This window comes from Cynocephalus volans, chromosome 2 (assembly GCF_027409185.1).
Source record: "Cynocephalus volans isolate mCynVol1 chromosome 2, mCynVol1.pri, whole genome shotgun sequence".
NCBI classification, from domain to species: domain Eukaryota; kingdom Metazoa; phylum Chordata; class Mammalia; order Dermoptera; family Cynocephalidae; genus Cynocephalus; species Cynocephalus volans.
This window is the reverse complement of record NC_084461.1, coordinates 30,010,326-30,154,504: the sequence shown is the minus strand read 5'-3', so window position 1 is coordinate 30,154,504 and position 144,179 is coordinate 30,010,326. Positions and strand designations below refer to the sequence as shown.

The following is a 144,179-nucleotide window of genomic DNA, read 5'->3' as shown; positions in this document are numbered from 1 at the left end:
AGTCCAGCTTTAGCCTCGACAGTTTTCCACCTCCCACAGTGTTAGTGGATTTACTTCTTAAAGCTTGGGCTAGGCCACCAACTGCTTCTTGCCTAGGAAACCAGCTTGTCGGGTTGCCAGATTTAGCAAATAAAAATACAGATGCCCAGTCAAAATTGAATTTAAGATAAAAAGTTTGTGATTTTTTTAGTGTAAGTAGGTCCCAATATTGCATGGGACATACTTATATTAAAAAATTATTCATTGTTTATCTTAAATTCAAATTTAACTGGGTGTCCTATATTTTATCTGGCAACCCTACCAGCTTGCCATCTCTCAGTAACTCTGAGTGACTGTCACAGTTTCTGAAATGACAGAAATGTGGCTTTTTCAGAAATAAGAGTAATTCTAGGTTCGAGCTGGCATCAGGAACAAGGGTAGACCCTGTTTCCAGAGAAAAAATCTCCACTTAATAGCAGCCAGAATGAACATCCCTCTTAAACTTGCAGTTTGGACCTAATGGCCCTGTCGTACCCCTCCTCTTCTAGGCCCTGTAAACCTTAATCAATATTTGCAGAACGAGGGCCTTCTGACCTTCAGCTTCTCACATTGCAAATAATGATAATATGTCACCGGGTTGTTTTGAAGGTCAAGCAAGGTTATGTATATAAACATTTACTGTAAATGCCGTTTTCAGTCTCATGTTTTTGGACAGACATATAAAATTAAGAAGTTATGTCATCTTTTTCCCCAAGAACCAAGAATAAATATTGTTAATCCAAGCCACTTTCAGTGAACATAAAAACCAGGCAGTCTAATATTTAAACAGATTAAGATAAAAACTAATATACTTGAAGATGTATTTTTAGTTTTTTTTATTTTTATTTTTTGGCAGCTGACTAGGTCAGGGAACCAAACCCTTCACCTTGGAGTTACAAGGCCATGCTATAACCAACTGAACTAACTGGCCAGCCGAAAATGTGTTTTTTAAAAAGAATGATTTACATTTTGAAATGAGCTGTAAAAATCACCTAGCATCTGTTCAGGTAGTCATATACAAATAAAAGTAGCCATTTATGCATGTTACTTGTATTCTTTATTTCCATTATTATGCAATGTCAACTTTCTGAAAATGATATGGATGTATCAAAAGCAAGCAATATTATTAAAAATCATCCTATTCTTTTTTTTAACTCAAAAGCTACCAAAAACAATGAGATAAAACAAAGATTATATAAAAACAGTTCGTAGCTAAGAGTAATATGGGAAGAGAAAAAAAACATGTTCCAGGCATAAAGGATGAAAATGAAACAACAATATTTTGAAGCATTTTAACTTACTAACATTCTTTCAGATATTTCCTCCAGTTCTTTGGAAAAAGAAAGTCTTGGTGTTGTTTTGTCTTGTTTTGTTGAAGAAACCTCCCTCATCTCACAAGTGGGAAGTTTAGATTCCTTGCTGTTCAGAGGGAACCTTTTTTCTTGAAGAAAATGAAACACCCCTAAGGAAAAGCTCATTGAACAGAAGTCTCAAATATTCAAGTTGAATTGATCAGCCAATGAAATTTGTTCCCAAAAATCCCTTGGTAGAGTGGCAGCTCTCAGTCTGATCAGGATCATAGTACTTGAACTATAACTCTACTGCTAGAAACTTCTGAAAGACTTTGAAGAAACTCTATAGAGTTTGAAGAGAAATGGTGGGCATATAGAACTGAGAGAAACAGTTGAAGCTGGTGGAACTCTTTGTTATCCTGTGGCGTCAGAGAAGAGGCAGCTGAGGAGGAGGGATTGCAAGGGAAAGAAGATAGACCTTACAAGCCAGGAAAATCTGAATTCTTGTCCTGGCTCCGCTACTAACTTGCTGTATGACACTGAGCAAATCACTCAATCCTCCAAGTCCCCATCTTCACAACGCAGACAATAATACCTCACAATAATAGTATTGTGAGAGTAAATGAGATAATGCAGTAAAAATACACTTATTTGAAGTTAATAAATGGTTGTTATAAGCAGTGTTTTTACAATATTTATAAGGGAATAGAACCTAGAGGCTAGATGCTCAGGAAAGAGGAGATTCAGTATAGGAAGATGTCATAGGCAAAACTCAAGAACACAGGGCTTGCTGGAACACAGATTGCTGGCCCCGTAAGTTTGGGGTGGGGTGTAAGGATGTACATTTTTAGCAAGTTCGCAGGTTATGCTAATGTTGTGAGGACCATACTTTGAGAACCACTGCTCTACATCAAAGGGTTTTATGAAGACAAATTAGATAATATAAGTAAAGTGGCAACTACTAATTTGAATCTCTGGCTCGGCAAGAGTGGTAACTTTATTTGATGAACAAATCAGTTCAACTTCTGCATCTCAATCAGTGGTGTTCTTGATTTTAGGAATACCTTAAAATCTATTGATGTGTTCTTCATAATCATCAAGGGTAGTTCAGTGAAGTTTAACAAATGGTCCATTCTGGACAACAGTGAGATTCAGTGTCAGACGCCAGTTCTCTGACTAAAGCTAAAGCCCAAAGCAAATGGCCCATCTGAACCTTCCTCGCTGCTGCCCCATCCTATACAAAACAATACATGCCATGGCCAAGTCAAGGACAGCACCGGAAAGAAGCCAGCCAAACAGGCAGGACAGACATCAAGAGCTTTAAACTCAGTATGCTTTCATCTCCAAAACAACATGTTCTTTCTCTTTGGTTCACTCAGTGTTTCTGACGGAAGTGAAATTCTTCTCTGGCGTCCAAGAAAGATTTATGACTGAAAAAGAACAGATTTTACCTGGCAGAGAGTGCGTGCAAGGTTTGTTCTCTTTCATACCAGGCCCAGTTGCTCTTTATTTTGCAGATACTAATATTAGACCCAGTTAATCATTACATATTCCTTTTATTAGGTGAGGAGCTACATTCTTGAAACCACTCTCAGGAAAACAATACTTCACTTCCAGACCACCCTGAGTTGTAGACTTGGGGTTTCGGCAGTGGTGGCACTGCTGGGCCATGTGCAGACGTCTGGGCAGCCTGTAGACATCTGCTCTTCAGCCTCAACCCTTTGGAAGTGGTTTGGGAACTTCCTTTTTTCTTGTTCACTTGGCCCAAGGTTGCTTCTTCTACAAACATCATGAAGGTGTTAGTACCACCAGAGTATTAAACTTTATTGCCTCCTTTCCTATGGGCAGAGTTGCCTGTGATGAGGGCACGGCTGCTGGAAGAGGATATATTCAATACACTTTATTCGAAGGCCCTAATTCAAGCAATTTGGAGCCATCTGAGTTTTGTGCAAAACCTGAAATATGAAATTGTGAGACCATATTCAATTCCACTAGTTTTAAGTGAATATGTCTTGATTCTAATAGTCTTTTCAAAGCTGATTATTGGTAAATTACTAGCCAATTTGCCATGGAAACATCGTGGTCATATTCTGAGCTAACCCCAGATACCTCTTTCACTCACTTTGTGCCTGAACTATAATACTGCACCAATAGTACTGTGAAATCTCATCACCACTTTCAACTTGGCTTTTGGGGAGAAAAAAAAAAAAAAAAACCCTAAGTTTCAACTCAGTACTTCAGGATGTGGTTGCAGGGACTCCCTTGCATTCCCTCCTGTTCCAGCCATGGGGATCAGCAGAACTCCCACCAGTGAGATGGAGACCCCAGAAAGCAGAAAGGGTATTCTAGGGGGAGGTTTTGGATGATGGCAGCAACGGAAACCTGCATAGCTCTTCAGTGAACATGTGCAAGCAGCAGCGGTTGCCCACATCCTTACATGGTGGTCCCACTCCTTGACAAGCAACAGCGGTGGTGGAAACAGGGAGTGAGGAAACAGCAGGAGGAAAAGGTGGCCCCTCACAGAAGCAGTGATGCCATCAGGGAGATAGCCCTCTGGCTTGGCCTCCAAGTCACCAAAAGAAAATACTTGAGTCTTGAATTAATAAGTGGTCCATCTGAGTCCACGGAGGAAGAAAAAAACCAAAGAAAACATGTTGCCAGCAAGATCCGTAAGGGATCAGCTTCACCAAACAAATAAAATGATTTCTGACTGGCACATTCATTTGAAACGTAAATGCTTCCAATATGCTTGAAAATTATTTATTTGTCTTTTAGCACTTACTTCTCTACCACTCCCAGACTCCATTTTGAGACCTCAGCCAGCAGATGCGCATGGAGTACCTACTCTGTGCCAAGACTAACCTTATATATCTACCATTAGTTTGTATAACCTGCAAAGTATATGCCGTGTATAAGGGAATAAACTCACCTGGTTCTGTCCCAAATAATGGCTTCTGGGCTCCCTCTTTCTCTAAGATCACTCCACCTGATTAGTCCTCTGAGGAGGCCCTCTGGGCATTACTCGGTCTAGAATTCCACTTCTGGTCATAACCCCAGAGTCCAGATAGACAAAAATCTCCTCTGCTTCCAGAACAAGGAAAAGGACAGCAGTCTTGAGAAACAGGATAAATGAAACCAGCCTCTCTTTCTGTCTGCATTCTATCTTCTAAGCTCTAGTTGGAACTGATTTTCTTTCTTTTGTTTTCTTTCCTTTCCCTTCCTTCCAATTTCCCCCTTACATCCTTTCCTTTTCCTTCTTTTTAGTTCTTCCTCCCTTCAAATGTTTATCTGAGAAACTTCGTGCATTCTGCTAAGCACTGTGGAGAATCGGGGGAGACATTACATGTGCACATACCCAGCACACACAGATGAGAGATGCACATATCTACCGCAAATGATGAACACTGGAATCCCGAATGATTCCCAAAAGAATTCTACTTGGGAGACTCATTACAGGCATTCGTGGAAGACTCCAGCCTCTTAAGCTCCGTTTACATTTCATAGCTTTTACTGAATTTTTCTTCAACTGTCTCTCCAAACATACTTCTCTGGCCCATAAACTGTTTCCAGTGAAACTTGGATCATATTTGGTGTAATTCCTGTAACTTTGCGAGAATCTGAGACAGGCCATTCATTTCTAAGCCAACCTCTATATTTAAACAATCATGTTTGCCGTTTCTCTGTCAGTGTCACCAAAGCAGCACCCTCCCTCCTTCTGATAATCAGGGTGGTCTGTGTCTTCCTAAAATAGCAGTTACTAGGACCCCGCTTGCCACTTTTAATTTAATTGCTTCTCTATAGACCCTTATTTATTTATTGAACTATGAACAGGTCATCTCAAATTGCCTAGAGCCAAATGTGAGAGAAATGATGATAACACTTGGTAGTCCTAGGCCTCCCCACTGACGCCTTTGTAAATAAAAATCTTTCATACTAAATTTACATAAAAGGCTTAGAGGTGAATTCTTCCAGTGTACCATTTTACTTGGGGCCACAGTATTGTGGAATTTCAGGGAGGGGGCATCAAGTATATGTTCTGAAGCTTGTATAATGTGATGTCATTAAGGTAGCACTGACTACCATGGGTCTGAAGCCATGAGAAACAGGAAGAATTGAACCCTGGCCCTCTGCTTCCTGGAGTTTCACTGTTAACATAATCAAGATATAATTAGGAGGCAGGCTGACCCATAAAGACCACCTAAGACAGTGAACTCAGCAGTACGAGAAGCATCAGCTCTGCCTTCACCTCTCCAGGAACATGGGGAACTCACAAAGGCCTCTTAAAGCCACCCCAGAGAGACAGAGTCTTTCCCCTGGGCATCTAGCCAAGGAAAAGAACATTTAGTTCATCATTACTCATTATCAGTTTGGCCAAAGAATTGTTGTGGGTTTTGGGGTGTTTTGTTTTGTTCTGTTTTGTTTTGATTTTGCATCTGGGTGGCACAGACTCAGGGCAAATTTCATCACATAAACAACCAGTTTACAATTCTGGGTGGTTTCCCTGAGGCAGAAACTTTCAAGCCTATCCTTCTGGACTTCCAATGAGATCTATTTCACCTTGAACCTAATAGACTTGGCATTTTCAGTCATCCTCTTGACTTGGTGAAATGGAATTCTCCATGCCTCTCTTTAGAGCTCAGGAGGCTTTTCTGGCAATCAATCAATCAATCAATCAATCAATAAAGCTGTTTCTCCAGGACTACCATTTTCACATACATTTGCCCTAAAACAGAATAATCACTTAAAACACTTCTGTGCATTCTTCCACCACCTAGTGCCCTAGACACAAGGGCTCAGCTTGCCTTTGGCATAGGCCTTGCAATAGGATAAGGCCTTGCCATACTACTAATGTCTCTTGCTTCTCCTCCTCAATAAAGTCCAGTTGGAAATCCATATTTGCTCTTGTGGATGGCAGATATGCATTATTAATTATTCTAATTCTCAAAGGTGCTTTGAATTAAGTTTTCACCACCTGTAATACTTCCTGGGGAAATCTCAAACAAAAACCATTTGCTTAGATAAGTAGGAAACAATCATTAGTACTTCCTTTTGTTTTGTTTCCTAAGAAGACTTAGAAAAAACTGAGAGACTTCCACTCCTCTGACATGGGACATAGAAAAAAATCAAAATTTTCTCCTTAGAATCCACCACAGGGCAAGCTAGACTAGCCATGACTGTCCTGATTTTAAGAAAATTCCAACTCATTCAATTCAAAATCAAATTGTACTTTTCCAGAGGGTAAATATTAGATAGTATTTTCAAACTTTTGTTTTGACTATAACCCATAGCAAAAAAAAAAAAAATTAAAATACCTTGGAATCAATTTAACCAAGGAGGTGAAAGATCCCTACAGTCGGAACTACAAACCACAACTGGAAGATATTAAAGAGGACACAAAAAGATGGAAATACATTCCCTGCTCTTGAATTGGAAGAATTAACATTATGAAAATGTCCATACTACCCAAAGCTATCTACAGATTCAATGCAATCCCCATCAGAATACCAAAGACATTCTCCACAGAAATGGAAAAAACAATTTTAGCATTCATATGGAACAACAAAAGACCCCAAATAGCCAAAGCAATCCTGAGCAAAAAAATAAAGCCAGAGGCATACACTACCTGACTTCAAATTATACTACAAAGCTATTGTAGCCAAAACAGCATGGTACTGGCATAAAAATAGATATTCAGACAAGTGAAGAAGAATAGAGAACCCAGAAATCAACCCTCAGGCTTACAGCCATCTGATATTTGACAAAGGCAACAAAAACCTATATTGGGGAAAAGACTGCCAGTTCAACAAGTGATGCTGGGAAAATTGGACATCCATATGCAGAAGAATGAAACTAGACATGCACCTCCCACTATTTTCCAAAACCAACTCAAAATGGATTAAAGACTTAATTGTAAGACCTAAGATTGTAAAAGTATGAAGGGAAATATAGGAGAAATACTTCAGGAATTAGGTCTGGACACAGACTTTATGAACAAGAGCCAAAAAGCAAAAGCAACAAAAGTAAAAATAAGCAAATGGGACTATATCAAACTAAAAAGCTTCTGCACAGCAAAGGAAACAATCAACAGAGTAAAACGACAACACAGTGGGAGAAAATTTTTGCAAACTATACATCTAACAAGGGATTGATATCCAGAATACACAAGGAATTCAAGCAATTACACAGTAAAAGAACAAATAACCCAATTAAAAAATGGGCAAAGGAACTGACTAGACTTTTCTAAGGAAGACATATAAATGACCAACAGGTACATGAAAAAATACTCAACATCACTAATCATCAGGGAAATGCAAATTAAAACCACAGTGAGATATCATCTCAGCCCAGTTAGACTGGCCATAATCAAAAAGATGTAGAATAACAAATGCTGACAAGGGTGTGGAGAGAAGGGAACACTCCTACACTGTTGGTGGGACTGTAAATTAGTACAACCACTATGGAAAACAGTATGGAGTTTCTCAAACAACTACAGATAGATCTATTATATACAATCCAGCAATTCCAATTCTAGGTATATACCCAAAGGAATGGAAATCATCATGTCAAAGATGTCCATTTTTGTACAGTCCATGCTGGATATTTTGGAACAGTCCACCTGCACTCCCATGTTCATTGCAGTTCTATTTACAGTAGCCAAGATGTGGAACCAACCTAAACGTCCATTGATGGATAACTGGATAAGGAAAATGTGGTATATATACAGCACAGAATACTACTCTGCCATAAAAAAGAATGAAATTCTGCCATTCACAACATGGATGAGCTTGGAGAAACTTATGTTGAGTAAAATAAGCAAAGCACAGAGAGAAAAATACCACATTTATTCACTCATAAGTGGGAGCTAAAAGAGAAAGAAGGAAGGAAAGAAAGACCACAGTAGGGCACTGCACTTGCAGAGGGAGAGAGCACAACTAAGGCTGCAAAGTAGGGTGGAGGAAAAGCAGAGAGGGAGGGAGGTCGAGGATTAATTGGGTGGGAAACATGGGGTATAATCATGACTTGTGGTAATGGGCATGCTGCAAGTATTGATCTGGCCATCCATCTTGGGCACAAGTGGTGATGGTCAGCCTTGTTTAAGGCACATCCTAATAAATTCTAGTGCTACCAAAAAAAAAAAAGTTTTTTTACATCATGACTCAACGCACATGCACACACACACCCTCATAAATATTTACCTGAAATATTTTTTATGAAACATAACTTACTACATGTTATGAACTCTGATGCTTTTGTTTGTTCTATTCCATTCTATTCAATTCTATTTTATTCTTTTTTAAAAACATAATACGTGACTCACAAATTTAATTTTCCCAATCCATGACCCACCATGTAAAAAACACTCTTGAGAGAGAGACATAGAGAAATGAATCCTTGTCACAGATCATCCCAGCCCACTTCTATTGAAGATGCCCAACATTTACAATTGAGGATGTCATTGCTTTAACTAAAAATGTTATCTTTTATTAAAATGTAAATGAACCCTGGGTAACAGAGTAAGCCTGGTCTGTCCTTTACATCTTTATGAAAAGGAGTATGTTACAGCACGTCACATCACATTAGAGAAAGGAGGTCAGGTTGGATGTTGGGAGGAAGAGAGAGCATGAAAGCTCTGAGGAAGGAAAGAGTAAAGGGCTCCTGAGCAAAAGGTTAGCATGCCTCGATGAACCTAAGCTTTTGCCCCCTCCACATACTTAGATAGACAGAACCCAGGCTGAAGGCCTCTTTAGCCCACCCAGAGCTCCCTGGCTCCCCCCTGCATTCCTGCACATTTCTGAGGCAGGAGTGGGAAGTGCCACATGGAAATGGAAGGGCAGATCCAGAGCACTGTGAGGCCTGCGAGGGTGCAACCAGAAGCAGGAGGCTCCACCTGGTGCCACCTCTTTCTCTTTGCTGCACTCTTTATCCCTCTAGGAACACTCTTCCCATTCCTTGGTCAGCTTTTCCAATAAGAAGTTCCCAGCTTTGAGCTCCAGTAGCACTTGCTCTGAGCTCCAGCAGCACTTTCTGCCAATACCACTCCTCTGTGCTTTCAAAGCAAGCTGCACATACATCCATGAGAGCACTGCATGCAAAGCATCATCGTTTGATTGACCACCACAGATATTAGATCATCAGTTCCTTGAGAGTCCTGTGGTTACCTTCAGTACCTGGCACAGTGATCATGCCCCCTCACTCATTCATATATGCTTTCATTTATTTAGCAAATATTAATTTAGTACTAGTACATATCAGGCACTGTACCAGGTGTAGGGAATACAGTGATGAATTGCTTTTGTAGAACTTGTCTATTTGTTAATGTTGTCTGTTAATGAATAAATATTTGCTGAATGAATGAAGGGATGAAGGAGTGAATAAATGAATTCCATGCTACCATATATTGTTATCTCACTGCTTCACCGTACAGGCCCTTCTACGCTGGGAAGTCTTTAATTGTGAGAAAGTCCTTATATTGAATCAAAGTCTGAAGCTTCTATGTGTTAGTCCATAAAGAATAGAAGCAGGTGCTGACAGCTATGTCCCCAGGCCTCCTCTTGTCCAGTCTAAGAAAACCATTTCTTGCAACCTCAACATAGCAACATCAGCAACATTGTGGAATGGTTTGAGTTGCCCCAGCCAGTGTAGCTGCTTTCCTTGCAACACCCTCCATTTGGTCTATAATCTCTAATCATGACCCCCAAAATGAAAACCTAGCCCCCAGGTGCACTAAATGCTGCACCCTAAACTCTTTACAATGTAGCTTCTGCTGTATCAGCAGCTCTGAAAAACACATTCTGTCACTGGCTTAATATTAACATTGATCACACACTTAGACTTGAACATTATGGGTTTTTATCCAGAAACTGAAAGAAAGTGAGCCAAAATGCCAGGTACAGATCAAGCTTTATTAAAGAAAAGGAATCTGCCAGGCTGCACTCAAAATGGAGAGCAGCAACCAGCGCTGCCCTCAAAGTGGAGAGCAGCCCCAGGCATTGGGGTGGGAGAGCTTATATAGGCCATAGGGCACCAGGGCTGTCTGATGCAATTGAGGGGGAGCATTAGGCTAGTGCAGAAGCTCCACCTGGCTGATGCAACAGGGGTGGAAAATTATGCCTGTGCAGAAGCCAAAAGGGTTTCTATTTCACAGAAGTCATGAGGCTTCTCGTAAGGAAAAGGGAGTGGGGGCTAATGGCCATTTTGTGCTTGGCCTTGCCTAAAATGATGCTGGTTATGTTCAAAACCTATCAGAAACCCCTTTTACTTCTTGAAAATTTGAAACAAACCTCCATTTTCCCTTTCCCTTTAAGCCCATTTAAATGGCTGTTTTGAAAACTGCCATTTTTTGACATGATACTAGCTACAAGAAAGCCTTTACTAGGTATTGGGAAAATAGAATAGCTTGGTCAGGGCCCTCGCCTCAGGTCCAGTTGGGCGTGGTTTTAGCACATCCTTTGTAAGCAAATTGAGTGTGTGTGAGTGTGTGTGGGGGTGAGTTAGTGCGCATGCACACCAATGTATCTTTTTAGTTTCGTTGCTATTCTTGTGTTCTTCAGAGAGAGAGAGAGAGAGAAGAGAGTAGTTTTAATGAAGCAGGTGGGTGGGCACCTGCCCAGTGCAGCCATGCTTTCCAACCTACAGTTTCCAAGGAACTTTTGGCCGGTTACCTAGCTCATAGACCTGCGTGAAGGGGTCTAGTGACGCAGCCTGGCATGTGTGGGGTCTGGGGACCTGGCCTTGGCAAGTAAAGGGTCTGTGAACAGGCTTGAGGGGTCTGTGAGCTCCAGACCCAGCCCTAGCTCAACAATCAGCCCAGTTGGTGCAGGATTACAGGCCGGTAAAAGAGCCCAACAACTAGCATGATCATGTAGCTAGACACTAGGTTTCCTATCAGAATTTTTTCTGGTTGTATCTGAGGTAGCCAGGCTTTCTCAAGTCCAAGTAGCAAAAGTCCGAAGAGGTGAGACTCAGAAGCACTTAAGGGCCATAATCCTGCCTTATGCAGAAAGATGGTGTGTCATAGGGAAAATAACACTCAAAAGAGAGAATTCCACACAAAGAAATGCCAGTCCAGGTGAGAAACAGAGAGAGCCCCAGGGCATTTGTGTCCCTAACCCCATTTATCCCTAAAACCCAACAGTTTCCTTTCCTGTCCCTATGTCTGGTTGTTCTTGGATTCTGAGAGCCAATAAATTCCCTTTTTGCTCTTTTGCCCAGTTAGTTTTCTGTAAGTTGCAACCAAAATATTCCTGACTAATACAACCTCTACTTTTTTCTTCCTGAGCGCAGCCATATTGTTCCTAAACCAAATATTCGCATCCTGTGCTTACATGTCTTTGAACTCAAAAGCAGGATCTTACATATATGCCTGTGGCATATCATATTGTTTTATTTGATTCATAATTCTAGTGTAGCTGGTCACAGATTTGCACATACTATTGTCAGTTGTGCTAAGAAAATGTGACTTTTGTCAATTTTGGTAACAAAGCTAGTCACCCTCATAAGTCCTTGCTGGGTAGCAAGAAAAAAAAAAAGAATTGTCCAGTGATAGTATCTCACTCAAAAAAGACTTTTGAGCTGAAAGGAACTGACTCAGTTTCTTTTGAGTAAATTGTTGGTCCCTTGGAGCATTCCTGCTCCTGTACTCCAAGATGTCAGCTGTCTAAAGGAGGGAATCATGAGACCTCATGAGGTGGAAAAGGGGCTCCATATCCAAGTGACATCCTCTGGTCTTCACTGATCTATACCATGGAGCAACTTGTCTGTCCTCATTCCTGAGCTGTAGATGTCCCCATCTAAGCTCTGTAGCATTGTACTGGCCTCCACAGTTGGAGTTAGTGGCCTGGCCACTTGCCTCTGATCACCAACTCACCACATGCTATTGTCAAATGAAAACAAATCCGGACTTAGTAAGGAGAGACTTTATACAAAAGGATTATTGCAAAAGTTGGAAAAGGACTATTGCAATAGGGGGAGGTGGACTATGGCAGTGGAGAGAACCTATGACCATAAATTCTGCAAGCGTCTCAAGAATTAGACCAAAAGGGGGGGGGGGTCTTCCATAGAGAGGAATAAACAAAGCTAAAAAGAACCCGGCGTGGGGAAGTGGGATGAAAGGGTGGCATGATCGAATAGAAGATGAGGGAGTATTTTACCCTGGGGCAGCATATTCTTAGGAGGGATTGTATGTTGCTTCAGGCTGACAGTGGGTCAAAGTTCAGAGACCTGGGGGAAGGAAAGAATCCTAACTGATGTGTGATCAACAAGTACCTTGTTCGATTGATTCAGGGATACAAGCAGTTCAGCTAATCATTAATGAGGCAAAGAATGGGAATTTGGAGGGTCTGTGTGTGGTCTTATCATAGACAAACAGGCGGCATCCCTGAGTCTTATGTAATAAATCATAAGAGGAAGGGTGGTTCTTTGCAGTAAGCCCTTTCCCAGAACACATAAAGGTGAGGGGGTTTCTTAACCTTCGTTTGTTCTCCAGGATCACAGAACTCAGGTTCAGTGATGTCACTGTAAACCTTTGTTTTGTTTTTTGTTTGGTTTTTTTGTGACCAGCCGCACCACGCTCAGCCAGTGAGCGCACCGGCCATCCCTGTATAGGATCCGAACCTGTGGCGGAAGCACTGCTGCGCTCCCAGCGCCGCACTCTCCCGAGTGCACCACGGGGGGTCGGCCCTGAACCTTTGTTTTGACTCCAAGCTCTCTCAGCACCACTTTGTTCCCTCCTTGGATCATGTGATAGTTTCCAGGTTCCAAAAATGACACAAACAGATCATAGGATTGTTTGGTAGTGGTACCTCATGTCTGTCTCTCAACCTGCATCTGCATCTGTAATAACCACGTTGGAAAATATGACTGCCCAGCAAATTGTGAGGCCAACTCCAGAAGTTTGCAAGTTACTTTAGGTTACACCTAAGGAAACTGACCAAACATACCAAAGATAACTGGGTTTCCATGTACCTATCTGGATATTTGTGCAGCCCTTGAATTTTGACCTTGAAGAAGATCCCTAAGGACTCTAGCATCTGTCCTCCATACCTTACTCTGTCTTCTTTCTCCTTCCCACAGTCTACTAGGATTGCAAGGGGTAAGCTTTCCTTCATTCCTTAATGGCAGTGGCTTCTGTGACATCATACCTAAGTTTCCTCTTCCCAGTTACTTATATTAAACTCAATGACCAAAAATGTTGAGTTTAAAAAATAAGTTTAGAAAATCTACTCTCTTTCACCAAAGCATGTCTTTCAAAATATTGTTAGTCTGTAAATTCAAATCTTTCATTTTGAAATTTAAAAGCTGACCATTGTCTTTGTCTTTGCATTTCTGCTGCAATACTCCTAGTTTGCCCAAATCAATTAGATGCTTGTGGCTGAATAGAAGGTTACATATAGGGAAGTTCAAATATAAAAATTATTTTAATATGTATCAAAAATACTGTCCTAATTACACTAGCAGAGAAATAAAATTGGAACCTAATTGTGTCATCCAAATTATTTGACGATACTGATCACATTCATCTATAATTTGAAAAACTCATCATTTGTATCTTCATGGAGTCATTGATAAAGAGGATAAAATTATTGAATGACCTAACAGAGGATAAAGCTCTGAGTCATACCACTAGAAACATTTGCAAATTAATAGTGATCCACAGTGAAGATATTGCTTGCCTGGAATTTATTTCCATGTTAGCCCAAGTAAATCACTCTAAAGTAGTTGTGGTGAACAGACCCTAAGATTACCCCTAATGATCCTTATCTCCTGGTTTTTGTGGGTTTGTATAATCTCCTCCCCTTAAGTTTGGGTGTTACTTATGACTTGCTTCTAACTGACAGAATATGGCAGAGGTGATGCAATGTCTTACCCATGATGATGTTAAGTTATACTAGACCCCAGCATTCTAGAGACTTTCTCCCTGGCTGGCTCTGAAGAAGTAGGTGGGCATGTTAGCAGGTACCAATGGCCAGGAGGTGAGGATGACCTCTAGGAGCTGAGGACATCCTCTAGTCAACAGCCAGAAGGAAGCTAGGGATCTCAGTTTTACAGCCATGTGCAAAGAGATTCTGCCAACAACCTGGGTGAGCTTGGAAGTGGATACTCTCCAGTTGAGCCTCCAAATGAGAACACAGCCTGGCTGATACTTTGCTTATTACAGCCTGAATCCAGAGAATGCAGCTAAGCCTTGATCAGACTCCTGACCTACAGAAATTGTGAGCTAGTAAACACATGTCGTTTTAAGATGCTATGTCTGTGACAATGTGTTATGTAGCATAGAAAACTAATACAGTGTCATATAGTGAAGGAACAAACTGTTCAGACATGTACCTTGGTTCTGACCCTTGATTCAGATTATATCGCATCTTTTGTTAGGTGACTCAATCGATACACAGAAGACCTAAGAACTAAGGCAAATCCCATTAAGTAATTTCATGACCAGCAATCCCATCCCTTCTCTGTGCCTAAATTTTCTCATCTGTAAATTGAGGACACTGTGCTTACAAAACTCTAAGGGACCTTTCAGGTAAGACAGTTTATGTCCTTTGGTCCAAAAAGAGAGATATCCTTGAAATTTATTTGAACTGAGGTGAAGCAGAAAGGAATGAAGTTTGGAAATAATGGAACAGAAAAGAGCAGGTATTGAAGACTAAAATGAAATTTAGCTATAAGTAGACAGTAAAGAGAGCCCATATACTGATAGCCACATACAAGTAGATCAGATGAAATAGCCCAGACCAGCCACAGCCACAGTTAATGCTGGCATATCCTGCCAAATGGGCAATGGGGCCACTGGCACGTCCCAGCTTGTTTTTATGGACATTTTTCTGAAGACATCTATTGTTTAAAATATATATAGCTCAAGTTTTTTCTAATGAAAGAAAAAGAACTTATCCTCAGCCCAACTGTGAGAAACTCGGCGTGGAAATCCTCTTCATGTTCTCCACCCCTAATAATAGACATTGCTCAGTTATTAGACCACTGTCTTGACTTCTGGTTAGTTGGAAGAGCAGAGCCAATGTTCTTAGAAGTAAACCAGAGCAACAAACTCATGTGAAATAATTTTGTGGGTCTCCATTTTCTAATGCTTCATAAAGAAAGGCTTTGAATACTGCTAGATTCTGAGAAGAACCACGGTGAGTATTTTCTAAGATTTCAAAGTCAATGGGGGATATAACTGAGAACATAAATCTAAAACCATCATAAGCTAAATGTTGGAAAAAGAGAAGCAAGTGTTCTTTCCAGTGTGGAAAAAAAAAAAACTCTGCTCATTAGAGCCTTAGAATGAATCTACTCTTACAAGTCTAATCCATGAATAAACTAAGAAATAGAACTTTGCTGAAAAATTCCTCATGGATTTACAAGTTGCTATAAGTCCCCAAGGAGTAGGGTTTGAGCTATAAAGTTGCCTGAGGTACACAGGTCTGTACAGTGTATTGAGAATTTGGGAACTGACATCTTTCCACAACAAAGACACTACTGATACCAAAAACCCGACCTATCTGGCTTTCTGTCCCCTGTGTTAAATAGTACTTAGTGTGGGTTTAAGAGTAACTTAATGGTTGCTGGCTTAAGAAAGAGGGAATTTTGAGAGACTGTTAGATATATGAAAACATAAGAGCCAATCTAGATTTCTTAAAAGCCTAGGGCTTGAAATCTCATACTTAAATTTTTTCCTTTTCTAAAATTGATCATTGTAAACTGTCTAATAATATTCAAATTCTTTCTTACTTAGAAACATACAGGTAAAACCAGAAAATGTGCACACAAATCTTTATTCTTCTTGTCAAAAGAAATAACAAAGTTAAAGAGCCCAGCAAAAAGAAGATTTCATTAAATGTAGGTTTCATTTTATTACCATTCTGTGCTTTATTCAATTGGCTCATAGGAATAATGGATGAATTCTTTGCCAACTCTTGGATTTGATAATTAACTCAGCTGAATGATAAATGTGTTGTTTTAGATGGGCATCAGTTAAAAACACAGTCACAGAGAGCTGAGCCCATGGCGCACTCGGGAGAGTGGCGCTGGGAGCGCAGTGACACTCCCGCCGCGGGTTCAGATCCTATATAGGAATGGCCAGTGCACTCACTGGCTGAGTACCAGTCACGAAAAAGATGAAAAAAAAAAAAAAAAAAAAAAAACACAGTCACAAAAATGGACTATCATAGGTCCAAGCTGCTAATTTTAGCTATCTTGAAGATTGTACTGACCTCTGATGCTAACTCCATTTTCAAAGCCTGTTTCAGCCAATTGCAGCATTCCTTTCTTCCTCGGCTAAAGAAGGATCCAATTTGGGAGCCCTACAGAAAACAGGAAAATAATAAACTTTGGAGGCATAAAAATGCCTGGTTGGAATAAGAACTACTTTATTTTCTGTATGATGATCATTAGATTGAATAGGAAATTTGGAAGTCTACCATTGGTAGTGATCTGACAATCTTAACAGAGAGCTGGAGGCTAACCAGGTGGAGGACTTACAAAGGCATGTTCTGTGACCCTTGGATCTCTTCAGGCTTTTTATTTACCTTTGAGTTCAATCAGACTTTCTAGTTTACATTTAGGAGTTCAAAAAAAGAAAATTTTTAGCAATTTTACTCAGTATTTTTAATTAGTAACTAAACATTCATTCTCCAAAGAATGTATTGATTTCCAGCTATGCGCAAGACACTTTGCCCATTAAGGATATTAGTTTGGGAAGAGAGGTAGAGAAATAAATAAGACATAATTCCTGGCCTCTAAGAACACCTAAGTCTATCAGGAAAAATGAGGCATATTTCATTTAATCTTTTATTTCTCCACCTCTCTTTATCACACATAACCACAATATAAGGTAGAATATGCCGTAGGAGGAGTACAGGTTATATATAATGTGAATTCAAAGGCAGGAGGGATTATTTGTGATTGGCATGAATCAGAAAAAAAGATTCAATGATATTTATCATCAATATCACAATATGGAACAATCGGTATTATCTTAGAATCAAGGATCTCGGAATTAGGAGGATTCTGAGAAATCGTGAAGTCTAATCCTCTATCCCATGGGTTCTCAAGTGGAAATCCAGGGACTGGCTGTAGGGTGTTCAGACCCTCTTCACTGCCTTTCATTCTGTCTCCTTTGGAGACTCACGCTCTTTGAGCCTGCCATTACACACTGAAGCTCCCCAAGGATCGATCCCAGGCCGTCCATCTACATTTATGACATACGCATGTATATCGATGAAGCCTAATTTTCTCTCTGCACCCTAGATCTCACTGCTAAGTTCCAGACTCATATAATTTAATGACTACTTGGTATCTTCATTAAGAAAACCTAAAGGCAGCTCAAACTCAGCATGTCCAAGGTCTACCTCATAATCTGTTCCCTCGGATCTGGTCCTCCTTTTGTACTTGCCCCCTGCATCCATCCTTAAACAACTACAATCCAATCTCCACACACTGAAACTAGATCACCTTTTTTTAAGCTACATCTGACCACGTGGGTTAAAAAAAAAATGGGTTACACTTTTTCTAAAACTCTTCAGCAGCTTCCCATTTTTTGTTAGTTACAAACTGAACCTGACACATGGCTGTGTCGCTTTAGAAGCTTTTTGACTGCAAAAAAAACCTACTCAACGAGCTTAACCAATCATTACATCACGTAAGAAAAAGTTCTTTAAAATGGTGACTCCAGATAGATTGTTGACATCTTCAAGGACCCAGTTTTCTTCCTTTTTCTTCTCTGTCATTGAATTTTGTTTAAAATTTTCTGGTTTGTGTTCACCATAGTTTTGGTCATAAAGGAGAACTTTTCTTTCCACATTAATTCCTCATTGAACTATTATGTAAAGTGCCCTCACTTTGCCTGTTAATTATACTGAGAGTATTTTTGCAAGCTGTTTTCAATTCAAATATCAGTAGATGAGATTCATGAGATCTGCTACCTCACCAGGGTGCACAATTTTGAGAACTACCACCTGCTCACATGATCTAAAAGTGTCATGATCCCATACCAGCTTATCTGCAAGTCACCAGCAGCCAATGAGTATCAAGGTCAGAAGCATTCAATTGTATTGGATTGAAATATTTAATTGTGTTTAGTCAAGCATATGTTGGCACACTGTTTTGCTTTGGGCTATCTTCCAATAAAATAAAATATTCATCAGTCATGAGCCATACATTCTCCCCTTGCTATGTACTTTTCTGGGTTGAATGAGGGCAGGGCTATAACTCAAGAAATAATAAGGAAATAAGGGGAAATGTCGGAAGTATGATTTCTTATTTTAGAGCCATGCATTAGAGGAGAGGCACACTGGGCAGAAAGGTAACATGAGCTATCCAAATGTATGTCTCCTTGGGAATGGCACAATACTGACAGGAACACAAGGCTGCCAAGCTAAATACAGCAGGTTCTGATTCAAAATCAACTGCAAATAAAATTTGATGAACAAGAAGGTCATTTGAGGTGAAAACAACATGTTGCTTGTGGTCGTTCCTTAAAAGTAGCCAAAGTGACCTTTGTGACCTCCAAAAGAAGCCAGCCCTTCAGGTTGAGGAGTGACCAAAAGTTAGAATCAGGAGGCAGTGAACTCCTATAGTTCTAGTCTAGTCCAAGAATATAAGAGGTATGACACAAAGACCATATAATGAGCTCACAGAAGAAAAGCAGAAGCCAAGGTGAAGTGGCCTTTCCATCATTAGGAAAACACACAGAAGGCCTGTAAGGAAAGCTCTATAAAGTTTATGTAATGAATTCAGCTGGAATTAGATGATGAACATTAGTTGGGTGACAATTTTGGATGAAAACCAAACATGAATGTTCTGAATGTCTCCACCCTTGATCAGAAAACTCTTAATTTGTTAAAATTTCCTTTGCATTTTGAAGATCATTTGAATTCCCATCTGCCCTTGAAAGCTGAATGGAGATACACAAGATTGACTGATTGGGTATTTTCAAAACATCCATAATTCCCAGAATCTTGTGGAAAAGTATAAGAAAGACATTGCCACCTCATACTCACTATCAAAAAATACTATCAAAAAATAATAGTAATATATACTATCAAAAAATAATATATACTATCAAAAAAAAAATAACAAGTGTTGGCAAGGATATGAAGAAAAAGGAATCCCTGTGCACTTTTGGTAGGATTGTAAAATGGTGCAACTGCTATGGAAAACAGTATGAAGATTCCTCAAAAAATTAAAAATAGAACTATCATAGGACCCAGGAATCCCACTTCTTGGTATATCCAAAGGAATCAAAAGTAGGGTCTCCAAGAGATACTTGCACACCCGTGCTCAACAGTACTATTCACAATAGCCAAGAGGTAGAAGCAACCAAATGTCAATTGACAAATTAATAGATAAATGAAATGTGGTATATACATACAATGGAATATTGTTCAGTCCTAAAAAGGAAGGAAATATTGTCACATGCTACAACATGAATGAATTTTGAAGACATTATGCTATGATATTCATTATAAGTGAAATAAGCCAGGCACAAAAGGACATATGCCATATGATTCTCGTTTTATGAGATATCTAAAGTAGTCATATTCATAGAAACATAAAGTAGAATGGTGATTAGCAGGGGCTGGAGGAAGGGAGAATACAGGTTTGTAAAATCAGTACAGAGTTTCAGATTTGCAAAATGAAAAAGTTCTAGGGATCTGTTTCACAGTAATGTGAATATACTTAACAACATTACTGGACTGTACACTTAAAAATGGTTAATATGGTAAATTAAATGTTATGTGGTTTTTATCATAATAAAAAAAGAGAGAGAAAAAGGAAAATATTGCCAATGTTTTTGTTGGCAATTAACTTCAGGAGAGATTGGGTGGAAGACTTCCACACAAACAATAGAAAAATAAGTGTGGAGAGTTTCCAGTCAAGATGGTGGAATATATGGTCCCCAGCATCACTCTCTCCCACAAATCAACCAATTTACAACTATTGAAAAGCAACAACAGCCGTGCTGGGGCCCTTAGAGCTCAGGGGAAGAGGAGGAGAGACCTACGGAGTGCATGAAGGCAAGAGAAGCCACCATGAGAGAAAGAAAGGATCCCTCCCACCATTTCAAATCCCGGCTGCTTCCAGGCTAGAGTTGCTGAGTGCATGGAGCAGGAACTGGCAAAAGCCACAGCTGTGCCCATGGACAGCTGATCTGCCCCCCCAATCAGCACAGGACCACTCAGGGAGACTGGTCAGGAATACACATCTACAGATGGTACTGTTTGCTGAAAAACTCAGAATTCCCACACAACCCAAGTGTATCAGAACTCACAAGACCCAGAAGTACATACAGGGTCAACAATTAAAATCTGAGCTGCACAAAAAACCTTCTCCAAGGAATCAGTGGCAATGAAGCAGTTTAGCTCAACCACAGGGCTCAAGTGCCGATCCCCGCAGGAAGTTCCCCCATTTTAGAAGTAAGCAAAGGACAACAGATTAGTTCCAGTGCAGAGTTTAAGTCATGGGAACAGCAAATAATCCAACACAGAACTGAAAGGAAAAACAAAATACCCACAGATCAGAGATAAAATTTGATATTGACTAGTAAAGGTCTCACATCACCAAAGAACACCTACAACACCTAGAAGGACCGGAAGCCCCCTGGGCTCCCAAGTCATGGATGGGGGAGGGCCGTGGCTCCCCTGATATCCACAACCAGCCACCGCTGGAAGCCCCCTGGTCTCAGGGGCCAGGGCGGTGGAGGGGCCAAGGGCTTAGACACACCCCCCTGACATTTGCATCCAGCCCAGCAATGACCAAGCCACCACTGGAAGCCCCTGGTCTCCCCTGCAGGGATGAGGAGGCGCCACGGGCCTCAACCATGTCCCCCTCCTTCTGCCTTCTCCCACCCTGTCTTCTTCCCCCTACTCTTCTCCCCCGTCCCTCCAACTGCTCCACAACATCTTAGAATGTAAAAAAGTAATAATATTAATAAATAAATAAGCTTTAGACAAAGAAAAAATGAGTGGGAGAAGAAATATAGAATTTTAAGGGGTCTAGATTAAATGTCCCTCCCACTAACTTGGGAACTATTGGAGATCGTAAATGAAGACAGAGCTAAAATAACCTCAGAATATAATAGGGATTGAATAGGCTCATATAAGAACTCCTGCTAACTTCAGGTCTCCTCAATTCTAAATGTCTTGGTAGATCTGCCTGTTTTGATTCCACAGACTCACTCTCTCCTCCTTAGAGTATATACTACCTGAGCTTTCAAGACGAAGTCTTCAAATGACCTGCCTCTGTCAGTGCTGTGGAGAAGACTAAGAGTAAGTGCTATATCCCAGGAGGTAAAACACAGGAGTAGGTTGAGCCTGGGAGGAAAGCACGGTTCAGGTGAGCATCCAAAGGTGGATATGCTTGGTTCTTTAGGTTGGAGCAAAGCAATGGTTCAAAACAAGCAGGCAGTAGGAAGACACATGATAACAAAGAACTAAAAACAAAGCAAGTCAGTGGGTCAGAGCCTAAGAAACAGAGACCAGTAGTCTACACTGTAAGCATGAATAGAACGCTATGGAAGTATGACCAACAGAGGTTTCAGGACTCAGGTGGTCCAGGAAACAGACCTAGAAATCCTGCCTCAAAATATAACCTGATGCCCTCTCAGAAAGCTCCTCCATGAGTAATAGACTGCCTCATACAAAAACTCACCTCACCTCACAGACCCTAATTCAGGACTGTGCCAATTCCTGACACTTTCAACTAATGATGAGGAAAGGTATCTGTTGTTGATATCTTTCATGTTACATCAGATTGCAAGGACTTCATTTCTGGCCGTACGGAAAACATGATTACCTAGAAATTACCCACTATAGAACAGCTGCAAATACTGAATAAATATTAAAAACATTCTATTAAATGGATAGCCAAGCTCACCAAAATCTTAAGGGAAAGTTCCAGGGGCCCAAAATGGAGAAGGAATTGAATGAACTCGAGAGCAGTGACAGCACAAGCCAAAGGGCCATTGCTATAGGAATGAAGGGGTAGGGGGGTTTGCCAGTCTGCAGAAATCAGGACTCGGGTTTTAACAGAAATGGAAAATGACTGTTTCAGAGAAAATTTGCCATGACTAGGTAGTGTCTCTTTCAGAACCAGCCCCAGATCTTTACTCCTATTGTCTGGTCCTAAGGAAGAACATGATGAACTTACCTTGATGCTTCTTCTGGATACATTTATCTCTGTTAGAAAGCAGAGGATGTTGAAGCCACTTACCTATAATAACAGATCCTGGAGAACCTTGGGATCCTCCAGCTTTGGCAGCATTTAGTCACTTAAGAGTCTTCAGCTACTCATCTTCTCACCCAGGTTCACTAATTTAAGAATAAATCTACTCTCCCTGTCAGCCCCATTCCAAGGCTTCTCAATTCTAGAATCTACCACCCAGAAGATCCTGAGCCCAGAAACTACCTTGCCTTAAAAAGAACAGTCAAGTTTAGAATGTTTTTTCAGAAAAATTAAACAATTCTTCCTTTTAGAAGAAAGGAGTTTGCCTTTTTTTAAAAGCCACATATGATGTCTTTTCTTTAACAAATCTCCAAAGTGACAACTTTGGTCATGGCCACCTCAAGTCTGAGACCAGAACCTGGGAGAAGAATTGGAGATCTCAGGAAATGGCACCAAAGTAAGTAAAGTAACTAAGTAAGGTCGGGGAACTAGTAGGCACCTGGATGGAAAACAGGAACACATGGTTACAGTAAAAACAGAGCTCTTTATCACTGATGTTCGTTCTCCTCAAACAAGGAATTCCGTGTTTTTCTGAGAAGGTAAATATGAGGTCAGCTAGCCCTGAGATGACTCACTGAAATGCACCCAGAGTAGCTGTGCATTCACTAGGAGACCCCCATTGGCATTGCAGGCTGTAAATTATGATCATTCCTAAGAGGTAACAAGAGAGGTTCTGTCAGCTGTGCGATTACTTTGTTTTGGCAGGACACTTTGGAGTCAAGAAAACATTGGCTGGAGTTCAAGGCCAAGATTTTGGATCAGCTGCCACCATAATTTTTCAGAAATGTGATGACTGTTCCTCAAGAAATAGTTTCCTAAGTAGGCTGCAGGAATGTCTCCTGTACATGTTAGAAAGGGATTTAAAGAATGAAGCCCTTGGGGACCTACCAGTACAGCTGAATTACCATGGGCTTTTCAAGGAGAGGGTGAGAAGTCCAGGTTGCATCAAGGATCCTCTCCACCAATGTAAAGGAACTAGAGAGTGGTTTTCAATGAGATAGGACATGCCTGCACTCTGTATCTTCTGCATGATGCATGAGCACAGTAATATAAAGTCTATCTAGGTTACCTACATAGAACTCTTTCCTTCATTGCAAGTTCTGTGCTAAACTAAACAGTGCAAGCTTCCTACACTGCCTGGTATCCTGTTTGGATGTAGTGAAATTGAAGAGGAGAATCATATGAACGTCTAAATAATCCCCCAACCCATTGAGACCCTGGATGCACTCATTTTCCCTTTCTTCCCTCTTCCCAGTCTTTTCTTTGTATATCAGAAAGCATCACTCATACTTTAAAATTCAAGGGATCAGTGTGACTGAGCAAGCAGGCCTCACTGCCACCAGACTCCATCCCCAGCCTGGCTGAGTATGCGCCCATCAGAGAGGCACCCTGCTGGAGAGGCCTGAGATCTGTGGAGACCACATACCCTGTGGTGCCAGCATGTGACCAAGCAGGTAGGCCTAGCTGCCGCTGGACTCCATCCCCAGCCCAGCTGAATGCACGCTGACCAAAGAGGCGCTCTGCTGTATAGGCTCAAGATCTGTGGAGACCACATGCCCCGCGGTGCCAGTGCGCGACCGAGCAGGTAGTCCTCGCCACCGCTGGACTCCATCCCCAGCCTGGCCGAGTGTGCACCAACCAAAGAGACACCCTACCAGAGAGGCCCAAGATCCGCAGAGACCACATGCCCCGTGGTGCCAGCATGTGACCGAGCAGGTAGGCCTCACCACCGCCAGACTCCATCCCCAGCCCAGCCGAGTACATGCCAACCAGAGGGGCGCCTCCGTGGAGAGGCCCAAGACCCAAGGAAACCTCACACCCAAGCCACCAGTGGGCAGCCGAGCAGACACTGAGGCAGCTGTGCCAAATTGGAGGCCCAGCAGCATCCTAGCCAGACAATAGTGTTGAACCAGTGGACCGTGAAATCCCTTTCCACAATGACTAAACATCAAAGGAAAGATACCAATCAAGAAAGTACACCACCAAAGGGTAATAACTCTCAAGCTCTAGACCCTATACAACAAGAAGCCCTTGAAATATCTGACAAGCAATTTCAAGTGATAATTCTAAGCAAACTAAATGAGATACAAGAAAACTCAGCTAGACAAGACAATGAAATGAGGAAAAGTATACAGGACCTGAAAGAAGAAATGTACAAGGAAATCAGTGCCCTGAAAAAGAATGTAGCAGAGCTTGCCAAGCAGAAGAATTCATCCAACAAAATAAAAAACACAACAGAGAGTTTAACCAGCAGGCTTGCAGAAGCAGAAGAGAGAACTTCTGACCTTGAAGATGGGCTGTTTGAAATAACACAGGAAGACAAAGAAAAAAGAATAAAAACATTGAAGAAAATCTAAGAGAGATATCAGACAACCTTAAGCACTCAAATATCCAAGTCATGGGTATTCCAGAAGGGGAGGAAAAAGGAGATTGCATTGAAAACATATTCAACAAAATAGTGGCAGAAAACTTCCCAGGTATAGGAAAAATCACGGATCTTCACATCCAGGAAGGTCAAAGATCAACAACTGTATTCAGCCCAAAAAGATCTTCTCCAATACATGGTATAGTCAAACTGGCAAAATTCAAAGACAAAGAGAGAATCTTAAAAGCTGAAAGAGAGAAGCATCAAGTTACCTATAAAGGAGCCCCAATCAGACTAACATCAGACTTTTCATCACAAACCCTAAAAGCTAGAAAGGAATGGGATGATATATTCAAAATGCTAAAAGACAGAGATTGCCAGCCAAGAATACTCTACCCTGTAAGGTTATCCTTCCAAAATGAAGGGCAAATAGTATATTTCTCAGACAAACAAAAACTGTGGGAGTTCACTACCACACGACCACCCTTACAAGGAATTCTCAAGGGAATACTGGGTTTGGTACCTGAAAAATAACTACCACTGCCATAAAAATCAAGAAAAATCAAAACCCACTAGTAAAATTAAAATGCCAACAATGAACAGAAAAAAAAGTTTATCTACAGCCCAAGGAACCAACAAATACAGAAGACATATAGTAAATCAGAAAGAAAGGAACAAAAGACACTTAAGACATCCAAATAAAAATCAATAAAATGCTAGGAGTAAATTAATACTTTTCAATAACAACTCTTAATGTAAAAGGATTACATTCCCCAATCAAAAGACACAGACTAGCTGACTAGATTAAAAAGGAGGACCCAACTATATGCTGCTCTCAAGAGACCCACCTCACCTATAAAGACTCACATAGACTAAGAGTGAAAGGATGGGAAAAGATTTACCATGCAAACAGAAAAGAAAAACGAGCTGGAGTAGCTATTTTATATCTGATAAAAAAGACTTTAAACTAAAAACCATAAAAAGAGATAATGAGGGCCAATACACAATGATAAAAGGATTGATCCATCAAGAAGACATAACAATCATAAATATGTACGCACCCAATGTTGGAGCTGCCAGATTTATAAAACAAAATCTATTAGACCTAAAGAAGGAAATAGACACTAATACCATAATAGCAGGAGACCTGAGCACCCAATTATCAACATTGGACAGATCCTCTAGGCAAAGAATCAGTAGAGAAACACAAGATTTAAAAAACACTGTAGACCAATTGGACTTAGCAGATATCTACAGAACATTCCATCCAACAACCTCAGAATAGTCATTCTTCTCATCAGCACATGGATCATCCTCCAGGATAAATCACATGTTAGGGCACAAATCAAGTCTCAACAAATTCAAAAAAAATTGGAATGTTCCCATGTATTTTTTCAGACCACAATGGATTAAAATTAGAAATCAATAACAAACAAAATTCTGCAAACTATACAAACACATGGAAATTAAACAGCATTCTATTTAATGACATATGGGCCCAAGAAGAAATTAAACAGGAAATCAAAAAGTTTCTTGAAACTAATGAAAACAAGGATACATCACACCAAAACCTGTGGGATACTACAAAAGCGGTATTAAGAGGGAAATTTATCACATTAAATGCTTACTTCAGAAGAATGGAAAGATAGCAAGAGAACAACCGAATACTTCACCTTAAAGAACAAGAAAAAAAAGAACAATCCAAACTTGAAGTTAGCAGACGGAAAGAAATCATTAAGATCAGAGCAGAACTTAATGAAATTGAAACCCAAAAAATGATACAAAAGATCAATGAGTCAAAAAGTTGGTTTTTCAAAAAGATAAATAAAATTGACAAACCATTAGCAAGGCTAACTAAAAAAAGAGAGAATACCCAAATAACAAAAATTAGAAATGAAAAAGGTGATAATACAACTGATACCTCTGAAATACAAGGAATCACTAGAGATCACTATAAACAACTATATGCCAACAAATTTGAAAACCTGGAGGAAATGGATGAAATTCTGGACACACACAAACTGCCAAAACTGAGCCAAGAAGATGTAGAAAACCTGAACAGACCAATAGCAGTAAAAGAGATTGAAGCAGTTATCAGAAGTCCTCCAACAAAGAAAAGCCCAGGACCAGATGGATTCACAGCAGAATTCTACCAAACATTCAAAGAGGAATTGACACCAATTCTCTACAAACTATTCCAAAAGATTGAAACAGAGGCAATCCTCCCAAACTCATTCTATGAAGCAAACATCACCCTGATACCAAAACCAGGAAAAGATACAACTAAAAAAGAAAGCTACAGGCCAATATCCTTGATGAATATAGACGCAAAAATCCTCAGTAAAATACTAGCTAACAGAAGACAGCAACACATATACAAAATTATACACCATGATCAAGTGGGATTCATCCCAGGGATGCAAGGTTGGTTCAACATACACAAATCAATAAATGTGATACACCACATCAATAAAATCAAACATAAGGACCACATGATCATCTCTATAGATGCTGAAAAAGCATTTGATAAAATTCAACACTCATTCATGAGAAAGACTCTCTGCAAGTTAGATATAGATGGAAAGTATCTCAACATAATTAAAGCCGGATATGATAAACCCACTGCCAATATCACCCTGAATGGGGAAAAGCTGAAAACTTTTCCTTTAAGATTGGGAATTAGACAAGAATGCCCACTCTCACCACTCCTATTCAACATAGTGTTGGAAGTACTAGCCAGAGCAATCAGAGAAGAGGAGGAAATAAAGGGCATTCAGATTGGAAAAGATGAAGTCAAACTGTCCCTGTTTTCAGATGACATGATCCTATATATTGAACAGCCTAAACCCTCTACAAAAAAACTCTTAGAGTTGATAAATGATTTCAGCAAAGTTGCAGGATACAAAATCAACACACAAAAATTAGCATTTCTATTCTCCAATAGTGAATATGAAGAAAGAAAAATTAAGAAAGCTTGCCTGTTTACAATAGTCACCAAAAAAATAAAATACTTAGGAATTGAGTTAACCAAGGAGGTGAAAAATCTCTATAATGAGAACTACAAACCACTGCTGAGAGAAATTAAAGAGGACACAAAGATGGAAAGATATCCCATGCTCTTGGGTTGGAAGAATCAACATTGTGAAAATGTCCATACTACCCAAAGTGATACACAAATTCAATGCAATCCCCATCAACATTCCAATGACATTTTTCTCAGAAATGGAAAAGACTATCCACATATTTATATGGAATAACAAGAGAACACACATAGCCAAAGCAATCCTGAGCAAAAAAATTAAACCTGGAGGCATAACACCACCTGATTTTAAACTATATTACAGAGCTATAATAACCAAAACAGCATGGTAATGGCATAAAAACAGACACACAGACCAATGGAATAGAATAGAGATTCCAGAAATCAACCCACACGCCTACAGCCATCTGATCTTTGAAAAAGGCACCAAGCCTATACACTGGGGAAGAGACTGTCTCTTCAGCAAATGGTGCTGGGATAACTGGATATCCACATGCAGGAGAATGAAACTAGACCCATACCTTTTACCATATACTAAAATCAACTCAAAATGGATTAAAGAATTAAATGTACCTCCTGCAACAATAAAACTTCTTAAGGAAAACATAGGAGAAACACTTCAGGAAGTAAGACTGGGCACAGACTTCATGAATACAACCCCAAAAGTATGGGCAACCAAAGGAAAAATAAATAAATGGGTGTATATCAAACTAAAAACTTCTGCACAGCAAAAGAAATAATTAACAGAGTTAAAAGACACCACAGAGTGGGAAAAAAATATTTGCAAAATATACATCTGACAAAGGATTAATATCCAGAGTATACAAGGAACTGAAATAACTTTACAAGAAAAAAACAAGCAACCCAATTAAAAAATGGGCAAAAGAGCAAAATAGGCATTTCTCAAAGGAAGATATACGAATGACCAACAGACACATGAAAAAAATGCTCAACATCACTCAGCATTCGGGAAATGCAAATCAAAACCACCTTGAGATACCATCTCACTCCAGTTAGGATGGCTAATATCCAAAAGACTATGAATGATAAATGCTGGTGAGGTTATGGAGAAAAAGGAACTCTCATACATTGTTGGTGGGACTGCAAAATGGTGCAGCCTCTATGGAAAATATATGGAGGGTCTTCAAACAATTGCAGATAGATCTACCATATGATTCAGCTATCTCATTGCTGGGAATATACCCAGAGGAATGGAAATCATCAAGTTGAAGGTATACCTGCTCTCCAATGTTCACTGCAGCACTCTTTACAATAGCCAAGAGTTGGAACCAGCCCAAATGTCCATCATCAGATGAGTGGATACGGAAAATATGGTACATCTACACAATGGAATGCTACTCTGCTATTAAAAAAAAAAAAACCCATGAAATACTGCCATTTGCAACAGCATGGATGGACCTAGAGAGAATTATATTAAATGAAACGAGTCAGAGACAGAAAGAGAAATACCACATGTTCTCACTTATTTGTGAGAGCTAAAAATAAATAAATAAATACACAAAAAACCGGGGGGGGGGGGGAGGAAGACACAACAGTTACAATTCCTTGAAGTTGATACGACAAGTGAACAGAAAGGACATTGTTGGGAGGGAGAGGAGAGCGGGAGGGGGGAGGGAGGTTTCGGTGCTGGGCCACAATAATCAACCACACTGTATATTGACAAAATAAAATAAAATTTAAAAAAATAAAATGAAATAAAATTCAAGGGATCATTGCAACTTGAATACCCACGTTTGTGACTTGGCATGGAGAACATTCTCTGCCCTTTTTTATTTAGCGTAATATTGCATCTAGACACTGTATTAAAACTATATATTGTGGATTTCAAGGGAAACATTTACAATGTACCTGAGTTCCTAAGACAGAAAAAAAGATAGTGGGTGGTGGGAGGTTGGATGTGAAATGGAGAGTATATTGAGTCAGAAATAACATCATGGAAGCATAGAGATGATACCTATGGAGACACTGAGCTGGGCCAGCGAGGGGAGAGAGGAAAAAACATCAGTCCTTTGAGAGCAGGAGCTGAGTCATGCAGACAATATCCAAAAATATGAGGCAAGCCATTAATTCATTATCAATTATTACATTCATTTTATTAATTTTGGAGGAATAAAATTAAGTACGTGTATTAAAAAGACTGTTTGCCCTATAAGAGATTTTTGGAGAGAGGGCTGGTCTCTGAAGATTTATATAGTTAACACAGATGGCTTCCAGAATGGAGGTTGGTACTGCATTCATTATCCTATTGAGGAAATTATATTCGTTACCTGGAGAAGCCTGTAAAAATTTCTCTGCTTTAATATGAATGTGCTTAGATTGAGTCTACATTAAATATAATATTTTAAATGTCACAAGAGAAAATATTGTGCAAATGGATCTGAACTGAAATTTTACTCTGAAGACCCACTATGTTTCAATTTCTGGAAGGCCTATACTATGTTTCAATTGTTTTGAATTGAATTTTTATTTGCTTTATTTTTTACCATGTTCCAACTTTACCATGTGTTCCACATGTAAGTATGTGGTACAGGGGTATGGCGGCTGTAAATTTATGAGGAGGTTAGGAGACCTGGAAGATCCAACAGCAAAGCTCTCAGTTGTCAGATTCCTAGTGATTCCCATCCTTTCGTGTCACCCTCCCCTTCCCATCTCTCCCCCATGTCACCCTCCCTTTCCCATCTCTCCCCCAACCTACAATGCACACACAAACCTCACTAAAGTACTGAGGTTTCTGCTGAGACAACAATGTGGGACTATCAGCTGGGGCCATAAAAGCGTTTTTGTATTTTAATGATTTCTGTTAAAGGAATCAAAATCTTTGCTCTCTTGGCAGACTCTTCAAACAGAACTTTCTCCAGGGCTATTATGAAGCTGGGGAGTTCATCTCAAAATTCAAGGTTCTTTTTAGAGTCTGAGATATCCTTTATTTTCTAGCATAAAAAGAGCACTAGATAGGTTTTTGAAACCCAGGGCTCTGTTTATCAGCTGAGAGACTTTGAACAGATTACTTAATGCCCAGGAACATCAATTTCTTTACCTGTGAAAGAGAAGTGTCATTGATGGGCTGAATTCCAGGTCCACCTGGTGGGAAGAAGAAAGTAATGGACAGTGGTGTGCTGAAAAGCACCTCATGACCTGCTCTGAGGGCACTGGGCCATGATTTGTAGCATTTGTTGATTTCGTGGGGTAGATAATTGTACCATGGCCAATTTCAATCTACCAGCGAGTTGTCACTGAATGTGGGGCTGGGAAGAGATGCACAGCAGCCCTCCGTGATATAATATCTCCACCATACAGATAGACTAGATGGAAATAACCTCACCAGCATAGGTAATAGTGAAATGTAATAAAATAATTAGGAAGTGATGTATTTTGAGTATTTATTATCTTTGTTTTTCATAACATTTACTTAATTTTAAGTTTTTGTAATTTTGTTTTTAAAGAATGGCTTGTTTACCAACCAGCTCACAAAATTCTTGACAATTTAAGCATTTGTTCTCACAAGCCCGTATGAGCCAGCTACAGCACACCACCAGTAGCTTTGGTTTCTTTTACATGACAGTGACAAACCAGAGAATGGCAATTAATTCTTAAATAATAGCTGAGAATAACTTTGAGCAAGTCTTACTTGAATGAGAAGATATAGGATCTTGGATGGGTAGAAATGAAAATAAAATGCAAAAAGCATCCAGGGATTTGAAATCAGGGGTTTTCTTTTTTTCTCTTAAATCAAAGCAGCAAAATTTATAAAAGCCTTAAAGCATGAAAAAAAATGTTTCAGTGTCATAGTCTGGAAGGATCCACTAAGTGAAAGTCTCTAACGTGTTGTCATATTAGAACTATCATTATTGCTGTTATTATAATATGCTGATGAGTAGTAATCTGTTTCATTATAGAAGCCCCTTATAAGTGTAGCTAAAAGTTCAACACTGGGGACTGGTTTTGAGAAGCAGCTATGAAAACCTTTGAAGGAAAGAGCAGTGGTCTGAGATGTTTGTTTCGCCAACGGTTTTGGTTTGAGGATGACTTGTTAATCACTGACTAGACTCAGAATTTGACAGATCTCTCAAAAGAAGACAGAGATAAACTATTAGGAATATTAGGCTGGCACACAGGTTTTGTGTGGCCCTGAAAAGAATCAGCCAGCAGGGATTTACTGAACAGATATCTCTAAGTCACTGGGATTCAAAACAAGGGGAAGGCTGTGTCCTGGTTCCCATAAGACAAGACATATTCTCATGTTACAGTGAATAAACAAGTGGACATTATGTAATTCCATCAGGCAACAACAGACTAAAGCAATGTTTCTAGATTTAAGGATTTCATTAATTTTGACCATGTCAAAAATGTTTTGTTTGCCAGCATTTTATTTTGTCAAGTAAAGACGTAAAAGAAAAAATACACTATTAACAGTACCACTTTACAGTAGAAAAGGTATTTTCACAACTTATACACAAAATTATATCCAGGGAGTTCTACCAGTCTGTGCTAGTTACAATCTCAGGAGAAGCTTAAAATATTGTCTTAAATATTGACATTTAATATTTGATGTTTAAATATTGAATCAATTTATGTTTATGAACATAAATATTTATGTTATATTTTCCTATACTGTCCTAATTATTCTTATTTTGGCACAGACTGGTAGAAGTCCCTGGACTGATATTAGTCTGTAGATACGTATTTGAGAATCCCTGAACTATATCCCAAATTCTGCTGTAAAGGCACTCTTTTTCTTATCACTGTGATTGCTGGCTGGGTGACCAGGACAAGTTGTTTAACCACTCTGTGTCTCAGGGATGACCTGCCTGCCTCCCAGCGTTCTGGTGAGGGCTGCGTGAGATGCAGGGCTCAGACCAGCATGCAGTGGAAGGTCTGTGCCACACATGTTGCCCAGTGTCAGTAACCTCACACCCACAATTTGTGGATGCCTCAGTGTCTCATCTGTGGAACAAGTATGGGATTGGAAGAAATATTCACCTGTTCCCAGGTCACACTCTAATAAAGCCTCAGTTATGGGCCAGACTTGACACCAGGGGCCAAGAACTTGAGGCACCAAGTCAGTAAGGTTGACCTCAGGAAAATACAAATGGCTCCCATTGATTGAGCTTCTGCAAGGTGCATATCAGTCACCACTTGAAAACTCTACAAAGGAGTTATTATCCTCCTGATTGTACAAAGGAGGAAGCTGAGGCTCATAAAAGTCCTGTGGTTTGTGGAGGTCACATGCCTAGTAGATAGAAAATCAGAGATTTAAGCTCTAAAGTCCTTCTTGTGGGAGGCCATTTAAGAATAACCCAATTCTGAGAACATCAGATGATTTCACAAAGTGGAAACATTATGGATTGAATATTGGCATTACAAAACACTGTGGAGTTTCTTTGAGTAATAATTTCCCTGGTGCAGGAAATATTTTCTTTTGAAGAAAATACTTCCTTGATAAAGAACTAAAGAAAGCACTTGATAAAGAAACTAAAGAAAGACAAATCTACAGAGGCAGGGAATTCTCTGAAGACCAGCAGCTTGGAAGTTATGAAGAAGAAATAAGGTTGCAGAAGAAGAGGTGGTACAAAGCTCTCTGTGATTGTCCAACTAGCTGTACATGCAGGGTTTGCAAGCCCCAAAGCCCTAAAATCAATTCCTGAAGAGAGCTGGGTGTAAGAAGTCAGGAGTGTAGGGATTCTGGCAGACCGGAGAGTCTGTGCCCCATCCACAGACATTCAAATTCCACTTTTTCCTAAACTCTAGCTGCCCAAACAAAACATATCTGCAGACCACCCATTTATAACTCCTCAGACAATAAATGCTGTAAAATAAGGTAGAGCTTATTTGAGGTTAGGGTGGACAGGGAAGCTTATGGAGGAAATAGGATTTGAACTGCAGGTAAAGGATGGACTCGAATAGAAAACAAGAGGTTTTCCAGGCAGGAAAAACCATGAGAATAAGAAGTTTCAGGCAAGAAAGTGCAGGAAATGTTTTATAGGTGACAAATAAATCAATTTGAGTAAGTCAAATTCAGCATAATTTAACCTAATCAAAGGAAGGTTGACAGTAAGTCAGTACAAGACTGAAAGTGTAGTGCTGTGGACAGCAGGCACGGAATATGCAACTGACTTTCAGGCAAGGGGAGTCACACAGGTTATTGAGCAAGAGAGTAAAATCAAAGCAGTATTTTAGGAAGGCTGATACGGCGGTTGTGTGAGAGGCGAGTAAAAAGGAGAGCTTAGAAATGAGAGGAGTTAGAAGGCTGCTCCCTGCTTATTTGGAGGGGAAGGTGATGAAGACGTTGTTCAGTGTCAGTGAAAATGGAGAGGGAGAGATGGATGGGAATCCGATGGGATGTGGAAGGTGAGGAAAAGGGAGCGAGGTCTCCAAGCAGACTGGAAGTGACCGCTATCAACTGGGTTAAGCACTTTGGCATAGCCATCTTCTACAGCCAGCTGCCTGCCCCAGCTCTGAGGCCCCAGCCATGAGACCCCAGATCTGCCACTTAGTAGCTGCAAGACCTTGGACAAGTTGCTTAACCTCTCTGTGCCTCGGTTTGCACATCTGTAAGGTGAGGAGGATAACCATAGTTCTACTTCATAAGGGTGCAGTGAGAGTTAAATAAATGAACACACTGAAGGTGCTCAGCCCAATCCTGACAAGCAGAAAGCCGTCAGTAAATAGAAGGGCATGCACTCTGCTCATTCTTCTTTTTCCTTCTGAATAAAATGCTGAGAATTGTCATAAAGTAGAATATGGTTAAGATGACAGCTGACAAGTTCTATTTAGATACAGTCTCTTGCTGTATGTTTGCCTGGAAACACAAAATACCTTTAATACCACCCCAGATGTTCCAGCTGAGGGACATGGATCTCTTCATGCACAGCTGGTCCTTCTCAAGCATGCCACAGAGCTGGTCTAGGCACCATCAGAGAGTACCCAGCGCAGGTCTCTGTGTTCTGTGATGGAGGGGATGCCAAGCCTGGAATGCAGCCACCCAGATATGCCTTCTGCAACTGTCAGAGGCCCTTCCAGAAGAGGGGGTGTTGTCTCTATTCTGGTCTCTGCACTGCTAAGCCTGGGAGGAGAAGGTCCCCATGAGCACTGGAACCTCGTGGCTTCTGATCCAAGGAGGTCACTCTGATGCAGCATTCTTCACCAGCCTGCATGATGCCTGGTCTCTCTTGGCCCATTGGAGTAGCAGTGGAATAAGAACCCTCTTTGTCTACACTGGGAAATCCCCCACTCATTAGCACCCTTAATGAGGCACTGCTGTTGCATTTGGGACAAAATACCAGCAGTATCAGGGAAGACCTGGGGCTGAGGAGAGGTAGGAAAGCTGTTCTTTAGCACATGAGGGTCCTCTACATCATGGGGGAGCAGGTACTACTCTAACCGACTACAGCTGCTAGCTTTGTTGCTGGGGATGGATTCTAGGGCATCCTGAGGGCCATCTTGGCCTGGGGAGAAAGCAGGAGGTGGAAGGCGGGGCCGCAGGTATGATCCACTGACCCAGAGTGCGGCACCTCCACTCTGAGGAGAAATGGACCTGAGAGCATGTGGCCACCCCTGTTCCCCTCTTGGCCCCTTGTCAGGACCCTTTGGAATGGGGCGGGATACAGAAAAGGGACCTCTTGTGTTTCATCTCATCCTTCAAGAGGTCGAGGCTACTTGTCATCAACCCAAATTGAAAAGAAAGAAATTTGGGGTGCCTGACTTTCAACAGTACGGACGCTTCATGTCCCAAAAAGACTCAAAAATTACCAACTGGGATGGGGTGTCTCTTTATCCGAGGGGACAGGAGATGATAATAATAATGCTATTGAACGTTTCACTACATGGCAGGCAGGATTCTCAGTCTGACGTGCTCACAGCAGCCCAGTGAGGTTAAAACTAGTATTATCCTCATATTCACACAAGGTTGCATAGCTACAAGGATCAAAGCCAGGCTATAAACCCCAGGTGTCTCGCTCCAGAGTGTCCGCATCTATGAAATGGGAATGACAGAAGCGGCATGAGGGGTAAATGGCATGACCACACAAGCATATAGCACGTCAGTCTCTGCCCATCCCAGTGGCTCATCTTCTCCCTCCTCTCCACACCTCAGAGCTTCAGCAGCTAATGGTCATCTGAGTTGCACAAAGCCTGCAAAAGGAATTGTTTCTCTTGGCTCTAGTTTAATGCTAATAGATGGTTTATTAAATTGTTATTTTTTTTAAAGACATGTGGCCATTGGTACTTCTCACAATAGTAGTTGCTATTTAAGTCAATGCCAGAAGCCTATGATTTAGCATTAGGGCAGGGCCTTAAATCAATAGTGCTTGGAGCTCCCTAGGGCTCTTTCAGGGAACATAGCCCCAACAGCCACAGTCAGGAGACATCTTTGGCCTGTTATGAGAAGTTGGGTATGCACAAAGTGAGGTTTGGAGGGGATTGGGGTGGAGAGATTTAAAGAAGCCATAGTTGCAAAGTAGATATGGGAAAGTAGTGGGAAAACCTGTTTCCTGGAAAAGGCTTCCTAGCTCCACCCTTAATTCCTGCCATGCCCTCCCACCCCTTGAGTCAGCATCTTACTGCAGAATCTTCCTCAAACAGGGGCACCCAGTGTGAGTGGCATCTGTGGTCCTGGCCAGGGGCCTCATTGGCAGCAGCTGCAACAGGACCAGGGGAACATTGCTCCAACCATTCAAATGGATATGTGTTTCTCAGGCTTAAAATAAAACATGAGTAACTTCCCAGATAGTGAAGCAGCTTTTTACAACCCAGAAGCAACTGGAGATGCTGGAGGCTGGTTAGTCTGCTTAGTATGCTGGAACCTGGGGAGCTCTTGAGAGTGACAAAATTGACTCAGGATCTCCTTACAGTGGACGAGGACATAATCTGAGTCAATGAGGTCAACTGTCTGTGACCATGTCGTGTTCTCAAGCTGTAGAAACCCAAAATAATAATCATTATTCATGAAGACTTCTTCCCTTACTTGCCAATTCAAGGTTTTTCCCACATTTTAACAACATTATTTTCTTATTTCTGCAAATTTCTCTTTGCTGGGCAGAAATCCTTGAGTTTTTTCATGGGTATTCAAACATTACAATTCATCACATCCACTAATTGTCCTTTTACTTAAACTAGTCTTAGGAGAACTGAAAGTCCTTAAAGAATATGGATGTGTACAGTGCATGTTGGTTGAATTATAAACAGGAAAAGGTTTCTGTGGGATGTATTTTTTTAATTAGAACACATTGTTATACTCTGAGTATGTGGCATTCTTGCTTAATAGAAACATTTACAAGAACACATACACATTTATATCCAAACACCAAATAAAGTAGATAGATATTTTAAATGACCAGTTTGCACCAGAAATAAAATATATTATACAAAACAGGGGTTATATCCACAGTCATTAATTCTCATTTTCTACACAAAACAATAATAAATTAAATCACATTATACGCAGATAGTTCTACTTACATTAGAATAACAAACTGCATGCAGCTTGTGCAGCTTTTACTTTTACTTTTCTAACAGATTCATAGGAGGTTTGTATTGCATGGAAGTCCTGTATTTAAATTAACAATGAATATATGGCCCAGAACACAAGGGCCACAGAATTAATCCTCCACAGTGTCAACCTCATGTCCTCTTGGTTTCAATTCTCCACCATGCACAGGGAACAAAGCTCAGATTCCCAGGACCCAACACAAAAGTCTGCAAATTCGTAACATCTCCAGGCTGTTGAGGGGCACTTCACTGCTGTCTTGTAAGACATATCACATTGAAGGTTTTCAGATCTTGGCATTGAAAAACAAATCAGGCACCCTGTTTCAAAATCCGAATTTTCCTCTTTCTCAGCTTTCTCTGCCCAATTATTATAAGCTATGACAGCTTTGTTCTCCTAGCAAATAAAAAATAATTTTTATTTGCATAATTGTGATTTTATTAGCATATATTGTGATTTACACTTGATAAGTGGGCCCTTTATTCTTTGTGCATAAAAATTTTGGTCTTTAAACATATAAATCAAAGCGATGCAGCATTTTTGAATTTTGCTAACTCTTAATTCTGCTTGTTCAAATTTCTCCCCTAGGAATCATCTCACACCTGATGCATCAGAGAGCTGTTATTATAACATATGGATTTACTTCTGAGACTTGGCTCCCATTGAAACCCTTTCATTGTGTTGGAAGTAGCTTAAAACATGAACATTAACAGCATCGGCTGGTTTGGAATGCTTTACCTTTGGTATGAATTAACATTAGTGGTTAATGAGAAATTCAAACAAACTCCAATCCAGCACCTTTGGAAAGTCATTTTAATCCTGCAGTCTAGCTGTGGGGTACACCTGCAAGAGACATTTGTGAAATCTGCATGCCGAAAACCAAAGCCAGGCTTGTCACAGGCTTGAACCGCCCCCAAGAGCATGTGTGGTCAAGTTACTGTAAGAGTTCTGGTTAAAAGCCATCTACAGTCTTACAACCAGCACTAGTTTGTCGTTTTTCCCTCCGAGGAGGTATGGTGGCCCACTCACAAGTTTCCACCTGCACAAGCCAGGTGCTCATGTCTCTGGAGCTGTGATGGATGGCAGATAGCAGGTGGGGGGAGGAGAGGGTAGTTAGGGCAGTGGCTGCCTGCAAAGCTACCCTTTTCTGTTTCTTTTGGAGGATCAACCTCTTGGTTCTTCTTGCTGGGCATATCCCAAACTTCTTGCTGAGTCTGGCTGTTGAAGGGGACTAAATTATTGGTTATTCTTCAGTTCTAAAGACCAACAGAAAAAGAAACCGGTCTCTCTGAACACCACCATCTCGTTCTCTCTGCTTTCACACTGTCCCTAAAACATATCCCGAGTGTTTTTAGACAGTTTCAGTTTTTTCCACTGAACAAGAAATTCAGCTCATTACCAGCTTCCTCATGAAGCCCTGAACCACAGGGTGTAACTAAACAAAACCCATGAAACGTAGATTGAGGGGCCTAATTTTGGTTGGCGTTTGCCTTTATGACTGAATCCACTCAGGATCTGAGTTCTTTGTGTCCCAAAAAACATAGATGCTCCTTCCTTCCAGTTTATAAACACTCCCTTCATACCAGTGGCATAATATTCTACTTAGTCTCCTAAAGAGACTTCCACAAATAGCTAGTGTGTGTTCACTAACAAGAAGCTGAAGATGCCACTGGGACCTACTTTCTGAATCCCTGTCTATATAGGTCTATACAATGGCATTAATTTCACTGCTGATTGTATATCTCATGCCCCCCACTCCCCAATCAGCCACAACCAAAAAGAAAGTGGTAAGTTAGGGGCAAGGAAGATGTATGCACCGTGAGTAAATTAACGATCCCAGAGGCCTGTGAATAGGGAGAAGTGACTTGGCATTCCAAAGCGGAAGTCTTTGAATTTAAGTGAAAGGAGAAAAGGTGTTCTCTTTCTACACATTTCTCCCCTACCCCCTTAAATGTAGCTTCTGAAATGTAAGGAACTATTAAAAGGCCTGTGGAACCCTGTCTGTGATTCAGGAAAAGACAAGTTGATGGTTCTTCAGAAAAATGTAACATTTACAGGGGCTTTCTCATAAAATCTGTGGTCAATATGGGATATGACTCTGTACAGTAAGTTCTTTCCAGACAGAAGTTATCATCTGGGGTGGGCTGCCCAGTTAGCTCAGCTGGTGAGAATGTGGCACTGATAACACCAAGGTCCAGGGTCTGATCCCTGTACTGGCCAGCCACAAAAAAACTAAAAAAAAAAAAAAAAAAATACAGAAAAACAAAACAACAACAAAAAAGTAGTTATTATCTGGGAAAAGATTTTATTTCTGAGTTCTTCTCCCCCACCCCCACCCGTAACCAAAAAAAAAAATACGAGAAGACAATGGTGACCCTAAAACCTATACTTATTTCCAACACCAAAAAGTATGTACTCATTTTGACCTGTATCATTGTCAGCTTATGTTTGACCAGATGAGAAAATACTGATAAAGTACCCCTTCTGGAACAGGAACATCCTGGATTTCAGGGTAAAAATTGATAGACTGATTTAAGAACTAAAGCCCTGTTTATTTTAATATGTGATATGTGGCTACTGGCAGAGTATGAATGACTACTTGTCAAAGATGTTGCTTAGCAGTTAGGAGCTTAAATTCCAAAACATAATCTCAAGAGGTCTTAACCCAAGTAACCTTGAGCTAAACACCTACACTTTTAGAAAAGGTTTTCCAACTTAATGGAGTTTTCAAAACTTAACAGAATTTTGGTAACTCATATGAAGATTTCAAGGAAGAAAGAATAGACAACAGACATATAAATAGTCAATCTTAAGAACACTAGAATTGCTTCAAAATTGGAAAAGAACAGGATCTACCTACCAGAAACCTCATGATTTGTTCTGCCATTTTTAAAAGACTAAATTCTCACTTATCTTTAAGATCTAATGTAGGGATATAATATTAAGTTTAGAATTTCTACTCTACCTGAGTAAAAATAAAAGATATTTGATCTAAAAATGTTAGCATTAATGGGCCACTATATAAATTCTAGAAAGGTTAGAAATTTATACCCAAAGACTGCAACCAGGTAGAATGTTTTTCTCCCTGTTATAAACATACAGGACTAAAATGTAAATTTTTTTTTTTACAAACACAAGATAATAGAAAATAAATATCTCTAAAATACATCTAAAATATCATTGAAAAATAAAAATGATAGAGAAATAAGCTTTCTAATTCATGTAACTAAGACAGATGCAATCCTCCCATTTTGTTTTCACCTGGGGGAGCCCCAAACTGTCCAAACTTTGCTTTCCTGGATTTTACTTATCAAACTCAAAGTTGTTCTTGAGGAAAAAGGTCTTCCCACATTAGAATTTCTGGAATTTGCCTTTCTTGCCTTCTTTTTTCTCCTTTTTTAAAATTCATCACTTTTTTCTTTATATCCAGCATGGGGAACTACAACACAGTTGCTTTGTTGGTCATAGTTCATTCTTTTCTCATGCCCTCCAGCTGCCTGCATCCCATTTTGTAAACAATAGAGGAGAAAAGTGCCTCACACAGAAATAATCTGTTCACTTTGACTCAAATGAAAGTGACAGAGGCAGACTCCTCCAGGGAAGCAAGTGCAGGCCAAGGTCTAGGACATGCAGCTTTCACCCACTACCTGTGTGAACTATGGCCTTGGTCACTACCAAGGAACCGCTCAAGGAACTGCACGCCTGTCTTCCTCCCTATACATGGCCTTTACAGATACTAAGATAATTTTTTTAACTATTTTTCAGATGCTGAAAATATTGAGGAAGGACCTAATGACATAATTATAAGATGGCACTCTAATCTGACAATGTCCCATTCTTCCCTTCCTATTTTCCCCCAAATTATAAGTGAAAGTGGCAACCTGAGTTTAAATCTATGTGCGGAGTCCTGGGTGCAAAGTAGATATCTAGTAAATACTTATTTAATTTCATCCAAATTCCTTATATCCACGCCCAACCCACTATTACTGGTGCATGACTACAAAGCTCTGTGGAGTTGACTGAAAGGGAATATAGGAGATATTTAGATTCCCTATTTAGCCAAAATCATCACTGTTACTTTTGGTAAATGTCATGTATGTATTTTTTAAATTTATCATTTCTATACTTACTGTCAATTTCTGACTATTAAGTTGTTCTTGAGGAAAAATGGCTGCCTTTCTTTGTAAAACTCTGCTTAATTCTAATAACTTTTCATTCTTGGTCTTGAAACTCATCAACTGGGCAGATTTGGAAGGGGTAGAGCCCTAAAATGACTTGTATTTAAAACAGTTAAAATGAAAAATGGTTAATAACTAATATACTCCTGTAGAATTTGAAGTCAGAAATACATTTCTAGATCTCTATAATGAAAGCAGCAATTTATATTTGACGGTGGCCAAAGGAAAGAAGAAAACAGAGAAAAAGAGAAGCATCTTTTATCATTGCTGGTTCATTGTACACTTTACCCATGCTTTTAAAATATAAGTGAAATTTAATCTTCAAAATGAAAAAATAGACACATTTTCTAATACCAAAATATAAGATTAAAATACTGAAAAATAAAATGTTAGTGTGAAATAAAGTTTTTTTTTTTTTACATCAAAAAAGGAAACATTTTAGACTTGCTTTTCTTGTATAAATCCTCCTATCTCATTAATATTTACAACTTTCCAGAGTAGCTTTTATGAGACAAGGAGGAAATCCTCTTCTGAGATATGAAGTCAGAACCTGAATGTAGATGTTGGACAAAGCAGTCCTCAACCACAAATCTGTCCACCAGCGCTAGAGAGAGCAATGCTGTATTTCCAACCTTGAGATTTTTCATTACATTTTCCTCTAATTGGATGTAAAATTCTTTCCAAGAATATTCTACTTGTAAAAATGATTTTATTCTAGCTACAAAATATTTCATTTAAGAAAACCACATTTTATATCATTGTGTGAAATGCCCCCAAAAGCCATCAAGATAAGGAGACATTGGATTTTAAAAACATTAATCTAATCTTACGCCCTTGAAACAGCATGACCATTTAACAGAGTGATGTTATATCCTTATATTTGTCTGCCATGAGATGAAAGGGAGGCAGATGGTGATTAATAAGAGTTCCTGAGCTTCTAAAGAAACGTTTAAATGAAATGACTGTTTAAAAGAATGAATTCTTCAAGAACACCCTTTCTGTTCCATTGATGTCTTTCATCCCATCTATCTCCTTAGGAATCTCAGGCAGAGAAAAAAAAGGCTTCCTTTAAGCCACTGAAAAATGGGATCTGATGGAATCTTCCCGTAACTCCCGATGTTTCCCAACGTTACTTTCTTCTTGCTGGTTTCGCCTCTCAATGGTTATTCTGTATTTCTTCCTGGGTAAAGGGAAAGTGAATGTAGTAATAAAACCTCACTTGGTTACAAAATACTATGGCTTCTCTTACAAAGAATGCCCCAAGGGACATCTGGGTTTGGGTTGATAAATGAGAAGTGACAGAATATGAAACCCTGGTCAGAGATTAAAGTAGTGTGCCCCAAGGCGTAATGCCCTTATTCAAGGAGGAAAATTGGCATGCTTTCCAGAAATGCCGTAGAACAAGACTTCCCCTTCTTCCCTGGGCGCCTTGTGGGTTAGATCTTGTCTATTCTGCCGCAGAAGCTCTCCCCAACTCCCAGGATATGCCCTAGATAAAGATCAGATTAAGTGTACTGTGACCAAAGGAACAGGAATACAATTGTTCCACAAAGGGTCACATACGCCAGAGTTACATTTCTATGCAGGAATGAAGAAATCTTCATCTAATGACTTACGAATAAACCACAAACTCAACCACCAAAGATGACAAAGGAATGGACTGCCCTCACAGTATGGGACAATCAGTATCTTGAACACACATACATCATTACAGTTTTACAAGCTTTGGGGCTTAACCACAGTGGTAACTAAGCAAATGGCCTTCTCCCAAATACTGAGCACAGATCAGCCTGAGAGCATGGACTACTCAGAGTTCCCTCTTCCTCTTTAAGAAGGTGAACCTAAGGCCCCTATTTCTGAACTGGAGAAAGCCAGAGGACTGGGAGGTTGATTTCCCCTTTTGTCCAGACTCCCTTTCCCCTTATACATTTGGTGGGTGGTAGGAATTCTTGTCAGAATATCTATGATCACAAGATAGCTGCGACTCTGGCCCACAGGGGGATGCAATAGAAACCCTTGATCCCAGTACCCAGAATGCTAACCCACTGACCACCAAAGCCGGGGTCAACAAAGGTCTTTTAACCACCATGTTTCTGGGTTAAAAGAAAGATGTGGACAAGTCACAAGGAGCATCATGCAAAGACAAGTGACAAAAACAGTAAAGGAGAGTGAATTTTAGCTTTATAAAGAGTCCTTACCTGAAAAAGTAGAAGGCCATTAGCAAACCAGCTCCTAGTAAGGCCCCCACAACAATTCCCGTCACCGCCGATTCTTCTAGGCCACCTGCTTGAAAAAGAAACGTAGATCATCAGAGTTCACTTGGAGAAATAGAAATGCTTCAAGTTTCATTCTTTGGAAGGTGTTTCTCAATTTCCCACTTGAGACAAATTTTACTTTCTTTGTAAGAAAGATTTTCTAGGGGATCCTGCACCTTTATTCATATCTTTTTGCCTAGTGCAAAGCTTAAGAAGCATTTGAGAAAGTACTAGATAAATGAACACACTGCTACAAGAGAGTGAGCATAATAGGAATAAAACAGATTCAAGAAAAATTGAGGGAAATTGCAAACTGAAGTTTTCAGATATATCCATACTCTTTTGAGTTTATAGTCAGAAAAGACAACTGGATGGACCGTGGGACTGACCCAGCACTTCTCATTTTCACATATGGATGGTGACACTTCGAAGTGCTAGAAGATTTGTTGAAAAATACATTGGGTCAATGTTCTGTTTTTAGATGTTCTCTCACCAAAGCCAGAGTTCCATGTCAAAATGTCCTATATAGCTTTGTGAAGATGTGAATAACAATTTGAAATGACCAAGTTCAATAGTGTCACAGTTATATAAAAATGATAAATAGCTAGCTTATATATAACAGTTTCATATACGGCCTTCAATGCATTATCTCACTTAATCCTCCAAACAGCCCTAAGAGTTGGGGACATTTTGTCCATTTTACATAGGGAAAATTTGAGGCTTAAGGAGGTGAAAGAACTCTTCTAGGATCACCAAACCAGCAGTTGACAAAGGTGGGATTTCAAATTCAGGCCCAATGACGCCAGAGACTGTGTCCTTAACACACTTCCTCCTTCATTCCTTCCCTTAATTATTGCATAGACGTAAATGCATACCTCACAGTTTGAAGGATGGTCCTCAAAGTGTGTATTGAGACATCAATATACACTTTGTTCTCCCTCACTAACTTGTAAAAGGGTCTCTAGAGAAATGGTTTCTAACAATTTTCCTATTTTAAGCTACTTGCGTGAACGTCCACTTTCTTCCCTATTTATGTATGAGGCTGCAACAAATTTTAGACTTATTTCCCAATTTGTAAATTTTCTGGTGTTGAAGGGACGTTATCTGTCTGGTTCTGAGGAGTTGGAGGATAACTACAAACTTTGAAAATCAGAACAAGATTTGCTACAAGAGATGAATAGGTGAGTGACATTTAGAAATTGATGTTTTAATTTTTCCTAACAGTGGAAGCCTCAAATAGCCAAGAATTATAGTAAGAGATGTAAAAATTGGGCGAAGCCTTTTACCATTTTGTAAGAGAAGAAAGGAAGGGAAGAAAGACCCGGATGTCTCTGGTAAAGGCGAATACCAGTTTGTGAATTGTTCCCTTTTGTTTTAGCACATCAGAAAAAGAAATGTGAACTTTCAGAATGTGAACTCCCGGAGAACACTTGTGTTTTAAATTTGCATTATACTATAAATAATATAAATTTATATATTTGAAAAAAACAAAAATATTTTAAAATAAACTTGCATTATACTAGAGATGATGAAAAACACAGCAAGTTAAGGCTCTAAACTTACATGATTTGCAAGGAGAGCTGTTTGTGTGCTCCACAATTCTAGTTTCATCTATTCTCAGTTTTAAAGGGCCCCAAGGATATTTGACATTCGGCCGCATTTCAAAACGACCTTCTTTTCCAAAGTAATCACCAATAACCTATATAAAGGCAAAAAAGCAAATATACAGATTGAAAGGCTAAAGTTATCTGTTTCCAAGTAGAGTTACACGGCTACTCCCAAAAATGCACAGCCTGATGTGGGTGCTGAGGAAGCAGGCAGCCCGGCTGCAGCAAACCGCCTCCTGCAGGGCAGGCACAGCAAGCGCTTCGGAAGAGCAGGGGTGTGGGTGGCTCCCTGCTGTACACACTGACTGTAACAGGGTGTTTCTGGACTTGGTAAGCTGAGATTTGAAGTCGCTCATGGTGCTGTCAAGGTGGGCATAAGTTAGCTCCGCATGGCAGAGAAAGTGGCCGAGTCCTGCCAGCTGCCCCTGGGTATTCTTCAGTCACCACTACCTAGTGGAAAGGCAGGATTTTTGTCCCTAGGGAAATAATAATCTCCGAATTCAGGGCTTTTCCCTTGCTTGTGGAATAGGGCACTACCCCACCCACCTGCCACAGAGCAGCCCATGTGGTCACCCCTCTGTGAGGCATGTGTAATTCCAGGGATGTGCGAGGGACAGCCAGGGCCCACTGTATACCCAGGTAAGCATATGACAGGTACGTGGCCTCACACCCCTCCATTAGCTTGGCGTATAATAAAGCATTAAAGAGTATCTTTTAGGAACTTCCTGTTTCACCCTCTTCCGGTTGGCAGATTATTCCTTCGGAGGTTAAACTCTCCTCTCTGATGAATTCTCCCTATTAGCACCCCAATTTTCAGGCTGAACTCTCTCTTTCAGTTACCTCCTTGGGGCCCTGGAAAGTCATTATTCTTCCACGGTTCCATTCCAGGGTCATCCCTCAGTTTCTGGTGAAAACGACTGTTCAATCAGCCCTGATCCAGAAGTGCCTTTCCACTCAGGTTCTCAAGATTCACTTCTCTTTTGTCTGGACATAAGCACACAGCTCCTGCGTGGCCTGTTACACTCTCCTCCCTTCTCCCCTCCTGACAGAGGCCCAGCAAGCAATCGCAGCCTATGCTGGGTCGTTGCAGAAAGAGCTGCAGACCCTCACCAAAACAGAACAATTGCTGGCGTGTACTGAGCACTTACCAAATGCTTCACAAACCTTAACTACTGCCACCTCATAATGGACTATACAGACTATTGCTACCCACCTTTTCCAGAGGGGGAGATTGGAAAACAGATGAGACCCAGACCACTCAAAGGGTAAAACATCATCCAGTAACATAGTGAGGGCAAGTCCTGCTGCCCTGGCCCCTCCCACAAAGGCCAGGTATATGGGTACAATGAGGAAAACAGCAATTCCCATATGCCAGGTCCAATAAAGGGCTCTGGGAGCAATGACCCTGTGTGAGACCAATCAGGAAAACAGAGGAAGTGGCATTATTTGCTGAAACATTACATATTTGTATAATCTATAAATATATATATATATTTGTAACTTAAAGTTTATATAGTACTTTTCTAGGTTTTGTTTTATCTAGTCCTCACAGTAATCATGTGACATCAGCAAGGAAGACATTATGATTTGCATGTTAGAGCTGAGGACACTGAGGCAAAGAGCTCACTCTCGCAGTAAGCATATGACTCATCTTTGTGTCCAGAGCACCCTTTTCTCTTAATGATGTTATCATGAAATTACATCATCTTTTGAATTATTAATAGGTGTCAAGTTTGTAACAAGCCACAAAAAAAAAAAAAAAAAAAAAAAAAACCTCAAATTTTAAGGGAATAAATACAGTTTCACTTTACCCCTTTCATCCTACAACCCTCTTGCAAAGGACTAAGGTGTAATTCTTGATCACTTGAAAGGTAAGATTTCCCCACAAAGAAGATACATAGAAATATTACCTGAAGTTTTCCCTGATACCCTCAACCAGAAGTGAGCTCTCCTTACTTGGAAACTCCCAGGTTTCAACTCATCTTTATTTGAAGGCTGCTTTGAGGACAACTCTTTGGTCACCAGGACAAATGCATTCTTGGAGTCCCAACATGCAGAAGGAGCAACTGTTGCAGAAGTGTCATTTGCTCACCTCCTGGGTGCCCGCTTCCGTGTCGGTCATGGCTATCACAGAGAAATCCCCGTATCGGTCTCCGTTGGCATCTATGGACACCTGCCCGGCGATACCTGCAGGACAAGAGGTGAAGAACTCAATGTCAGTTACTTAAAACCTCTGTCTGCCAACAAAAACAAGAAAATAATTGACAGGATTTTTTAAACAAACTCATGCCACAGGGAATCTCATCAGACTCTGAGCATTTTTGTTGGCATTTGGAAAGACATTGCAATTTCATCTGTGTCTGCATTCCTGAATTCTTAACATTTTTACATTTAAAAAGAAAAAGAAAGAAATGATCTTCTTTGGGGAATATGTTTTTTAAAAATTAAGGCTAATCCTGAAAGCAGCATGCTTATCCCAGAGTTTTGTATTGATTTTTTTAAATGCAGAGTGAGAAGTGAAGGTGCAGTACATTCAGAGACTTGTCTTAGGTTCTAGTTACCACTGGACAAATATTATGAAATAAAAATCATACCAGGCCCAGGACTAAGTGAATGCACTTTACTAAGGGCTGTTTTAATACACAGGAGAGCAGAGGGTCTGCTTCATGGGTCACCAGAGCCAATAGCTGAAGAAGAGCTATTCTTCTTTATCCCGATTGTGTTCTCCGTTGTTTATCCAAATGTTATCTGGAAAATTACTAGGTACTGAACTAGTGCTACAGCTGAGGATAAAATGAATTGGACACCTTCTCTGCTCAAGAGAGGGCAATCTGGACTGGGGATTTAGCTTGTTCACACAGGAATCCAACTGATTGCATTTGAATCCCAAATTTTACATTTACTATCTCTGTGACCTTGGGCAGGGTACTTAGCATTCTGAGCCTCAGTCTCCACAACTGTAAAATGGGCATAATAGTGCCTCTCTACCTAGAGGCTTTGGAGAAGATTAAATGAGATAAAACAGGTAAAGCACTTTCAACACATGTTCAAGAAAATTTAGTTATTTTCTTCCATAGTTCTTATTACTGTCACTATTATTATTACTATTTATTTTATAGTTACTAGTACTATTACCATGCTTGAAGTCTGGTAGAGAACACCTGACCATGCCCACACTATTCAGAGTAAGAGCTAGCACATCAAGTTGGAGAATTAGGGATGACTTTGTAAAAGCTGGGATTTTATAGGGATGTTGGAGGAAGTCTATGATTTGGTCAAGCAGCAATCAAGAAGTGGAAATATTCTAGGCAGAAAAGCTGGCCTAGTTGTATTTACAAAGGCATAGAGGCCAAAAAAGACCAGAGGGACCGTGACTTTTCTGGGGAGACGGCCCCTGTATATGGAGGGGGCAGTGAGATGTAAGGATGGGACAGGGTGGCCAAAGTATGGGGGGCCTTGAACATCCACTTGCTTTGGCCAGCAATGGTGGCTTAGAACAGCTAATCCATAAAAGTAACTATGTATTGTTGGCTGATATTAAATATGTCTGTATCACAATTTTTATTCACTAAATAAGAGAATTCATATAGAAGCCACATTCTAATTAACTAACGCCTCTTGTTTTCTTTCCTTTTAAACTGTGGGAGAGTTCAATGGAATTCTTAATTGGTGTTTCTATTGATATGGTTCTCTCCAGAAGTACTGACTCCTCTAGTAAATTGAATGTCTGGGGAAAAGGATCCCAAGGGAAAGTTCCATCCTCTAGTGTGGTTTGGAGAGTGCAGGTATTTGGGTTCACTGTCCTTTGGGCTGTGGTTTGAACCCAAAGGATTTTCCAGACTTTGGTCTACTTTGCCAGAAACAGAATGGAGCTACCATTCATCTAGATTTTTTGTCTTCTTAATTTAGTTTGGTTACAAAGGATATACCTATCTCAAACTTGTGTGTCTCTGACAGCCTGTAAAACTTTTAAGTGATATATATGATTTTTTAAAAAATATATTTATCTACAAACATAATGTCTATCCAAAACCATTGTCATTCTATTCAGAGGTGTTTGTAATGATGTGTCCTGCTAAATGTTTTGCAGAACATTTTATAAGACAAGGTGGCCCTAGTAATCCAAGACCTCATTACACCTTTAAGCTATTACAATTCTGCCAAGAAATGGGGTGAGAACCCTTGGGGTAGCCGATTAGCAAAGTGAGACTTCATCTCACTTTGAGTATCGTACATAAGGTGAGATTGTCAAGCTGACGGCAGAATTTTCCTGTACATAAGTAATGAGACTTTCCACCCTCATTTCTATTTGCCTGTAATGAAGCTTAAGGTTTGAGCCACCATCCTATTTACCTTGTCACTCTCACCTCTCACACAGAGGAAATTCAGCTTCTTCCCAGGCCATTTATTGAAAGACTTGAGAGTTGATCACAGGTTTCATGGCAATAAAATCCAAATTTGTCAAACAACATCCAGAGTATTTTTCCCTTGACAACTTAATGGTCACTTACAGTGACCATTCAAATTAAAATTGTTTTTATTTTTAGAAGGTTAGGGTTTTTCTTCATACACGTACTTTAGAGTTCTTTTGGGGCCTACCCTCAAATGGGCCATTGTTCAGCAAATTAAATGAGCTCTCCAAACAATTTAAGCCTAAAATGGACCTTGGCTTCAATTATCTTTACATTTGGACAAATGTGATTCTAATTTTAGAGTGTACTATACAATTGATTGTTTTAAGACTCATATCACATGTAGACCAGGCCTTAGAATGGAAACATCAACAGGACCTATTGGAAAATTTAGCCCATGCCCTGGGTCTAAACAAAACTACATTCCAGCCATCACGGGCACAGGCACCTGCCCATCCCTTAACAACCTCCCTCAGTGGTGTCCTCCAGCATCCCCCAACTCTGGCTCCTGTCCCTCTGACAGAAGACCAAGAACAAGTGACCACATCAGGTAGTGAGTAATAGCTAAGAATGGGATGTGGCCTACCAAGGTTGTGTCCACACACTCCAGTTTCTCGGTTATTGTGCAAAAGTTCTGGGAAATTGGCTCTATCCTAATATGCCCCCTGAATTATCCTATTTGATCCTAACTCCTCTGCTGAAGCAGTCAGAGGTAAAGCAAGATACATGCCCATGTCCTACAATCTGTCTAAAGTTAAAAAGAGATGTCACCCTGGTTTTGAGTAAGACATGGCATTCACTAAAACCACCAAGGAGAAATGAAATCCACCAGTTGCCACCAAAGCTACTGCCCAGACAACTCTAGCTGGAGCTTGACTCCTCCTTACTGTCTACCCTTTCTTATAACTGAGCACAAGCTGAGGCAATGAAATGGATAGGAGTCCCAACTGAAAAAAAAAAATGTGCCCCAGATCTAGACTTGGTAGTACTTGTTGCTGTTATTGAAAAATTTCATAGAGAGGGTTATAAATAAATATATGCATACCTCAATCCATTAAAGAACTCAAAGGAAGAATTAGCATGATGCAGAACTGAAAGGCCCTTGTCAATCATCAACTAGTCCAACCTACTTACTGGACATGTGAAGAAAGAGAAGCCCAGAGGACTGAGGTTACTAGCCAGTGGCTAGGACGCAGTTTTCCCGACTGGTCCAGTGATCTGCACTCTACGTTAATGGTTCTCAAATGATGCCCGTCAGCATGCTCCAGTTTATTTTCCATGCAGCAGCCATAAGGACCCCTTTTAAAGACTCAAGGCAGATCATGTCACTTGAAACCCACGGGTGGCCTTCTACATCACCACAGTGGAGGCAAAAGTCCTCAGCAATGCTTCCAGGTCCCCATGATCTGGCCCCACTGCCTCTCTGGCTTTGGCTCCTATACACCACTCCTCATGTGCTCCATGTCAGCCTGTCAGCCACATTGACCTTCTTGCTACTCCAGGGACATTCTGCACTCTCCCACCAGATGCACTCAAGGTCTCTGCATTAGCTGCTGCCTCTGGAATGCTCTCTCCTAAACATCTACATAGCTTCTCTCACCTCCCTCAGTTCTCTACTCAAATGCCACTCAGAGAGACCTTCCCAACCACTTTAAACTAGCAGTTCCACTCCTCCCTCTTGTCACTTTCTACTTCCCTACCCTGCTTTACTTTATATCCCCTGAAATGGTGTATTTATTTGTTTGTTGCCTATCCCCTCCCCCAAAACTAGCACGTAAGCTCAGCAGATTGCAGGGAACATCTTTAGTTGACTGCTGAATCCTCAGAACCTTGAATAGTGCCTGGCATATAGTCAGTGCTCAGTGAATATCTGTCGAATGAATATAAACTTGATATCTGCAAGGCTCTAGCAACTACATCATTTCCATATTGAGTCTCATGTCAGTTTTCTTTGAGTATGTGAGGTAAAGGAAACCAGCCCTTTTACATACATTGTTGACAAGAATATAGATTAAGCAGATCATTATGGAAGATACTTGGTAATATCTCATGCACTTTAAAAAGTACCAACATACTTTTGAACCGAGAAATCCTACAACTAAAAGTGTTCCCTGTTGGAAGTACTCACAAAAATTTATCAAAATGTGCAAGAGGGTTTTGACAGCATGTTGCATAATAGCAAAAATTGTAAACTGAAGTGTCCATCAATAGGAAATTGGTTAAAGAAACTCTTCTACAACCATATGTGAAACAATATGTAGTTATTTTAAAATGTGTTGGATGTATGAGTGCCCATATAGAAAATTCTTTTATTTGACATACAAGTAAAACACCTAAGATGAAAAATGGCATTCATAATATGATCCTTTTTGCGTAAAATTTTTAGATAATATATATAATTGCATATATGCTGGCAGGAGGCATAAAATACTTTTTGACAGAATCACAGGAAATTGTTACTAGTGACTGCATCGGGGATAGGGGACAAAGATGGGAAGGAAAGCTTTCACTTTTCATTTTGTACATTTTTGTGCTGTTTAAATTTTCTAGCCAAGAATAGTCTCATTCTTGTGCAATTTTTAAATGTCAACAGAAGTTGCTTGAGTGTCAAGATTATGGGCCATTTTTGGTTGTTGTTCTTATACTTCTCTGTTTTGAAGAAAGCAACAACTAATATTCACCACTTTAAAAGTAAAATAAAAGCAGAGGGCTCAAATGGACCTGCTAATCATCTCAAACCACCAGGTTTAAACATCACAGCTAATATTTTCTGAGTTTCACAAAAACCAACATAGTCTTAACAAGGAAATGTATATCTGGGTTTAATATTTGTTTTAAAATTGATCATAGAACTCTTCACAAATGGATTGTTCTCTTGTGAATAAGGCTTGTGTCAAATGTAATTTTAAGAAGTATAGAGCTGTTGCTTAAATATCAGAGGAGACAAGGTATTTCCTATTTCAATGGGACTTTTTCAACACATTTTTATATGCCTTATCTCATTTAATTCTCACAACAAGCCTGTAAGAAGTGGATTGATCTCGATTTGTTATCCATACTTTATAGCTGAGAAAAGACAGACACTGGAAAAGCCCCACAGTTGCAACAGAGAAAAACAGAACCAGCAGCTCAACTGACTGCAGCATTGTCACCGTGTAGACTGAATCCCCACCTTCAAACGTTCTGTTCCAAGTCTGCTGGATAATTTTCCCTCCATCCTTCTTGCTGTAACCATCTCTGAGTACTTCCTGTAATGCCAGGACGTAGAGGAGGATGGCATCATGGAATCCTTCAACAAACATGTTAACCTGTAAAGAAAACTTCACTGGGTGATCCCAAACACCAAATGACTCAATTTCAGGAATAATATAAGCAATAAAAATGGTTAACAAGTTAGACTCAAGGTCTGTGAGCAATGGCAGAGGTGGGCAGAAGGGTAGCTAACAAGAATCACGTCATGGTTTTCCTGGCACTAGCTTAGTGAAGAAAACCCTGTGCCAATTTGAGGATTTGGAGAGCAGGCGAGACATTACAGAACTCCGGAACACTGGACCTGTTGACCAGGTTAAGTACCCCAGGTGTGTCGGCCTTTGCTGACAGTTCCTTCTGCACAGGTGTCCTCCTTTTCCGCGTCTGCTCCCCACCTCGAGCCATCATGACTGCAACCTCCCCCTTGAGGTCTTCTCCACCATCAACAGCCCTCCTGATTCTCTCCATGCTCCAAATGTGGAGCATGACTAAAAGAACAGTGGGGATCCATTCATTCATATTCAACTATTGGTGAATGTCTACTAGCATGCAGGTGCTAAGAATGCCAAGAAGAGTGGGCACTGCGCTTCCTGCCCACCTGCCCAGAGTCTGTGTCCTCTCTTCTATGAGCAATAACATCTCAGTCTCTATTCCCAATTTGTGTTTGGCGTGGTTCAAGTGCATCTGGCCACTCCCTACCCCCACCCCCTGCCAAGCTCCAAGGACAGGAATGGAAAATAGGCTTGGACTGTTGGTATAGCCCAGTTGAGTCCTGGCTCAAGTAAGATAGCCCTTGCCCTCAAGAAACTTACAGTTTCGCAAATGTATACACTGGCCATGTAAACTTGGGGAAGTTGTTTAATCTCTTTGACATTTGTTTTCTTCATCTGTCTATTGACCATGAGACTAGTACGGGCATCAAGAGACAGTTGCAAGAAATACAAGAATTCACTTACATAAAGTGCTTAGTATTATAACACCCAGCTGCTATGGACTGAATGTCCCCCCCAAAAATTCATTGAAGCTAAAATTGTTTCCCTCAATGTTCCAGGTATGACAGCACTGAGACAGTGGGAAGTCCTATTATGATAATTGAAATGTAGGACCTTGAGGAAGTAATTAGATTGTAGGACCATGCCATAGTGAATGGATTAATAATGGAAGTCAAGGGTGCAGTTTTGAGGGCTTTAAAAGGGGAGTACATGAAAGCCTCTCTCTCTGCCCCACCATTTTCTACCATGTGAGACCCCAGCATTGCTGTAAAGCCATTACCAAAGAAGAACCTCACCAAATGTATTCCCTGGACTTTGGACTTCCCAGCCTCTGAAACTGTAAGCAACGAATTTTGTTTTCTTTATCAATTACCCAGTTCCAAATATTTTGTTATAAGCAACAGAAATGGACTAATACAGAAAATTGGTATGAAAGAAGTAGGGTGTTGCTTATAACAAATACATGAAAATATGGAAATGGCTTCAGAACTGGATGCTGAGGAGAGGCTGGAGGAATATGGAGGAATGAGCTAGAAAAAGCCTAGATGCTGGTGAAAGTTTAGAAAACCAGGGAAAGTTTGGAATGTTTTAGTGATTGGTTAAATGGTAGTGCCCAAATGCTTATGGAAATATGTACTGTAAAGACCCTTCTAAGGAGGTATCAGAAATAAGAAGGGACTTATTGGAAACTGGGGCAAAGATCACCCTTGCTATGAACTGGCAAGGAACTTGGCTGCATTCTGTTCAAGCCCAAGAGTTTTATGGAATGTGAAACTTCAAGGTGCTGAGCCAGAGTATTTGGTGGAAGAAATTCCTAAGCAGCAAAACATTCAGGAAGCTGCAAGGCTACTTGCAACAGCCTACCCTGAGTTGTGGCAGAAAAGGCATGAATATATAAAGCCAGAATGTATAATTAAAAGGGAAGCAGAGCATAAGATTTACAAAATTTGCAGCCCAGCCATGTGGAAGAGAAGCAGGAGAGCATTTTCAGAAGAAAAATGCAATGGTGCTAAGAAGATTAGTACAAAAGAAAGGGATCGTCAAGAGAAGGGGGGAAAGGTCCTGAAGGCATTGCAGAAGCCACTGGGGCCAATCTTTCCACTTCTGGTCCAGAGGCCTAGGGAGACAGAATGGTCTTGGGGAACAGGCCCAAGGCACCCTCCATGGGCTCACTGCCCAGAGCCACCTCAGGATGCTGCTTCCCACACCACCACCCCAGCTGCTCTGGCTGCTCCTGTTGTAGCTAAATTGGCTCCAGGTGTGGCTGGAACCACAGTTTTGGAAAACACAGCCAGAAGCCTTGGCGGCATCAACGTGGTATTAGGTCTGCAGGCTCAAAGAATGCCAGAGCTGTGAAGGCTTGGGAACCTCCACCCTGATTTCAAAAGATGTATGGAAAAGTCTGGGGACCCAGAAAGAAATGTCATACAGGCAGATTCGCCACATACAGCCTTTGCTAGAGCAAGGCCAAGAAGAAATGTGCAGTTGGAGTTGCAGCAGAAAAACCCCACCAACGCCATGCCTAGTGAAGCCATGGGAGCAGGACCGCCATGGGAACCCCAGACTTGTAGAGCTACCAGCGTGCAAAACCAGCCTGAGAGAGCTGAAGCATCACCTGAGACCAGGAAAGCCATAGAAGCAGAGCTGCCTGAGAACTTGGGGACCCAACTCCCTCACCAGCATGCAGACAACACTGAACATGGAGTCAAGGTACATGATTCACCAGCTGTAAGATTTGATGCCTGCCCTGCTGGGTTTTGGACTTGCTTAGGACCCATTACCCTTTTGTTGTGGCCTACTTATCCCATTCTTTTTTTTTATTTTACTTTATCAATATACAATGTAGTTGATTTTCGTGTCCCTTTACCATTTCCTCCTTTCCCCCTTCTTCTCCCCCTCCCCCATCAACATCATATCTGTTCACTTGTCTTAACAAGTTCAAGGAACTGTGACTGCTGTCTTCTTCCCCCACCCCGCCCCAGTTTGTTTGTTTGTTTGTTTGTTTGTTTGTTTGTTTGTTTGTTTTAGCCCCCACAAATAAGTGAGAACATGTGGTATTTCTCTTTCTGTGCCTGGCTTATTTCACTTAATATAATTTTATCTAAGTCCATCCATGTTGCTGCAAATAGTAGCATTTCTTCTTTTTTTTTTTTTAAATAGCAGAGTAGTATTCCATTGTGTAGATATACCACGTTTTCCTTATCCACTCATCTGATGATGGACATTTGGGCTGGTTCCAACTCATTTCTCCCATTTTGGATGGGAATAATAACCCTGTGTTTGTCCTACAATTGTATCTTGGAAGTAGATAACTTGTTATGATTTCACAGACAGGACTTTGAACTTTGGACTTTTGAATTAAAACAAATTAAGACTTTAGGGATGAAATGAACGTATTCATATATGAAAAGAACATAAATTTGGGGGAGCCAGGTCATAATGTTGTGGATTGAATACCCCCCAAATTCATTGAAGCTTAAATTGTGTCCCCCAAAGATCCAGGTATTGGAAACTTGACCCCCCACTGTGACAGTGTTGAAACAGTGGGAAATCCTATTATGATAATTGGAATGTGGGGCCTCGAAGAGGTGATTAGACTGTAGGACCATGCTATAGTGAATGGATTAATAATGGCAGTCAGGGGCGTGGTTTTGAGGGCTTTAAAAGAAGAGCACATGAGAGTCTCTCTCCCTCTCTCTCTCTCTCTCTCTCTCTCTCTCTGCTCCACTATTTTCTGCCAGGTGAGACCCCTGCATTGTTGACCCTCACCAAATGTGTTCCCTGGACTTTGGACTTCCCAGTCTCCAAAACTAAGCAATAAGTTTCATTTTCTTACAAATTACCCAGTTCCAGATATTTTGTTATAAGCAACAGAAAGGGACGAATACACCAACACATACCAAGTACTCAACAAATATAAGCTAATATTCTTATGACTATTTTATGAACTCAAGTGTGAGTACTGTTTAGAGGTCTGTTCAGGATACAGTAAAAATACAAAAAGTGAGTGGACAATATCATGGGTTGAGGAGGGGCAGGCAGGAGGAGATTAACAGTGGTGAAGCCAAAGGTTGAACTGAGAACTGAAAATGAAGAGATGTTCAGCAGTGGGGAGGGTGAGGGAAAGACTGCAGGTTGAGTGGTGTGGGCGCAGGCATGGAGTCCAGGCATATCCTGCCAGCCTGGTGTATTTTAGGAACTGCAAACTGTTTGCTAGGCTGGGGGCAGAAGGGACAGGGTGGCACTGAGAGACGGGAATGGAGAGGTTAGGAGAGTCATGTCATGGAGAACCTACAGGCCACCCCAAGAGACTTGGGCTGTCTGCAGCAGGCATTTGATTACTTTGGCTGACTTTAGATTGCCCCTTAGCTAGATTGTAAGCACCTTTGGTAAATTCCGATACCACACTTAAATCCATTACAAGATTATGGGGACATGAAATGAGCAAAAACAATCGTAAAACACTGAGTAGCTTAGAAACAAACTCTGCATTAAAAAATATGAAAAATCCAAGCCTCCTTTTTACAGAAAAATTTGTCAATGCTAAGATGCCAACACAGCAGAATCGGGCATTCTGCAGACGACCACTGGCGAGGCTTCCGTGTGAGGCACTACCTGTCCCCTCTCTAGAAAGAAGAAGCCCTGTCAGAAGGGAGCTGCCCCACCCGGTCTGCAGAAGGCACAGCTCAGCACGGTTCTATTCGGCCTCAACCCGCCCCTGAGGACAGTGAGTTGCATGTGCGTCGGGAAGCGAGTATTTCAGATTTGCCAAAGCTGCCACTTCCTAGCTGTGCTTCTGGTTTCCTTGTCTGGAAAATGAGGAAAATAATAGAAGATATTTCCAGCGGATGCTATTAGGTTTGAGTGAATTAATAAATGTAAAAGACTTTGAGCAGTGTCTGACAAGAGTCGGCACTCACTCTTAGCTTTTGTAGTTGTTGTTGTCGAGGGATAGAGAATTATAAACCTAGGAGTCTGGCTTAGCTTCTAATTCCTAACAGCACTATTCAGAAAATAAGTGACTTACTTGCAGGTATAACACATCTTATTGACCTATTTTACACTTAATGGAAACTAAGGCTCCCCACTCATGCTTTGGCACCCCAAGCATTTCTCTTACTTCCACAGTGCCACACCCAAGCCGGTGAATCCCACTTGACCCTCTGGGAGAAGTAGGGGTGAAAAAGAGTCTGTTAAGAGGGGGCTTAATACCCACTCACCTCATAGAGTTCTGCTGGGGATGAAATGAACTAGTGCATGTAAAATAGCTCAGAGTTCCTGGGACCATGAAAACAACTGGTAGATGTTGGCTCTTACTCTTAGCTGTCAAGCTTAAGTCTCAGAGTCAGTTTTCTTAGGCAAAGAAGAATGATGTAGAAATAACATCTACTAGTCAAAGAGAATTTTCTGCTGATTTGGCTATGCTAATTCAATTTCCCAAAAGAATATGAAATTTTCACTTAGGCCATGAAGTCACTGTGGCTTAAGAAAGTATGCGTGCTGGTGAGTTGATGGATTTTAATAAGTGGACTTGAGCTGTGTAATCTAATTCTCAGAAAACAATGCAAAAAACTTGTTTCGCAAGCTCTATATTCTCTTTGATAATTACATAGAAACCACCCTGCTACAAAGGGAAGTCACAGAATCACAAAGTGGTGGACTGGCGGAGCTTTAGAAAAGCTTTGGTCTCATGCCCTCCTTACTTTGAGGGCCAAAAGAGCATCTCTCTCCTCAGTTTTCCAGCATTCTGTACTTGAGTGTTGTGCTCTGGCCCCTGCTTAAACTGTGAAGTGCCATCTGCTGGGCATCACATGTCCACCTCTATTCTTCCTCCTCCTCATGTCCCCTTCTCAAAATCCTAACCTGGGGCCACCTTGCTGATGTTGGCCGCCCAAACCACTGTGTGTGCACCCCAGCACCACCCCCTGTCGGGCCCTTGCCCTTCCCTCCTTCGTGATCTGCTCTCTGAGCTGCTCCTCTATAACCCAGGATGGGAAGAACAATTACCTGGCAGAGAAGGATGAACTTGGATTTCCTTTGTCTTAACAGGTTTGATAATAGAAGAGAATAGACAGGCTCTGAACACATGCCCAGGTCTGAAAACTCATTCTATCTTGATTTGCAAATAGATCACGAAATTTACCTCTTTTCCTCTCAAAGTGGCTGAGTGTCTCCCCCTCCTGCCAAAATTAGCAGGAGAGCTGCTGATCCCACGGAGGTTCGCTGGCACCCCAGCCTGCTGCGGGGGAGGTTTCATAACGCCTACCTCATAGGATCTCAAGCCAGAAGCAAACCCTAGAGACTGTCTTTTCTTGAGGAGAACATTCTCACATCCACACATGTTTTTTAATGGGAGGAAAGCCCATTAGCACATTATAGACACTGAAAATTGGAAGTGCAAGTTAAGAGAAAAAAAATGAGGGAGAAAAAACTCCCAGAGTATTAAGTTGCCCTAGGAACACTTTGCATTACACCTCCAGGCTGAAAGAAGCAAGTTCATCTGGTCTATCCCCCTGCCTCTGGCCAGAACACACTCAAAGCTCAAAGTCCTGACTGACACGGATCATGCTGTTGTTACCGATCATAGAAAACAGGATTCCCCACCTGAGCGACCTGATCTCACATTTAGTATCCTTTCTAGCCAGAAAGCTCTTTCTTACCATCATTAGCCATAAGCCTTCATTAAATTCCTAAATGCAGCCATTCCCCTGCTAGATGCTGAACAAACTGGGTTAAGAGAGCAACACAGTTTACAACCTCCACCAAAAAGCACCGCCGCTCCGTTCGAACACCTAGGCGAGCTCCACACACACAAGTGGTGCAGTGGACCCCGTGCAGGCCAAGCTCCGGGGGAATAATCATTTGTGCTCTGTAGCAAAGTGTCTGGCATCCAAATGAGATGAAAATCACTCACCATCTCCCACTCATTCTGGGAAGTTTGCCAGAACAAGGTATCACGCCGGCATTAATCACTCACCATTGCATCTCAATTCTCTTGACTTTGTCCTCTGCGGCTGGCCAGCAGCAGGCATGTCAAATGAAAGAACACCATTTTCACCAGGGACCTTTCTCTCTGATGGCACCTGCCAGCCGCATCTATTTATTAGTGGTTTCTTTTAAAGCCTCTATCATGGGGAAAGGGGAATAGAAAACTCGTTATTTTTTATTATCTAACTGACATAAAGAGTTGCTGATTGTGGCATGGCTCCACTTGATGGCAGTTAGCCACCTCTTCCTCATTTCTTTCTGGGAAGGCAAGTGCATATTTAGATAAATCCCTCAATGCTTGTGCTCCAGACAAGTAAGCAAAGAATGCCGTGTGCCTCAGCTGTTCTGCAAAGTGACAGTGATCTGGCTCTCAGGGATGCCTGGATATCTGAGAAACCCTGTCAAGCTGTCAGATAGAGGCTGTTGGAAGAAAGCTACCAAAGTTCAATGCAAGGCTGGGCTGCCCCAGGGTCTTGCTTGTGGTGTTAACAAGAATCCAAGTGTGTCACACGGCGGTTCTCTCTTTACCACAAACCGATGGTTCCCAGTGCAAATGAGGGAAGAGGAGGGTGCTGGGCAGCATGTCTCAAGAGAGCTTTGAAAAAGACACATCTTTCAACCTCCTATTTGCTTGAAGGGGCGATGTGGGAAAGGGAAATTCTTACAGAGGGCAGGTGAGAGAAGAGATGGGCCTGCGGCCTGTCCTGCTCCCATCATAACTGTAACAACAGCAGCATCACCTTTTTGACTGGTAACAATAGCCTGAAAATGAGCCTTATCCAGCCCTCCCAGACCACTGGAGATGGAGACAGCAGAAGGAAGTGGCCTGGGAATGCTGCATGGGTAGCCCAAAGGTCAAAGAATATTCTGCATTTTGTGAACACTTTATAAGTACTTTAAAAATATAGTGTCTGTTTTCATTCAATTTCCTTTGAAATCATAAAAGTAAAAGTCTACGATTTAGGGTAACAGCAGTAACTGCCATAAACCAAGTGACATCACAACCCCCTCAACACCAAACAGAGGGGTCTTACTGTTAGTGACAGACACCCCACTGTCTGCTCTTCTGTACTGGGCCTGCCTTTGTGGAATTCACACTTGGTCACTTGCTGGCTTATTTGAGCCTTGAGGGAAGTTAAGCTGAAAATCCACCCCCTTATCCTAGTTGAACTCGGGAAATGCAAAGGGCAAGTGGCTTACGACAGGCAGGCAGCACATCAGGGAGAGAGCCGGGGCTCCATCCGCAGCTCTGTGCTTGGCCAAAGCATTGCTGTAGCATCTGGCAGACTTCTTTCTCCCCAAACTGAAGGTATGGCTTTCTTGGGGTGGGGGTTTTCCCTAAGTTTCCCAAATAACTGTCTCCATCCCGGGCTCAGCACTGCTCCTGGGCAATGCCCTGGACTGGAAAATTAGATCTTACAGCCTAAGGTGTGGCTGCCTGCAGATAGAGGCAGATATTTTTCTCTTTCACCACCTAGAACAGAATGGATCATTGAACGATAGCAATCTTGGGAAGATGATTCACCTCCCTTAATAACTGCAACAGCAGCAGTGGCCAAGCACAGAGCCACAGAGCCGGCACACGGAACCCATCGACAAATGCAAATCTCCACAAGGAAAGCCGCCCGTGTCCTGCTTGTGAGGAGCACTGAGGACTCTGTGGGCTTCAAGTTTGGAATTGGTGGACAGGAAGCACAATTAAATAAGACCAACTTTTGAAAGTTCTCTCAAGGCTCATGCAGGGAATTCAGTCATCTGATATATTTGCCCTTTAAATGTGTCACACGCATGTCATATATGGATGCTTCTTATCGCCCATCACCCTTGAAGGCTCAGTTGAGAAGTGCGCAGACATAATGACATCATTGTCCCTGGCTTTCAGATGAGCAAGTGAGTGACGTCTGTCCTGGGCCTTGACATCCCACCACTGCCGACTAGATGTGCCTCTGGAAACTCTGGTGACCTGAGCCCCATGAGACTGCTCGGGGAACATGCTGGCCTCTCTTCCCAGGGGTCTGCATTCCTGTCAAGGCACAGTGTCGGGGGGGTAAAGGCATAAATCAAAACCCAGCAGGAGAAGGGCAGGAGCAGGCAGCAGGTGCCCTGCACTCCCTGCAACTCTGCCAGGCAGGGAGAGGGGGTGACCAGGCCAAGAAGAGATGGAGCCAGGAGAAGAGAAGGGACACATTTCTGAAAGGCCAAAATCAGAAGGAACTCAGAATTCTAATTTCTCAGGCTTGATGTCACCCTCTGAAACTGATCCTGAGAACTTCAGACAGTTTCTCCTGAATTCCATGAGTCACCTGGAGATGTGATTACAAAGAAGAGATGAGCAAAAATCCAGGTTTCAGATGAGGGCAACTTGTTTGCTTTTCTGTTTTTTATCTTAAAATGAAAGCTTTCCATTTTTATTTAAGCAATTTCAAGGTGAGGTGAGGACTGAACTAACACCCAGAACGCCAACCCCAACAGCTTAATTTTGTTCAATTCTTAATTCAGAATTTCCTGAGCCATATTCCATAGAGCAGCAGCATTCCACGAAATGTTAACTGATGGTTCTAAAAAGAGCTGTATTGTGGTTAAACAGATTTACAAAATGCTAGCTTAAACAGTCAAGCAGTTTTCTTTACTTCCGGGCAATAATTATAATAGCTTTTACTAAACATCTGCTATATGCTAGGAGCTATGTAAACACTTAACTCTATTGCATTAGTCCTTACAAAACTTTCAGAGATGGGTACTGTTATTATCCCAAGAGAGAGGCTCTGCGTAACATCCTAACAGAAAGAAGACCCCTGATGGGTCAAAACTCAAGAAAACGCTGGGTGGGCAAGTGGCTAAGTAAGAGTTCAAACTTGGCTTGCCTAGTTACAACATTTATCCTATTGCCACATACGTTGGAAAGACAGCCAGCTAATGTGGAAAAACAGCTTTGTGCTCTAGTTTGTGTTTTTATTTGGCAAAAGCTTGAGTAGCTCTACAGGCTGAATATGTAGGTTGGAGAGACAAACGAGAGAAGACTGACCATGTGCTTCAGTCGCTGTGACAGGGTTAACCTCCAACCCATCACCAGGGTGAGGGAGGGACAGAACTCGCACCTGGAGAGAGAATGAGAAGGAGGAAGATGGAAGAAGAAAGGGCGAGACGGAACATGAGGCAACAAGCTTGTTGTCCCTCTTTGCTGAACCAAATCTTCAACCAGCAGCTCACACAGCAGGACTCAGCCAGATCAAGTGAATCAAGATTTCTGATAAGTCACAGACTCAGCTGAAGCTGACCTTGCCCTCGCTCTGAATGAAAAGGCCTATTATGCCAAAGGAGCATTGAAACAAGCTGCATGTAAAGAACGAGCGTCTGCATCAGAGACCAGCCTGCTCCAAGCACGTCAGCAACCAACCAGGTAAAAGCAGCACTCCTGACTACATGTTTTCTACCTAGCACTCAATATGAAATATTATGACTTTGGTTTTGGAGGGTCTTTATTCTGTAGGGCCTATTGTTAAGAAAAAGACTTCCAGGTTTTAACACCATTAGATGTTCATACCGAAATTAACTATCTCAGCCAGTGAATGAGTGAATTCAGTTTTGTTTAAGAAATCTTTTCCATCAAGTTTGCTACCAAAAAAAGAAAAACTGAAAACTAAACTAAATATCATCTACCTCACAAGAAATTTAATTTCCTACATTTTGAACACTGTTTATTGATGAAGTTAAAGAATTATTGGCAACTTTCATGTGTGATAATAGAATTATTATGTTTTAAAAAACAGGTTCCAGAAGTGGCAGAGTAGTTTGTACCAGATTAACTCTCCCAAATAACAAACACACACACACACACACACACACACACACACACTCACTCACTCACTCACTCACTCACTCACTCTGGACAAAAATTTTAAAAAGAACTATTTGAAGGCACTGAAAAGTGACCAAAAGCAGGCAGTAGTTGGAGGAGACTTGACCCTTGAAAGTAGAGAACACATTGCATGAGAACTAAATTTATATGGTTTTCCCCTGAGGGTGCTCCCTGGTCCAGGAGGCATGGGCCAGCTAGAATTCAAGCAGAAAGTCACAGGATTCTTGGCTTTAGAGGTCAGAGGATGTAGTTCAGAGCTTATATTGAGGGCATAAATTGAGGGAGTAAATCCTCAGTAGAGGAGAACTACAGAGAAGGGACCACCCAAATCTGTCCACAAACTTCTGTTGTGTTTGGTTGACCCCTAAACTGTAAACATACAGGAAGGATACCAAGAACTCCAGTAGAAAGCTGGAAGACTGGAGAAACTGAGGAACATTTGAACTGCTGCTCTCTGCATGAAAGAAAGTTTGGAGCTTGAATACCACCAAGTTAGAAGAATGTGGGAAATAACCTCAGGCTTTCCAGTAAAACCTTACATAGGCCATAACTCAGGAGTAAAGACTATATGTAGAGACTAAAGATTTATTCTGAGACTAAAAGCAAAACCAAAACAGCCACTCTAAGAAAGAACAAAGCCAAGTTTCCAAATGTTCACAGAGGTCAGCAAGTAATTTAAATGCTCGCTAGAATAAAAATTAACTCTTCAGAGGAACATAACTGAATATGATGATCTCTATAAATTATGCACAAAACCCAGTACAAAATCAAAAACTACTAGACATGTGGGGCCAGGGGAGGTGACCTATAGATAAGGGGAAAAAAAGTGAATAGAAAGTGACCCTGAGATGATCCAAATGTTGGAATTAGCAGATAAGGACTTTAAAGCAGCTATTACAAACATGTTTAAGGACTTAAAGAAAAAGACGGCCAAAAAGAATGACCAGATGGAGAGTCTCAGCAGAGAAAAGAAGCTATAAAAAGAAACAATTGAAAATTCTAGAACTGAAAAGTACAATATTAAAAAAATAAATATTCACTAGATTGACTTAAAAGCAGATTGGAGAGAGAAGAGTCCATGATCTTAAAGATATATCAATAGTAAATACACCAGTCTAAAGAAAAGAAATAATATAAAGCCAATATACAAAAATCAGTTGTATTTCTATATACTAGCAACAAACAATTGAAAATGATTGGTTTATTCTGTTTACAAACAGCATCAAAAGACATAAAATTATTAGCAAAAATTTAATCAAAGTTGTGCAGGACCTCCACACAGAAAACTACAAACATTGCTGAGAGAAATTAAAGAAGACCCAAATAAATAGAGAAATATCTCATGTTCATGGATTGGAAGACTCTATGTCTAATGCTGATTTTCCCAAAAAATCGGACTACAGATCAGTACAATCTAAATAAAAAAATCCCAGGAAGTTTTTCTTGTAGAAATTGACAAGTCAATTCTAAAATTTATATAGAAAAAAGAAAAATCTTAGAATAGGCAAAACTTTCTTGAAAGAGAAGAACAAATTAGAGGACTTACATTACCAGATTTCAAGATTTACCATTACCATATTTTAAGATTTACTATAAAGCTACAGTATTTAAGACAGTATGGAATTGGTATAAGGATAGAAAAGTAGATCAATAAAACAGAATAAAGAGCCGAAAACCCACACTTACAGTCATTTGAGTTTTGACCAAAGCACCTGAGGAATTCAATAGGAAAAACAGTCTTTTCAACACATGCTGTACAATGAAAACAAATGGAAAAAAACTAAAACTTGATTCCCAACTCATAGCATCTACAAAAATTCATTTGAGATAGATCACAGATCTAAACATAAAAGATAAAACTTTTTTTTTCTTTCTCTGAAAGAAAACAAGAGAATATCTTTGTTTCTTTGGGGTTGACAAATTTTTATTAAAGAGAACACAAAAAAGCACTGAATATAAAAAAAAATTGACTTCATTGAAATAAAAAAACTCTGCTCATTAAGAAGCACCATTAAAAATATTAAAAAGCAAGTAAAAGACTGAGTGAAAATATTTATTATACATATATTTGACTTATATTCAGAATATATTATTTTAAAAATCTCTTTACATAAATAACAACAACAACAAAAAAGAAAAACGAACAACCCAATTTTTAAATGGGCAGGTCCTTCAGCAGTGAAACAGCCAACAGGCACATGAAAAGAGGCTCAAAATCACTAGTCTTCGAGGGAACACAATTTGAAACCATAATGAGATACCATTTTCCACCCATCAGAACAGGTAAAATTTAAAAGCAGATAACACTAAATGTAGATGAAGTTGTGGAGCAATTGTAACTCTCACACTTTGCCAGTGGGAATGTAGAATGACCCTACTTTGGCAGATTCTCATAAAGTTAGACATGCATCTGTGCTATGACCCAGGAATTCCATTCCTAGATATTTACTCAATAGAAATGAAAACATATGTCTACAAAACGACTTATATAAGAATACTCACTGAAGCTTTAGTCATAATAGTCCCAAATTGGAAAAAAAAAAAAAAAAAAGTCCATCAACAGGAGAATAAATAAACAAATTGTGGTATATTTATACAAGAGAATATTACTCTGAAAATTTTTTTAAAATGAGCTACTAATATATGCATCACCATGCAAAATCTCAAAAGCAGCATATAAGATAAAAGAAGCCATATCTAAGAGCATATACTATATGATCCCACTCATATATTATGTGCTGTATGAATTCAGGAACAGGCAAAACTAATATGGTAATAGAAAAATAGTATGGTAATAGAAATGAGAATGGTTGCTCAAAGGCGTGGGAACTGATTGGAAAGGGAAATGAAGGAACTGTACATGGTCATGCAATCTTATGTCTTGATTAAAGTGCTGTTTATAGGGATGTATGCATTTATCAAAGCTGGTCAAATTACACAGTTATGAACAACGGATTTCATTGTATATAAATTTTATTTTAATGCAATAATAAAGCGCCTCATCTTCTACACACATCCTAAAATATTTACAGATGAAATGATGATGCCTTGGATTTGCTTCAAAATAATCAGGGAGTGAGGGTGGGGAAAAGGTTACAGATGAAATTAAACTGAGTTGGTAATTGTAGGATCTGAGTGATGAGGACATGAAGTCTCACTATACTGGGCTCTCTATTCGTGTATATATTTGAAATTTCCCATTTTAAAAAGTTGTGTTTATTAATCAGTTCCCTAAATGAATGACCCAAGCTCGGAAAACTGTGGAAGCTTTTCCTCAGTCAGTGCATTTAGAACATATGAAAATCCATAATAATTTTTTAATTTTATTTAATAACTTTATTAAAAACCTTGAGAACTACATATCTACCAATGCAAGGAGACTCATTTCTCTTAAGAAAGCTACCAAAACTATGCAGAGTATTCTGGATACAGATGTATTATGATTTTCACCATCAAGATATTCTCAATATTTTGAAAGGTAGAATGACCTGAGCTTAATAAGTACATTGGCCGCAACGCAAGAGAGACTCCTAGGTGCATGTCTTAGAGCATTGCATTATTTCAGCCTTATAAGCATTCTTAACAGCCTAAAAGAATTACAGAATCACAAAATTTTACAACTTGAAGGGAATTGAGAGCTCATATACTCCAAGCAGTATATTGTGTAAATGAGAAACTAAAGCCCACAACAGTTGCCTGATTCACCCAACGTCACGCAGAGGAAAGGACAGGGCTACACTAGAACTCAGGTCTCTTGACTCCAAATAAGCACCTTCATTGCCAGTGTCAATTTGTTTATCAAGCGAGAACTTCCCTAAAACACCTAACTCACACCCAGGGATGGAGCAGCAAGTAAATCAGCCTCTTCTTTAGAAGACTTCATGTGACTTCTCTAGCATGTGTAAAGACTGCCAAGCTGTAATTTGCATATCAGGAGATAGGAAAAAAAGGAAAGAAAGAAAAGAAAGAATAAGGAAGTTTGTCCTAACAAACACAATTTTTAATTCACTGTCAGGAAAATAAGATCAAAGAAATAAAAAGGTAATATTGGACACTAGATTGTTAAAGTCAGCTTTAGGGTTGCTGGAAAAAAATTTGTAAATTGAAATAATGGCAGAAAAAGAAGGCTTAATCTCTTTAAGTCCACTGCTGATAAAGTCAATTCATCATTATTTAAGGACCAGTTATAATTTTTTAAGAGCTGAGATGCCGAACTTAAGGGAAAAAAATCCTAACCAGAGACTGTTCTCAAAAAACTGAGATGTCAAAAATCTTATGTCAAATTATCACTACCATCTGATGCAAAGGCCCCCTCATTCCCAGGGCATAATGAATGCATTAAGGAGGTTGGCAGTTAGATCACATTCTTCCTCTCCACCCACATTACTGCATTCACAGTGGGCCACTTCAGTGCTCCTGTGCATTATCCATTCATTCAACACCATAACCTCTTGTCCCTTAGCTGCCATTATTATGATGTATTTCATCTCTGCCCAGTTTCATCAACTCACTCTCATAAACATACTTTCAACCAATGTTTCTCAGACTTTAATATGTATTCAGTGTACCTGGGGATTTTGATCAAATGCAGACTCTGATTCAGCAGGTCGGAGGGATAGAGAGCTAAGATTCCTCATGTCTACAATCTCCCAGGTGATGCTAACATCACTGGTCCATAGACAGCCCTTTGAGTAGTTAAGACCCTGGACCTGATTATCACCTGGAACTGCTCTACTTTCAAAATCCTTGGAAATCCTAAACTCTTCTGTATGCATAACAAGCTCTTTGAACTCAGACTTCCATCCTCCTTGACTCCTCATCTATGCTTGGTTGCAGAGTTCTGAATGGTGCAGTCTCCAGTAAGGAGATGAGATAGGCAGACACAGTGCTATTTCAGCAGAGGGGGTAGTGGGAAATTGGAAGTGAGGCTTGCTACTCAGGAGAGAGGGTGGAATCAGAGATATAAATTTAGGTGTTATCAACATACAGGCAAACATCCCACCCAGGCAAGTGGTTGTACTGCCCAGAAATAGTGTTTAGAGAGAAAAGGACCAAGGGAAGAACCTTGGGCAACACCCACATTTATAAAGCAGGTGGAAAAGAAGAGTCTTCAAATACTTAGAAGGACACAGCAATATAGGTAGAGAACCTGGAGATAGTGGTGTTTTGGCAGCCAAGAGAGGAGCAAATTTCAAGAGAGAGAGATTTCCAAACTACTCCTGTAAGAAATCCCTCTATTCAAGACAGGTTATTTCACTATTCCGTAAATGTATCTAATGCATCCCTCCTTCTAAGCTTGGATTCCCTGTATTTGCCTCACTTAGGAGGTTCAACTGTGCCCATCTATTTTTACCCATCAGGGGCCAGCTACACAGGTGCTGAATTGTCCTCACAGCACCTAGCACAATTCCCAAAAGAGGAGCTCAGGAAGTGCTTGGTGTGCATGCAGATCCAACCAACAACTATCTTCTGGCTTAAGTACATGCACTGTGACAGATGGGGTCAAATCTATGTGCACTTAGAGGGCCGATGAACCATATCTGAAAGCCGTTCAATCCAAGGAATTCTTGGACTTATGGTTACCGTAAATAAATGTCACTACTGAGTTCAGGACAGAAGAAATGACCTAAGATTAAAATGAACGTAATTTGTATGGTGACAGTGGGCAAACTGGTATGCCAATATGGCACAGAACTTTTTATCAATAAAGAAATTAAATCTTTTAAGATCTTTAATTAGGAAAGGACAGAAACACAGCTTTCCAGCTTTGGTGATTGCATGATTATCCCACATAGAGATAACTGGGTAGAAGAAATAATTAATAAAGTTCTCCAAATTTAGGCCAATAGTCAAACTGTTTATTATACCAAAAAAAAAAAAAAATTCTACTCTCACCTCTTCCCTACCACCAACTCACAACCTGTGGGGACAGATTTTTTGATTTTTATAAAAGAAGCAAATTCACTCCAAGGAGATTAAAAAAAAAATTGGAAGATAAAACTAACCTAAACCAATTTCCTGCAGTCTGAGCTGCTTTCAAATTTTATAACTGGTAAGAGGGCTGACTCCCCAGCAATATATTATTCTAGTTCCTCTCTTTTAACAATTAGCTGGGACCCAGAAAGGATGTCATTTTCAAACTGCTACTACACATCACTAGCAGAACAGGGATGTTCTGCTCTCAGCTGCCGGGGCTGTTTTCTTTGGACACTTCACTCAAAGCGCTTAAGCTTGTAAAACCCCTTTACAATCATTTTTCATAACTTCCAAGAGCAACTCAGTGTGGTTTTCTCCATTTAACAGATTAAAGTCTCTGGCACTCAAGGTGGCATGCCCTGGGGTCATCAATTGTTTTAATGCCCATCAATTAATATTTATGGCACCACTACCCTGGGCCCATCCACCACCTCAACCCACACGGACAGCAGCATCAATGGCCAGGCCTTATGAACCAGAACTCTGCCCTAAGACTTTAAAAACCTGTGGCTGCTGTCAGCATCAAACACCAGAGCCCTCTGTTAGTGCCGCGGCCAAGCAAGCTGGCAGTGGCCTGCCAGCCTCCCTTCTTCCAAGCTGGAAGGCTGACTACACGGGTTTTCCCTCTGGTTCCTGTCAGATCCTTTGCAGCACAGAGTTATTTTCCTGCTGCTCTATTAGTGCCATGTAAGGCTTCACCTAAGGGTGTTTAAGTTCCCAAAGTGCCAAGGTGCACTAGCCATTGGATGGCCTACCTGAAGACATTGTTTCCTGAGCAGGGCTCTCTTGTGGAAGGAGTAAGTCCTGGTATTTGAGGGACACTCTCGTCTCTCTACCTGACAGCAAAATATCACCTTTAGATTTGTTTACTTTAAGCCTTCCTTATCCAGCTTCCTCCTTTAAATGCAATATCCTGGTAAAGCTAAATCACTGAACCCCTCATATCTCTGTGTAAACGAGTTCCTCACCAAGTGAAGAAAGAGGGATACTGAGACTTTGAGGGGCAGAGGCATTGGAAATGGTGAGAAAGGCAGGAAAGAGGAAATCTGAGTTTTCATCCTCTACAGTTCAGCCCCGGGAACCTCCACTAATGGGTATAACTGTTAGACTAACGCAGGTTCTTTCTGCAAGCTGAACTGGTGATATGTCTACAGTCAATATTTTAAGTGATTGAACTAAATTGTGTTTCAATTATGAAGAAGTTTGCCAAATGAGATGAAATGTCCTTCTACTCCATGCAGGGACAATACAGGAAAAAAAGAAAGAAACCAGCTTAACCTGTCAATTGTGAAACATATTTCCACACTGCATTGCTATTTTAGTCTTGAATACTTGAGTATATTGTCACCATTATTAAAAAATATCTTAATAACTGAAATTAATTACATAACATAAAAAACTACGGTGATTATCTATTGAAAGGACAAAAGGAAGGTTATTGCTTGGAAAAGTCCTTTTCCATAGGTACTGTGGTTCTTCACTGAGTGTTTTCATATTACACCAGTTCGACAAAGTTTTTGCAGTTAATAAATCCACACCTGTAATATGTGGCAATCACAAGCAAATGGATACTTATTTATGATCAAACAAAAAACACTTTAATCAGGAGATTCCCGAGTTCTTCAAATATTCTAATTTACAACAACTAAACTTACAGGAATAAACAATGCAAAGCAATTTCCCTTTTTATTTCAAGAAAATGAAAGTGATGTGGTTTTTTTAGATTTCAATGCATCTTTATTTAAATCCCTTTGAAAGCCAACTGATATTTCTTTAGCTAGACAAAACAAATAGCTTTCAATACACCATTCCTCTTGCAGGGTCTGAGCTCACCTGATTACATTTTCCTAATAAAACTAATCTTATTAATATGTTAGCATGCGAACTCATTATTTTTCTGTTGTTAAAAGCCAACTGCTTTTAATCTCATATGTACAATTAGCAAAGCCCTCCAGCATCTGAAAAGGCCTTTTCATTTGGACAGATCATTCCCTGGCTGACCTTAAATAAAGGGGATAAGGGCAAAGGAGGAGAAGCCTCCTTCTATTCTGATACAGAAGAGCCTGTCCCACAGTCTCCTCCTGAAGTGGGGCAAAGGCTTGCTTTGGCTGCATTAGTTTTTATTCCATTAACTCAACTGAATAACTTTTTTTGTTGCTTTGTTTTTTGTTTGTTTTCTTTTTTCTTTTTTTCTTTACCTAACTTTTAAATTTTCCAGAAAGTGTATACAATTCCAGCTAAATGATATTATGTAAGACGAGAGGGAGTGAAGTGTTTGGCCAAGATTTTATTGATGATCTGACAATTTCTCAACTAATGTCACCTCCCACACTGCTTCTGTGCAAAACTAGCATCAAAATACAAGTTGGTTTAAACAGCTTTACTGCTGGGCCCTCCCCCTCATTTAAGGAAATTAAAGTGTTGTTTTCCAACACTTTAGACTTTCCAAAATGTAATGTCTGGCCTATTTAAACAATTATTTATTAAACCCTGTCTGCTCAAATACTTCGGTTATATAAACCAACTGCTTCCCAGCCACCCATTTCATTTTTGATTGTCAGAGGGAGACTGGGAGAGAGGGAATGCCCGAATACACGTCACACCTCCCTAACAATACTGCTGTGCATCGGACACTGCGGAATATTTGTTTAATTAGTTAAATTTTCAACTTTTAAATAAGAAAAAACAAGCTATGGGTGGCCCGCTAACCACAAACGAGCAAATATCCAAGGTTATAAAATCACCCCCTGCTCAGAATACCTGGTTAGAAATAAAAACAGCATTTACCAAATTCTACCCCAAGTCAAGAACAGAAGTCGCATTAAGAAGTACGAAATTGAATTTGAAAGCCAGAGTACTAAGGATGCAACATTATTTCATAAAAAATGACTTTACATGTTCTTCATAACCAAAACACCTTTCTTTAACAAACCAAATTTTTAAAAAGCCATCTCTGAAATTAACTGGAGAAATTCTGATCCACTCTTAAAAACTAGGCTCTGATTTTGTTTGCAAAACTACACTTGCAGCTGTATCTTTGCAAACGCAAATTGGACACAGAACATTGCAATTACTTAATTTGTGTATACAACGGTGGGTTTTGCATGTACAAACAGTTACATGCCATAGAATGGTGAACAGTTTGGAGCTGAAGAAAAGCTGGCCCTTTGTATTTTAAAGCTGGAGTAATGAAACTTTCCAAGAGGCTTTTCTGGTGTCACGTTACAAGCGGCAGAATACTTTGTTGTAACAACACTCTTCCAAAATGGGGATGGGAGAGTGGTTGTAATGATTGTGACACTGCGATTTTTCAAAAAGGATAAGTGAATTCTGTACCCAGATCGTGACAATGAAATTCAGCCTCTAAATTAAGAATAAAGTTGTATATATATAAACCCATGTATATATGAACCCATATTATAGAGTTTGTACAGAAAGAATAAATTCTGATATATGTTCTGATATATTAATTAATTAATTAAGAATAAAGTTAGAAAAACATTTTCAGCATTATACATTTATACATATATATTATACATTATACATATATATTTAGCATATAACATTTCTGTTATAACAGAAATCAGGAGATAGGAAGGAAAGCCCCTTGAGGTGGTGGTCCAAATCTCTGGTTGTAAGACAGAGGAAACCCTAAGACATCAAGGGACCTGGCTGAGAACTTTCTAAGCCCAAGTCCACTGCACTAGTCCATGTTCCAGAACTCTGCCTTCTCTCCTTTGACACTAGTATGATGCTTTCTGCAACTAGGAGGTGGATCCTATTCAGAGGAGACAGCCTCTGCTCTCCAAAGTTACATTGAAAGGTAACTGGACCCCACATTAGGGCCCTCTTAACTAGTTTATGCCCTTAAATTTTTTCAACTTGTTTTCCAAAGTATCTCATTTTACAATAATAGAGTCATAAAAGATTTTAGAAAGGGTGTAAAATTGCCACCATTGCATTGTGATAAATTTCCAGGACACAAACATCTCCAATTATTTTTATATAAATATTCCTGTTTTTAACCTTAAAATTGAGTCAGATCCCCTCCCCAGCCCTACACAGAAAAGAAACTGCCCTTTCCCATCCAGGCAGAAGACAGGAATTCTCTTGCCTTAAGATGTTGAAGCAAAGAAGATCCGTACAGAAGGATACTAGGCACAGCTGGAGATTGGGTAAAACATAAAACTGAAAATTAGGTTTAAGAATTAACTCTGCAGTCCTAAAGGTAAGACTCACCCTCTCTGGGCCCCTAGAATATAGAGCAACCTTATAACTCTCAAGAAGGGGGTTGGAAAATAATTCTTAAGTGAAACTGACCAGCCTAAGATAAGCAACTTCCAGATAATCATATTGGGATAGCCCCTTGAAAAGTAAGTTTGACACCTTATTATCCTGTAATAAAGTCCACCACTAGAAAAGTTCCATTCATACACATAGAGCTTCTAGAGAGCTCTATAATGGCTCAACCTTAAATATAAACAGACAGCTAAGGATTACCGAAAGTTTAAAGAAAGCTTATATGAAATAGAAAGAGATCGAAGTTAATAGGAAAAAAATGAACTTGAAAGAAATAGGCAATGCAGGAAGTAAAAAAAAAACTTGAAAGAAAAAAAAAACCTTATCTCAACAAATGTAAGATACCCACAATTGTAAGAAGCACCTTTGTTTTATATTCCCTTAGAAAGAAAAAATTCTCTGCATTAAGTTATGACAGCCCACCAATTATAAAATAAATCCCAACTTTACGTAAGTGAAAATGTGAGAAAAGTATGTTCTAGAACTGATGAAAGGGTACACTCAGAAAGATACAATATTGAATCCAGGAAAGAAGGTCAGGGTGCTATTTTTAGAAGGAGGAGTACTCAGAGAACAAGAGAGAACTCTTGGAAATTAAAAATATGATAGCAGAAACATAAAATTTAATAGACAGGTGGGAAAATAAAGTTGATGCAATCTCTCAGAAAGTAAAAGAAAAAGGCAGAGTTGGAAAATGGAGAGAAAATTAGAAGATTAACTTAGGAGAGCCAACATCCAATTTTAAAAGTTCCAGAAAAAGCAAAGTGCTCAGCATAAAGACGTAAAAACATCCACACCAAGACACACCATTGTGAAATTTCAGAACGCCAGTGAGCCCAAGTGTCTGCCTACTTCATCTCCAGTTCATTCCCCTCCCTTCATCTGCTTCACTCTGCTCTGTATCATAAGAGGATAACACCCCTGGGATGCATTTCCCTGTCAGCTGGTGGGAGACTAGAGCCAGAAGGAAGGAAAAAGCTGGGGTATTTTCTCTCTCTCTCTCTTCTCTCTCTCTCTCTCCTCTCTCTCTCTCTTCTCTCTCTCTCTCTCTCTCTCTCTCTCTCTCTCTCTCTCTCTCTCTCTCTCTCTCTCTCTCTCTCTCTCTCTCTCTCTCTCTCTCTCTGCCTTGGGTAGAATCTCTGAGCTCCCATGGGCAGCCCTAACTTTTTGAGTCCTGGTTAAACTATCTCTTCCTTTGTCCCTCCAGCTCTAAGGGTGGCAATGGCTTCTTGCTGTTGCTAGTCTCTGGCTTGCCTTTCACTTGGCATCTCAGCTCTTCTTACACCTTAAAGTTAGTTCCTCCTGTTAAATTCCTTCTGTTGAATTACCTGGCATGGGCTCTATTTTCCTGACTATATCCTGAATGATGCAATCAATACAGAGAAAATTCTAAAAACTTCTAGAAGTAAAGAAAGCAGAATGAAAAAGATAAAAAATCAGAATGGTAAGACCAAAAGCCACAAAATAATAGAGGAATGGCACCAAAATTTTGAGGGAAAATAGTCTTCAGAATAAAATTTTATATCCAGCTAAACGGTCAATTCATATAAGAATAAAACAATAGGCTGGCTGATTAGCTTAGTTGGTTAGAGCAAGGTAACAGTTGGTAACACCAAGGTCAGTGGTTCAGATCCTTGTACTGGCTGGCCACCAAAAAAAAAAAAGACTAAAATGATGTTTTCTGATATGCAAAGTCAAAAGATTTCTCTTTCATGCCCTCTTTCTCCTTCAAAACTAAGGTGAATTTAAGAAAGAAGGATATCTGATATCCAAGAAAAAGGGGATACAATACAAGAGAAAACTGAAGGACATTTCTGGCTTGATATTAAAGGAAGAAATTCCTCTAAATTGGAGCAGGAAGACAAAGGGTTCAAAAAAAATTAACATCATTATTTAAAATGTTTGAGGGAACTAGAATGGAATAGTGAGAACTACATGGAAGTAAATAAAAAATTAAGGCAATTATTAATGCCAGAGGAAACAAAAAGCTACACAGGAAAGGACATGTAACACAGACCACTGTATGGTACAGCTATAAACATTTATACGTTAAAATAATAAAAGCTCTGTGTATGTTTTCTTATCTTCTCTTCAAATTTTATTTTGTGAACTTATTTTTAACCAGAAACTATGTTATAAAATATTGGGAAGATGGGAGGAAATGGAAGTATTGCCAGAGGAGTGTGTAAACGAGCTAAATCTTTTTCCATTTTAGGATATCAAGACATAATATCAATTTTTTAAATATCGAAAACAGCAATATAAATAAGCTAGTTTATAAATATTAAGGGGAAAAACAGATAAAACAATGATTACTGCCTCTAAGGAATGAGGCAGCAGTAGAGTAGAACGGGGTATTCATGTTTGTCTATTACTCTTGTAGTACTTTATATCTATTTTTAATTCAGAGTGGGGTTTTTCATTCATTGTGTTGGGCCCTTTTGATCTAGAAACTCATGTATTATTTTAATTTATACGACAGCAATGTCAGGGAAAGAAGGTGAGCTCTACCCAAGGGCAGAGCCAACTGTTAAAGGGCCAGCCAGTGAATGGGTCTCAAAAGTGCCAAACACAATAGGCAGAAAGAGTCAGAGCCAAGAGTGGGATTTACAGGGCAGAGAAGCCAGAGAGGCTGCCAGAGGGGAAAAAGCATCTCCAACGTCAGCTCAGAAATACCTGAGAAATAGCAGCGGGACAAATTTAAGTCTACCTTTTAAAGGCATAAGGTGAAAACAATGGGAATTGGAAAGACTAGACTAACTCCCAAGCTAGAAGAAATGAATGAATAGATGAATAAATATCTCTTTTATCTCAGAAATAAAACTAATGGTTTTTGAATGTAAGATTTGAGCATTTAGATGTTTCCTCCTTTTCTTCCAGGGGAGTATTTTTCAATGTAATCCTGCATGCACAATGTCGTAGTACCGTAACCATGTGAATAAACGGGGCTCAGGACAATAACTAGGCAAATGGTATGCTGGCCAGCCATGGTCGAGTTCAAACTCCATTAAGAATCAGATGAGAAGTATTGATGCCTATCTCCAAAAGCATACACTGTGCACTTATGCACAAAATTTTGTACACAATTACAAAGAGTTAACGCATCCTAGGTCAAGAAATCCTCATCCACTTAAAAAGCTCATGGAAAGTTGAATGAATTTGAAAAAAGCCTCCTACTACAGAAAAACCAAATGAACCCACTCCATTTGATTCCATTTCTCTAGGAACACGTATATTTTCACAGATGGCCACGTTTTGTCTACTATGAGATGAATTGTCCAGACTTCTGTCACACCATCAGTGTGTCAGAGTGACTTATACAAAGTTGCACGGTGTTTTATGTGCATGCTGGCACAGGAATGCAGCTCTTGTGGGCCCCCAGAGCTCACGGCCATGGATGTTTACATACCTGCTTAAGTCTTTTTAGGAGGTGAGGATCCCACCCCAGATGGGACCACTCACTATCCAGGATTAAGCTCACAGCCATGCTCCCTGGAGCACCCACTGAACAGCATCTGATATCAAGGAAATGATGGTTTATACATCAGAAAGAAATAGAGAAAAATCCAGGTCACTGTGGATGAAGAGAAAACCGAGTCCTAGCCAGATGCCGTCAAGTGTGTGGAAGGTGAAGAGAAACACATATCTTAGCCATGTGCATGCATGCGGGCAGGCGGGGTGCAAGAAAAGGAAGCAAGAACTGTAGCCTGTGTTGCCTGCCAGGCTCATTTGTAGTGCCTGAGACACCTAATCTTTGGGTCCTGGGTTTGCCCCTCTTTGGGCACGCTGTCGTTAAAAGGGTCAGACTGATGTAGTGGAAAAAGAAAGTCACTGACCTAGGAGTCAGGGGGTGCAACTAATCTTGATTTGGCCACCACACAGCACATTCTAAAACCAAATACCAGTGCTCTGGAATTGGATCCGCCTGTATGGCAGAGGCCAAGCACCTCCATTAAGACGCCCTTGAGTGAGAGCCACTGTGCATGTGGGTGACCTAGTAAAAACAACCAGAGAAGCCAGACGGGCACTTGGCACAAACTTGTCTGTGCCGTGCCCGGAGCCCCACTGATCCTTGAGGGCCTCTCCAGTGGGGCTTTACTTCTACCTTTAGATTTCTGATGATCTCTAGGTGGTCTTCAGAACCCCCATTGTGAAACCCGTTACTATCCCCCACCTCCAGCTCCCATAGTATAAATGGAACTCAACACTTGGCTTGTGTACTTCATGAGGTCTAAGCTCAGGACTCCATTGCCAGCCAACATTGTAGGACTGACTGCCATATACTGGTTACACCTCCCTGAGCTTCAGTTTCCACCACTGTACGAGAAGGGGATTGGATTCCATGTCTTTCCAATTCAATAATAACAAAAATAATAAGCATAATAGTACTTTTATTGGCTGCTTCCTGCATTCCAACATGCAGTAAAGGGAAGCAAGAGTGGGCAGAAACAGATGCGGTTCCTGCTCTCACAGAGTTTACAGCCTGGTGGAAGGGACCAACTTTAATTAGAAAAGCCCACACAGAGGCGCACAATTACAACCTGAGAGATGTGCTGCGATGGAAAGGAGCCACGTGCCACGGGATAGTCTGGAGTGCAAAAAAGAGCATCCTGAGAAAGTGGCACTTCAGTTAGGACCTGGAGGATGAGGAGGAGCACTAGAGGCATTAGGCACCCAGGAGTGTCGTGCACACTGGCCTGGAGTGTGAGAAACAGAAGTACTTTCCACTGAAATCCCACTAAGTGCCTGGCATTGTATAAAATATTTCTTATATACAGTTCCCGAGTTCTTTCAATGATTTTGTCAGTTAAAAATTATTATCCCTATTTCATAGTCAGTAAACTAAGGCATGGAATATCAGAAGTGTGCTCAGGAAAAGAATAGAAAGAGGCGGAGCGAGGTCTATGAAAACCCAAGCCTGCATATTTAACCACTGGGCCACTGGGCCCCATTAAAACATGATGTACCAGAATGGAATAGGTTTCCACGAGGTCCACTAGAAAGAAGACAAATGCACCTTTAAAAATATTATTATCTTACCCATGGGAATGGTGGTGACACTGTCATGTTTCTAATAACTAAACAGTCATAGTACCTGCAGCACTCACAACCCCCACAACAGACCAGCCCCGCACAATCCTAGTTTCTATCACACCAGGTGCACGCACCACCCAACCACCCGCCAGTGCTGAGTGACACAGGAGCAGACACATGACCTGGAGGAGCTAACTCACAGGCTGCCAAGAGCCGTGGAGACAACCCAGCCTGAGAAGTCCCACCTAGCCAAGCATGCGCAGATTCAACCATAAGTATATTCTCCAAAATAGGAACGAGGAAATCGAGAAGCTCAAAGTAGAGAGAGACTTGAGTTATTCTAGGAGTGCAGAGATGGTTAAAATTAGCAAAATCTAGTAATGCAACTCACCACATTGTAACTTCATAATGGAATAAAGAAAAACCATTTGATTATCACAATAGATGTAGAAAAGGCATTTGATAAAATTCAAATACCTAAATCTACACAGGTGATAAAATTGCATAGACCTTATCCACATACACACATAGTAGTAGAAGTAAAATTGGGGAAATCTGAGTACGATCAATACATCATATCAGTGTCACTATTGTTGTGATCTCACATACAATTTTCCAAAATGTTCCCGTTGGGGAAAATTAGGTCAGGGATCTCTCTGTATTGCATCCTAAAACTTCATGTAAATCTGCAATTATCTCAATTAAAAAGTCAATTTAAAAAGAGAGATGGAAAGAGATGGAGAGAGGAGAGATCAATTTCACAGAACTAAAATTGCATTAAAATTTGGTAGTTAAAAACATAGAATAATAATTTCACCAAAAAACATCACTGCCACTCCATCCTTCTAATGCTTCAGTATAGCCTGTAAAAATTTTAAAGCTTCAAATTTTTGCATTTTGAAATCATAACCTTTCCAAGAATGCTGACATATGCCAATGTGATGAATGTGATACTAACATGTATGAAAAAGAATTAATGATATCATATAATTTATACAAGGGTACTTCAAAAGGTTCATGGAAAAAATAGAATTAAAAGATATTGGTTAAAGCACAGTGTTATAACATCAAGGTCAATGGTTCAAATCCCCATACTGGATAGCAGCTGGAAAAAAATACAAATCTTTTCATGAACTTTTTAAAGACCCCACATAATGCCTAAAATAAAAACCTATCTCCAAAGCTTTTCCTTAGCCTACATTGTGCAAACCTTGATGCTTATTGAACTATTTTTTTCTTGTTGTTATCCTAATAAAAGGTGTAATTTGGGGAAGAAAAAAAAAACTTCAACAACGGATAAAAAGGAATTTCCACAAGCTAATGAAGAATCTCCCAGAAACCCCACTGCAAACATCACGCTTAAGCTGCGATATAAACATGTATGAAATCTGTTATATGCTCTTCATTTTAAAGTTAAGCTGCCCCACTATCACTGCTTATATTTAATACTGTATTGGTATCCTAGTCAGGACCATTAAAAGCTTTAATTTAATTAATTATACTTAATTTTAATCCAATATACTTAATTTAATACTTAAATTTAATTCATACTTTAATTAAGTATATTTAAGTACACTTTTCATTAAGCATACTTAAAAATAGAAAAATTAAGAAACAAAATTGTCACTATTCACAGGTCATGTGACTGCTTAGAAAATGCACAGTAAATTTTAGAACTAATGAGAGAATCCACCAAAGTTGCTGGATTTGGGAGGAATAGCAGAGCCTGAAGAGCTGTGATGGGCATCATGAACTGAAGTTCTAGGTAAGCAGATGAGATGACCCATGAGCACAAATAAGAGAAGCCTAAAGACCTAGAAAAGAGCTGAGCCTAGATTGAAGACCACAGACTCTGGTTAAGCATCTCCCACTGCATCAGATCAAGGCCTAGTCTCTGCCAGGCCAGCCACACCAGGTCCCTGGCTCTTTGGCTCTCTCTCCCACAATATTCACCGTGACCACCTGTCTAAACTAACCTGACAAATATCTCCAACTAGCACTCAAAAGAGCCCAATTAAAACACACATAAATGTGAAAGACAGACACATCTTCAGAACTGGCGTAACTATTATAATGAGCTCTCATTTCTACTTAAAATTATAATTTTTATTTATTTATATTTATTTATAAAATGAGTTTTAATGGTCCCACCATCAGAGAGAAGTGGTATTGTAATCCTCAGCTGCAAATAATCTCTGAAGCACTAGTATAAGGTTTGGAATGTATTAGAGATCTCTGTAGTAGGTATACCTTCTCAGTGAGATTTTGCTTGGATTACCATTGAAATAAGATTTAATATTCTGATCACAGAATAACTGATGATGGAGAAGACTTACCCTCTAGTTTGTTGGGGTGCCAACTTTTGCCCAACTTTTGTCATTATGTTGGGCAGTGTATGCTGAAATAGCTGGACTTCAACAACCTCAGGGAGGATGCCAGAAAAAATGACACCATTATCTAGTTTTTAAACCATAAAATTAATGTGATCCTAATAAAGTAAAGTAATATACTGTGGGATACATAAAAGAGCTTGATGCTTTCTGTACTGGTACATGCCGCTTTCAGCAGCACTACTGAAGGAAGCTCATTATGCTTTGTGTTCTTCCATATTCCCAAAGGATTTGGATGATAACAGTCTTATCATAGGTTTCCTTAAACTTGGGCTCTGTTGGCAGAAACCCTACTTCTTTTGAAATTCAGGGGCTGGCGGGTTAGCTCAGTTGGTTAGAGCACAACCTTGTAATGTCAAGGTCAAGGGTTTGGACCCCCATACGGACCAGCCAACAGGTTAATAAAAAGTCTTACCCTACACCTTTTAGGGGGAAGGGAGAGGGGGTGGACAAGGGACATAAAGAATAATTATGATTTGTAACCATATACAAGCTAGTAATATTGATTTGATCAACATATCTCAATGTTCAACCCAAAAAATATGTATAATCAATTTTGATTCAATAAATAAAATAAATTTAAAAATTAAAAGGAAATTTTTTTAAAAAAAGAAATTCAGAACACACTGTCCAATATGGTAGCCACTAGTCACACATAGCTAACAAGCACTTGAACACGGGTTAATATGCTATAAGTGTAAAATCACATTAAATTTCAAAGACTTTGCACAATAAAAGGAATATAAATTTCATTAATAATTTTTACATTGATAAAATGTTAAAATGATAATGTATTTGATATTTTGCATTAAATAAAATATAAAATATATAAATAAAATATAAAAATAAAATAAAATAAAATTAATTTCACCTGGGTTTTTCTCACTGTTTTAAATGTGTCTACTAGAAAATTTAAAATTACATATGTGGCTCACGTTTGTGGTTCACATTATGCATCTATTTAAAGCACTGATTTAGAAAGTCAAGAGGTATTTTAAATGATGTGTGTAAAATATACATAATATCTAAAAAATTAATAGATATGTTTATAAGATCCTTTGTGTATTATTTGATAGCAAATTCCTGTAAAGACAAATTCCTATCTTGTAACAATAGTACAAAGAGGTACCATTAATTTAGTTCCAATTTCTTGGCAGGGATGGTGCAAAATGCTTCAGATAAATTATCTGTAATCCTCCCAACAGGGAAGAGTAATTTGGATCAGGGAGAATGAGCAATTTGTTCAAATTCACATAGTTTGGAAGTGCTAGATCCAGGCCCTGAAAGCAGGTCTGTCTGAGGCTAATGCCAGTACTCTGCGGTACTTCAAGTAAAGAAATTGAAAGAGGTCCTGTTTGGAAGTGACTGTCTCTTGTGAAGTTAATCATTATCCAACTTGGCCAGGGACTATTTGAGCCATATACCTATCATTCAGAAGGTGCTCCTTTTCTGTTTTGGACATTATAAAATGAACTGTCTTGAAACCAGCACACCTACCCAGCTGGCCTAAGGGACCCACGGCTCATCCTGCTCTGAGAAAGGATTTGCAGGAGTGACACAGTGGCCACCCAGCAAAGGATGCCAGAGGCAGCCGAAACAGTGGTACCAAGTATGGTATGGCCAACTGCCTTCAGTGCCGCCTCTTACATGAGTTCCTCAGCTTAATCCTTAGCCTGGTCTACGCTTCTGACTCATCTGCTCTTGGAAAACGCATTAGTAACAACCGCACTAATGGAGTGGGAAGCCCTGGTAGAGCTGAGGAGGAAGCAGCTGACAGCAGAAGAGGGCAATGACGGTGTCCGCAAGAGAAAGAAGCAGACGTGACGTAAAGCTAAAACAGATGGCCAAAAGAAAGAGCCTTCTAAAACCCAAAATATCCCCTGCCACCATGCTTTGGAAAAACCAGGCATGCAAAACCTTGGCACTCCTTCGTCCATCTTCTCCCCCGACTCCCTCCTGGCCAACTACGTGATGCAGGTCTACAGACATTCTGCTCAGCACCACCACAAGTGCCCACAAAAAGCAATTTTCCTTCCTGCAGCAGTTGAAAAAGTGTGAGTGGAGGGTGGGGATGATAGGGGGATCGTGGGAGAGGGAAGAAAGCCGGCCAGAAACACACACAGAAGGCAACAGTGACATTCAGACCCGAACCTAGGAATTTTTGAATGGTTCAGAATGGGACACTCTGTCACCTCTGATTTAATTAGAAGACTGTTTTCAGGATGCTGAAGGTCTAGGCTCATAATCAAGCACTTACGTAATCCTCCTCATTGAGCCCTTGTTTCTCAACAGAACTTTTCACCTCCATGGAAAACTTCTCAAACTCAGATTTCACTGTCCTCAGTAGAGTGACTGTTTGGAGGGATGAGTACGCCTGCTTAGCTTCAAAGTCGTGTTTGTCTCCTCTCTTCCACGAGCCATCTCCTGCGGGAGAAATAAAAATATTTATAATTCCAAGCCAGTCACCATAAAGAGGCCATTCTGCCTTTACAACTGTGATGTGTCCCTACATGTTACTTTTGGCAGCCCAGGCAAGAGGTATTGTCATAGTTTTGCACTCGGGTATATTGTGACAATGTCAAGATCATTAAAGGAGAAGAAGGCCCTTTGGACATGTGTTCCTTTGAAATGGGAGAGAAAAAGAAAAGCTCTGTTGAAGTAATTGCCTTATAATAACCATGTAAGTGCAATTTTCAACCCCCTCCCCCGCCCCCGCTGAATTGCAACACTGCAGGAGCAAGAAGTAAGCTTTTATTCCTTTCCATTCACACCTATTTTTTAATACCTATAATCAACTGTGGAGGTGGACCAAGTCGTTAGCGTGTTGTAATAAACCTGATGTTATGTAGGTGTGGAATGGCAGGTTTCAGCTATGCGTGACAATGGACATGCACAAGTGTTTATAAAGTTGGCACTGTTAAAAGAAGTTTGAAATTGTTAGTATTTCTTGAATCTCTTCAGGGTGAAAAGTAGCTTAGGAAAACTTGAGAATTTGTAGCTCTCTAGTGCAGCAACATCACAAAAAGTTTTTATTGAACATGTCCTTTAACGCATCAATGGTAAAATAAAAATTGCTAACATTTATAAAGCACATACAATACATAGTAATAATAAAACCTCTGTTACTGAGCACTTTATAAGTATAAACTTCTTTAATCCTCACAAGACCGCATGGTACGGGTACTATTATCCTCTCTATTTTACAGATCAGGAAACTGAGGCACTGAGAAGCTGAGTAGCCCACTACTTCACAGCTCTCCCTTTCACAAAAGCAAAAGCAAATTACATGGATAAGAATCACTATTCTGCTCGTTATTATTTAATTTCTGTGAAAGCATGTGGCCTGCAGGGCCCCAAAAGGCCAGGTGGACCTCTATCCTTTGACAATAAGCTATTTTTCCTATGAATTCTTATTACAATTCCTGGAGATCTCTTAAAATACAAGGAATTCAACCTGCTGGATCCAGCACCAAAGTCATTTGTTTGCCCTGAGCTCCCCACCCATGGCAGATGCCTGGAGCCCGGCAGCTAAGCAGTGAAGATGTCTCTGCAGCATGCACCCAGGGCTCTGTGGCACTAGCTCTACTTTTCCAGAAGTTCATGAAAAACCTAGTGCCTTTGGAATTTCTATCACAGCTTGAATCAGACAAACATGTATGAAGTATGTACTACGTGCAAGGTTCTGAGATAGCCACGGTGGGTATTACAAATGTCTGGAACAATCCCCACCACTTTCAAGAGAGAGATTTAGAGACCGATATGTAAACCAGTAACTGGAGTTATTACGGGGTAGGACTGACAGCTTAGAGAGGAAGAGGCATGAGCTTCCACCAGGGGGAAGGTTTCATGTGAGGAGGAGAAATTAGCCTGATCCTAAATGTGTGAATAGGATTTTAACAGGAGAGGAGGGTGGGAAGGCATGCTGGCAGAGCCCACAGCACAGACAAGGTGCAAATGTGTACGACATCCAGTGCGCAGCGGGGAGGCTCAGTCCAGAGCATGAGAAAAGACAGAGACAAAGAATGAGTCTGTGAAGGCACCTGCATCACCATAACCCTAATAATAGCAACTACTTATTAATTGCTTACTATGTGCCAGGGAGCTGTTAAAAGATAAATAAGACAGAGCTGAGGACAAAATTCATTAAGGACTAGATCCATGCTCAGTGAGCACAAGATTAAATAGCAGGCCACCAAGCAAAACTTGACTAAATCCTCCCGTCCTCCTATGAAGCCTCCCAAACACAGAGGAGGCCACAGCGTGAGCAGAGCCATGCCTGTGCTCAAGACAGCCAGTGAGCTGGGTGTTCAATCACCAAGACACAGACAGCACAACCTTTGTTAAGGGCCCAAGCCATTGTCAGGAGACCCCAAATTCTAAGAGTGCCCAGGACATCTTCATCCCATGAAGGAAATCACTTCTTATAGGCTTGCAGTAAATACTTATTGATTCATTTTAATTGACTCAAGGTACCAAGACTCTGCAGAGGTGACTTTTCTTAGGCAAAGAGGGTCAGAGTTTCTTAGCTCTGGGAAAGATGTTCTCTCCAGGGGCATAAGAAGAGAAATGCTTAACCCTGTAGGGTTTTATGCTGTGTAATTAGAAAATACATAGAGAACTAGGAACAGCAACTGTCTTGGTTACTGAAATGGGAAAAACATTCTTTTAATTTGGAAAGAAGTGAAATCTTGTACAATAAGTCTCTACAACAGTCTAAAAGGTAATAACTTTGGAGTTTTGTTTTCTAGAAAAAAGGAATGAAAACAATAGTGCTTATTAAATTTAAACCAAGCTAAATACATATCTATTCACAACCATGACTGACACTGTGACTTCCTGCCTTTGCGGGCATCTCTTATGGTGGTGTGCAGCAACACCTCCATGTCAGGGCTACTGAACACTAGGAAGGCAGAGGTTGGTCGGCATGATGCCTCATCAGTGTGGACAAATTTAATTCAGTGGACAACTGGGTGCCTCTGGAGATTTACGAGCGGAACAGAAGAGTGACGTGATGAGAATCATGCCTTGGGAAATAGCAGTGGATTAGAGTGGGGAGACACTGAGCATTCACAGCCACAATGATCCAGGCAAAAGGTTAGGAGAGGTTATATATGGGAAGTCACAGACCAAACAAATTAAAAAATGGTCCTCTGGGTGGTTAGAATTATGAGCAAGTTTCTTTTTTTTTTTTTTTTTTTTTTTTGCATTTTTCTGAATATAGTAAATAATAAATATTGACTGCTATTATAATCATAACAAGAGGTAGAGCCCTTGAGAATGAAAGCAGACGAGTGCGCAAGAGGAATCTCAAGACTACAACAGTCAGGGAGTGAGGGACAACAGAGAAGGAGACACAGACAACGTCACAGAGAAAAGGAAAACAGGTGACGATTAGAAGAAACAGCAGAGCCACGTGGAGAAGGAGGCAGTGAAGTGACATGGAAATGATGATTTCAGTTGGCGTCATGGTAAATCTAAGGGTACTACAGAATGCCCAGTGCTGCGCAATGGAACTTTCTGTGATGATGGCCACGTTCTGTTCTGTGTTGTCCAATATAGTAGCCATTGGCCACATGTGGCTCTTGGGCACTTGAAATGTGGCAAGTGCGACTGAAGAACTGAATTTTAAATTTTAATTAATTTAAATTGTCACACATGTGGCTAGTGGCTACTATATTAGACAGCACGATTCTAGATCATTCAATCTGGTGACAGAACAGGCTGGGGCTGGAAATGGTGGTCAGAAGCCAGAAAGAAGAGTGGGGGCCAGAGAGAGTGTTGGGTGTCTTTTCCATACAGCTTGAAGTTAGAACCCGGGGGGTTGCCTGCACTGGACTAGAAGAAGTGCAGAAAGAGAAGGGAGAAGAGTGGAGCACACACTCCTTGGGGATGCTATTTTTAGGGGGTTGGACTAGTAAGAGGAGACAGGGAGGAGCTAACAGAGAACCAGAAGAATGCTGTGTCACCAAAACTAAGGGCACAGGGTTTCCAGAAAGAGATGGATGGAAACCAGGTTGAATGCTCCAGAGTCATGCTGTCTAACATAGTAGCCACTAGCCACATGTGCAACAATTTAAATTAATAAAAATTTAAAGTTCAGTTCTTCAGTCGCACTTGCCACATTTCAAGTGCTCAAGTGCCACATGTGGCTAATGGCTACTATATTGGACAACACATAATAGAACATGGCCATCACCACAGAAAGTTCCATTGGACAGCACTGCTTTAGAGGCATGGAGACAGGGCGTCAGGTAAGTAAAGCTAATGGATTTTGTAGTGAGAAGGTCACTGGTGGCCCTGAGGAAAGCAGTGGATACTGATGTTATACTGAAGACCCAAGCTTGCATTGAGAGTGAGGACTGTACAGAATATTCGTGAAAGAGGAAGTAGTCTGCTCAGCACCACGCCCTGTGCTCATCAGTCCTGTAGCCAAGGAGCTACGTCAGGGAGGGGTGCCCACATTGGGATAACTGTGCCACCTTCTAGCTCCCAGTACTTAACAAGGGCCTAATACCTTGTAGGCCTTCAATATATGTGACTTGAATGGGTATATGAGACATCAGAGAATCTGCCCAAAAAATGAAGCCTGGCATTCACCTGGGCTGGCCACGTGGTACTGTGGCTCTTCAGCTCTGGTGGCCACTTAAGTAAGAGAAGAGTATGGGCCGCCTTGGCTCACCCCACCCTCTCCAAATGGCCCAGCCTTACATGCTTGCCAGGGGCTAGGCTGGTTCATTACACCCATACATAGTAACAACATTGCTTACTGGGTGACACCGTTATGCATGGCTCTGTATAACTGCTTTGCCTGCAGTATTTCATGTTTTAATTCTCATAACAACTCTATGAAAAAGATTTAAGTACAACCTCTATCTTACAGATGAGGAAACTATGGCTCAGAGAGCTTAATGTGCCCAATGTCATTTAGTTAATAAATGGTAGAAGCAGAATTCAGATGCAAGCCAGATTCCAAATGCTGGTGCCCTGCCTGATCTACGTTCATTTCATCACAGCTTGAAGTGTTCCAAGATTTAAAACTGCATATGTGGTAGATGATAAAAATGTTGAAAACAAAAGTAGCAGAGAAAAAAATATCAGAAGGGGAAGTGCCAAAATGCTGTTTAGCAACTGTCACAGTTGAAGGATTACATGAGAATTCTTTTCCTTTTATCTTTGTTCCAAATTGACTTTAATGTGCCTGTATCTCTTTTACAGTAAAAAAAAATAATAATAAATCCAATTCCTCCCCAGTTTTCCTAGTATTTTTCCATTTTCAGCCAGTCAAATAATTTTATTTCTGTGTATCACCAATTTCTACTATGCTTCTTTTTCCCCCCCACAGTGATAAAGATCAGTGTTTACTCAGACCGCCAGTCAAAGGAGCCCATGGCAGCTAAAGGAGCTTTAAGACCTCAGACTCCAAGATTTCTTTTTTTTTTTTTTTTTTTTTTTTGGTGGCTGGCAAGTGCAGGGATTGAACCCTGGACCTTGGTGTAATCAGCAGCATGCTCTAACCAACTGAGCTAACTGGCCAGCTCTCCACTATACTTCTATCTTCCCCTTATTTAGTGCCCTCTGAGTTCTCAGTAAGGCAGGAAAGCTCTACAATAATCTTAACAGTCCCGGACAGGATCACCCAGATAACTTACCACATAACTAACATTCTAAAAAGATAATGCCAATGGAAGAAAATGCCAATAGGTCCTATTAAAAACTTTACAGAACAATATACATCATCTTCTCTCTACATTTGTTTAAACCTATCTTTTAAATCTTATTTTCAATCACTTGATTTCCCCCATAATATATTACCCACTGAATTCCTGTAAACTTATAATTTGGGCAAATCTGAGAATTTTCTTGAATGCTCACCAATATCTGTAAAAGTGAGCACACTATTGATATGGATTGTTTTAAATCCAATATCAAGTAAATATTGATTGAAATAAAGGCTTTTTTCTAGAACAGGTATAGGGTTTGGTATAAGGAGGCCCAAGGAGAGCCAGATGTTGAAGAACTTTTTATGAACATATATCTGATTATTAGGACACAAAATCTCAAATGGGGCCCTTTACTAATGATGTACACCGGAGCCTTGGTATAGGTCACTCTGCCCACCATATGACTCTGTTTACTTCTACTGCAAGGAGGACGGTGCTTCAGGGTCTGCAGAAGAAAAGGACAGTTGTCTCCCTACATTCATTCTCCCTTCTTCCTTAGTAACAGATTCCTAAATTGATTTAGGGTAGCAGTGATTCCAGCTAAAAGCATATATTTCCTGACCTCCCTTGCAACTAGGGGTAGCCAATGATATGTAAGCAGGAATTAATGAATAGGCCTTCCAGGAGAGCCTTTCAAAGAGAACCTTTGTCTTGCCTGGATTTAAGACGTGATCTTTGATGCCCTAGCCACCATCTTTGATCTTGAGAATGGACGACATGCACTAAGACTGAGGCAACAAGAAAACAGAAGAAGCCTGGATCCCTGATAACACTGTGGAACCACTCCCTGCCTTGGACTTCCCACCTCTTTCAGGTGAGAGAATAAAACTCTACATTCATTTAAATCACTATAGTTGAGTGCCTTGATGATGTGTGAACAGATGCAATTCCTAGTGCAGCCAAGTCCTTAGGACGTATTAAACAAAAGTCAGTTAATTTAGTAAAAGAATGTATGGCCCTAAATCTATCTATAAAACTACCACAGAAAAATGTACAAACTTAACATAATTTTTCAAGTACCCATGTATAATGGTCAGAGTAAACTAAGACTAATAATAAGTATAGCTAACATTTATCAAATAGTTATGCACTAAGAAGTTTGCTAGGTATCTTACATACATCACCTCATTTATTACTCAGCCTGATGCTATAAGGTAAGTACTATTATTATCATTAGAAGAAACTAAAGCTTGTGGGAGAGGGCAGAGTTGTCATTCTGCCAGGGTTAAGGGTTAAACTCTTTACCCTCAGCTCTTAGAATTAAGAGCTAATACATGGCACAGCCTCTCAGACAGACTGACACCACAGCCTAAAATCTGAGCAAGCATAGTATAAAAGGTAAAAGAAAGGGACTTAATCAGAAACACCAAGTATACTTTGTAAGTTGTGCAAGAACACACTGTATAACTCTGTGCAATTAACTTTTCAAGAAGCAGAAAAACTAAATTCATGGGAAAGTAAGTTTTAAAAAGTTGTCCAAACATTATCAGCAATAAGTCATATAAATATGACTTCTTATGCACTGGTATTATGCACTGAGAAGGACAAAATATCACTTTTGTAGTATTCTTGCCGAAATGCATAAACTCAATCTTACCATGCGAAAATATCAGATAAATTGGAAGACATTCTACAAAATAATGGACTCATCAAAGTTCATTATTTAGTGACAAAGTCATGGAAAACAAGGAAAGATTGAGGAACTATCACAGATTGGAGGATATTAAGGGGCCACAACAACTAAATGCAGTGTAGAATCCTGGACTGGATCCTGGAACAGAAAGAGAATACCAGGAGGAAGAGCTGTAAATTTCAAATAAGGCCTGTGATTTAGTTAGCAGTAGTGTACAAATGTTAATTTTCTTGTTTTGATCATTGTGCTACAGTTATTTAAGTTGTTAACATTAGAGGAAGTTTGGTATACCATATCCAGGAACTTATTATTTTTACAAGTTTTCTCTAAATCTAATGTTATTTTAAAATAAACAGCGTTTTTTTTAAAGTTGTCCAAAAATTACCTCTAAAAAGAAATTAGGTCCAAATACAGAGTTGAATTGTTTCCATATTTCAAGGAATATTCATACGGTACATAAATATTCTAGAGCATATAAAACAACAGAAAGTGTCCCAATTAATTCTATAAAGCTAATATGAACCTGATATTAAAATCTGGCAATATCACCTCAAAGCAAGAAAACTACTGTCCAATCTCACTCATGAATATAGTTTCAAAATTCTAAATAAAATACTAAAAACTTAAATTCAGCAATACATCTCAAAAAAATCATCATGACAAAATGTGCTTAATTCCAAAAACACTATGATGGCTCAATATTAGGAAATTTGTTAAAAGAATATATCAAATGCATTTGATAAAATTCAATATTAATTTCTGATTTTTTAAATTACACTTGATAGACTAGGAATAAAAAGACACTTTAATATCTACTTCAAGACAAGAAGTCAGGAATTAAAGTATCACCATGGTTACATAATATTATTCTGGAGGCTCTTGCCAATGCAATAAGAAAAGAATAAGAAACAAGATGCTCAACTATCAAAATGCATGAAAAACTGTCACTGTTACTTGAAAATGATATAAAAACTATTAGAAGAGAGGACTTAATATGCGGAATTCTCGCAAAATAAATGAACAAAAACTCACAGCTTTTCTGTATAACTACAGTTACAGACTATAATAGGAAAAGATTGTGTTCATAATAACAACCTAAATGCAAATATCTATCAAAACTTAAATGCACATAACCTTTGAGCCAGCAATTCTACTTCTAGAAATTCATCTTACAGATAATGTATGAGCATATGTATAAAAAGGTGACAGAGTATGTGTGCACATGCACAGACATGAGGCTACTCAATATAGCCTTGTTCTTAGCAGCAAAATGCTGGGAATAACATAAATATTGAAAAATAAGAGATCAGTCAAAGATGACATATCAACATTATAAAATACTACATAGCCATACTATAAATAGTATGATCATTTTATTGAAAAATATTTTTGTAAAATATATACATACTCATAACATAGACAGGATGTACATTCTTCTAAAAATTATCAATGTACTTTTATCTAGGTGGAAGAATTATGGTAACTTATTTTCTTCCCTGTGCTTTTCTATGTTTTCCAGATTTTCTACAATGCTAATGTATTGTAATTAACAGGGAAAGGTAATACAAGCTTTATCTGTGGATGAGAGGAATTCCACGACCTAACATTTAGGTACTAGATACACAATGCATGTGAATACAACTTCTAAATGCACTTGCCCATTTATAATCTGCACTCACATGCATTGCCTCCAAAGTTTATATTGCAGTTGCCAACTTGAAAAACTCAGAATACGTGTTTTTTATTTTCATCAGTTCCTACCACTATCTCAGTGAACTCAATACTGCAGCCAATAATGTAGTTACTTTCTGATCTTGGGTCAAGAAGTGAAACCATCATTCTGCCTGTGTAAAGGAGAGAGGGAAATACCGTGACAGCAGCAAGGAGGGCAAAATAGGGTGTTTATCCTGTAAGTCTCAAATCTCCAGTTTTATCCACTGCAGGAAGTGGTGGTACTTTTGTTTCATCAACTTTTCTTTATCCCCATGAGAAGTGTTTTGTATTATCTATGTATACACAAGGATCTACAGCTTAAGAAAGCCAGGATATCAGGGCAGGAAACCGGGGCGTGTGTTTTAAGGTTTAGATCCTGCCTAACTAGATCTCGTCAGCAAGAACTGGGAAGTGGAGCTCACTACAAACATGCCATTTGTGATATGCACACTTACAGTTCCCCATAACTGCTCAGCTTCGAGCAGCCAGCATGCAATGTTTGAAAAAGTGTTCTGTAGCCCTAACCACATTTGGGGTGGAAATGTTTTGTACCTGGGATCTTGATGACCTCCTTAAACACCCTTCATCACAAGAACCCTGGGCACTAACCCAGATCCATTATAAGGAGCTCTATTTCCAATCCTATATGTTGGTGGCTCCTAAACTTCTACATAGGAGAGTCTTAAGGAACAGTAATCTGGAAGGAAGGGGGATGGGGAGGCTGGGAGCGGTGGCTTTCAAAGGTTTTTACCTCAATATACAGTAACAGTTATTATATTCCACATTTTGACCCATTACAAACACATGTGTAACATGTATAAATACATACACACAAACATACAATTAGATTACTAAGATAAAAGTTTTATGAAGCAATGCATAGGATAATACTTCAAAAAGTTCATGGAAAAGTAGAATCGAAAGGTAATATTAACTCTTTAAATTACCCTGGTGCGCTAAGTGTGACACACCTTGACATGTTCTATTCTATTACCTTGACATGTTCTAGTCTACTCCATTCTATTAAAAATTCTGCTCAAATCTCACTAAAATTATTTCGGCAGTCCATCATGACGGAAGCAGCCTGCAGTTAGAAAAGCACTGGGCCAAGGGGTCTTTGGGGCCTGGACTTGTGATCATTTGGCATGTGGCCGTGGGCTGGCTCAACCCCAGACCAGTGCCTTCACATCACAGGTACAAGCTCTAAACGAGTTCTCGAAGAAGAAGAAACGCTTAAGAAATCATGAGAAGTCGTGGGATGGTCCACAGTCACACATTTCCACAATCATATTTCTGGAAATCAAATCTGTGGACAGGACTCGAATTTTTGAATCTTCCTCCCAGCCCCTTTCTGAGGCCCTAGCGGGAGAGGGACCCCGGGAGCCGGTTACCGTAGGAGGAGCTGTTGAAGAGCTCGATGTTGAAGAAGGCGTAGTCCCCGCTGGTCATGCCGTGCCTGTGCGCCGCCAGCATGATGCTCCGGACGGTGTCGCTGCTCGCACACATGATCACCACTGCGGGAGGAACAGAGAGCAGGGTGAGACGCCCTTCAGGGAGGACAGCAGCGTGCTGCGACCAGGGGCGACGTCCTGAAGGCTCTCCTCATCACTTATTAACTACCGAAGGAAAAAGTGGTAACCTTACCGTGGGGAAACTAGCGGACACCGCCGCAGTCAAGGGACGGAAGCCAGCACCACCGAGCACGCGAGCCCAGATCACGGGCCTCCTGACATGACACGCTCAGGACCAAAAACCCCCAGGTGGGCAGCCTGCAGCTCACCAAGGGCAAGCGGCCCCACACCCAACGTGGGGGGCAGTCCATGCAGAATAATTAGCCTATGCTCCTTAAAATGGCCAATTCCACGAAAAACAAAGACAGGCTAAGGCCACGTTTCAAATGGAAAGCGACTTAAAGGAACAAAAACTAAATGCAACGTGTGATGCTGGGTTGGATTCAGGACCCTAAAATAAATAAGTAAATAAAGCTAGTTGTGCTATAAAGGGCATGTTTGAGACAACTGGTGAAATTTGAATAAGATCTGTAAACTGGATAATAGAATTGCGTTTGCATTAAAGTTCTTGCTTTTCATAATTATACTGTGGTTATATAAGTGAGTGTCCTTGTTCTTAGGAAACACATACTTAAATGTTTAGGGGTAAAGAAGCATAATCCTGTACGTATTCTCAAATAGTTCATAAAAAGATAGTATTATCATAATGTGTATGAATATGTATACAACATATATCAATAAATACAGATGGATAGGTAGGTAGATAGGTGGTAGATCGATAAGAGAAGAAGGGAAGGGAAGAGATTTTGAATAATAAAACAAATGTGGCAAAAAATTAACAATTGGTGAAAATTTGAGTGGAGTCTGTACAGAAGTTCCTTACACTTTCTTACATCTTTTCCAAAAGTGCAAAATTATTTCAAAACAGTTTTAAAAAAAATACATCAAGTAAATCACCAAATTTGCCCAATATGAGACAGCAAACAGTGTCAACTGCTTTTTATACTTAATAGCATGGTAAATACAAGTACATTTTTTTGAAAAAGCAAGACCATTGGTTTGAGAGAGAACATTCGTTTGGCAAATTGGAGGATGCAGTGAGTGCAACAGGCTTTCGGCTGTCTGAATTTTAAACCATTATTCTCAGGCTGTCTCAATATACATAGGAAATAGTGAACAAGATTCCACGTCCCTCCCCATGTTCTCTCAGTTTCTATCCACACTGTCTCATTTGAGAGGCTTTAAGCAACTGCAGAACATTGTTGCCTACCACACAAGAGATACCTAGGCTCGGGTGAAGTGGGGACTTGGCCACTATCCAGTCAATTTGATCACTGTTGATGGCCCCCAGTCCCCATGACCGGGCCCACTGTGTTTTGCCACATACACACTGTGCGGAGGAGAGACCTGGAGAGACCTGGGTGCCATAAACCGCATTATCATGATGCATGCCAACCTTCCAAGATGTGTATGTTCTTTGTAAAAGCATGGGTGCTGAAAGATGTAAAACAAACTTCAGTCCGTGCCAAAGCGGCCTTGGCAACCTGCATGGGTTAGGCTCTTGTTTATATTTAGTTTATTGCACACGTTAGTCCAGAGTGTTAGATCATGACTGTGACATCTCATACTACAAAAGGGCTCCATGTATAGGGTAAAAGCTCTAGAGAACAACTCTCTAAAACAATACAGAACTCCTAAAGATCCATAACTATGGGAGTAGGGGTGGTTTGTGCCTGGAAGTATAGTTATCCGAGAGTACTTCAAAAAGTTCATGGAAAAATAAAATGAAAAGATAATAAGAATATTTCCATGAACTTTTTGGAGACCCCGCCTATATTTGAGATAATCAAATACCGAGATGTCTCAGTAAGGAAGCTTTCAAAGAAACTCCTAATTATTCGTTATGACTTAGACCCTTGTTTTACCTGATTCAATTCTAACCCCTTCAACAAACTAACAGCCAGGGTGTCCCACAAAACAGCCAACAAGGGGCTGAGGTTGGACAAGTTTGAAGAGTGTGGATTCCAAGACTGGGTGTCTCCAGGAGGTTCCAGGAAGCTCTGGCTGACTAGCCACCAAGCAGCCCTCATCATTTTTTGATCAACTAAACATAGTACAGGGTCTGGCTCTTAACCCCCAGACACAGAACCTGATTCTGCCAGCCCATACAGAGTAAAGTCATTGCTGAGGGGAAGACTCCCAATAACCTAACTCAGACGTTTATAGATAATCTGAAATGCAGATTACTTAAATTTACTGAGGACCAGAGTGGTCATGAATACGTTAAGTGTCAACATGCCCTATACCTGGGTATGCTAACTGGAGAGACAAATTATAAGCAGTAGATGCTAGTCAGGATGAAATCATAATCAGGAAGGTCAGGTGGAGGATTCAGGTGTCCAAAGGCACCAGAATGTGACAGCACCAAGCATTCATCTAAGAGACATACCTAATCCAGGGACAAACTCCAGGCCATGTCTTAGGGCCAGAGCACAAGCTTCCCTAAGTCCTAGATGGGCTCTACCCAACACTGGCCTCTGGGGCACCTTTTTTTCTGCCCCATCTCCTTCTCTCTCTCCCTGCTATGGTTTGAATATGTCCCCCAAATTCCATGTGTTGGAAACTTAATCCCCAAATTCACGTGTTGATGATATTTGGAGGTGGGGCCTGTAGGAGGTAATTAGGATTAGATATGGTCATGAGGGTGGAGCCTCCATCATGGAACTGGTAGCTTTATCAGAGGGGGAAGAGAGACCTGAGCTAGCAGGTGCTTGCCCTCTTGCCATGTGATGCCCTCCACCGTGGTATGATGCAGCAAGAGGTCCTCACCAGATGCCAAGGCCATGCTCTTAGACTTCCCAACCTCTAGAACCATAAGCTAAATAAACCTCTTTTCTTTAAAAATTACCCAGTCTGTGGTATTCTGTTATAGCAACAGAAAGCAGACTAAGACAGTCCCCATCACTATCACCACTAAGCTCTTCTGATGGACACATTCTTTCTTTAAATGCTAGTACCCACTTAGACTGAGGAAGAGTGACACAGAGTGGCATTGTGTCTATCTGAGCAGATTCAAATTATTTTATATTTTATCCATTTTGTGTTGACCATGTAGCTTAACTCTCAAAAGAAAACTTGGACTTCCAACTTCATGGGTGGAGCACTGTCTTTCTTGGATAAATCAAACCTACAATACACATTGTCACCCTTTCAGTTCAAGTTGAAGCAAGCGCTTAATGACACAGGCAAAGCAGTCAGAGTGCAGAATCCTACCTATTTCATTATGTTCCCCATCTCTTATGGTTGTCTCATTCATACCTAATGGGACAGCAAGTATTTTTAGCAACATGCCTTTATACAATCTGTCAAAAGGTTTAAAATAGTTCCCATTGAAATAGTTTTCTCTTTCTATGCATGTTTCATCAGTTTACATAATAACTAATTAAATTACATACTTATGATCATAAGCACAACTGGCATAGACAGATTTGGGGACAACTCTTGGGAAGTATATGGAGAAGTATGACAAATACATGGCATACTCAGGAGAATATTAGCCACCAGCACTTACCAACAATGGATAAGATTTATAGAAGAACATAGAGAGAGCATCCAATAATCCTGCAAACTGCATCAGTAGAGACCGGTTAAGACAGGCTTTGTTGCATCTAAGTACAATTAAATTTACAAATATTAATTTTTCATCAAATTGTTAAACTTCTAAACGAGGGGATGATGGTGTGATTCTAAGTTTCTGGATAGACTTTTCTTCATCCCGCTCTATTTTCTCCTCCTTGCCAATGAACTTGCAATGTTTCATGCCATCCTCCATTATCTGGTTCCCTCCACATCCTCTGTAAATGGTTTGTCACTACTGCAGCATGTTCTTGCAATCGCTCTAAGAATGGCAGAAAGAAGTGTTAAGGGGTGGCTATATAAGTCAGCACAGAGAACCAAAAACAATCCAGCTGGTATACCTTAGTTATCGGGGAAATCCTTTCCCCAGTCTCAGGTTTCCATTTGGAGCAACCTCTAATGTGTTAACATTCCTCCTCTCTCAATGTGCCTTTATTTACCTTTCCCCCATCCCCAACAAGAGGGAGGGAAAGGATATAAGGGTCTGCCTGGTGAGCCTGGAAGAAAAAACTGAACATGCTGCGCTTAGTCCTTTCTTCTTTCCACTTTGGGATGTGTCTGCTTGCAGAGAACTTTATGAGCTACTTTTGTCATGTGATGAGGGGCCTGCTCCCAGAGGAGGGACCTATAGCTGAAAGCACTATCTGTGATTTAGTGGATGTCCCTGCCTAATTCTGGGGGGAATTTTGGCCTTTTGGCAACAGATCTAAATCCATGTTTTCCAATCGGTTTTATCAGTAATAAAAAGGATATTGTCATTGTCTCCATCTGACTCCTGCACCCATCTTCTGTTTAATTCTATACCTAGAGGGAAAAAGGGATGGTATGCAGGAAAGCAAAGCAAGGCCATGTCCTGCAAACTGAAAATACAGTAACAGAAATGAAAAAACAAAACTCAATACTAATTTTGGAAGTGGTCAAAGAAATACCCAGGCAAGAAAACCTAAAACAAAACAAAAAAGATAGGCAGTAAATAAGAGAAAGATAAGAAAAGCAGAGGATTAATCCAGGAGGTCTAACATCCAAATAAGAAGAAGCCTAGAAAGAGGAAACAGAGAAAATTCAGGGGATAAAATTATCAAAGAAATAATTCAAGGAATTTTCCCAGAATTAAAAGACATGAGCTTCTACCGAGTGCACAAGACAAAACACTGGCACCAAATCACATCATAATGAAATGTTAAAACATTGGGAGCAAAGAGAAGACTCTAATAATTTCCAGGGAGCAGGGGAGAGAAAAGCAGATAAACAATAAGTCCAGAATCCAAACTGATTCAAGCTTCCTAAAAGCAATGTTGGAATTTAGAGGACAATCGAGCAATGCTGTTAAATTTTGAGGGACAATGATTTCCAACCTAGAATTCTATAATTACATATAAGGGTAGTATGAGGAAATTTCCAGTCATGAAAGGTCTCAAAATTTAGCTCTCATCTATCCTTTCTCAGAAAGCTCCTGGAGAATGTGCTCCAAAACAATAGTACAACCTAGAAAGAGGAACACGCAGGGATCTCACTCAAAGGAGAGGAGAGTCCTAAGAAGATACTGAAGAAAGAACCCAGAGTAACAACTATGCAGCATGCCTAGAAAATAACTAAACTGGAATAGCTCAGGAGACTTGAAAGAGAGAATTAGAAAATGATTTGCTTGTAAGTCTATAGGAAACTAAGCAAACAGACAAAAGCAGACTTTTTTTTTTAACCACAAAGGAAAAAGTAGGGCAAGAAAGGAAATGTCAGTGTAGTGGTCTATATGGCTCACCCACAAATATCATTTAGAAGGTAATAATAATAATAATACTGATACTAAATTCTGAGCTAACCAAAAATTTTGACACAGCCATGTTGGGAGGATAACTGGATGGAAAGCTTGCATGTGTAGCTAACGGGCAGTAAAGTGAAGTAAATCATATCTTCCACTGGGTTACCAAGAGAGAACACCTAAAACTGAAAAAATCAAAATGAGCATGTTATTTAGATGCAAAGGCAAATAATTACAGGAACAGCTACAAAAGTGGAAAATGGTTGCCTCTGGAAAGTGAAAAATGGGGAGGAGAGACAGGAAACTTTTTTTCCTAGTTAGACCTGGGTAATTTTCTAACTTTAAACTATGTAGCTGTGTAACTGACTTTGGTAAAAATAAAATCTAATTTTTTTTTCAAAAAAGGTTTCTCTCTGGCTGTTTCTACATTGCATAGCAATAGATGTCATTTGCAAAATAGAGATTGCACGTTCATTTTTGCTGTTCATGAAGCTTCATCTGCCCCAAAGGCCTTCAGAATTTCTAAGCTGTAGCCTACAATGCTTCTTTTTTCCCCTGCTATGTTAGTTATTTTACTCTTATCATGGGTTCTTTGCTTAAATATTCTGCTGATCAACCGCTCGGTCATTTACCCCAGACTACTTCCAAAAATAAATGACTCTTGTATTGATTAAATAGTGTTATCTCTACAGTCCTCATGCAGGCCCAGATTAATGACAGAGTAATAACTAAAAGGATAAAACTACAGTTTCATACAAAAACAGTTGTGTGTAGAATATTTTGAGTTCTGCATCTTATAAGTTGCACAGAAAAGATGACGACTGGTTTTTATTGCTTGAAAAAATTATTTATTTCTAAACCTGTCTTTTTAAAAATAAATTTATTGTTAAGTGGGGAATATTGAAGGCAACAGTCAATTGTATAAGTGAATCTGCTTTACATAAAAGTCATTATTTTAAAAAATAATATATGCTAGGGTGTGTCTGTTCTGGTGATATCATATGCTGGCTAAAGATATGAGAGAAAAAATGCTTTTAAATTATTGACTTAGATGGCAAATCCCTAAGATGAAAGAAAAATGAATGTCCGTTAGTTTTTATTCCTACAGTATAGTGTATAGCCAAGTAAAATTTTAGTCATATTATTATTTGCGATGGTGTTATCGGGTTTTGCCCATTAAGAGATTCAGACATTCGTGATTTGGTTTTAAAGATGAACTTAAGTGCAGAAAAAGTATTAAAATTGTTCTCTCTCTACTTTAGTTCATGATGTTGATACGGAATTTTCAGAGTCAACGACACTGTCAGTTACATTTTTACACTTGGGCGAGTGCAAGTCAGGATCACCATATATCAGTTTGAAGAGGCCTGATTCTCATCTGACTCATTTCACAAAGGAAGAAACTCAGATGCCGAGTGGACATGCCAAATCCAATGCATCTGCTTCTCAGCCCAGATTCTTTCCCATGGCATGGGCCCCCCATTCTGGGCAAAGGTGATCATCATCACATATATAAAATAATAACTAAAATAAAACCGCACATTAATTGAGCACTTAGTATGTGTCTGACACTGTTTCGGCACATCCTGTTTGTTAGCTCATTTAACCCTCCCAGCGATGTGGGTGCTCTAACTGCCCCCACTATACCTGAGAAGCCTGAGGTACAGAGGTTTGATAGCAGCCCAAGATCTGCCAACCAGTGGGTAAGTGAGCCACAAACTCCACTGAAACCATATACTGAACCCCTGTTTAACATATTAACTGCTTATGTGGAAGCAACTTGATTCAGCGTGTCTATAAGAGATCCCCCAAGAGAACTTGGTTATGGAGCAACTTCCTCTCCTGAGAGTAAGGAATTGGGGGAAGAGAGAGCAGGGGAGAGAGAGCTTAGGGGAGAAACTATTTTGTTTTATATTTCCAAATATCTGCCAAGTCACTGTTGGAAATATGTTTTACAGTAAGGATATAAAATCTCAGTCTTATCACCTGTAAAATACACATCAGCAGAGCAAACTTTCACCACTAAATTCAAACTTGGAAGAAAAAATAAAAAAGCAGAGAGACTTGGGAACATCTATGAGGCTTTGGGGGTTGAAAAATAATCAGCAGCAGCAGACTTCAGCCCAAGTTCTCTGAAGCCAGATGCACACACCAGCCCCCAGGCCCACCAGGGCACTGCCCTTCTCCCGGCTCTGTGGCCTCAGCCACCATTTGGAGGCTGAGGAGGCCCGGTGGCCGCGATCCGTCCACACCTGGACTGACAGATCCCCTCGGCTTTGTGTCTCAGGCCACGTGCGCTGGGGTCACTGCCGACATTGGGACCTACAGGGCAGCGGCACCACAGATTTGTTTGCAAACGGTGGATCTTGCCCGTAGGGAGACACACCCCCATCCCCAGCCAGCCCTGGGAAGTCTCCAACTTCTAGCTCCTGGCCCTCGAAAGCAGAAGAGCTGAAGCAGCAGGTTCTGGGGGCCAAAGCAGCCCGAAGTCTGCAAGAGGCTGCGGTAACCTGGGAACTGGGAAGGGAAAAGAAGTAGGGGAGTCCGCAGTCTTTGGACACAAATGCCCTTTCTCATAATCAGCAAAGCCGGCGTCCCGCCTGCTTGGCTGGCAGAGACTGGGCGCAGACAGCCTGGAGATCGAACGCTCCAAACTTGGCCATGCATTCCCACTGTCGACACCTCCCGCCTCTTCACTCTAAAGGGTGCCTTCACTCGAGTGCGAGGTGACCAAATTGGGAAGGAGGGTAGCTGCAGCGCCACGCTCCATAGCTCATCTGCCTTCTCTCACCTGTTCCTGAGGCCCCGGGTCCCGGGTAGCGCTGTCCCCTATGGCCAGAGCCCAGGTGCCCGGCCGTGCCGAGTCGTGGACGAACCCCGCGCCTGGCTCAGCCCGGTTCACTTTCGGTCTCACCCGCTTGGCACCGGGGTCGCGGGGAACTTTGCCGGGATCGCACCGTTGACACTGCAGGCGCGTGCGCGCCGCGGGGGCGCAGAGGCGGGATTCCCTGAACGCTTTGTACCTCAACCCCGGCAGGAGGCAGGAGAGAACTGCTCCGTGCTGAGCTCTCAGCCCGCCTTCCCGCACCTTCTACCCTGCAGTAACATGAGCTGCGCTGGGGGCTTCCGCGATTACGTGTCGGTGACCTGTAGCTCTTTGCCTAGTTCGGATTTTATTCCAAACCCCCAGAGACCCGCGGAGAAAACCTGGGGGGGGGGGCCGAGGAGGGGGGCAGGTTGAAGGAGGTTCAGCGCCCGCGTCTACAGAGCGCGCTCCCGCAAAGCCCAGCTCTGCGCGCTGTAGGGACTGCGACCCAAACGTGCCGGAGGAAGTGAGTGTCGCCTGAGTCCAGACACAGCGAGGCATTTTTGGTGGAAACCACAGAAGCTCGTTTATAAGGGGCTGGAGGGACCATGGAAGGAATGAGGACAGAGATACAATGAGCCTTTAAAAGAAACCTGGGGTCTGTGGAAGGGGCAGCCAGGGAAGCCGGGAGACCAGGGCTGGCCAAGCAGCGGCGGCGGCTGCGCAGCGCCCACGACGCTCCGCACTCGGAGGGGGCGCACGTCGGGAAAGGACTGGGTCAAAGTTCTTCCGGCCTCCTCACGCTTCAGACCCTGGTTGGAGCAGGGCACGGGGAGGGAGCCCCTACCCGCCAGCCCCGCGCCGGGGAAGTGGGAGCGAGGAAGAAACAACCCAGACGGCTTCACAGCACCTGTCGGACGTGGGCACGCGACAGCGGCGGGCTCAGCCCCCGGCCCCCGCCCCGGCACCTCCCTGGAGTCCTTTACGTATCCCCTCGGTCCGGATGGGCGATCGTCAAAGGGGGTCGCAGCCGGACGGCGCACACCTGACCGAGTCCCCGCGCGCTCCCTCCCCGGGTCTTCGGCGCCGAAGAGGGCAGTGGGGTCCGCAGAGGAGTGCCCGGGTGTGGAGAGGGAGCCAGGGAGAGCGGCTGGGTTAGGGCCGGGGGCCTGGGACACGCTCCTGCTCACCTCGCTCAGTGGCCTGGATGTAGCGCACGATGTCGTCCAGGTCCAAGTCTTTGGTCTCGTCGAAACTGTAGGCGGACGTGTGCAAACCCTCCTCCTGGAAGACCTCGTGGACCCCCTCGAGGGTGAAGTAGCAGTTCCTCTCTAGCTTGTCGTCGCTGTAGACCAGCGCGGCGCGGCTCCAGTGGTGGTGGCGGAACAGGGCGAGCATCATCTCGCCCATCTTGGCGTAGGCGGGCGCCACGCGCGTGAGGTGAGAGTACTCGGTGTCCTTGTGCTGGAAGCCGGCGGCCAGTGCTCCGGCCGACAGCATGGGCAGGTCCCAGTGCGACGCAAGCCGGGCCACGGGCGCCGCCGCGTATTCGCACACCGGCCCTAGAATGAGGTCGGGTTTGGCGCCGCGCGCCGCCGCCACGCGGTCCACCAGGCTGAAGAGCGCGCGGTTGCCGCAGTCTGAGTCCTCGTAGGCCACTTGGAAGCGAGTGCCCGGCGGCAGCAGCCGCTTCCCAGTCCCGTTGCCCTCCACGCTGCGCAACGCGTACTCGATGGCCGGCCGCACGCGGGCCAGCGAGAACAAGTACGAGTCATCCTGGGGCAACAACACCAGCACCTCGATCTTCTGCGGCGGCAGCGCTTCTCTCTCCCGGCGCCCGCCGCCCGGGCCCGCGCCCCGGCCGCCGCCGCCACCCGTGCCGCCAGCCAGCAGCGCCCAGCCGAGCAGGACGCACGCGGAGAAAGTGAGCGCCGGCAGGGACGGCATCGTGCCGCGAGGAAGCGCTTGCCCGCGCCGCCGACTCGCCCTCGCCCCCCAACCACCCTTCCGCCTTCCTCCCCACTCTTCTCTCCGCGGTCCCTGCGCCCCCTTGGGCGCTCTAAGAAAACAGAATACCCCCTGAGGGGAAGAGTCCTCTGCAATGTCACTCGTTTTTTGAAAAAAAACAAAAAAAAAAACACAAGAAGAAAAAGTTCACCGGGTGTAAACCTGTGCGTCTGTAATATACTTATATATATACTTATTATAAATACAGATATATTCGCCCTCCCTTTATACATATACTATTTTGCTTAGAGGTGGCTTCTTATTTGGGCGTTGCTTTTGAAAGCGCATTTGTAAAAGAAAAAAAAAAAGTTAGACTTGGCCAAGTGCTTGTCATTGACGGTGCATCTCCCTCGCGTTTAATCTCATTGATTCGCGCTGGTTTCTGGATCCATAGCCCGCGTTTAAATAGCGTGGCAGCGGCGGAGCGCGTTACCACACATGGCGCTGCTGCGAGGCTGGCTGGTATTTCCAGTGCGGGGGAGGGGGAGGGGAGAAGTGGGGGCTGGGCTGGGGGAGTCTCTCACTTACATTCGTACCTCAGGGCTCCTCCCCGCGCCCCTTCCCTGCCCCCGACCCCCACGCCTCGCCGGCCCTCTGCCTGTTCCTTAAAGCAGCAACCGCCCACGTCTGCACCGGTGGGAGCCCCCACCGCGCCGCGCGCCTCTGCCATCCCCGCCTCTCCCTGGCCAAGCTCTCTCCAGCTCCGGGCTTTAAAAAAGGAAACGTGTTTGAAAGTAAAGTGCGCGCGCGCGCACACACACACACACACTCACACTCACACTGTGCAAGAAAAAAAAAAAAACGTGATTGGGAGAAAGGAGTGGTTCTAGAAATTGCTAGTTTTGGTGCAAAACTCCCTCTTGCTCTCACCTCGATCTCGCTCTGGCCACATTCCCTCCTGACGCGCCGACTAGGGAAGAGCACCTGACCTCCCAGGTCCTCCGGAGCAAGGTCGGGGAACAAGGATCAAGGTCCCAGTGCAGTCCGCTGGTCGCGGACCTGGTCTGCCGGGCCGGCCCAGGCGTTACCCGCATCCCTCCTTCCCCCGCCCCGACCAGGTCCCCTCCCTCTGGGCCAAGCGGGTTCGTGCTGGAGTCGCTACGGTACCGGTGTCGCCGTGTCGCATGCACAGACCCTCCGCCGGCGCACTGAGAGCAGGAAAGCGAAACTTGTTGCTCCCAGAAGCGAGCGAAAGGTTTGGTTTCTGGAGATGTCACAAAGCTTGAAAAGCATCTCCAAGGCGTCCTCGGGGCTTTGTTTGCTAAAGCAGATAGCTAAGTAACGGGACTGTCTCCCCAAAACGTCCCCCAGAGGGTCCCCTAGGTACGGACACATTCTCCCCTCCAACCCGAGAGCTCGGGGATCCAACTGCTGCTTCTCCGGAGCGCGCATGGCACCGTGCTCGGGGCTCTGAGATGCCGACAGAGGTCCTGCCTCGGAGACCTCGTCCTGCCACTGGTCACAGCCACGACAGCAGTGGAGACAGGATGGAAACCGCTGTGGAGAAATCGGTGGCCTGAGGAGCATCGCCAGAGTCCGCCGCGTGGCTGGTCAGGTCGGAAGAGAACTGGAAACACACCGAAGTCACTTGCATGTGAACATGCTACCTCGGACGGGAGAATTCAGACACTTAAGTCCCGCAAATTAAAATAAATTGAAAATGTTTTGAATGCCTTTCATTTCACTGTGCGTCCGTGTCCACGAATTTCCATTAGTCTGAGACCAACGCCCTCTTTCGGCAGAAAGTTGCACCCGACTCTTAACGCCGGAGCCACCGCCCCAGGCGCTGCCTCTTTTTACTCCAGGGCCATAAAGCGCTCGCTCTCATTCGTGACCGAGAAAAGGTTAATTGGGGCTTCCGGGGCTGCGGCAACTGCAGGCATCAGCGCTCGCCGCCCTTAACACTTGTCTCTTTATCGCTCTTTCTGACACCGCAAACGTAATTGTGGGTAACGTTTCGTCCTCTGAGTCATTTACATTTCAGATTATGCACTGTGATGCCTAAAATCTTCAGTGCAAGTAGGAGCTTCTAACTCCTGCGAGAACTTTCATTTATTTAATTAGAGCTGCTAACCAGTAGCAAACGAGGCATCTGTATAAAATTTAATTCCACCACCAAGATAATCCACACACACTGGAAACTGAGATTCAGCGTTTCACAGTAATTAAATCCTTCCTGAAATCCTTGGAGGGAGACAGGCGTTTATGGGATCATAGATGAAAAACAACAACGACAGAACAACAGTTAAATCCCGACTTCCAAGGGTCTTAATGGATTTCAAAACTGGTTGCCAGGAGACGTGAAGGAACAGGGGTTGCCCGTTACTGTGTCTGGTGAACACAGACCGGTGACGACGTGATTCTGCAGTGTGTGATGTGGGCTTATTCGCAGAGTCTGGGGTTTCAGTGGCACCGGCGCTGCCAGCCTCGCCCGTGGGTCAGCAGCAGGGCAGAGCGATCGCGTTAGGCGAGCACCCGTAGCCTGTCTGTGGCCTTTGGAAAGGAGCTCTCAACTTTCAACTTGTCACTAAAGAGCACAGGCGAGACGACGCTGTGGAAGGGAAGAGCTCCCAAGGTGACAGAAAAAAACGAGAAAAGCCAGTATGACTGCTCTTGCTGTTGCTCAAAACACCACTTAAAAATTCCAGTGAGCAGAAATTAGGGTTTTAAAGAAAGTTTTTCAAATGAAAACAGGCACAAGATTATAGGAAGACCCACCAAATAATGTAAGTGCATGGATATTAATGTTATGGGTTTGTTTACTCTCCATCAAATTAGATTTTTCACAACCAGCTGAAAGTTTGTGTAAATATCATGGAGTTCTATAATCCTAGGGCCAGAAAAGACTTAAGAAGTCACCCAGATTAACACTCTCACACTCTAGATAAAGAATTGAGGTACAAAGAATATAAATGACATAGTTAAATACCTCTTCATCCCTTGAGAATATTTTTAAATGAGATTGGATTAGAAATAAACCATATACTACCTATTATATCATCTAAAAAAGGGTTGGGTACAAGGCTAATTTCCACTTTAAGTAATAACATTCTTTATATCAAACTTTAACTTCATATATAGCTAAGTTTTGAGACTACTACAGCACAGTGAAGCTGAGAATAACATAATTATAATAATATAACAGCATCTACTATAATAGAATTTTTGCAGCACTTTAATTATAAAAATGATCAAACAAGAAAGAAGAAAACATGGAGAAAATAGAGATAACTCATCCCTTGAACTCAATTTTTAAACATTTTTCCTCTCAATTCTGAAAAACATTGAGATGCGGGGGGGAAAGAAGCACTTTTAACGTTCAAAAGAATGTTAACCTTTTTACTGTGGCAAAAATACTTTCTGGCTATAATTGTTGAAGGAAAACAAAGGGAAATTATGTGGAAATGTTGCAAAATAAAATAAAACTAGCCAATTTTTACAAAGACAATTTTAGCCCTAAAAGTGATATTACAGAAACTAATACACTTTTTGTAGGATTAGAATTATTTTCATCTATATTCATGAATCATATTTTTTTAATTTAAACTATTAAAAGATGATGGCAGGTTTTCTATAAAGTATTCAACTGTTTGTTTTCCAGCTTTATGAAACTTGTGTCTATATGTTATTCCTCTACTACCAGGAAAGACAGCACTATATAGAGAAACTTAAAAGTGATTCTTTGAAATGTATTAGAAATGCTATCAGAAGGAAGTTTTCTCCACCAATTGTAACAATCTCTATAACCCTTCTCCCTCAGAATCCTGGGTGCAACCTCTAAAGTAAGAGCTCATCCAAATTTTCAGAGTCTCCTCTCCCCTGAGGTCATATTAGAAAATAGCCCTGTGAAGCCTGTCGCCCACAAGAAAATATCTTCTGGGGACACAATTGTTGAAAACACACTTCCCCCTAGAGGCAGAAGAGATGAAAGAACATCACACATAATTTAAGAACATTTCTGTAATTTAATGAGTGTTCAGATTTCGTTTTTAATGTATAGTTGGTGTTTTAGAGGGAACCATTCAAGAAGTGGTAGAAAAATCAGTGTACGCCAAAAAATTAAATTAAAACGTTGCCTGTAGGTTTTAGCTTTCCTTAGCAGGGACTCTATTCATTGACCCCTTTTCTTTTTATAAAAATCTACAATGTTTTCTTTTTCTTTTCTTTTTTTGCCAGCACTCCAAATAATAGAAATTACAATTTTTTTCTATTTAAATTTATGATTCAATTTCATCAGAGACTGTAGTGAAATGTGGCCTTGAAGGGTTCTTTTGAAAATAGAGTTGTTTCTATATTACTATCCTTTTAGGTTTCTGTCAATTGCAAATATTTTTCACTTCTTTGAAGATGTCCTAAGACAAAGTGACATTGGAAAGACTTCCAAAAAATGTATAGGTGGTCTGTGATTTAACCTGGATACTGGCCTGAGATTTGCAAACCACATGAAGAATTTTCATATTATTGATTTAAAGACAAGTTATTTTATGTAGATTATTACATTCGCAAAAATAAGTGTATGGGCCTCAACTTCATGCATACCAATACTGACTATTTTTAACTGGCTTCTTTAATTGCCCACTGCATTCTTCCAAAAGGGATTAAGAAGGCACGTAAATATGTAAAATGGAATTTTGGAAAACTTTCCTCAGGGCAACATGCACAGCCATTGGGTCTTACTTTCTTCCTTAATCCTAACGTCCCCAAGTCTCAGAAACATTCTCTTCTCCCACCTGAGTTTTTATAACATTCCTCAGGTTCATGATCACACTAAATTTTATTTCCATTTACAGGGAGGTATGTTTGGGTTGGGACCCAATCTCTAGGGTAATACTGTGGAAAGAGCATCAAGAAACCTCACAAACATGCCCAAAGGTTATCACGTAACTTATTTGACCTCAGTTTCTACACTTTCATTCATTTTTTCACTTCTAAAATGGAGATATTGTCCTGATATTGTAGAAGCAAGGTTGGAAAAAAGCAGATGCACAGTGCTTAGTACACAATAGGAACTTAATAAATGGCAGCTCTTATGACATTCCCTTCAATGCCTGGTAAAAAGTATTATAACGAGTAAGAGTTCAATATATGCTTATGAAATGAATGAATGAATTCAAAACTCTAAACAATATGGTTTGTGTGCAACTTGTTTGTAATTATCTACTGCCTGATTACAACAGACCTTATGGTATAATATTTGTTAACAGTGGCTTCCCTGGGGGAAGCCTTTTGTCAATCACTTGTGTATTGGTGCTGGATTCCCAACCTCAGATATTTCCTGGTAAGCTTGAGGCAACAGCTTGTTCAATATTTTCTACTACATAATGGGGCAAAGAGAGCAGGAGCTTATGTCTGCCACCCCACAGCTGGCCTTAACATCTATCAGGATTCTCTAGCAACACAGGCTGCCTCCAGCCACAGAGAACTAAAGGGAATGAGGCAAGACTGGGATCAATCAGGAAGCAATAAAAAAAAGGGGGAAAATAGAAGTGTCTGTGCAAGGGGCAGGACTTTGAGGATGGGGGAGCAAGAAGCAGATTGTACAAAAGGAGGATTGTGCTGGGAGAAATATATTTAATTTCTAGATCATGGATGTTATAAATAATGAGAGAAGAGTAAAATATATCTTTATGTATTAAATACCCAGGCAATAAAAATGTTGGGCCCAGGGCTGAATGCCCTTGTTCAACTCAACAAACCTTCTTAAACATGTATAGTGTGTCAAGGACTGTGGCGTTCTATAGCTTGAACTCATTGTATCATTTGTTTATTTCTTTTGTTTGGGGCACAATTTGACCCAAGTTATATTTAAATCTATGTAATAGCCAATCATTTTATAACAATCAAATATGCTATATTCAAGAGCAACATGATCAGGACAAAAATATACCAAATATCAAAAACACCTTATAAAAATCATTTTTGTGGTTTTATTATACATCATAATATTGAACATCTTAGAATCTGAGTTAATCAGCATTAAACCACTAAAATATAAACTCTCCGAAGACTGGGATTTTTTTCTTTAATCCTGCATTTCCTCCTTCAAGAACAATGTGTAGACACTTAAAACTTTATTTTACCAATGATAAATCCAAAGAATGTGAAGATGACTATGAAACAGCGTTTAGAAGAGAAATAATGAAGCATTAAAAGGAAAAGATAAATAATTAAAAGAGAAATTACCTCATATATATGTTTATATATATACTTCTGAAATCACCATTTGCAGAACATTCAGATAGGATCATGCTGGATTTCTGATTATAAAAACAATATAAGAGGCCAAAGATCCTAAATACCAACTTTAAGAGGTCTTAGCATATTTATTTACCAGCACCTAATCACTCATACTTAACTCTTGATTATTTCCTTGCTAACGAGAAAAATGTGGCATCCTAAAAAAAAAAAAAAAAAAATCAATGCATTATCTTTTATCATACTATGAACAGAAATTAAAGGTGATAATGTTACTACCATGTGCAATGTTGTGAGATGCAGTTTTTTATTTCTTTCCAACTAGTACATTCTACTTGGTATTAAAGCTTAGATAGCTGATGCATGAGACTAAAATAGAAAAGAATATCATGAGTAAAACATCGGGAAAATTCTTGACATTTGCCCTCTCACATTTTTGGTAATCATGCTGACATCGAATTTTGCCTTCACAATAATGGAGAAAATGGTTTCATCATGTTACCAGCAACAGGTTCAGCTGCCCTCTTGCACTAAACAAATGACACAAAAGTCCAAAAATGGGTGCAAAGAGTGGAAGCTTTACTCAGATAACCAGCATCTCGGAGATGACCAGGCTAGAATCATCCCACCTTCTGATGCCTGTTCGGGGGCTTACAAAAAGGAAGAGGTGGGAAGGTGTAGTGGATTGAATTATGTCCCCCCAAAACTCATTGAAGCTTGAATTGTGTCCCCAAGTTTTATGTATTGGAAACATAGCCCACACTGAGACTGTTAAGAGGGTGGGAAATCCTGTTACAGTAATTGAAAGGTGGAGCCTTGAAGAGGTGATTGGGTTGTAGGACCATGCCTAGTGAATGGATTAATAATGGTGATCAAGGGCTTGGTTCTGAGGGCTTTAAAAAGGAGTGAGAGTCTGTCTTTCTCTCTTTGCTCTCTCTGCTTCCACCATCTTGCAGTGTGAGAACCCCAAGTAAATGTCACCACCACCAGATGGACTTTGGACTTCTCAATCTCAGAAACTGTAAGCAGTAAATTTCATTTTCTTTATAAATCATCCAGTTCCAACTATTTTGTTACAAGCAACAAAAACGGACTAGTATAGAAGGTGAGGTAAGGGTTTCGTCCTGCAGGCAAAGGGGGAGGCTCGTCACGGGATCAGCAGAGGGTCTGAGTCAGATGTCAGGGTCCCATGATAGACTGGGTGCTTTACCGTCATGGAGTGTGCAAATGGGGGGGAAAGGGTCAGCTTCAAACCCTTGATGTTATCTCGAGGCCAGTGTCCTTATCTCCTAGAGAGAGCCAAAGGTGATAAGCTCAATCAAGCATCACTGGAATGTAAAAATACCTGACTCGTATCTCTAACTAATGTGGATGCAATTTTCCTTTAAGTGAAAAGGTGAATTAATAATCAGCTAGGGTGCTTTGCCTTTCTCTTGGAATTCCTTTGTTTGAAGTTAATCAGGAAAGGTAAGGAAAACAAGAAAATTTAATTTCAATCTTTAATTCTAGATGTGCAACATCTAGAGTAAATCAAGATAAGAATGTGTAATGGCAGATAAACAGAAATAAACTTCTCAGAAGGATCCTTCTGGGGCATGATTTCATCCCCAGGCAGTTTCAACCTTATGGTCAATTTCTCAATTCTTCTGCTAACCTCAAGGAATTGATGATTATCAGTTCCTTGGCTTGGAATGACAATGACTTACTTGAAAAAAAGGGGAATTGTGAGTCCAGCAAGTCACTGGTTGTAATAGTATTGTTCCTAAGTTAATGGCTTACTGAAATTTTCTCCTTGGTCTTAGTTACCCCCAGAGGGGTTCTCTAAGGTCCCTTTCAATCAAGCTGACATTGCTCCTGTTCAATTGTTGTAACTCCTTTGACACTAAATGTTCTTCACTTTTCATCCATGCATTAGTCTGTTTTTGTTGCTTATAACAAAGTACACTGAACTGGGTGATTTATAAAGAAAATGAAATTTATTGCTTACAGTTTTTGAGGCTGAGAAGTCCAAAGTCCATCTGGTGGGGGCGACAGTGACCCAGGGGTCTCACACTGCAAGATGGTGGAAGCAGAGAGAGAGAGACACAGATTCTCCTCTTGTCTTAAAGCCATCAGAACTACGCCCTTGACCACCTTTTTTTTTAAATTTTAACTTCTCAATATACATTGTAATTGATTTTCATGACCCTTTACCCATTCTTCTTCTCCCTCCCCTCCCTCCACTACATCATATCTGTTCACTTGTCTTAACAAGTTCAAAGAATTGTTGTGATTGTTGTGTCTTCTTCCTTCCCCACCCTTTATTTGTTTGTGTGTTTATTTATTTATTTACTTTTATTTATTTTTTTTTAATTTTATTTTCTCGATACACATTGTGGCTGATTATTGCTCCCCATCACCAAAACCTCCCTCCCTTCTCCCTCCCTCCCTCCCCCCAACAATGTCCTTTCTGTTTGCTTGTCGTATCAACTTCAAGTAATTGTGGTTGTTATATCTTCTTCCCCCCCCCCCCGGTTGTGTGTGTGTGTGTGTGTGTGTGTGTGTGTGTGAATTTATATATTAATTTTTAGCTCCCACCAATAAGTGAGAACATGTGGTATTTCTCTTTCTGTGCCTGACTTGTTTCACTTAATATAATTTTCTCTAAGTCCATCCATGTTGTTGCAAATAGCAGTATTTCATTCTTTTTTATAGCAGAGTAGAATTCCATGTGTAGATATACCATATTTCCCATATCCACTCATCTGATGATGGACATGTGGGCTGGTTTCAACACTTGGCTACTGTAAATAGTGCTTCAGTAAACACTGGAGTACGGGTATCCCCTTGGCATGATGATTTCCATTCCTCTGGGTATATTCTCAGCACTGGGATAGCTGGGTCATATGGTAGATCTATCTGTAATTGTTTGAGGAACCTCCATACCATTTTCCATAAAGGCTGCACCATTTTGCAGTCCCACCAACACTGGATGAGAGTTCCTTTTTCTCCATAACCTTGTCAGCATTTATCATTCTCAGTCTTTTGGATATTAGCCATCCTAACTGGAGTGAAATGGTATCTCAGTGTGGTTTTGATTTGCATTTCCCAAATGCTAAGTGATGTTGAGTATTTTTTCATGTGTTAGTTGGCAATTCACATATCTTTCTTTGAGAAATGCGTATTCAGCTCCTTTGCCCATTTTTTTAATAGGTTATATGGTTTTTTGCTGTAAAGTTGTTTGAGTTCCTTGTATATTCTGGATATTAATCCTTTGTCAGATGTATATTTTGCAAATATTTTTTCCCACTCTGTTGGTTATCTTTTCACTCTGTTGATTGTTTCTTTTGCTGTGCAGAAGCTTCTTAGTTTGACATAATCCCATTTATTTATTTGTCCTTTGGTTGCCTGTGCTTTTGGGGTCGTATTCATGAAGTCTGTGCCCAGTCCTACTTCCTGGAGTGTTTCCCGTATGTTTTCTTTAAGGAGTTTTATTGTTTCAGGATGTATATTTAGTTCTTCAATCCATTTGAGTTGATTTTGCTATATGGTGAGAGGTATGGGTCTAGTTTCATTCTCCTACATATGAATATCCAGTTTTCCCAGCACCATTTGCTGAAGAGGCAGTCTCTTCCCCAGTGTGTAGACTTGGTGCCCTTGTCAAAGATCAGATGGCTGTAGGTGTATGGGTTGATTTGTAGGTTCTCTATTCTATTCCATTGATCTGTGTGTCTGTTTTTATGCCAGTACCATGCTGTTTTAGTTATTACAGCTCTGTAATATAGTTTAAAGTCAGGTAGTGTTATGCCTCCAGGTTTAATTTTTTTGCTCAGGATTGCTTTGGCTATGTGTGGTCTTTTGTTATCCCATATAAATGTCTGGATAGTTTTTTCCATTTCTGAGAAAAATGTTATTGGAATTTTGATGGGGGTTGCATTGAATCTATAGATCACTTTGGGTAATATGGACATTTTCACAATGTTAATTCTTCTGATCCAAGAGCATGGGTTATCTTTCCATTTCCTTGTGTCCTCTTTAATTTCTCTCAACAGTGGTTTTTAGTTCTCTTCATAGAGATTTTTCATATCCTTTGTTAACTTTAATTCTAAGTATTTTATTTTTTTGGTAGCTATTGTAAATGGGCTAGCTTTCTTGATATCTTTTTCTGCATGTTCACTATTGGAGTATAGAAATGCTACTGATTTTTGTGTTGATTTTGTATCCTGCAACTTTGCTGAATTCATCTCTTAAGAGTTTTTTTTTTTTTTTTTTTTTTTAGAGGCTCTAGGCTGTTCAAATGTAGGATCACATCATCCTCAAACAGGGACAGTTTGACTTCATCTTTTCCGATGTGGATGCCTTTTATTTCCTTCTCCTCTCTGATTGCTCTGGCTAGTACTTCCAACACTATGTTGAATAGGAGTAGTGAGAGTGGGCATCCTTGTCTAGTTCCTGTTCTTAAGAGAAAGGCTTTCAGCTTTTCCCCATTCAGGATGATATTGGCAGTGGGCTTATCATATATGGCTTTAATTATGTTGAGATGCTTTCCATCTACACATAACTTGTAGAGAGTCTTTATCATGATCGAATGTTGAATTTTGTCAAATGTTTTTCAGGATCTACTGAGATGATCATATGGTTTTTGTCTTTGCTTTTATTGATGTGGTGTATCATATTTATTGATTTGCATGTGTTGAACCCACCTTGCATCCCTGGGATGAATCTCACTTGATCATGGTGGATAATTTTACATATGTGTTGCTGTATTCTGTTAGCTAGTATCTTATTGAGGATTTTTGCATGTATATTCATCAAGGATATTGGCCTGTAGTTTTCTATTTTTGATGTGTCTTTGTCTGGTTTTGGTATCAGGGTGATGTTTGCCTCATAGAATGAGTTTGGGAGAATTGCCTCTGTTTCAATCTTTTGGAATAGCTTGTAGAGAATTGGTATCAGTTCCTCTCTGAAGGTTTGGTAGAACTTTGCACTGAACCCATCTGGTCCTGGGCTTTTCTTTGTTGGGAGCCTTCTGATAACAGTTTCAATCTCTTTTATTGTTATTGGTCTGTTCAGATTTTCTGTATCTTCTTGGCTCAGTTTTGGTAGTTTGTCTGTGTCCAGAAATTTATCTATTTCCTCCAGATTTTAAAATTTGTTAGCATATGGTTGTTTATAGTAGTCTCTAATGATTCCTTGTATTTCTGAGGTATCAGTTGTAATATCACCTTTTTCATTTCTAATTTTTGTTGTTTGGGTCTTCTCTCTTCTTTTCTTACTTAGCCTTGCTAAAGGTTTGTCAATTTTATTTATCTTTTCAAAAAACCAACTTTTTGTTTCATTGATCTTTTGTATGGTTTTTCAGGTTTCTATTTCATTTAGTTCTGCTCTGATCTTAATTATTTCTTTCTGTCTACTAACTTTGGATTTGGGTTGTTCTTGTTTTTCTAATTCCTTAAGGTGAAGTGTTAGGTTGTTTGTTTGCCATCTTTCCATTCTTCTGAAGTAAGCATTTAATGTGATAAATTTCCCCGTTAGTACTGCTTTTGCAGTTTCCCATAGGTTTTTGTATGATCTGTCGTTATTTTAATTAGTTTCAAGAAATTTTTTGATTTGCTGTTTAATTTCTTCTTGGACCCATATGTCATTAAGTAGAATGTTGTTTAATTTCCATGTGTTTGTATAGTTTCTAGAGTTTCATTTGTTTTTGATTTCTAATTTTAATCCATTGTGATCTGAAAAAATACATGGAATAATTCCAATTTTTTGAATTTGTTGAGACTCGCTTGTGACCTAACATGTGGCCTATCCTGGAGCTGATGAGAAGAATGAATATTCTGAGGTTGTTGGATGGAATGTTCTGTAGATACCTGCTTAGTCCAATTCGCCAAAAGTGTTGTCTCAATCTTGTGTTCTCTATTGGCTTTTTGCCTAGATGGCCTGTCCAATGTTGAGAGTGGGATGTTCAGGTCCTCCATTATTATGGTGTTAGTGTCTACCTCATTCTTTAACTCTAATAATGTTTGCTTTATAAATCTGGCTGCTCCAACATTGGGTGCATATATATTTATGATTGTTATCTCTTCTTGATGGATAGATACTTTTATCATTATAGTGGCCTTCTTGATCTCTTTTTTTGGTTTTTGCTTTGAAGTCTATTTTATCAGATATAAGAATAGCTACTCCAGCTCGTTTTTCATTTCTATTTGCATGGTATATCTTTTTCCCTCCTTTCACTCTTAGCCTATGTGTGTCTTTATGGGTGAGATGAATCTCTTAAAGGCAGTATATTGTTGGGTCCATCTTTGTAATCCAGTCAGTCAGTCTGTGTCTTTTGAGTGGGGAATTTAATCCCTTTACATTGAAAGTTATTATTGAAAGGTGTTGATTTACTCCTAGCATTTTATTGGTTTTTGTTTAGATGTCTTAAGTATCTTTTTTTCCTTTCTTTCTGATTTTCTGTTTGTCTTCTGTATTTGTTAGTTTCTTGGGGTGGTGGATAAACTATTTTTTCACTTTATTGTTAGCATTTTTGTTTCACTTGTAGGTTTTGTTCTTTCTCGAGTATTCATGGCAGTGATGTTTGTTTTTCAGGTATCAAACCAAGTACTTCCTTGAGAATTTCTTCTAAGGCTGGTCAGGTGGTAGTGAACTCCTGCAGTTTTTGTTTGTCTGAGAAATGTACTATTTGTCCTTCATTTCAGAAGGATAACCTTGCTGGGTAAAGGATTCTTGGCTGGCAATTTTTGTCCTTTAGTATTATGAATATAACGTCCCATTCTTTTCTGGCTTTTAGGGTTTCTGATGAAAAGTCTGATGTTAGTCTGATTTGGGCTCCCTTATAGGTGATTTGGTGCTTCTCTCTTGCAGCTTTTAAGATTCTCTCTTTGTCTTTGAGTTTTGCCAGTTTGACTATAACATGTCTTGAAGGGGACCTTTTTGGGTTGAATATATTTGGGATATTTGGGCCTCCTGAATCTGAAGATCTGTGACTTTCCCTATACCTGAGAAGTTTTCTGCTGTTATTTCATTGAATATGTTTTCAATGCCATTTCCTTTTTCCTCCCCTTCTGGAATACCCATGATTCGGATATTTGAGCACTTAAGGTTGCCTGTTATCTCTCTTAGATTTTCTTCAATTTTTTTAATTCTGTTTTCTTTTTTCTGGTCTGCCTGTGTTAATTCAAACAGCCTGTCTTTAAGGTCAGAAATTCTCTCTTCTGCTTGTTCTAGCCTGTTGGTTAGACTCTCTATTGTGTTTTTTATTTCGTTGAGTGAATCCTTCAGATTCACAAGCTTCGCTACATTCTTTTTCAGGGCATTGATTTCTTTGTACATTTCTTCTTTCAGATCCTGTATATTTTTTCTCATTTCATTGTGTTATCTAACTGAGTTTTCTTGTATCTCATTTAGTTTCCTTAGAATTGTTGCTCTAAATTTCTTGTGGGCCCAGTGGCTCCCTAGACCACTATTTTTAATCCAGTCACTACTGCACAGTCCTACAATCCAATCACTTCTTCAAGGCTCCTTCTTTCAATTACTGTAATAGGATTTCCCACCCTCTTAACAGTCACAGTGAGGACTAAGTTTCTAATACATAAAACTTGAGAGTTTGAACACAAGTCCTGGACCTAATGTTTACTTGTCCTAAATTAGGTCACCCATCTCTTCCTGTTCAAACAATGTGACCAAAGGAATCTCATGTGACGATTGAATAATTGATCACCCTAAGTAAAAATAGAAAGAATGAATGCTGAACAACCAAAAACAAATGCTCACTGAAGACTATCTGCTTAAAACCACAACTTTGTAGTTAGGGGTATAACAAACCCATAACCCTAACCCAAGCCATAACTTCTCTGAACAATATCCAGGATGTCTCAGTTTTCTATTTCTACATAGCGAACTACCCCAAAACTTAGTGTCTTAAAACAGCAACCAATTAGTTACTTATGATTCTGCAGGTAAGTTCCCTGGGTGGTTCTTCTGGGGTCTCATCTATGATTGCTCATATGGCTACAGTCATCTGGCAGTTTATCCAGGACAAGAAGGTCTAAAAGAGCATCACTCACATGTCTGGAGATTAGCCAGAGCTGTCAGCTGGAATGTTTCAGTTGTCATCCATGCAGCTTCTCCAACAGGATAGCCTGGGTTTCTTAGATGGTGGTGGCAGCATTCCAAGAAGGCAAGGCTCAGTACACAAGTGACACTTCTGGCACCATATTTTCTAGCATCCAATTGGCCACAGCATGTCACATGCTCAAGCCCAGAGTCAATGTGAGAAGGCACTACACAGGGAGTAAGTACCAGAAACAAAATTCATTGGGGGCCATTAAAATAACGATCTACCATGCTAGAAGACAGTTCCACAGCTTACTTCACTGAAGTGGTGAGTTTCACTGAAAGCCACTTAGGAAGTGGTATGACTCTCAGGCCAATAACTGAGACAAGCTCAGAAAATATCTGGCTCCTCTGGCTTAAGCCAGCCCATAATATAAGGAAGAGCTCCAAGGTAGTGGGTTCTAAGATGACATCTCCACATGGAGACTGGAGAGAAGCTCAAAGCACAGACAAAATTCAGGCAATAGAGCTTTGAGCTTTTGCCAGCTTTTTAGAGCTGGAGGACATCTGCTGAACGGGGTTTCCAAGCCATGCAAGTGATCTGTGGGAGTGATGGCTAGTTGCCAATCCAGTACCCATTTTTCCCATTGTTTTAGTCCATTTTGTGTTGCTATAATAGAAACACCTGAGACTGGGTAATTTATAAAGGAAAGAGGTTTATTTGGCTTACGATTCTGGGACAGCTGCATCTGGCGTGGGCCTCAGGCTGCTTCTACTCATGGCTGAAAGTGGCAGGCAGCCGGCGGGTACAAGCAGATACATGGCGAGAGGAATCAAGAGAGAGAGAGAAGGTTCCAGGGTCTTTTTAAGCAACAAGCTCTAATAGAGCAAGAACTCACTCATTAATCTCCCCACCCCCAGGGAGAGCATTAATCCATTCATGAGGGATCCACCCCCATGACTCAATCAGTTTCCAACACTGCCACATTGGAGATCAGATTTCCACATGAGTTTTGGAGGGGACAACACATCCAAACTCCATCACCCGTGTCTTTATTAACAGAATCCTATTTTACTCAAGGCAACAATCTGCTCTGCTTAAAAACTATACGGATTTAGCCTCCCTTGAAACTAAGTATGTTTAATCAAATGTAAGGTAAGTTGTTGGGTAAAAGTTCCAAGAAGGCTCATTAAAGGGGGGCATACACTAAGTCCCTGGGCCTTTTCTCTTCTTCTTGGAATGTGTACATGATGGCTGGAGCACCAGCAATCATATTAGGCCCTGAAATGACCTTGTGGATGGGTCCCTAATGCTAAGTACATGGAGTAGAAAAATCAGGGTCTAAGCCCCTGATGATAGATCTGTGAGCCTCTCTTACAAGAGTGAATAAATTCTTATATTTTTACTCCATTCTTTGTTTGAGTTTTTGGCCAGTACATCTGAACCTACTCCTAATTAATACATCAAGATAGGTTGAATAACTTGTATTATGTAAATTGAGCTATTTGTGGCTTCTTGATACTTAGTACTTATTTGTCTTTTGTTATTTCCTGTTATATAGAAAAGCCTTTTGAAGTTCTGTCATTGTTTCAGTTGCACCCAGGGAGTGCAAGGGGAGAGGATTTTTGCATATACACACACTGAGTGTGGCTTGCCAAGGGGTCAACATGTTGGTGGCGGTAAAAAAAAAATGAGAGGACACATGAGAGAACATAATTAGGATTACAAATTGACCTCCTCTTTTCACTTGGACACATTGTCAGACAAACATTGTACATTCTGAATTACCAAGAGAAGCAAATTCTTTTCTTTATATAGACCCTAAGGAGCCATCAGATAAACCTTGCACCATTCTTTAAAAGATGGAAAACACTTGGACACAAAAAAGAGAGGACAAAAGATACTCTAAATATGGGGATTAGCATAAGCATAAGCTTTGAGTTAGAGTTTGGCATGCTGGGTGGACTCTGAAAAGTGGGATTCATTTGGAAAAAAGGTTCGTGTTCGAAAGTCATAGGAAGTTGGTTTGGATAGTTGGAATGCGAGCAGAATAGGGACAACATTTAATAACATTTTGGAGCTTGAATGTTTCTCCTGAATCATTAAGTGGAGCCTGAGGAGTTTTGAGCAGGGGGATAATATGATAAAACAAATGATTTTAAAAGGTCAGTCTGATATTGATACAAGAGACATAAAAGAGATGAAGGAGTCTAGAGGCAAGGAGAGTCTTTAAGGAGTGCAGATATGAGATAATATTTTCCTGGATGGACTCAGGTGATAGCAATAGGAACGGTGAGGAAGAGAGGGATTAAGACATACTGAAGGACGTCATCAGGACAGGATGACTGAAAAATGGAAAATGTGCATCAATGGCTTCAAAGTTCTAAGTAATTTTGACACTGATATGGTTACTTGGGAGTTTTTTTCCTTGAAAACTAAGAAACTATAAAAGTGCTACTAAAAGCTGCTACAAAAAGCTTTAAGGAAAAGTTTCTGAGTGTTTAGGTCAGGCACCACAAAGTATATCTGAAAATTGAAGCAGTTAGCATATTCCGAGAAAAATAGAGATGTTTGACTTGAACAATCCCATTATTAGCCTGTGTCACCCAGACTCATAGAAAAACCAGTACTGTATACCTCTCTGCAGATTTATAAGCTTCTCTATACAGCAAACCAAGTGAAATGATTCAAACCATAAGCTTTGCTAAAGGCAACTTGGTATATTAGATTGGGTTCTAGGAATTAAAGAGGACAGTAGTGGAAAAACTGGTGAAATCTGAATAAAGCCCAGAGATTAATTAATAGTAATGTACCAATGTTAATCTCATAGTTTTGGCAAATGCACCATAGGTATATAGGATATTAACATTGGGGGGAGCTGGGTATACAGGAACTCTCTGTACTAACTTTACAACTTTTCTGTAAATCTAAAATGATTTTAAAATCAAAAGCTTGTTTTAGAAGATATAAGCCAGAATCGCCTTGGGTCTGGTCTCAAAGAGCACTCTGCCTCTGGGAGGGAAAGTGAGTGGTGAATCTGCAGCAGTTGATGAAGGAGAAGCAGCATTAAATCTCCATTCCCAAAGTGCAGCCGTCTGGGACAGCAGAGTGGGGCCCCACGTAACACCCCAATTAAGAGCAAGCAGCCGCCCTGTGCAGAGGGCAAGGGCTTGCTACCCAGTGCCCACAGAAGCCAATACCTTGGTATCAGCTTTGCAAGAAGAAAGGTTTTATTTGCAAAGTGGACTGGAATGGACACAGGAGGTACAGCTGTCAAACCTGTTTCCCAAAACCAGGGGCTAAATGGGCTTTTAAAGGATATGCAGGATCCCTGATTGGCTAAATCTGTCAGGCCACATGACAGACAAAGGGTGATAGGCTGATAAAGTCAGGAGCTGATTGGTCAATCCTGAATCCAGTTTTGTGACTGGTCTAATCTGGATCCAGCACCTTGGTAGAGAATTTTCAGGTTCCTGATGTCATCAGGAGGGTAAGATCCTCTTTTGGTGCACGCTAAGTTTACCTGCTACAAGATAACTTTGAAATAACTTGAGACAGGAAAATAAAACCTGTTTCAGCTAATTTTTGACTGATGCATGCTCATATTCCTCCTCTTTGTGGGAGGCAACAAATGGTATGCTGCCCAACCATTTCTTTAATTCAAATTCTCCCAAGGCCCTCTTAATCTCTCATTAAAGGTCAATTGAATAAGCAGAAATACATGAAAAGGGGGTGGAATGGAGAGAAAATATCACAGAAGCGTTACCTGGAAGGCTACCTGAGGTAGATGCAAAGGTACAAATGGTCGATGCTCCAAAGGATCAGATGGAACAAGAGTGAGATGAATTTCAAATAGCCATGAGGCAGATCAGCACTATTCGGAAGCCGTAGTTGTTGCAGAGGATGAGGAAGGATAGTCGAAGCACCAGACTGGGGAGAGGACGAGTGAAGAGTGTTACCATTGGGTGGAAAAGCTGCAGAATCGCCAGGATGATATGAAAAATAAGCTTGAAGAGGTTCTGACCATAAAAGAACTGCAGAAAAAGCAAGAGGAGAATGGGGACAGGATTTGCTGTCTTGGGACTGGAGGGTGAAAGGAGCTTTGTTATAAGGTTTAAAGACCCAACATTTCTAACAGCCTCTGCTATTGTATAACAAGTGCTGTCTCCTAACTGGATTGTTGAGATAAAATGAGCCAGTGAGCAACAGAACTTTGGAAAATTAGTGTAAAATATTTTTGAGATAAAATTGTTTTTGAAATTGAAAAAAAAAAAGTTTATTTTAAAAAATAATAGACTTTGAAGCAGTCAGACCTAGATTGAACTCCAGCCAAATAAGCTTAGGCAATTTCTCTAAGCCTCACTTTCCTCAAAAATGAAAGAGGGGTAACAAAAGCACTGACCTCATGGTATTTCATGAGATAATACAGGTAAGTGCTAAGTGCTCTGCCTGGGACCCAGTGACACTCAGTAATGCACAGGTTTGTTTGTTGTGATGTTACTGAACTCTTCATTCAAAAGAGTTCCCCAGTAACTCACAAAGTAATGGAAAGACCTGAAAACTTCCTGGTCAGAAAGTGATTCATAAGTAGCAACTTGAATATATCAGGAGGATAAAATTAGTCATATGAATCTGCTATCAAAATGAGCAAATTTATTATTTAAAATAAGCTTTTTTATTTTAGCATGGTTATACATTAACAGAAAATTTGCAAGAGTATTACAAAGTTTTTGTACAGCCCACACCCAATTTCCTCCGTTATTAACATCTTACATTGGTATGGTACATTTGCTACAATTAATGAATCGATATTGATACACTATTAACCAAAGACTATACTTCATTGAGATTTCCTTAGTTTTTACCTAATGTCCTTTTTCTGTTGCAAGAACCCATCCCAGTTGCCACATAACATTTAGTCGTCATTTCTCCTTAGGCTCCCCTTGGCTATGACAGTTTCTAAGACTTTTTTGTTTTTGATGACCTTGACTGTTTTGAGGCATACTGATCAGGTATTTTGCAGAATGTCCCCCAGTTTGGAGTTTTCTGATGTTTATCTCATAATCAGACTGGAGTTATGGGTTTGGGGGAGAAAAGCCACAGAGGTGCAGTGGCCTTTCTTATCACATCCTATCCAGGGCACATTCAATTAACATGACTTATCACTGATAATGTCAGCCTTGACCACCTGGCTAAGACAGTGTCAGATTTCTCCATGGTAAACTTATATTTCCTCTGTTGTGAAGGAATCTAGCAGGTGTAATTAAAGTCCCTAATCAGTTGACTTTAAGTTTATCAAAAAGGAGGTTATCCTGAGTGGGTCTGATTAATAACTTGAGGTAGAATTATGCATGTGATTCATGGAGACACTGTCTGCACTGCCAGAGAGTAGATACCTGCCTCAGTGAAGATTGCATTGGATAATCTTTGAACTTCCTCCCAAGTCAGAAAAGCTACAATCCTAAAATTTTCTGAAACACACACATAACAAATCAAGAGATCTTCGCTGAAATCAACGGCTGGCTATGACGATGCTGGAAACACATGTGACTAAGGAGATCTGAGGAGCTTCTGATCTAGGTAGGGTTTGAGATGAGAAGTTTCCATTGCTTAAAAAAAGTCTCCTGTCTCATGAGAATGCCTAAAACAAAAACTCTCTAACTTCTCCTTTGAAAATGAAACTCTCCCTGACAGAGTAACATATTAATCCTTTGTTAACTCTTCATTGCAAATTATCTTATGAGTCGGCTTTTTTCCATAACACAGGAAGCTGAGAAAATGTTGCTGAGGAAATGAACATTTTCCTGAGAGTTTATGAGACAGATTTGGATTTGGGTCAACATCTACAGTGGGGATAAGTCTAACATGGGGGTGGAGGGTGCCTTGAACAATCAGAGAAGCCTGGCCTTTTTCAGTGTAAACTCTGGGGGAGATAGGCTTTCCTCTTTGGAGAGCCTATCTTTGCAACTGGTAGCAGATTATTGGCTGAATCCAGAAGAATTGGCTTTGGCAACTTACCCCAACCCTCAAGCCAGACAATTCTTTTATATGGTGCTGGACCTAAAAAACTGAACTGGAAAGACAAAGAGAGCCTACTCTGCCAAAAGACACGTTGAGATGTCATAAAGCGTCCCTGCAACAACTCCTCTGTCTGGAATCTGTGTTTATGAGAAGATTTAGGAGATTTGAAAAGGGGAAATGATGGCTAAATGCCAGTTCTAACTTCTTCAGATGTAGGCATCTGGAAGAAAGAACCTTCAGTCTTTTCTTCTTTTCCCATTTGTTAGAAGAATGAGCCCAGTAGGAGGGAGCCATGACTAATCCATGGTCCTCAATAAATGTGAAATAGTAATAAAACTAGCATTTCTCTTAGGCAAGTTCTCCAAGTAATTTCCCATCCAAGTAATATTTAGAAACAAGATCATTTTCATTTTTAAAAAGTTCTTTGGCAAACCCTCCCAACTTTTTTTTTTTTTTTTTTTGGAGGATACTGGTCAGTGGATAGTCAGTCCAAACTTTTAAAGAAATGTTGAACTCCTTTATACTCTCACTAGATCATACTAGCCTAATATTCAATTGTGTACGTGTAGACACTCACCCAGACAACATTGTTTTTCTTTTCTCCAATACCAGGGTGTCTTAATAATTTTGACTTAAGGTACCCCTCTCTCTTTGTAGGTTGAAAGACTTGGTCATTCTTTATATAAAGCACAAGGAACTACTACAAGTAGAATAGAAGCTCACCAAGGCAAGGATGCAAAGAGACAGTCATGCCAAGAATAAAAACATTGGAAAGTTTTGACAGGAACCTGAGGACAGGAAGACTTGTAAACTGTCTTGGAAATGGCATCTTAGGGATGAAATGACACCAACAGCATAATGATGGTTAATCCTGCAACAATGCGTGGGTTTCTCCCCATTAGGGGTCTGAGAAGATTGCTTTTCCCTAAAAAGCACTGACCCTGCCCCTGCTCCCATAACTGGCTCCCCATGGGAACTGAGAAAAATGAGTGAACATCTCTTGACAAACACATTTCCTGAGATGACGCAGAGGTGGATCTCTGGGCACACCAACTGTCTATTTACAAGAACATGTTTTTGCTGTGCTGATTCTAAATATGGTAAAGGTGAATAAAAATCATCATTTCTTTGTTAAAAATTTGCTGGTTCTTCATTTGTTTGAAAAATATTTGACCACCCAGGACCTTTTGAACTCTTCTCTAATATCTTGAGAGTTTTACATCTTTCGAATGCACATCCCAAAATGGAAGCCAGCAACTAATTTTCTCTGCCTGTCTTGAAGCTAGGATATGAGCTCATGACCAAAGCTCCACCAACAAGTCACACCGACGTGAGACTTTCTTTTGGAAGCAATTCATACGAATGAGATGTCACGTGAAATCTGCTCTGATGAGAGTGGCCATGGGGACATCCAGCTTGTGGAAGGAGCAGTGGCAGGGGTTCTGACTTCTACAGCCCACTGTCATCGGTACAAGCTGCAGTATCGCTGCCCAGCAGCCACGTGTTTTAAAATGTACAGTGTTAATAAACAATTTGAAGTAGAGTAAGGCCAACAGATCAGATGACAATTGCCATTGAAAAGACAGTTTGTGGCTCACAGTTTCAACAGGAGGGGGCATGCCACACCATGGGAGGCCACCTGGGAACCACTGGGGTTGGTCAGGAGGCAAAGGTAAAGGGAGGAAATTTGGACAGAGCCTTAATTATGATTTCCATGGGAAGGGACAGGCTAGGCAGGATGAACAGTTTTAGGATTGGCTACTTCAAATAATTTCAGTGGGTTCTGGCACATAGAGGCTATTTATACCTGTCTGGTTCCTGGCCCTGGGGTGATTAGGGCACATGAATAGTGGCTTTATTAGTCCATTTTCTGTTGCTTATAACAATACATGAAACTGGGTGATTTATCAAAAAACAGAGTTTATTTCTTACAGTTTTGGAGGCTGGGAAGTCCAAGGTCGAGATGAAGCATCTGGCAAGAGCCTTCTTCTTGGTAGAAACTCTCTGCAGAATCCCTGGGCAGTGCAGAGCTTCACACGGCAAGGACTGAGCAAGAGCACTTCCACATGCTTACTTGCTCTCCTCGTAAGCGCTCCTCCTGCGATAATCCATTCATCCACTAACCCATTAATCCAGTAACTCATGAATGGATTAATCTATTCATGAAGGTATAGCCCTCATGATCAAATCACCTCCCAAAGGTCCCACTTTCAAATACCATAGTCAGATGTCCCACCCTCCTAACACTGCTACAATGGGGATCAAGCTTCCACATGAGCTTTGGAGGGGACAAATATTCAGACCACATCAATGGCCCAGAGTATGAGAGCTGGATAAAAGAGATATTTGGGGGTATGGGCTCTGGATTGGTTGGATAGTATTTAAAAAGTATGTCCCTAGTGATTTGTTTACTATCTCAGGGCTCACCCTGAGAAAGGCAGTTCCTCCAGGGTCAGTGACCACAGATGTCAAAGTGTCAGAATATAGAAAATAAAAGATATGGTTAATATACCATAACAGCAGGCCCTGCCTAGAGGTGTTCTTCCTCTGTAATTCCGGCATTGTTCTTGGCTGTGTTGTTTCCAAACCTAATTTGCTCCCCTCCTGGAGATTCTATGAACTGGTATCCCTTAACAAATTCCATTTTTGCTTAATCTCACTAAAGTGGGTTTGAGTCTTCTCATTGAGAACCCTGACTTACACACCATGAAAAATACTCATCCAGGAACTGGTAAAGAGTAAACATACAGTAAGTATCAGTTGTTATTATTCTTATCAAACCTCTGTGCATCTTAGTGCAGAAAAGGACAGTGACATCCTCTAGGACTCATCTCATACACTAGGAAACTGAGGACCAGAGAAGGAAGTGACTTTTCTTTTTTTCTTTTTTTCTTTTTTTTTTTTTTTTGTCTTTTTTGTGACCAGCCACACCACGCTCAGCCAGTGCCCCGGACATCCCTATATAGGATCTGAACCCGCGGCGGGAGCACTGCTGCGCTCCCAGCATCTCACTCTCCCGAGTGCGCCACAGGGTCAGCCCGGAAGTGACTTTTCTACTGTCACACATGGTTAGTAGCAGAATAGGGACTAGATTCCTGATCTCCAGATTGTTCAGTGCTCTTTCCACTAAACCACAGGTGGCCAGACTTTTGAGTTTCAAGGACCACTAAAACTAAAAGAAAGGAAGGAAGGACGGGAGGAAAGAAGGGAGGGAGAGAGAGAGAACTAAGGAGAGAGAAAAGGACAGCAAATGGTGACCTGCCTTCCCCTCACCTCCCCACAAAAGGCATTGAAAGACCCCAATTCTTATTTTCTATCACCATCACTTTCTAAAAGAAAGGACAATACCCAAAAGGAGGAAGGGACATGACATGTAGCAGAAGAATATTTTTATATTAAACTCCTCTACTCTTTAAAATGGTTTCCTACAGACTTGCCATTATTTGTGCTAATGAATAGTTTGATGAATGGAAACAGACATTTTCTAGGACTTTGACTCTCACAGAACACACAGGGTTTAGGTAGTGAGATGATTGCCCTGTAAGCCAATGGTTTATGCAACCAGAACAGCCAGTGGACACAATTTAAAATGATAATCTGTGCAACTCCAAATAATTATTGGGCAATCTCTGCCTCATCCCTGCATGTTCTTTTTAATTTCTTCTTTTCCCTTTCTTTCCAATCTTTTCCTTCCCCCTCTCTCCTTCTTGTCCTAAGTTCCATATCATATTTCTTCTTCCATCCGCCCTTCACCCTGCCTGGACCACTGAGATCCATTTCTTGGTCAAATTGGTGGCCCTTGGGGCTAAGGACAAGGATGACTCTTAGCCTCATAGAACCAGAGGTAAATGACCTAATACCACACCCTGCTCTGTGCTTCATAAAGAAATGAGGAGATAGATGTGACAGAGTGATAAGCATTTGGAAAAATAAAAATATGTAAATCCAATAAATGAATAAATAAAATGGTTTCCTGCCATTCAGACAGCAGCAACAGTTTTCTGCTCTAAATAGAGCTGGTACCAGAAGAATAGGGTCCTGTTGTTGACTTTTGAGCAGAGTCAGTAGTCTGAAAACCAAAATGCACTTAATTTACAAACACCAGGATCCTTACAGAGAAAATATATATTTATTCTAAAATATTGGCTTTGCATATAAAGGAAAAATGCTGGAAGGAAGGAGTCTATCCATAAACAAATTGGGAAAAGAATGTTGAAGATGTAAGAGTTTTTCTCCATCTGAAAGAGGGTGAAAGTTTTACCAGAGAGATCTGGAGGGGCCTGAGCAGTGCGTAGATGCTTCCTGGGTCTGGGTCCTGGGATCAGGTGCAGCTCATACTAAAACCACATGTAAGTTTGGGATAACCCAAAGATTAGGAGTGGCATTGCCTGACTTCCCTGGTTAGATTCAGAGACTGCACGCTTGCAGAGAAGCCCTACATCCAAACTGGCAGCTGAGGAGCAGAGCAGCAATGGCCATGGGAAGTGCCTGGGGAGAGGGACACAAGGGAGCCTCGCAAAGGCTGCCCATTGCTGTGAGACGTGGGTGAGGCAGAATGTGTTGCATGTCCCAAAGAGAGAAGTGGAACCACTGCAAGGACTGGAAGACCCCAGGAAGCCTCACAGAATGGCAGATAGTTACTGGCAATGGCTGAGCAAGGACTGTGTAAGTCAGAGACAATACCAGAACCCAGAGAGGCTGCAGTGGCTGCAAGAAAGTAAGAAACGAGCCAGGAGCCGAGACCAGCAAGGGCAGAGGGCTGGGCAAGGCTGGGGCACCCCTCCCCAGCACCGGGCCACACAGAGGGCACATCCCTCTGCCACGTCCCCACCACCAAGAAGGCTCATCCACCCGGAGAAGGGAAGGAGATAGTGAGCAAGAAACACAATCATTCATTGGGTGAATTTAAATCCTGGAATAACTGTGTCACAGAATTTGGAAACAACTGTTTCTTTAATTTAGCAAGATTAAGTTTTCCACTTCCATTGGAGCTAAATTCATCGAGAGAGAACAGTAAATTTTTTTCCCATGCCTGATTTTGTGCCTGTTACTCTCAAAATAAAGGAAGGGTGGTTGACAATCTGTTAGCAGAATGCGAAGAAAACGTATGTTTTTGCTGACATTAGCCATCAGACAAACTGAAGGTAACCACTGGCAAAGCACCCGCAGGTAGGAAAGCTTATAGCTTATTGATGTTCACCTGGGCACACCTGCAGCGGATCAGTAATCCAATTCAACATTATGAAGAATTAAATGAATTAGAAGTTTCCTTAGGAAATGGGGCTGGAGGGGGAAGGGATGAGGCTGAGGACTGGTATTTTTAACAATGTGGTTACAGAATAAATACAAAGTGTACTCCTTTGAGTCAAATTTGAATCATCCCATTGCTTGCTCCTATGGACTGTTCTGGCTTAGGGTCTATAAAACACCTTCAATTAATAGCAAACTATCAAGAAACAAAACAAAAAGGAACAAAATAAAATATTGTGGAATCCCTCTTCGCATCTACGCGCCTGACTCTGACGGCTTTCTAAGGAGGGCAGTGAGCAGGTCAGCTCTCTTGCTCGGCCCACTCTCGCCATGTGACACCCTATGTTGCTGTAGCGTCACCCCACCAGGAAGACGGCCCTCACCAGATGTGTTCCAGAAACTGTGAGAAAGAAATTTCATTTCTTTATAAATTACCCATTTCAGGTATTCTGTTTTAAGCAACAAAAACAGACAAATACAATATCCCTCCCAAACTTTTTTTACACGAATATTATTTTTCTTAAAGTTCACTTTTATACATTCTCCTAGCATAAAACTCGTGCTTATTACTTCCACCAGTATTTATTTGTTCAGTGTTCATGTACTGAGGCCCTGTTTTGCATCAGGCATTGTGCCAGGAGTTGGAATGTGTTTCCACTCCAGCAAATTCTGACAGGTGGGGAGCGAAGCCAAATTTCCATGGTTGGTATTGTACCAGTCCTGCAGAACAGGCTTAATTTTAATTATATTTCCCAGTATGCACTAAATTTATCTAATTATATCTGTAGGTACACCCTATTCTAAGAAAACAGAAATGTAAGTTATAGGATGATTATACTGTTTAAAATAAACTATTTACTCTCCCAACCAGAAGAAATATTGGAAAGACTAGAGGATCAAAATTGGAGATCTCAGCCAGGCTTTTGGCCTTAAGGTCACACCACCATAGTAGCAATTTCAAGGTCAGGAAACTAATGCCACAACTACTACCCTCACTGCCACTGTCACAGCTGCCCCTCACTCACAAAGAGTAAAACATAAGTGTGGGTCCTTCAAAAACACATGCCTGCCAGAGCCCACCATCAGCTGCCACTGCCACAGGGACAATGGTCTCCTCCCTTCTGCTTGCTAATCTCTCAAGAGCACATCTTACAGACAGAAGGTAAGATGCATCCAGTCCCCTAGCAGCAAGGGAATCTGGGGAGGTTCATTTTTAGACTTCCCTGACACTGGGGTGTCTGAGCAATACAAGAGGGGATGAAATGGGTGACAAATGTCAACATATATCTAGCCCACCCTCTGTTTTAGTCCATTTTGTGTTGCTATAAAAGAATACCTGAAACTAGGTAATTTATAAAGAACAGAGGTTTATTTGGCTTCCGATTCTGGGACAGCTGCATCTGGCAAAGGGCCTCAGGCTGCTTCTACTCATGGTGGAAAAGGGCAGGCAGCTGGCAGGTACAAGCAGATCAAATGGCGAGAGGAAGCAAGAGTGACAGCAAGAGAGAGAGAGAGAGAGAGAAAATGCCAGGGTCCTTTAAACAATCAGGTCTCACGGGAACCAACAGAGCGAGAACTCACTCATTACTCTCCCCCCTCCCCCAGGGAGAGCATTAATCCATTCATGAGGGATCCACCCCCATGACCCAATCAGTTTCCAACACTGCCACATTGGGGATCAAATTTCCACATGAGTTTTGGAGGGGACAACACATCCAAACTCCATCACCCTCCAAGTCAGAACGTTTCCTAATTTGATCAAGTCGTTGAGATGCTGTGGACCTTTGACATATAGAATAACAGGATGCCACTGATACGCAAATGATGTGCCTCTTCCCTAAGCTCACTTTGTTCTTGACTCTTGCACAATTCTCTTACCCCTTCCTAGCCCTTATCACATTCCTGACCCTGACCTCATCCTTGACCCCTTCACTCCACTCCTAAACACTTACCTGTTTTCTGAGCTTTGCCCTATCCCTATCCCTCGCCCCTTCCCTGAGTCTCACTTTGTCTCCCCATCACTCTATCCTTGACCTTCACCCCATCCCTCACTGTGTGGACAACTGTCCCTTAGTTAATGTGAAACATCCTGTTTTGGAAAGGTTACTTGACCTGGGCTTGACCAAGCATATGCTCCACTTGCACCTTTGACTCTGGGGTGGCACAAAGGTGGACGTGTAGTCAGCAGTCATGCACGTGGTGGGAACACCAGCAGCTGAATTCTGAGAAGACCATTCCTCTATGTGGCAATCGTATTTCCTGCTTCCTGACTTTCCAAAGCTGCCTTGGTTTATGTTTCAATTTCTGAGCCTGGTCTCTTATACCCCACCAATTCTGTGAGCCCCAAATATTCCTTTTCTGCCTTTGATAGCCTGAGTTGGTTTCTCTTGTTTGCAATCAAGAACACTCTCCAAAACAGAAATTGGCACCAGCAGATGAGCTGTAGGCAAAAGACGACACTAAGGAAACTGAGAAATCTGGGGTTATCTAGATTAATTGGGGTGGAATGAGTCAAAATTCTTTCTTATCCAAAGGACGGGAATCTGGAAGTTTACGACATGTAAGAGCAAAAGAACTAAGTTAATTATTACCTATGGTCATCTGGAACAATGTGCCCATGGAAAGCAAAGTTTTTGCTACTGTCTTGCTGCTTCCAAAGAGGAATACAAAAGATGTGAGAAATTCAGAGATGTAGGGTTTGGGTAGCCGCTTCTAGCATCACTGAACATCTCTTTAAAAACAGAAAGGCAAGTAGACTTCTGGTCAAGATGACAGAATAGACGGTCCCTACCGTCACTCTCTCCCACAAATCAACCAATTTACAACTATTAAAAAGCAGTGACAGCCAAGGTGGGGCCTCTAGAGCTCAGGGGAAGAGGAGGAGAGATCTATGGAGTGCATGAAGGCAGGATGTAGGGAAAATATAGGAAAATGGTCAGGGCCCCTCAGATGTTCAGAATCTTGCCACTAGTGCTGCTGGAGACACCACTACTGCTGCTGGAGGCTGTTGCTGCCAGTGCCCCCGGGATGCCCTGAGAGGCCACCACCACCGCTGCTGCTGCTTCTGCTGCTTCTGCTGCTGAAGAGGACTGAGCTCATGTCATCTGCCAATGGCTCCCGGGCTCTTTCCCAAGTACCTAACATGAACCGGTGTGTGAGGGGTCTGGGGACCCAGCTGGATGTGAGGGGGGTCTGGTAACCAAGTCTGTACAATGGGTTTGAAGGGTCTGTGGGCCTGTAAAGCTACATGACTATGCCAGTTGTTAGCTTAGGGCCACAGCTACGCTAATTGTATGGCTGAGGCAACTGTCAGACTCCTGCCATCATAGCCAATTGTATTGTTAAAGCAATTCATAACTAAAGCCAAAATATTTCATTATTTTAGTTATTCAGGGCTAGGGCTCAGACCCTTCAAACCCATTGTACAGACTGGGTCACCAGACTCTTCACATTCCAGGCTGGGTCACTAGACCCCTCACACGCAGGTCTATGCTAGGTAATTGGGAAAGATCCCGGGAGTCATTGGCAGACAACATGAGCTCAGTCCTCAGCAGTAGCAGCAGCAACAGCAACAGCAGTGGTGGCAGCAGCAACTTTTCAGGGTATCCCAGGGGCACTGGCGGCAGCAGCAACAGCAGCACTAGTGGTCTCCCCGTGGCCTCCCTGCCCCCCAGAGGCATCTCAGGGGCAGGGGGTGATGTGGATCAGAGCCACTCATCCTTTATGCTTAAACCATAACCCAGGACACCTGGGTGCACATACGCAATTACATTAGACAATAACCAAGGAACACCTGGGTGTATGTGCCTATTTATATTAAATACTCAGCAAGATTCTGAACATCTGAGGGGCCCTGACCATTTTCCTATATTTTCCCAACAGGGCCCTAACCCCTAGCCTGGACAATACAAATGGAAACTTAGTATAACTAAAATAATGAAACATTTTGGCTTTAGTTGTGAATTGCTTTAGCAATACAATTGGCCCCAACCCAACATCTGGCATAGTTATGTAGCTTTACACAGGAGAAGCCACAATGAGAGAAAGAACCACTCTGACCATTTCAAGCCCTGGCTGTGTTCAAGCTGGAGCTGCTGAGCACGTGGAGCAGGAGCTGGCAAAAGCCATAGCTGTGCCCTTCAGATGAAGTTGCTTGGAGGTGGCAGGGGAGAAGAGGGCTTTGTGGTCCCCAGGCCAACAAGACCACTAATAGGGTTCCTGTGGACCTACATAGGAGCAAGGAGCCACAGCAACTGAAAAAAAGGAGCCACTCAGAGGCCAGTGAGTCATCACAAGGGACCAGAGCATGGCCCATCCCATGGGGAGTGTGGGCAGTGGGGGAGACAGGCCCACAGAGAGAACACTGGAACACAGCAAGGACAGCTGATCTGTCCCCCAGTCAGCATAGGATCACTCTGAGGAGACTGGTCAGGAATGTAGAACTGCAGCATGTGCAGTTTGCTGAAAAGACTCAGGCCCAGACCAGAGTTTCTATGCAACCCAGGAGTACCGGATTTCATGTGACCTGGAAGTACCTATAAAGTCAACCATTAAAACCTGAGCTGCACATAAAGCTTTCCCCAGGGAATCAACAGCAAAGCAGAAATTTAGCTCAACCACAGAGCTCAAGTGCTGGTCCCCACAGGAAGTTCCCCCATTTTAGAAGTAAGCAAAGGACAACAAATGATTTCCAGTGCAGAGTTTAAGTGGTGGAAACAGCAAATAATCCAACACAGAACTGGAAGAAAAAACAAAATACCCACAGACCAGAGACAAAGTTTGATATTAACTAGTAAAGGTCTCTCATCACCAAAGAACACCTATAAAACCTAGAAGCACTGGAAGTCCCTGGGCTACCAAGCCAGGGAGGGCGCAGGGCTGGGGGCCTCAGTCATGTGCCCTGACACATACAACCGGCCAGCAACTACCACCGAGCCACTGCAGGAAGCACCTCGGGCTCCCAAGCTGGAGCGGTGGGGGGGGGGGGCCGAAAGCTTCAGCCACACCCCTCTGACATCTGCACCCAGCCCAGCAATGACCAAGCCACCACTAGAAGCCCCCTGGTCTCCCATGCAGGAATGAGGGGGTGCCTCAGGCCTCAACCATGCCCCCCTCCTTCCTCCTTCACCCACCCTATTTCCTTCCCCTTTCCCCTCTCCCTCTCCCCTCCAACTGCTCTGCAACATCACAGAATGTAAAAAAAAAAAAAAAAAGTAATATTAATAAACACACAATAAAAAAACCTGTAAAAATAAAAAATAGAAAGACAAGCTCAAATGCTTGTCTTCCTCACTCAAGATGTAAACTGAAACCTCTTAATTCTTCCTGCTGAAGGACTAAGACAGCCCAAAAGCAAATGCAAAGCTGGGTCCTGCTGGGTCCTGATTTGCAGCTTCAGTTGAACATAGTGCTTTTGTAGGTCTCTCATATGGAAGCGGAGGCAGAGATCAGCAGAGTGGCACTCTGAGACTAGGAGACGGGGACATATGAGAGGACCTGGAGCACTGGGAGCTCCTCACACCCTCCACCCACAGAGCCTTCCTTCATCCTAGGACCCTTCCTCCTATATTGAGAGTCAGATCCTGGATTTCCCAAATGGCTCAATTAAAAAGTCAAATTTGGAAGACAATGACTTAAATAAAAGAATTACACTACTTTACTAATTATAAAAGAATTATTGTACTCTACTAGTTTACATAATCAAAAATCTGGGGAATGCATATGGAAAATACATTCTAAGGATTTTCAATCAAGTAAGAAAAACATTTAGATTTCATTTTAAGTGGGATTGAATTTAATATTACGGGTACTATGATAGCTTTATGTGTCAACTTGGCTGGGCTGTAGTTTCAATATTTAATCGAACACTAATCTAAGTGTTGCTGTGAAGGAATTTGGGATGTGATTAAAGTCCATACTCAACTGACTTGACATAAGGGATATTATCTCAGGTGATCTAGATAATCCTAGATATTCCGGGTGGGCTTGATTAAGTCAATTCAAAGGCCTTAGAAGCAGAACTGAGGCTTTCCTGAGGAAGAAGAAATTCCACCTGTGGAATGCAACTAAGGCTCTTTCCTGGGAATTCCAGCCTGCCATTCCTGATGACTGGCCCTACGGATTTTGGACACGTCTTGCCAGCCTTCACAATTATATAAACAAATTCCTTAGCTGGCCGCTTAGCTCAGTTGATTAGAGCACAGCCTTATAACAACAAATTCCATGCAATAAATCTCTTAGTATACATCTCCTACTGGTTCTGTTTGTCTGGTTGAATGAACCCTGACTGATACAGGGACCCTCACCCAAGAATCTGGACTCCACGTGCCAGCTCAAGCAGCTTTGAGTGGTCCTAATAGTTTGTTCTACTATTAAATTATGGTGACCAATTTTAAACAAAGTTCAGGTGACAGAAATCCACTGGTCTCATTGTAAGTGGTTTATGATGTCCCTCTCCGTCAGTTCATACCTACAGTTGTATGGGGTAGAGTCCGTTGTAACCAGCTGATGGAGATGTGCAGGGCTGAAGGTGCACTGCTGCTGTGCTACTGCCTCCTCGGGGATGGCCCTGAAACACAACAGTGAGGGCAAATATTCAACGGTGAGCAGAGCTTTGGGCCACACCTGGACATCCACTTTATGTGGAAGAGAAGTGGCTCAAGGTGAGAACATACACAGACCGTAGACGTATGCTGGTGTCTATTTCTGGCAAATATGAACTGTTTCTGATCCTCCTTTTTGACAGAAATGGAGAAAACACATTCATCAGGTCAATGAGTACAATCCATGTTCTCAAGGCCTTGTTCATTTGCACTAGCAAAGATACCCACATCTGGCACCACAGCTGCATTTGAAGACACTACCTGGTTGAGTTTTCATCATCTGTAATCCTCCAGGCGATCCAGCTTTGTAGTGGCCCAATCTGTGAATTAAATGGAGATACTGAGGGAGCCACTACCCTACATCCGTAAGGATGCCAACCCGTGCTATTTCCCATGAGGATATAATTTTGTTTTGGCTGAGGCAGTGGGCAGGGGATGATGAGTTTCAGGGACTTCCTCACTGTGGTGTTCTTATCCCTCAGGCCCAGGGGCCAATGTGCAGGTTCTTCCACATACCAATTTAGGAGTCAGAGAGATGATTATGGGTTGGCCTACAGACCCAACAGACCCACTGTGAAATGAACTCCATTTATTATCTGGCGTCCCATGCACCCCCACTATAGCAGTGGTCTAAAAAATCTGTTTCGGATCCCCAGATGCCAATGTCAACTTGTACCCTGTGTACAACAGTCCTTGAAATGTTAAGGTATTCTCTTTTCCCCAGTGATTGGTTATCTGAGTAAATGGCCATGGGTCTCTCTGGGGAAGGGCTGGGGAATTGTTATCATAAACACTTGCCATGGTGCTGCAGGGTCCTTCCTCCTGGAGACATGCCCTTTCCTTTATTTAGTGGTTCTGGGTCTTGAAACAGGCCCAGGTCTGGAAACTGAGCAAAGGATCATGACTTTTTACTGGGCTGGTGACATTCCGCTTTTTTATCCCCCATCCTTGATTTCTCTTGGTCGCATGAATTGCACGATTCTCTGTTGCCTGCCCCTCTGTCTTCCCGCTAAGGAATCCACATTCTATCAACTATCTGTAGCCTTCTTATAAGTCGGACCCATCCCAGCCCTCTCCCATGCCACTCTGATTTTGCAGCTCATCGCTTCTGATGGTTAAGTACCACCAGCTGGTCTTTATCGTTTTGGAATCCTATTATCCCCTTTCTATCAGGAAGCCCAGTTCTATAACAGCATCATCTATCATCAGGCCTGGCCTACAAGGACAGCCACCACTGAGACTCTCAGTGAATCCGGTGCCCCTCACCAGAGCATTCTTCAACATGTTGAGAAATGGACTGTTCTTGGGGCCCTTTCTTGAAGCATAGTCAGCTGGTCTTAAATTGTACGTCCACTCTAGCACACCACTTCTCTGAGCCTTTTAATCTATTTTGCCACTGTCTGCCACAGCAGCTCTGGTATTTCTGTTTCACTTGGTGTCGGCCGTCCCTTTCTTCAAACTTCCAGGAGTCATCATTTCCCAGGTTCATTGCCAAAGTGTTAAGTCATGTATCATGGAAGAATGCTCCCATGTTGATAAACTTTCCTTTCTTATGTTCTAACTTCCTTTCACTCAGAGCCCTCAGGATCCGATTCCCTATACATTGTCCCAGCTACTGCTAGTACATGTTGGCAGAGTCTTGCAACTCCTTCTGGGTAAAGTCCCTATCCTTCCTTAGCAAGCCAAGCACCTCCACAGCTGGGTGATATTGTGGTTTCACCCTAGTTATTCGTCTGGCAGCCTGGTAAGGAGATAGGTGTAGATCCTGAGAGGGTTCTATGTTATCTTGAATGGCAGAGCCTTCTGCATTTTCTTCAAGCAAGGGGAAAGCAGCGTCCTTTAACAGAGTGCTGTGCCCTTTCTGCAGGCTCAGAGGGTTCAGAGGGATCTGGGAATTAAAGATTTTCTAATGCACTGACCCAGGTGCCCCCATCCCATGTCAAGGGGTACCACTCTTTGCCAATCAGGGCCTTGACCTTGGTGTCAGACTTTCTAATGTTGAGAATTCAGCTTCCTCTGGAGCACTATTAATCTTATCACTATACACCAGGCAGGCCTGATCCTCAGGTGTTTCTGCCCTCCAACTGCAGTAGGAATCTCTTTATATGCTGCCAAAGAGGCTCTATGTCTTTTACAGTTAGCTTTTAATTACTGATTAATATCCCTTAGTTTTTCATTGCCCCCAGGAATAACATCCAATTTCATAGATCTTACAACTGCCAGTGCCACCAAACTTCTCAAACACTTGTTGTACAAGGGTACTTCAAAAAGTTCGTGGAAAAAATTGAATTAAAAGACAATACAAATATTTCCAGGAACTTTCTGAGGACCTCTCATGTTTCTCCTACCTCTGCATTTCTTTCCACAATCCACCAATTGATTCCTTTCCATTGGTCTCCCATCCCGCAGACCAGCGGCAAAAGTTTTAATGAATGCACCACTACAGCATGCCAGGGGCTATCAGTGTTCCAGCTGCCACCAAGGATGCTGTTCTCAATGTCAGCTGTCCAGCAAGCAATCCTGCTCCAAAATCTCACTGTAGGGTCACCTTCCTCATACCAACCCGTACCACACATCCAAGTCACCTGCTTGATGTGGTGAATTCCTCATGTAACTAAAAATGCACTTTTCCCTGAGAAAGAAGATCCCAAATCACAGCAGTTATGGGAACCAGCTTTTTGATCAGGATTTCTTGGTAAGTTCCATTATTTTTCTAATTCTGTGGTGATCATGAAAGGGACCTTACCCAAAGAATGGCCATCTTTGGGGTAACTAAGACCAAGCAGAAATTTTCAAAACAATGCTATTACAACCAGTGACTTGCTGGACTCACACTTCCCCTTTATTTTAAGTGAGTCATAGTCATTCCAAGCTGAGGAACTGATAATCATCAATTCTTTGAGGTTAGGAGAGGAATTGAGAAACTGACTGTAAGGCTGAAACTGCCTGGGGATGAAATCATGCCCCAAAAGGATCCTTCTCAGAAATTTATTTCTGTTTATCTGCCATTACACATTCTTATCTTGATTTACTCTAGATGTTGCACATCTAAAATTAAAGATTGAAACTAAGTTTTCTTGTTTTCCTTACCTTTCCTGATTAACTGCAAACAAAAGAACTCCGAGTGGAAGGCAAAGCACCCTAGCTGATTATTAATTCACCTTCTCACTTAAAGGAAAATTGCATCCACATTAGTTAGAGATACGAGTCAGGTATTTTTATGTTCCTGTGATGCTTGACTGTTATGTTATTGTCTTTGAGCTCTCCCTAGGAGATAAGGACATGGGCTCTGAGTTAACACCAAGGGTTTGAAGCTGACCGTTCCACCGAGTGCACACTCCATGATGCTAAAGCACCCAGTCCATCGTGGGACCCTGACATCTGACTCAGAACTTCTGATCCCATGACAAGCCTCCCCCTTTTACAGGACAAAACCCTTACCTCACCTTCCTGTCTCTTTCCCTTTATAAACCCCAGAACATGCATCAGAAGGTGGGATGATTTTAGCCTGGTCATCCCCCAGATGTCGGTTATCTGAATCAAGCTTCCACTCCTTGCACCAACTTTGGAACTTTCGGGTCTTGTATTTAGTGTGAGAGAGTGGCCAGGTCTGTTGCCAGTAACAATCCTATCTCAATAATCCACAACCAATGGACCACATTGTAAATGTATCAACAGAACCCCTACTAAATATTATAGTGGAGTAAACAGAGATTTAAAAAAGGGAGGGGGGAGTTAGGTAAACTATATAAATATATACTGGACAGAGTGAGGATGGAAACACAAGCAGAGATCAGAACCCTCATATCTGTACCAAATCAGAAGGCCGTAACTGGGCTGAGGGGACTTCACTGTGCCAGGGTCCCCTATCTCTAGCCAGTGGGTCAGTTTGTTGGTGTTCTTTACCCATTGATTTGACACGAAACCTTTCATCTGTGGGGACCGGCATCTCTGGAGACACCACTGCACTTGGGGGTTCTGGTGGTCTCCGTCATGTGCTTCTCACCTTGTGGGAACCCTGCATTCCGTTCATAACTGCCTCCCGCTCCTGCTGCGTTTCAGCATTCCTAGTTCCTCTTGATAGTCAGGATCAAATCCTCTAGCCAGTTGAGGACCCACCCCATTTTTTGCTTGTCTTCTCATTGGCATGAAGATCCTGAGTAACAGTCTCAGTTTCCAATTCAGTGGAGCCATTGCTGGTTGTGGAGTCGTTCCTTCCTGGGTTCAAAACCAGCAGAACAGGGAGTCAGAAGGATGGGAGTGCAGGGGCCAAGGGAGGACGTCCCCTTCAACCTCCTGAAGGTTCTCTGAAAAATCATTAGATAAACACAGATTAAAATGAAGAAAAGGCGGAAAAAATTTTATTATCATAGTTTTATATGACACAAGAGCCTTTAGAATGAAGACCCAAAGATATAGGGGAAATTGTCCTTATTTATGCTTAGGGTCTATGAAGCAGGTACAGCTGTGTAGAATGTGACTGGACAAGAAAGGTATGATCTAATGCTCATGGTCTGTGCGGGGAAACCCAGCAAAACCTGTCCGTTCAGATTCTTCTTGGTCTGCCTGTATAGCGTTCACTCCTCCAGGGGATGGGGCAGGACCTTTTCTGGAATGGGGGTCTTATGGCCTACAATCAGATAGCGGGGGTCAGAGAACTTCCTCATGGCTAGTTCCAAGACAGAGGGGCAGGGGGAAAGATGAGAGTGTTGGGGAAGAGGGATTCTGGTTGCTGTGGCTTGCTCAGGGGAGACTGAGGCTGAGAGACCAGAGGGAAAGAGAAGGTCACAGGAAAACTTTGCTTTTGAGGCTGCTCCTGAGGCCTTCACTTTCTGGGCACCAACAGGAGCATACATTTTGAAAGTGGGTCACTAGGAGTAATAATGAAAGGTGACAGCCTCATTTATGTCTCTTGATTCCCAGGTTTATGTATTCTGGCTGTGGCAGCAAAAGCAATATATATTGACTGAACCTTTAATAGGCCATTCCCACATTCTTTAAAACCAGCTGCTACAGACTGATGGTGAGTACATGATAAAACTGCAAATCCCATGGAAAGGAGATTATTATCTACCTTTTTTCACTGTAAAGTTAATTCTTTGGTGGGTTTCCTAACTCCATAACTGTGCTGTATACCATCTACCCACTTTATTTTGAAAAATCACTGTCAAAGAACTTTTCCATTTTAGCCATCTATCTTTTTAAATTTTTTATTATAAAATGTAAGTGCCTGCTTCTATGTGCCAACATATATTAAAACCATTAGGTGCTGCCAATACTTGAACCCAAGCCAAGAACCAAAGTATTGCGATTCTATCATTCTTCATCATAATACATCTTACTGTGTCATCACACATTGTTATTGAAAACTTTTGGAATTTTTGTTCCAAGCCTGAAGTGTGTAGACATATTAATTATTCTGTGATAGTTTAGTGTTTGACGTAATCTTCTCAATTCAGCACTTTATCAAGCAAGTCATTTTTTTTTAAACCTACTAAAGATATTTTGCAAGAAAATATTTTTTATTCCTTACTAGGGTTCTATTTCTATTTGATTTATCCTTTTCTAGTGAATCACTCTTTTTCTTAAAAATCCCTGTGTTTCATGGTCTCATTGTGAGCAGACGCTCTTCTGTTTCTCCACAGGAGTTATTTTCAAGCTGCCAGAGCTGTGGAGATCAAATACAGACTTCGGTTGACATGTCTTTCACATGTCCAGTTACTGGGCTTTTGGGAAAGATTCATATTGTGTAAAATTTACATTTGGGTGGCTGTAGAAACATTTTCATCATATAAAATCCGGAGGGTCTCTTATTCCATGCAGCTTTCAAAGATGAAGAAGCAAAATAATGGATTCTTTTCTTCTTTTGAACAAGAAAAAATCATGCAGACTCAGTTAAAAACCAAGAAAAATAAGTTGCAATACCCAAACAGCATTTTGTGTTATAGGAAAAAACCATTGTCCATGCAGTGAACAGAACCTCGGGGCTGGGGCGATCCTAAAACCTCGGGTGCATACCAGCCCTGCGTGGGTGCTATGTACCAGGAAAGCATACTGATGACTGGCATAGATTGGGACCCCAGGCAGCTTTAGAATGTTTATGGTTAAGGAGAGAAGGATTTGTTTCATCAGGTATGTTAGTTGACAGACACAGAGACAAATACCTTGGAAAGAAGGATTTATTACTTACATTTCCCAAGAGGAGGGGGCACACCACACCACACAGGGCCACGTGGAGAAGAACCACGGTGGGTTTATTAGTCCGTTTCTGTTGCTTATAACAAAAATAACTGGATCTGGGTAATTTATAAGAAAATGAAATTCATTGCTTTACAGTTTCAGAGAGTGGAACATCCAAAGTCCAGGGAATGCATCTGGGTTTTCTTTGGTGGTGGCTTCAGCAGCATGGGGTATCACATTGCAAGATGGCAGAAGCAGAGAGAGAGAGAGCTCTTCACATGCTCTCCTTTTAAAGTGTTCAGAACCATGCCCACAACCACTATTAAACCATCAACTTAATCACCTCTTCAAGTCCTCATATTTCAATTACCATAATAGGATTTCACACACTCAACAGTTACAGTGGGGATTAAGTTTTGGGGGGACATTCGATCCAAGGTATTCCGCCTATGGCCCCCCAAATTCACGTCCTTTTCACATGCAAATGCATTCATTTCATCCCCAAAGTCTTAAACTTGTTTCACCTCAAGAGTCCAAAGTTCAAAGTCCCATCTGTGAAATCAATACAAGTTATCTACTTCCAAGATACAATGGTGGGACAAACATAGGGCACAGATTCCCATTCAAAAAGGGAGAAATAGGCCAAAAGAATGGGGTAACAGGTCCTAAACAAGTCCGAAACCCAGCAGGGCAGGTATTAAATCTTACAGCTGGTGAATTCTGCACCTTGACATGTTTAACGTCCTCTGCACATTGGTGTGGGGGTTGGTTCCCAATTCCTCGGGCAGCTCCACTTCTATGATTTCCTGGTCTGAGGCCATACTTCAGCTCTTGCAGGCTAGCATTGCACACTGGTAGCTCCAAGTTCCAGGGTCTCCATGTCAGTCCCACTATCATAGCTCCAACAGGCTTGGCACTGATGGGGTTTCTCTGATGCAATTTCAACCCCACGTTTCTGCTCGGCATTGCTCTAGTGAAGGCTCTATGTGGTGACTTCGCCCCTGTGACAGATCTTTTCCTGGGCCCCCAGACTTTTCCATACATCTTTTGAAATTAGGGTGGAAGCCCCCAAGCTCCACAGCTCTGGCATTCTGTGAGCCTTCAGACTTAACACCACATGACGCCACCAAGGCTTTCTAATTATATTTTCCAAAGGTGCAGGTCCAGCCACACCTGCAGCCAATTTACCCACAGCTGGAGCAGCTAAATCAGCCAGGGTGCTGGTGCTAGAAGCAGATTCTTGAGGTGGCCTTGAGCAGCAAGCTTGAGGAGGTTGCCTCAGGCCTGTTTCCCAGGATGATTCTGTCTCCCTAGGCCTCTGAGGTTGTAATGGAAGAGGCAGCCCCTGAAATGCCTTCAAGGTCTTTCTTCTCTTCCCTTGATAATCCCTTTTTTCTGTAATTCTCTCCTCAGCGAAGTGTTCCTGGGC

General features: G+C 41.1%; 1 protein-coding gene and 1 pseudogene across 2 annotated transcripts; one reads left to right on the top strand and one right to left on the bottom strand.

Annotated features, from left to right (window-relative positions):
• Positions 1-42,527: 42,527 nt before the first annotated feature.
• Positions 42,528-104,404, bottom strand: NPR3 (natriuretic peptide receptor 3). 2 transcript variants are annotated; one of them, XM_063087199.1, is made up of 8 exons: positions 103,648-104,404; positions 94,137-94,259; positions 83,936-84,102; positions 53,064-53,199; positions 47,572-47,666; positions 45,436-45,571; positions 43,816-43,903; positions 42,528-42,797 (listed from the first exon to the last, which is right to left on the bottom strand). In XM_063087199.1, exons 1-8 carry the CDS (start codon positions 104,402-104,404, stop codon positions 42,686-42,688), a joined length of 1,614 nt encoding a protein of 537 aa, XP_062943269.1. In that variant the 3' UTR covers positions 42,528-42,685. The 2 variants fall into 2 exon arrangements, with proteins under 2 accessions (XP_062943269.1, XP_062943270.1); XM_063087200.1 differs by having other exon boundaries at positions 43,816-43,900.
• Positions 104,405-111,134: 6,730 nt separating this feature from the next.
• On the top strand, positions 111,135-122,808 carry LOC134370427 (zinc finger protein 830-like; annotated as a pseudogene).
• Positions 122,809-144,179: the final 21,371 nt, after the last annotated feature.

Bases quoted from the DNA above. Each gene is read 5' to 3' on its own strand.
- NPR3 (XM_063087199.1), bottom strand. From the start codon at position 104,404: ATGCCGTCCCTGCCGGCGCTCACTTTCTCCGCGTGCGTCCTGCTCGGC. The intron at 84,103-94,136 runs GTAACCGGCTCC...TTTCTCCCGCAG, and splicing joins CTTCAACAGCTCCTCCTACG to GAGATGGCTCGTGGAAGAGA. The intron at 43,904-45,435 runs GTAAGTTTAGAG...TTCTTTTTCAAG, and splicing joins CAGCTCTCCTTGCAAATCAT to CAGGTGGCCTAGAAGAATCG.